General features: G+C 36.1%; 8 protein-coding genes across 8 annotated transcripts; 2 read left to right on the top strand and 6 right to left on the bottom strand.

The window, feature by feature from the left end:
• Positions 1 to 6507: 6507 nt before the first annotated feature.
• Positions 6508 to 7419, bottom strand: LOC111910710 (uncharacterized). The gene has a single exon (XM_023906536.1). The coding sequence runs from the start codon at positions 7417 to 7419 to the stop codon at positions 6508 to 6510; it is 912 nt and encodes a 303-aa protein (XP_023762304.1).
• Positions 7420 to 27058: 19639 nt separating this feature from the next.
• LOC111910721 (uncharacterized) lies at positions 27059 to 28147 on the bottom strand. The gene has a single exon (XM_023906548.2). The coding sequence runs from the start codon at positions 28021 to 28023 to the stop codon at positions 27115 to 27117; it is 909 nt and encodes a 302-aa protein (XP_023762316.1). The 5' UTR covers positions 28024 to 28147; the 3' UTR covers positions 27059 to 27114.
• Positions 28148 to 34198: 6051 nt separating this feature from the next.
• LOC111910711 (uncharacterized) lies at positions 34199 to 35107 on the bottom strand. Its single transcript, XM_023906537.2, has one exon. The coding sequence runs from the start codon at positions 35105 to 35107 to the stop codon at positions 34199 to 34201; it is 909 nt and encodes a 302-aa protein (XP_023762305.2).
• Positions 35108 to 38164: 3057 nt separating this feature from the next.
• LOC122195226 (zinc finger BED domain-containing protein RICESLEEPER 2-like) lies at positions 38165 to 39919 on the top strand. The gene is made up of 2 exons (XM_052771173.1): positions 38165 to 38901; positions 38989 to 39919. Exons 1-2 carry the CDS (start codon positions 38165 to 38167, stop codon positions 39917 to 39919), a joined length of 1668 nt encoding a protein of 555 aa, XP_052627133.1.
• LOC122195064 (zinc finger BED domain-containing protein DAYSLEEPER-like) lies at positions 39918 to 40781 on the top strand. Its single transcript, XM_042896533.2, has 3 exons — positions 39918 to 40369; positions 40445 to 40509; positions 40592 to 40781. The coding sequence occupies exons 1-3, from the start codon at positions 40099 to 40101 to the stop codon at positions 40637 to 40639; spliced, it is 384 nt and encodes a 127-aa protein (XP_042752467.1). The 5' UTR covers positions 39918 to 40098; the 3' UTR covers positions 40640 to 40781.
• A 14052-nt stretch (positions 40782 to 54833) lies between these two features.
• Positions 54834 to 55526, bottom strand: LOC128133660 (uncharacterized). Its single transcript, XM_052771172.1, has one exon. The coding sequence runs from the start codon at positions 55524 to 55526 to the stop codon at positions 54834 to 54836; it is 693 nt and encodes a 230-aa protein (XP_052627132.1).
• A 9091-nt stretch (positions 55527 to 64617) lies between these two features.
• Positions 64618 to 101740, bottom strand: LOC111910712 (uncharacterized). The gene is made up of 11 exons (XM_052771171.1): positions 101735 to 101740; positions 101409 to 101558; positions 101264 to 101275; positions 101041 to 101170; positions 67213 to 67328; positions 66646 to 66826; positions 66257 to 66555; positions 65583 to 66168; positions 65205 to 65306; positions 65002 to 65120; positions 64618 to 64884 (listed from the first exon to the last, which is right to left on the bottom strand). The coding sequence occupies exons 1-11, from the start codon at positions 101738 to 101740 to the stop codon at positions 64618 to 64620; spliced, it is 1968 nt and encodes a 655-aa protein (XP_052627131.1).
• A 1808-nt stretch (positions 101741 to 103548) lies between these two features.
• LOC111910722 (uncharacterized) lies at positions 103549 to 104694 on the bottom strand. Its single transcript, XM_023906549.1, has one exon. The coding sequence runs from the start codon at positions 104610 to 104612 to the stop codon at positions 103716 to 103718; it is 897 nt and encodes a 298-aa protein (XP_023762317.1). The 5' UTR covers positions 104613 to 104694; the 3' UTR covers positions 103549 to 103715.
• Between the last annotated feature and the right edge of the window lie 39485 nt (positions 104695 to 144179).

Raw genomic sequence — 144179 nt, 5'->3', positions numbered from 1 at the left:
GTCACAAAGTACCTGCGATTATTGAAAAAATTTAGGTACCCATGCTTTGTTGGGTCCATTCATATTAGGTTTGTAATTCAATTGTAAAGTACAACCATTAGCCCAATCACAAACTTTGGTTTTGAAACTGTCAATAAACCTAACATTTTCATTCGAAGGGTCAGACATATTAGTTTTTATTATTTTCAAATTTTCACTAATTACACCCTTCGCATCTTGAGTTTGTGATTTTTCACTTTTTACTTTTGTAACCGGCTGCCAAACTTTAACTTATATATTTGACTCTTTGGATGATGAACTACCATTCGTTGAAGGATTAGCATACTTGTCATACGCCCCATGTATCTGTTCTTTTGAAAACTTGCTTGATTGATACATTTTTCCTTTTCCTTCCAACCAATGATCAATATTTCTTTTTGTTGTTATACCCTTCGCATGTGAGACTTTGTCAGCTTGTTTCTTCAAAGGATTATAACATTTTTCTGAATTTGGAACATAATCAACTTTTGGTTTTAAAAAATATGATTCATGATAAGATGTTTTAATTTGTGACTTTGAATTCTGTGTTGCAACCTTTTTCTGAAAAAAAATTCTTGGTATTGTAGTTTTTGTTCCTTTTGAAACTTTTGTTTCATTATTTGAAAACGAAGCACTTTTCTTTTTAAAAATTTGAGACTTTGATCTTTCTTTAAAAACTTTTCTTTTATTATTTGAAAACGAAGCATTTTTCTCAACAGTTTGCCAAAAAATTGTTTTTCTCGCTTGACGTTTCGAAATATTATTTTCTTTTGAAAATTTTTTAACTTGATCTTTAAATTCCTTTGAATTCAATTTTATTGCTTTGTTGAATGATTTAACACCTTCGTGTTTTGTAAACATATTTTCAACTTTTGATTTTTCAACCCATACTCTTTTTGATTTTTGATGTTGAAATTTATATGAATTCTTTGTAAGATTGTTTTCAACTGTACTTTGATTTGAAAAGAATCCTTCATTTGATGTTTGCATATTATCTTCCTCAATCAACTTTTTGAATTCAGGCTTTATGTTTTCAACATTACCTATTGTTACAAAGACTTGATTTGGGAACACAACATCATCAGTGCATTTGAAGATTGGATAAACAACAGTATTTGATTCAAGATAATGCACACCTTTTTCACTAAGAATTTTCTCAAATTCTTGTGTATCCAAATAGACTTGATCAACAACTACTCGAGGAATTTCAATTTCTTTCGACCTTTGAATAGGCTTCGAATTTGTATTTTCTTCCTCATTGTCACTATCATCGGTTTGACTCTCATGTATTTCCACAAACTCCATATCACAAACTTTCGAAGTTGAGGGTTTATCAGTTTCAATTTTTATTAATAAATCTTCACATTTTTCTTTCCCTTTAAATGAATTTGCTACATTTATTACAGACAATTGAGAACAATCTACATCTTCTAAATCACTAATTTCACTAATATTATCAGAATTATCTTCAATATCAGCAATATTAGTTACACTATTAGATGTAGACTTCTCAGTCTTTCTCAAAATTCGAAGTTGTTCTGATTTAGTTAAGGTCTCATTTACAATTTTTACTAAATCATTAGCATCAAGATAATCTTCGACTTTAGCAATTCCAAATCTAAACCTATCATCTGGAACTTTGTTGAAATCAGAAATTTCTTTTTCGCAATCATATGAAATACTATCAACCTTAGCTCTATCATAAGCTAAAAATGGTAGTAATTTTCTATGTTGTTCCTTACTTATCTCACACGAATGATGTAACTCAGTTAACTTTCCATACAATCTTTTTGCTGAATTACAGAAAATATTTCTTTGTGCTAACAATAAGTTTATTTCTTTTGCTAATTTTTCCCTATCCTCCATAATGTTTGAGACTTGCAATTCTAAGTAATCAATTCTAGTGACTTTTGAATCCAACATTTTTCTTGTCTCTAGTAATTGATCACTTAACTTTTTCGCTTCATTGCTAGCAGACACAACGATTGAATCAAAGTAAGTAACAGTTTCATCAAAAGATACTAACTCAGAATTATATGCAGAAATTGGAATGTTAAAAGATTCAAGAATGTTACGTACCTTGGTAGTCATGGGCGACTTGTCAGTAGACTTCGAAACAAAGCATTTCACATACACTTCGTCAGTCTTTTCATTATCTGAATCCTCTTCCACCTTTGCATACATAGCTCCATGAGTTGGATTTTTCATTTCTTCATCATCTGAACCCGAAGACCATATTTGATATGTGCCATCTGATTCAGTTTCTCCATGAGCCACCACTGACAAATTCTTTGCTTTCTTCTTTACTTCCTCCAGTTTCTCAGTGTAGTAAACTTCATCCTTTGTTTTATTTTTCTTTTCCTCCTTCTTCCTCAACAAGCAATCAACTGCCAAATGATTTGCTCCATAGCAGTAATGACAGTTTTCCCTGTATCACCTTTCAAATTCATTTTCATTTGATCCAGCTCATTCTTCGAATATGTCTTCATTTCTTTCTTCTTTTCATCCAGTTTGTTTTTGTTCTCATAACTGCCCTTCGAATCTGATGACTTCTTTGGATTAAAAGGTTTCTTAAAGAATTTCTTTACTCTATTGTTTGAGTAAAATGCAACTGCCTCATCATCAGAATTCATTAAAAAACCTTCTTTTTCATCAGACTTCGATTTTTCATTCTCTCTTTCTGAGATCTTCGAAACTAGTGCCAATGGTCCACCAAGACTTGCAATAGCTTCCTCTGCCATTTCATTCACTTCATTTTCATGAGATTTTAATTGATTGTACAAGTCATTCAAAGTCGAAGTATCAAAGCTCTGTTGATTTTTCACCATCATACTCACACTCCTCCACTCCTTTCGAAGTGCCATTACAAATATCAAATTGTACTCCATTGATGACCTGATTATACTATATCGGTTACAACGATAGATTAGCTCGTTGAACCTATCATAGTATGCTTCAATATACTCATTTTCTTTTTGTTTGAAATCTTTGAGTTCCACCAGGCATTGTTTCACATATGTGATCTTCGTCTTTTCACTTCCTTGAAATTTGTCTTTGAGATTGTTCCAGATTTCTTTAGCTGTTTTGCATGTTCTGACATAGTTATACACAACAGGAGGCAACGCACCTCTTAATTCCCTCATGCATTTCTTCTCCAGACATTTTAAACGATCGGTTTGATTTTCAACTTCTGAACTACTTGAAGACATTCCGATTGGCTGAACTTGTGCAGGTTGATTGACTTCACCTGTGATGCATTTCCATAATTCTTCATCCAATCCATTCAAGTAATCTTCCATCCTATGTGCCCACTGATCATAATATTCTGGAATAAGCATTGGAATTTTTGTGGATGATCCAAGCAAATGAGAAAATGATGTCATCGAATTCAAATTGAATGACGCCATTGTTGTACGGACAAAAACTTCAAGATGATACAAAAACTTTTGAGAGAATTAAAATCAAATTGTATAATTCAATTCAGAATCACACAACGAACACTCGATTTACAAATATTTTTGCAGAATCAAATCCTAGATTGAGATCAGAAAGAATTCAATTCAATTTAAAAAGGACGGAAACTTTTTGAATCAAACAGTAGATTCAAAACCTTTTTGATCGAATGAAAAACAGATCACAGAAAGGATTCCTGCTCTGATACCAATTGATGTGTTTTGTAAATGAGTTTAAAATCAATTCAAGTAATGAATTCAGAAAGAAGAAAAATGATGAACATGAGAGTAAATATAATCTTGGTTCAGCTCATATTATGCTCTTGATTTTATAGAGTACAAAGGAATAATCTGTAAAAGACTCAGTGAAAGTTGTCTACTCACTTAGTACAGACCCCTATTTATAGGCGTACAAAAGCATAACAAAATACTAAGGACTAGACATTAAGACTATTCATTAAAATGCCTTAGTAAAAATAACATTACATCCGAAGACTATTCTTACGAAGACTAAAGATCCTTCGTAACAACTAACACTTCGACATATTACAACATTTAAACTCTAACAAAAAGACTAAACGCCCTTATGATATTATTTTTATGGTTTTTTATTTTTATTTAAAGGGAAAAATAATTAATTAGCTTGGCTCTCTCTCTCTCTCTCTCTCTCTCTCTCTCTCTCTCTTTCTTTCTTTCTCTCTCTCTCCTTGAAATCGTAACCCTCATTCCTGCTACTTAAACCCAAGAGAACCTAAATCAATAATCAACAGACTAAAACCCAAATCTATCACCAAAAAAGAGGCTAATCTCCAGTCAATCAAGATTGTCGTGTAAAGAGACGACGACATTTACTTACCGTGTTTATCATGGTGGGTTTGTGTAAACTTAATATTGTTGTTCAAAGTTATGGAAGATATAGGGTTCATTTTGTTGTTGGGCAGTAGGTTTGAGGAATCCATTTTGAAATTTGCAAAGAGATGGCATCTCCTTGCGACTGTAAAATTGGTTCTCAATCAAACTACCATTTCCACTTCTCTCCTAGTTCTATGTATAAGAAAATGTTGATAGATGGTGATCCGATTCAATTTTCTTAATTTCCTAGAATTGAGAGAGAAAGGGGGTTGAGGAGATCGAGCTCAAGATCAAACTTCAGGTTAGTTTGATAATCATAATCTTTGCCTCATTGTCTTCACAAAAACTCACTCACAAACACATACTTGAGTTGCAGGTTTTGAGTGTATCCTATGAGTTTGAGAAATTTGGTTTTAATTTTTGATGTAGAATCGATTTTCCTGGTAGGTTCATCCCGATGACATGATTTTGAAGTGTGTGACTTAATCTATGTTGTATGATTCGAGTGTTTGAGAAGGGAGAAATTAGATTTATGATGCTAGGAATGATTATTTTTAAAAAAGAAATCAGATGCTTGTTGTTGATGGACATGATTCTAGATATCTTTTTGGTTTTAGTATGATTGTTTCTTGCAGACTAGAAGATAAAAGGATGAATACTTGGTTTTTAATTTCTTGTTTTGTGAAGAGAGAGAGAGAGAGAGAGAGAGAGAGAGAGATCCAAATTAATTAAGTATTTTTTTCCTTTAAATTAAAATAAAAAAACATAAAAAGTTATATCATAAAGGTATTTTAGTCATTTTAGTTTTCGAGGGACCAAAATCGCAAGCAAACATGACAAAAAGGACCACGAACCTAAAACAGACAGAGATTGGACTAAAACCTCAAAAAAATATATACCACAACAACCATTTTTGCAGTTTTGCTTATTATTATAAACCTAATTCAAAAGATATAATTGTAATACATCTACTAAGAAAACAGTAACCATAATAACCAAAATAATAGTAATAAATATATTTGTATATATTATTAATAATTATTATTATTATATGTATATTATTCTTATTATATTTATATATTAATTTTTATAATATTTATATTAATAACGATATGAAATAATTGTTATTATATTTATAATTTTAATATAAAATAATAGTAATTATAATAATATTTACAAGAAAACGAAGTAAAGACAAAAAGAAAAGGTGAAAATATTTTAGCTTCCCGCTCTTTAATATTCCAACAAAATTCTTACAAAATAATATTTTTTTTTAAATCTTTAATATTCCAACAAAATTCTTACAAAATAATAATTTTTTTTTAAATATAATTTATATTCCATTGGAACTCTATTGGAAATTACTACGCTTTTCCTACACACTATTCATGATTCCTATGTTCGTCGGTATATTGTTGGAGTTTTTGTTGGGTTCCTCTTTTGTTGTATTTTTGTTGGAAATCGGACAGAAATTACCAACAAAATATGTTCGCCGGTAATTTTTGGTAGCTGAAATCAAATTTTCTTGTAGTGATCGGCTGACGTCTATATTTTAAAATTTTAATGTTTCAAATGTTTTTCTACAAATAATGTTTGGTAACATTTTTTATACCTTTATATTGTTTTTTTTTTCTAATTTTAAAATTAAATACTAAAAAATAGAAAATACAATTAGTGGCGACGCGCGGTATTAATGGCGAGAGCTCTTTAGCGGCGACACACAATATTAATATCAACAGTCCATTAACGGCGACCTTTGGAACATTAGCGGTAAAGCAACTGTGGCGACCGCAACAACCTGGACTTTTAGTTGTCGCCGCTAATATTGGCTATTATTGCAGCGATTGAGAAGATAGAGGGGCTATATTTATCAAAATATGACCGGTGGATTTTAAAAAACCATCATTTTCAAAAATGATATTAAAAATAACCTCAAATGAAAGAAAAAAAAAATATTCCGAAAAATATAAAGTGAACAACTATGAGTTGATTCAACACCACAGCAGAAGCTTGGCTCAAAAAATATTGATAAGGTGTATCAATATAACAATATTTACTCTATGCTAAACAAATGTATAAGATTTACATGATAATTTGGAAAAATGTATACAAAAAGCTTCAATCCATCATCTAATATTTGGAGATCTAGTAGCCTGATAATTGCAGGTGTATGATAATATTTTGGCTAGTAGAAAGAGATGAAGTTAAGAAGTGAGGTTCTGGTTGTAACCAGGTGCCTGGATATTGATTCTAAGTGAGAGTTGATGCCGTCGACAGTAGCCTCAAATTCCTCTAGTTTCTTTCGTACGGTTTGGATGAATTCCAGTTTGTTACTTGTCCTGTATCTGAATAGTGCAGCATCAAGCTGTTGCAACTCATTTATATTAGTGTCAGCTTTTTCTTCTGGTACCACTTTACTTTTGGATATATATCTTGAGACTGCTGTCCATCTGCTTCTCGATCTTCTCTTCAAAAGTGGAATAGCCAAGAATTTCAACAACAATTGCACAATAACAGCAGTGAATGCTTTAACTTCTCTGAACACTCGGATCACCGATATCAGATGGTTGTTTTCAAAATCTACCAAGGGAGAGTGGCCAATTATGCCATCCAATTGATTTAGACTAGCCAGAGACGTTTTAATGTCTCTTCTCAGTTTCTTTCTGAAGGCAGTGTTATTGTCGATGATGCTGTCGATGCTGGGACCACCATTTCTCCTTAGATCACACCCAAGATCCCTCACATGTTGTTTTGTCTGCAACATGAGATCAGATATATTGCTGAAAATATCCAAGAAACTGACAGATACATCAAGTAACTCATCCGTCCATCTCATGTTCTGATTGCTGGAATCTAACGAAGTTTTGGAAGGACATGTTTTGACAAGGTCATCAAAACATTCATACAACTCTGTCAGTTGAAACACACCGCTGCAAATGATTTCTCCCGATGCATTCGATAACGATGATGTGGACTCCCATGTTTTGAGTTTATTGATCAGCACTTTTTCGATTCGGTAGGTGCGTGGATGTGATCTGCATGGTAAAGTAACGGATCGGAAATCTTTCCTGGATGTTGGTTTTGGAGAAAACCCCATTTGATTATTTGGTCGTAGTCTTTGTTGAAATACAATTTTCTGTGATACCAACTAGCAGCATTACTCTTTTGAATTTATACGAAGTTAAAAGCCCCATAATGATTGGATGAGAGCACTGGATCACATATCATGGACTTGATTTGAAAATACTTTACGTGCATGAAAATGTGGGACAACAGACGTGGAGCCATTGCTATCTCACGGTTTTCATCCCCTTGCAATTTCTCGGTGATACGTGGCATCCCACAATTTCTTTGGTTAGAATCAGAAGCCAGGTGCATGATGTCTGTGAGATGAGACAGTTTAATGCATCTTGGGAAAATGCGAAATATGGATATCCATGTGAGAGCTAATTAAGATTGAATGAAGCACTTTTCAGACCTCGAATAGAAACAAGAAACCTGATTGTTTTTAATGAGAAAAACTAACGAGCATGGAATGGAAAGTATGGGCCTCTATCAACTTTGCATATTCTAGAGATTCCCAAAACTCTACGCATCATGTTTACCGGAAGAGGTTACGTAGACTGACGATGAGAATCCACGAAGTCGTGTTCCAGCTAGGTTTTGTTCGCATGCACACCTCTATTCCATTATTAAGATCCCCTATTCTCACGTGCCTTTCTTAGTTTGTGGCGTGTGGTGATGTTTCAGAACTCCTTAATAAACTTGAAGGAATATCCGAATATAAAGGTGAGTATGTCACAGAGGTCAACATAGAACCAACGAACAACATATTAGGCATTCTATTTATTTCTAACACTAACTTTTTTTTTTGTAAAACTACAAAAACTTATAAATTGAAAAGTTTTCAAGATTAAAAATGAATGAGAATTTATTTCAAACCTAAGGATATGACATACAAGGTAAATTTTAACTTTAGTTCAGCCCTAAAAGAAAAATAAATTTACATTTTTCAATTTGGACGAGTCTTAAAAATGAGACTAATCATGTAGTAGACACTTGGTAACTATAAAATTTATTGTTCGGTGGATAATCATTTATTGTCCCAAAAAAACTCCAATTTCATGGATATGAAAAATTGGTGATCTTTACCAATCAAATTTATTGATTGGTGGATAATTAACAAAAAATGATAATATATATGACTTTGATGTGGATCTTAAAATTTATAAAGTTATGTTGTTCACCGATATGTTAAGAACACAATTCCATTATATTTTTGAGATTCTTATGAAAAATTGATTAAATTGTATAGAATTGTCAAACAGTGACATAATTGATTAACTATTCATAGTTCGTCATACGCGTTGTACGTAGGACGTACACGACCGATCACCAGTATGTGCAACGAACCACTCGGTACGCCCAACGTACTGGGCTGCTTACCACCTTAAGTCATTTAGTGTTTAATCCATTCAACCAAGGGGTCTAACTATCAGATCTCGTCCATTTTAGGGTTCTAATAAATAAAACTTATAAAAAGGCCTCTAACTCAAACTATCAAAATGAATCAACAAGATTAGAGCCTTAGACATTCTCAAGCTCCCAAAGTGGACGAAGACTCTAGATCTAGAAGCTCAACCTCAACAATGCTTGGTCACCAAGTTTATCCTTCTTAAATACACACCAAAATGGAATTAAAACAACTTCTAATGCTCAAAATGCTCAAAGAATGAACTAGGGTTTCAATGGGACGTAATGACCAGTGGATGTTGATGCCTTATGTGGGTAAGTGTCCAAATGCCATAATGATGATTAAATAGGATGCAAACCCTAAAAATTAAGGTTTGACCCTAGCTGGCGTACACCCCACATACACCACGTACGCCCAGCTTACGTGGTTAAGTTCCCCGATTCAATGCACGCATGTATGCTAAGCGTACTAAATGTACACCCAACGTACGGCAGAACATTTTCGCGAAATGTTGATGCCTCATGTGGGTAAGTGTCCAAATGTCATAATGATGATTAAATAGGGTGCAAACACTAAAAATTAGGGTTTGGCCCTGGCAGGCGTACACCCCACATACACCGCATACACCTAGCGTATGTGGTTACGGTTAAGTACCCCGATTCATTGCGTGCATGTACGCGAAGTGTACTAAACCTACACCCAACGTACGACGGACCATTTCTGTGAAAAAAAAATTAATTTTAAAGGGCCAAACACGAACATACTTGAAATCGAATGTTACATCCTTGTAGCAAATTCACAACATGTCAGCACCTGCAACTCTTGATTCAATGCCATGGAATAGTTCAAACAAAGTTCGAACGCAAGTTCAACAACCATTGAAAGCCAGGAATAAATGTTATTGTTTCGTGAAATACAAAAATCAGAAAATTTCTAAATTAGCCCCTGTTACAAGCTTACATCGATGATTTCTTGAACGCGTTACCATGGTCGGTCTATAAAGTGAGCTTCATCTTTGTCTTGAGCATGCTAGTCAAGGTATGTTAATGGCGATCTTCCCAGATTGGCCACTGACTTTGCAATCGGCTCTTTGTCCTTGGCGACACATATGACGAAAATCTTATGTTCGGGCCCGAAAACTACCGATTGCAATATTATCATCACTAGAATGGAGGTAGATACATGATGCCCAAAAACGCAATCACTATTGTTTTAGCTGTTGAGAGCTTAATCAATCACTAGAGCCACCGCCATAGGGTCTGAGACCCTAAATCGGAGTCATTTTGATGTTGAAGAAAACATATCCTAAATAAGAAGCTCCATTAAATTGAGAACTCTTCATCAAAATCGAAGTACGCTCTGGTGAGGATGGAGAAGAAGCTCCACAAATTTAAGACGACACAAAATGATTGTTAATCACATTTATGGTGGATTTCAAATTTCAAACATTCTCTAGTTTTTTAATTCCGGGAACAAAACGACCATTGCCATGGAGAGAAAAATAAAGCTTAGGGTAAACTAGTGAGGAAGAATACGTTGGAGAAGATGAACTTGGGGTGCTTCGTATATGAGAAAGTGTGTGTGTGAGAGAGAGAGAGAGAGAGAGAGAGAGAGCCTTATTTTTATTTAATATATAAAACACTTATAGAAAATAATATAGATATAAACCTAATAAGGGATATTTAGTCATTCTAATTTTACGAGGGACCAAATCTACATACAAACATGGTAAAAACGACCATAAAGTTTAAGGTTTTGACTAAACCTAGAAAAAATACATACCACATGAACCATTTTTTAATTTCTTCTTCTTATTATTTTTAACCTATTTCAAAAGATATAATTATAATAAATCTACTAAGAAAATAGTATCAGTAATAACCAAAATAATAGTTATATATATATATATATATATATATATATATATATATATATATATATATATATATATATATATATATAGGGTTAGGATTAAATATAAATCACAAGTATTGTATGAATGTATGATTAAATTCTAGCCTTTAGATTAAAAAAAATAAAAGGATATGATACTAGCATACATGCTAGTAACATGGACTAGCAATTACTCTATAATTACACATAATTAATTATAAAGGCAAATATTAAATTTTATGAAGAGAGAGAAATGAAAATTACTTATATATTAGGCAACTAATTATGTCAAATTAATTAATAAAAATCAAATCAAATATTATATTTTATTTAATAAATTCAAATAAAAGATGTTTTTAGGATACAACGTAATGAAACATAGATGAACATATATTTTCAATCTTTCATTTTTATAGAATACGATTTCATTAAAATATATTTTTTTTTACAATTAAAATTCTTTAAGAGTATATATATATATATATATATATATATATATATATATATATATATATATATATATATATATAGAGAGAGAGAGAGAGAGAGAGAGAGAGAAAGAAAGAGAGAGAGAGAATTATTCTTATAACATAAAAGAACAATTTTTTTATAACATAAAACAAGAATATTACAACATTTGTTAGAAATATACACCAACTTATTTATTGTATTCTTTATGAATATGTAACCATTCTTAACGAATATGCACAATTTATAATATTAACTAATATTCTTTAAGAATCTATAATTATTTTTACACACTACGCACAAAATTTATACTATATAATACTATTCTTTAAGAATCTGTAACTGTTCTTGAAGAATTTTTATTTGTTTTTTATGGCTTTTGCATGTCTTTATCTTTAGCGTTTCACGTTAACCAATAAATCATTCAATTAAAATTCTTTATTTTCCTTCTATAAAGAAGAAAGAGAAGAGTTACAACATTTGGTACCAAGATTATATATTTTTAATTAGAAAAAAAGTTTATATTAAAAAAACAACAAAAAAAAAAAAAAACTACATTTCCGATGATACGCTTCACGAATCTGGACTTGTTATTATGAAATAACGAAAATTCTAAAAGATTGAGCATACTTGAACTCAACCTGTTCTATTTTTTTTTGTAGGTATGAAGATATTTAGGATTGAAAATTCTAAAAAATTAGTATAAATGAAGACATAAAAGTTAATTCGGTAAGTTGAAAGCTACATATTATTGCATAAAACTAGCACACGACTTGAGGTTTACAACCTATCGTGTTGACATTATTTTGTTTCTGTGCCATTCCAATTGAGTTAATTATGCATGTGAGTTCTATGAGTTCTCATTTGAATGCATAAATACAAAGCACCTTGATCAATGGAAAGTTCATTAATATGTAAGGATGAGTTGCTAAACTACTTGGAAGACATGGTGGGAATTCGTGTTACCATAAGGCAAGAAATCAAGATTAAGAAAGTTCAATCCATATGAGATTGGATTTGTCGTAAACTTTGGTTTTGGCAAATTCACATGGATAGGAACTCATACACCATAAAATCTAAGTGTCATAATATTCCTTCCTTCATGAAAATGACTATGAGGAAATGCTTTCACTAAGAGAGATTTTAAGAAGATAGCAATTGTGAAAATTATATTCTCAAATTCGATTATGGTTACGGCATCCCTTTCCATAGTTCGAATTGTGAGATTTGGCAATTAGTTTGAACATTTGGAACTTAGTAACATAAGTTCTGATTTGTTTAGACACGCATATGAGCTATCTAAAGTAAAGGTGTATAAGTTTGAGAAGCTTAGATAAAGGATTATCGAAGCATCTAATATTAGACATGAATTTTGTGGAATTCAATTAGCATTGTTTTCTGGAAATTCAGTTGTTTTTCGAATACATGTCAAAGCTAGTGGGAGCATAAGTGTAATGCTTATATAATAATAATCATCATGATAGTAGGAGCATAAGTGTTATGCTCGTATGATTATTATGGCAAGTATTGCAAGTTAGATATATTAGTTATAGAAAAACAAAGATTCAATTTGCAAAGTTGCATGGTTTGAAAAGTTGTTTTGCGATAATTAAGGGAGAAAATATTATACTTCGTTTCAAGATCTAAAGCTTAGATTGAGAAATTTTAATAAATTTAGTTGAAGGATACATAGTGTGCTCTCAAATTTCGATTATGATTACAGCATCCCTCTTCATAGTTCGAATTGTGAGAACGTGACACATAAAATACTATGACAGAAGATTGATAAAGTATCATATCTTTATGTAAGACATTAGGCATCGTGTCCCATACGCTTCGGGTATAGGATCGATTGCAAATGCTATAATATTTGACCATTCTAAAATTTTCCTAATGTCTAGTGCATTAAGAGGGAAAAAGGACTAGAATCGGTTTTGACTAAAATAATTAAACAACTATCAAAGGACGATCCAAAGTTCGCTGAGGATTAGTCGCTTGTGTGTAGTTGGAAGCATGGTATTGGATGGACCATATCGACATTATTATGAATAGATAAGATTCTACTAAGAATGAGTTATCATATGGCAAATATGGAAATGTTTCCATATTGGGAGTTGAATATTGAGAGTCTATGTCTAGATTAGAAGCTTTTATGAAATAAGGATGTTCAAAGGAATGTACTTTGAATGTGAGACTTCACGTCTATGGAATGGTCTTGTGTCAATTTCCAATAGAGTACTTTGTAATTTCATTGGCCAAGTCTTGGTAACTTTTGTGCTATGACTTTGCGAAAGGATCGTTGCATAAAATGTTAGAATCTAGCATATTTTAGTAGTGGCAAGAACCTTGAGTTCTAACACTAATGATAAGGATTGTGAATTGTGAAATGAGCATCATTGGAAAAGTTTTCAATTGATCTATTTCATAAAGCATGGACCATAGGAAACAAAGTGTGCATGCTTGGAGCATGGGACAACTATTGTTGTAATTCAAGTAATGAGTTGATTATCCGAAACATTAAATGATAAATAATGAGTAATCAATATGGTGGTTAAATAAAAGTGTTTTGTTTACTCTCACAAGTTTGGGGCCATATAGGATTAAGTATTATTGTTGTGTTTCAGTTTGCATGTTTTGACTTCAAGAATAACTAGGTTATTCAAACATCTACAGTCAGTCATACGTTGGGAGTAGGTATGAAGGAAGACTGTCATGAATCTGTCTGTAGATTGTCTGAAGTGTTTAGACATGACACAAGTTTGCTACAGAGTTCATGAGTGCTTTGATAAGATTAGAGTATTGGATTAAACCCACGCTCACTTGGATCACTTCATGGATTTATCACGAGTGATTAGTGAGATGATAATATTGTATATTCTTGAAACCGAGACATGTGAGTTGTTATTTGTTGGTCGGTTGCACATTGATAATAAGTAAACGCACCAGTAAATTGTTGTTATAAAACTTATTGTTGTGTGTGATTCGATCAGTAAATGCAAGCGAGCATTTGAGTTGAATTTTATCCATTCCTTTTACCCAAATTGGGATAAAAGCGATATTGTGGGCCCCTCGATGATTTAGTGATGACACCTAAGTGCTTGGACAAGCCGAGACTAAGTTGATGTGTTCAATTGTAGTCTGTTGTCAGTCGTCATAAATCGGAAGTCGAGAAACAGTATAGAAAGAATGATTAAAATTCATGTCTTATGTCTATACGATATCTTGAGAATGGAGGTATATATAATCCCTTATCTAAATGACATGCTATCTGATAAGATCAGAGTTGACAGCGGCTTTTGAAAGCTACGATAGCTGATCAGGTTCTGAAGTCAAACGGAAAATAGTTATTAGACTTATCCAAGTGGGAGAATGTTGGATTAGTGTCTATGTCCATAACTATTTTGGTATGCACTTGACCCGATTATGAGCATGGTCCTTTTGGGTTGCCTTTACCATAGCAGTATGTAGGATGAAATAAAGAGAGAAAGGTTTAATTATGATTTATTAACATATTATAAGAATAATATATTAAAGGAGAAATCATATGGTTTAATTAATATTAGTCAAGAATTAATTGATAACTAATTTTGTGGCTAAAAGAGATTAATTAAACTTAGGGGACTGGAGTTGTAATTATAAAATAATTACAATTGGGCTATGGATTACCTAATAATATATAGGTTGGACAAATTCTATGGGAAGCCCTTAAAGAATTCATCCAAGAGATATGTTTAAGGAGTCCATGGGCTGCTTAGGGCTTAAGCAGCCAGATTAGGGTTTCCTAGTTGTAAACCCTAATAGCCTACATGTATATAAAGGGCCCCTATGCCCCAAAAACGTGGAAAAAAGAGTTCCTTTAGGGTTTCTAGACGTTTTGGGCAGCCTCCTCTCTTCTCCTCTTCATCCAAGTTGCTTAGTGGTGTTTGTGACTCCATTAAAGGTGCAGCACTTGAGGCACTAAGCTTTTCAAGTCATTCAAAGCAAGGAATTGATTGTTATTGCAATATAACAATCAAAGGTAATTACTAACCCTTATTTTAGTTCTTATTTGATAGATCTAGGGTTTATAGCTTTGGATATTTAATTGCATGTTCATTAGACAAACTAGATCCAAAAGCTATTAGGGTTTTCATGTACACCATATGAATGATGGTTTGCTCAAAACCCATCAATAGTAACACAGGAGAGAGGCAGATGGTGGCAATGAAGATGGATTCTCTCATGTTAGAGGATTGGTAGTTCATGGGGATAAAAAGGATGATGGTGGAGGTTTCAGTACACCTAATGTGGAAAAGGTCGATAATACATACCATCTAACCTGTTCACAATTCTTGGAGCATCTTGAAGTGTTAGTAACATCAATTAAAATGACAAATAATGCTATGTTGGAAAGTTATTGAAAAGAAAAAAGAAGAGGAAAAGAAATCTTGGAAACAGTTGAAGTAGGCGAGGAAGATGATGACAATGGAAAAAGGAGGAAAAGAGGGCAAAAGTTACCTGTATATGGAAAATCACCATTTGTTGAAAGGATTGTTAGTATGGGTAACAAGGTGAAGTAGGATGAGAATGCATTATACAATTTAGTTTTTGCATCAAAAAGTGATTATGGGTAATTGACATAATAAAAAATTAGTGGTTTGCTTTTAAAATGTGGTGTTGTGAAATTGATTTGATTAAAATTGTTGAGCGGGGAAGAGATATGGAACATTGGGAGCGGTCATGTGTTTCATCAAGAATTCGTATATCATTTTAAACGCAACACGTTTATACATGCGATAATCATTGACTGCTGGACATCATTCATCAACAGAATGGAGGAACTAAGGGATGTAGGATCAGTTGCGAGAGTTTTCTTTGACACAATTTTTTTGGTAAGTATTCAATTTAAATGTAGTTGTAAATAATAATATGTGTTGTCTTGATTGATTAATTTATATATACAGGCGGATGAGATATTGGATGCATCAGTTGCATACGATAGAACCCAAACATTATTTGATTCGATATTGAAACTCCACATTAGAAGTCTATCAAAAAAGGATAATCTCAAGGATGATGGACTAGTAATTAAATTAATAATTGTGTTTTATCACTTACAAACCTAACATACAAATATAGCTTATTGTTATAAAATATATTTTATACCAGGTTTTCTTTCTAGTAGTTGATAAGGGTAAATATTATTTGATATGCTTTGATCTAAGGGTACCAACGTACTACATTATAGACCATGTCAACCGAACTGGTATTGTTGAAGATATATATGGAAGGATACCAGTTATTGTGTTAAGATTAAGAATTACATTGCATAAGTTTTATATAACATGAATTTTGTATTTTTAAAAAATAATTTTAATATTTTGATTGTATTGTATCGCAGAAAAAATTGTTTGGGAACTATTTAAAAACAGAGAATTACCAAAAGTCAACAACTTTCAACAAAATTAAAGCTCATGTAATGAAATTCACATGGAAAGTAGAAAAAGAAGGATCAGACTGTGGAGTGTATCTTATTAGGCATATGGATTCATATATGGGGGGAGGTGAAGGGCGTTGGCATTGCCTATTTTACAGGTAAAAAACAATGTGATACACTTGATTTAAATAATTTAAGAATCAAATACATGGTAAAGCCTAAGAAATCGGAGTACATCAAGTATAAAAGTATGTTGGAGAGAGATGTAGAAGCGTATGACAGACTTGATCCATTGGAGAAAATGTGTCTGATGAATGAAGTGACGGAAACTAGGGAGAAGCAGAGACGTGGAAGGTGTCGTTTTTAAGATGGGCATTTTATCATGGTAGGACGGTTTGTGTTGAAAGACTTTTGGTAACATATTTTGTTTTGGTCTAGGTATTTTGTTTGACGAACTATCGGAAGACGTATGTTAGGGTGTTTTATTTTGTTCTAGGAGTCTTTGTTTTGGGGAAATAGTAGAATGTGAATGATATTTGTTTTAGTTGTCTTTTTTTGGGTAGCATTAGAATTTGATTGATGTTGGAATGTGTATATCGATATGAAAATTATGAAAATATGTAATGTGTTGAAGTTTAAAATGTTTGCAATTCATGTGTTGACATAATGTTACCAATAATGATTGAGTTAAAAGATGGTTGGTAGTGTACATGTAAGTTATGGTTTTCAAGTATGTAATTACGATATGCCTTTGTTATGGAAGTTTGATAAAAGTTATAATACACATTAATCGTGGTTATCAATTGTTAGAATTATCTATCCATCATGTTCTGAAAGAATGAAATAACTTGAATAAAAGTGGTAGAATGTTTAAATATTATGTTCTTCCATGTTTGAGCGAAGTTTATATTTCAGTATTTCTGTAATGAAAAAATATTGGGTTTTTTTTGTGTGTTCTTCCGCTTTTGAGCAAAGTTTATATTTCAGTATTTCTTTAATGAAAAAATATTGGGTTTTTTTTTGTGTGTTACATAGTAGTGTTTTTGAAGGGTCTTAAAATTATAAAATATCCAAATGGTTTGCCAGTCTTCTGGAAGAATGAATATAATTTGGAATATCTATTAAATTATGTTATGATTTGTTTAGTTCCGATATTACATTGTTCTGTCACAATTGATGTAAATGGTTTAAAGTTAAATTGATTTAATGTGATTAGGAAAAATTGTGTTTTTTGGGTCATAAAAACGTAATGGAAAATAGTGATTGTATATAGTGGAAAAGTTGGGGTAATACGCTTGGATACAGAATGACAACAAAGTGTGCAATAGTGTATAACCATATATGATAATTATATCAACGACTCGCAAAATTGTAATCAATATCACTACTAAACGTGAAACAAAAGGTTTTATTGTAATATAACATTTCAAAAAAAAAAACTATATATAAAGCATACTACTTACACACGTTTTTAAGAGGAAAATTGTGTTTATCATAGTCAGCCATCTGTTTACATAAATACTTTCGCTTAGGCTTCCAACATACCTTTTCCACCATTTTTTTTAATCTCTTACCATGACTGCCAGTCCCCTTATTACGAATATCAGATGGATTCTCAATATCAGGAACATCATTAGTTAATTCTACACCTATAGTTTGGTTGTAGAATGGTTATCTTGATGGCATCTCAGGGCTGGACAATCATCTATAAAACTTTTCTCTAGTTTATTCAACTCTTCAAGGTATGACTTTAACTTTGCTGCATCATGGCTCAAAAATGAAACGCAACGATCTACTTTTAAAAAAAATTCAATAGCATTCATGTCAAAATTTGCGTCTAGCAAAGAATTAGAGAAACGCCTCTTAAGCAATTTTGTTGGAATAACATCCCGATGCCACCGTCTCATAATGTATTCTTTAGGAATCTGTTTAATACTGTAGAACTTAAAGACACAGAATATGTGCCTACACAAAAGATCGACATGTTCAAAATGCATGCAGGTATACTTGTATGAACCATCTATTTTTTAGTGTGTAACCTGGAATATTTATGATAATATATGAGTATTTTTTTACAAAGTCTTATTATGCGATTAAAAATAAATGATTATATAATGAAGTAATAACATACCATGTATTTGGTATCCTCTATAAGACAATCGTAATGGTATTCCTCATGTTTGTCATCAACAACAGGACTTGATGGTTGCATTTTGCTTATGTTCTTTTGCTTCTCCAATACAATAATAGTGTCAACACCATTGTTAGAAGTAACACTCATTTGGAAAACAAGTATTATCAGAATCTGAAATCTCTTTCTACACCTGATAAAATAATTTATGAGTGTAGACCTTTGAAGCATGTGGTTCAATTGGACTAGATATGATGAATCTAGGAAATGTTGTAGCAGTGTTAAATTCATTGACAAATTGATGATGTCTTTGACGTTCCATAACACCCTCAAATGTCATCATAAACATTAAAAGATAAGAACCGGTAAGATTGTTGCTCTAAAATGACCAATTTTGGCCTTCAGACAATGATGTAGTTCTCATAAGACCAGACATCAGTATGTCCTTGAAAAATGCAGGTAGCCAATGTCTATGCAACACATACATCTCTTGCATCCACTTGTTATTTGAAATGTTAAACTGATGTAAACAATATTGCCATTCCTTTTCAAACTCATGTGGTTCCATCTTAGAATTTCAAATTACCGAGTGAAAACGCTTCTAAAAAGTTGAGTTTGTGGCTAGTTGGGATGTTATCTGAATAAAAATACAAAATAGATATTTGAGTAAAATATAAAATGGTGGTGTACGTCGAATAAAGGAGATGAATGGTACAAAATATAAATTTTGATAGAATTTTGTAAAATATTCTAGCAGAATTACATTATATAACTTTAGTATAATTCTAGCAGATCCATTGTTCTGGCATAATTATATTTTGATAGAAAGATATTTACTAAAAAGATAAACATATTTACAGTATTTTGATTATAAAAAAAAATATTCACCTTGTTTGGCAGTTTTTTTTTTGTAATACGCCACATACAAAACCTATGTGATGACAATGGAAATACTTCATTAACAACTTTGTTTAAAGTTGGATCTTGATCTGTAAGAACAAGTGTAGGATGTTTTTTGAATGCTTTCAAGAATGCTCTAAGCAGCCAAGAATAAGAACTACCATCTTCTCTACTCAAAAGTCCAGCACCAAAAGTCACACATTTCTTATGGTTATCTATCCAAGTAAACGCTACGAAAACCCCATATCATATATGTTTTAAAATATAAAAATTTGTTAGCGTTATTGGAAGTAAAAAAAATTGCAATAACATTGCAAAATTAAAAAATACTTATTCATGCTAAATGTGACATCAAGGGATACAATGTCTCCAAAAGCATTGTAGTTGTACTTTGCGGTTTCGTCAGCCAAAAAAAGTGCATTCAATTTTTTCTGCACGACTTTAAACTCGAAAGAAAAAGTTGGGATAATTTTTTTTCCTTTCCAGCATCTTCACTACAAGGAATTTTGCGTCCCTGGAACCTATGTAAGAATTGAGATTTCTCATACTATTCTTGAAATCAGAAACCAACCCACCTCGAATGTCAGACCCACCCTGAAGTCTGGTATACAATCTATGTGCTCTTGAGGCACCAATATTTTGCTTTGACAAGTTATGAATAAACATCTCCTGATAATAACCAAGTTTCCTCTTTGTACGAGACAAAAACATGTTGTCCTTACCAAACAACTCACGATTATGTTGTTCGACAAATTCAACAACCATATATTTATTAGTACCATGTACTAGAATACAAACAATTTTCACTTTGCATTCACACCTAAATGAGTCTTTCCTTCTCTGAATCTTATTATGTTGAGGGTCTAGAGTATCCACTTTAGCGGTTCTTGGTTTACCTTCCCGATTGCATAACAAATGTCATTGTGTGATAAGTCGGATTCAGTTGTTCTAATTAATCCAAGCCTGAGATCAAAACCTGCGAATGATGCATAATTGTTATACATTGATAATGCTGTACTATATGATTCAACAATTGAATTGATTCTAGGTTTGATGTGGTCTGAAACAACAGGAATCCAATAAGATGATCCACCGGGAGAAACATAATCATGTGTAACAAGAGATTGTTCTGCATCAAAAAAAAAAAAGATTAACCTTTATGCAAATTGGAAAAAATCGCAAAGAATTAATCTAGTTTAGTAAAATATTTTCTTATTGGTATACTAACCTTTTTGTAAATCAATGTTATCATCTGCTATAGTGTAATTTGCCTCATGATCAATGAACTCGATTTCGTTTTCTGCATCTTTTAAGTAGAATATGTCTAATGGATACATAAATATATAAAAAAACAAATAAATAATTAAAATACATCACCTAGGTTATGATTACTACAATCATCGAAGTGCTATTCAGAATTGTCATATATATGATTTTGAATGTGTTCTAATGGATCCTTATCTTTGTAGGTGCAAGTTTCGCCATATTGCAAAAAACAATATACAAGTTCAATATTATTATTATAAAAATTAACAAGTATGAAAACTTATAAAGATACTTCACCTATATTTATATTGCTATTCTCGAGTATTTAAAAATCGATATTATGTACAGAATCATGATCAACAAACCCGAAATCTTCATAATCATGTGCATAATCATTAGGATATTCATGTTGATCATGAATATGATCGTCACCAGCTGATACTGTATCATACATAAGATAATTTACAGCACGATTGAACACTAGATGTTGGAGAAAGCAAAATAAATTCAATCTTAAAAACTTTGAGTCAATTAAGTATATATTAAAAAAGGAGAAACAGTGTAATTGATATGTAACTTAAAAGGCGTGATATCTACATTCATTGTTATCAATTATTTTATTTTTTGAATTTTTAGAAATATTGTAAAGATAAGAATCAACACAAAATCCTATTATCCCCCATGATATTGTAAACATTTGGCAAATTCATATTCTAAAGATAATACATTCCATAGATAAGACTTTACAACTTATCATCTTGCGTAAATTTGACTTTTAATTAATTTGTTCAGCAAACTTTAAATAAAATTATTTCGTATGAATTTACATATGATTTCTGATTAATTACGACATAAACGTATATACTAAGAAAACAATAAAGATACCAGACACTTATTCTGTCAGAATAGCTGAAACAAGAATTACAATAAATTTATTTTGCTCATGTTTGTTCTGTATGTTCTAATACAAATTAACATTCAGTCAAAATTTGACAACAACAATTATAACAGAATCTTTGCATAATCATTAATTAAAACGCAATTAGGAACAATTATTCTATACGAATAGAAAAACAAAATGCATTTAAAAACATACATTAAATTGTGTTTTTGTTTATTCTGAATTTTGTAATACACATTAACATTCTGCAAATCTTATTAACAACCATTCTAATAGAATGTTTGCATAAAACATTAGATATAACACAATTATGTACAATTATTCTATACTAATATGAAAACAAAATACATTTACAACAACATATCTGTAAGCATATGATAAATAACAAAATGTATGAAATTATATCAAACTCAAAATGAAAATTATTAATATTTATTGAATGAAAAACATAAACTTACAAGGATAAACCCCTAAAATTCATGAATTCATATCATTATTAGACTGAAATAAAACTCCATAACATCCGATAAGAATAAATTGAAAACATTATTGAATTTCTAATATATCTTGACAAAATAAACATCTACACTCTCTTGACCAATGTTTGAGGACAGTTTCTCCTATTATGACCAACACCAAAACAAATCCCACATCTTCCTTTTTTCTTCAAATCTTGATTCACATTGGATTGTTTGATATTCTGACCATTGTTATCAGAAAAGTCCTTGTTATTGTTATCAACATTATCTTTGTTCTGAAAATTAGACAAATATAATTCAAAATATGAATTTCCTCAATGAAATATCATAAGAGCGAATATGATATGCATATGATGAACGATTAGTTAGCACTATCAAAAGAACAAAAATTATATGCATATGATGAACGAGTAGTCAACAATAAAAAAATAAATAATGTATGAACATACCTCCATTAACGAAATATCAGAATTAAAAATATGATATGAAGATGATGAACGATTAGTCTGCAATAGAATAAAACGTATATATATATATATATATATATATATATATATATATATATATATATATATATATATATATATATATATATATATGATTTTCGTTGATAAGATCCATATTTAATAGTCTCATATTTATGAATTTGATTGAAATCAATCAAATTTTAATTAATTCGGTATAATATTAATTATATGGTAAGATTACACTAATACCCTTTAATAATTATTAACCAACATTTATGCATACAATCAGACAATAATTATTTTGAACACCAAAACCTATATATATATATATATATATATATATATATATATATATATATATATATATATATATATATATATATTAGAAATAATTAGTATTAAATATAACTAAAATAATACTTATAAGAAAATGAAGGAAAGAAAAAAAGAAAAGGAGGGAACATTTTTATGTTCCTGCTCTTTAACATTTCCACGAAATTCCTAAAAAATAGTATATTTTTTTTAAATGTAGTTAATATTCTGTTGGAACTCTATTGGAAATTACTGACGCTTTTCCTACACACTTTTCATGATTTCCATGTTCTTCGGTATTTTGTTGGGTTCCTCTTTTGTCGTATTTTTGTTTAAAATCGGACGGAATTACCAACAAAATATTTTTGCCGGTAATTTTTGGTTGCTAAAACCAAATTTTCTTGTAGTGATTAGATGACATTTATATTATTAAATTTTAATGTTTCAACTGTTTCTCTACAAATAATGTTTTGTAACATTTTTTATTCCTTTATATTGAATTTATTTTTTCTAATTTTAAATTAAAATAATAAAAAATAGAATATAAAGTTAATGTCGATAGTTCATTAGCTGCGACCTTTGGAGCATTAGCGACAAAGCAACTGTGGCGACCGCAACAACTTGAACTTTTAGCTGTCGCCACTATTATCGGCTATTTTTGTGGCTATTACGAAGATTGAGAGGCTATATTTATAAAAATATGATCGGTGGTGGAGTGGTAGATTTTCAAAAACCACCATTTTTTGAAATAATATTCAAAATAACCTCAAATGAAAAAAAAAAGAAATATTCTAGAAAATATAAAGTAACAACTATGAGTTGATTCAACACCAAAGCACAAGCTTGGCTCAAAAAATATTGATGGTGTATCAATATAACAATATTTACTCTAAGCTAAACAAATGTATAAGATTTACATGATAAGTTGGAAAAATGTAAACAAAAAGCTTCAATCCATCATCTAATATTTGGAGATCTAGTAGCTTGATAATTGCAGGTGTATGATAATATTTTGGCTAGTAGAAAGAGATGAAGTTAAGAAGTGAGGTTCTGGTTGTAATCAGGTGCCTGGATATTGATTCTAAGTGAGAGTTGATGCCGTCGACAGTAGCCTCAAATTCCTCTAGTTTCTTTCGTACGGTATGGATGAATTCCAGTTTGTTACTTGTCCTGTATCTGAATAGTGCAGCATCAAGCTGTTGCAACTTTATATTAGTGTCAGCTTTTTCTTCTGGAACCACTTTACTTTTGCAGTGAACCAAATAAGTCAATTCTTGAGTAACCCTAGAAAATCACATATGGATGCTGCTCACAGAGTTCTACGGTATTTGAAAGGTACACCAGGTCAAGGTTTATATCTTCTTTCAGCTGGTTCTTTAGATATTGTGGCCTATTGTGATGCTAGTTGGTTAAGCTGTCCAACTACTAGAAGGTCATCCACGGGACATTTCATTAGTCTTGGAGGATCACCAATTTCCTGGAGAACGAAAAAGCAAACAGTAATGTCTAGATCTTCGGCGGAAGCATAATATCGGTCGATGGCAAGCACTATATGTGAAGTTTTATGACTCATGTGGCTTCTTCAAGATTTGGATGTTGTGCTAAGTGGCTCAACTCCTCTTATGAGTGACAATGAAGCAGCTAGACACATTGCAGCTAATCCAGTTTATCATGAACGAACGAAACACGTTGAGATGGACTGTTATTTTGTGCGAGAAAGAGTAAACAGTAGGGAGATGAAAACTTTTGATGTACGTTCTGATTTTCAGGTTGCAGATATTTTCAATAAGGCTCTTGGTGCAGATCGGTTCAAGTTTCTACGTGAAAAGTTGGGTGTTCATGAGTTACAAACTCCAACTTGAGAGGAAGTATTATGATTAAGGATAGTTATTATATTTATTTATGCTATATTTATCTTTATTTATCTTATAGTTATCCTGTTTAAATGTTTACTGGATTCTAGAATTTCATTTTAGTGTTCAGATCCTATATAATCTCCTCTGTAAATTGATTGTTGAATAATAGAAAACCACGTTTTTACTTCTCTAAATTTATAAAATCTAAGTGGTATCGTCTAAATAGAAACATACTACCCAAATATAAATGAGTCAAGCTCACCAATCCATGCTCCTAAGCTACTTGTACTAACCATAGGCACTAAGTACAAAAAGTAAATGTTAGCCCTTTCTGAGTGAGTTAATAAAAATTGCATATAGTCATAAAGAATACATTTCCTAAACGGGTTAGAAATTCAATCAATTACAAAACAACACTGAGCAAAAAATACCACATAGTTTAATATAGAACACGTATAACACAAATTCATCATGTATCATCAAAAGCATAACATACTAACAAAAACAACATATATCATCAAAAGCATCACATATCTCCAAAAAAATTGTATATCTCCAAAACCATCACATATCATGATAAGAAAAACATATCACCGAAAGCATCACATACCACAAAAAGCATCGCATACCACCAAAAGCATAACATACCACCAAGTATTATATAGTGTTGTTTAGGATTTGGTAACAATAGGATTGTACATCCATAAAACCTCCCGGTTAAACGTGATGTTTGTATTTGTCCTCCTTGTTAGGAACACAACACTCCAGTCAACAAACACTTTTGTGACAGTGTATGTCTACCAGGTGTTTGATGTATTCGTATTTTGTAGTTTAGTTTAATTGTTAGTTTAATAATGGTATAATTGAAAAAATGAAAAAGAGTACAATGTTATAATGTATATGTGCAATAGTTTTACAATGTATGTTAAAGTATAATAGGAAAGTACAATGTTAAAGTGGAAAAACGAAAAAAAAACTAGGATGCTATAGTCATCATGACCTTAATTTGCAAAGTAGAATGCTATAATGATATGTTAATAATATATTCTCTACTTAGTAATATTTACGTAAGTGTAATTATAGTACAATGGTATACTGAAAAAACGAAAAGAAAAAAAAGTACAGTGCTATAATGTATATGCAATATGTGTATGATGTATGTTTAATTGTATTTGGAAAGTACAACGATATAATGAAAAAATTGAAAAAAAAGTAGGATGATATAATCTTCATGACCATAATTTGTAAAGTAGAATGCTATAATGATATGTTGATAATAGATTTTGTACTTTACTTATATTTTCGTATGTTGTTGATTTAACTTATAAGAGTATATTGTTTTCTTTGTAGATGGACATGTTTCAAACAATGTTAAACGCTCAACATTTGGTGGGACACTTGAATAATGGTTTCGATCGTTGCCAACATGAAATGAAAACAAAGGAAACGATGACAGCAATGATGGCGAGTAGCTACTTATAGGATTTATGTAATCTTTTGTTTGGGTAAATGTTTTAGACTAGTATTTTGGATACATTACATTATGTTTGGATGAGTATTTTGGACGGGATGTTTGGATTAATATTTTTTTATTGGATGTAGTATATATTACCAAATTCTAATATTTCGTAACAATTATAATAAATTTAATACTGTTTCTTTTTTAATTTTAATGTTAAACACAAAAAATAGAAAATACAATTAGTAGCGATGCATGATATTAGTGGCACCAGTCCCTTAGCGTCGACGCATATATTAGTGGTGATAGTCCATTAGTGGAGACCACTGGATTATTAGCTACCAAGTAACAACGCCTACGTTTTAGGGGCGACGTCAACAATGTCACCTCTACTATTCGTTATTCTTGTAGCGATTATGAAAATTGAGGAGCTATATGTATCAAAATATGATCAGTGGTGGAGGGGTGGATTTTCAAAAACCACCATTTTTAGTCAGAATTGATTTTCAAAATAACCCCAAATGATAGAAAAAAATATATATATTCTCAAAACATAAAGTCAACAACTATGAGTTGATTCAACACCAAAGCAAGGCTTGGCACAAAAAATATTGATAGGGTGTATCAATATAACAATATTTACTCTATGTTCAACAAATGTATAAGATTACATGATAATTTGGAAAAATGTCAAGAAAAAGCTTCAATCCATCATCTAATATTTGGAGATCAAGTAGCTTGATCTTTGCAGGTATATGATAATATTTTGGCTAGTAGAAAGAGATGAAGTTAAGAAGTGAGGTTCTGGTTGTAATCAGGTGCCTCGACATTGATTCCAACTGAGAGTTGATGCCGTCGACAGTAGCCTCAAATTCCTCTAGTCTCTTTCGTACGGTTTGGATGAATTCCAGTTTGTTACTTGTTCTGTATCTGAAAAGTGCAGCATCAAGGTGTTGCAACTCATTTATATTAGTATCTGCTTTTTCTTCTGGAACCACTTTACTTTTGGATATATATCTTGAGACGGATGTCCATCTGCATCTCGATCTTGTCTTCGAAAGTGGAATAGCCAAGAATTTCAACAACAATTGCACAATAACAACCGTGAACGCTTTAACTTCTCTGAACACTCGGATCACCGATATCAGATGGTTGTTTTCAAAATCTACCAAGGGAGAGTGGCCAATCATGTCATCCAATTGATTCAGACTAGCCACAGACGTTTTAATGTCTTTTCTCAGTTTCTTTCTGAAAGCAGTGTTATTATCAATGATGCTGTCGATGCTGGGACCACCATTTCTCCTTAGATCACACCCAAGATCCCTCACATGTTGTTTTGTCTGCAACATGAGATCAGATATATTGCTGAAAATATCCAAGAAAATAACAGATACATCAAGTAACTCATCCGTCCATCTCATGTTCTGATTGCTAGAATCTAACGAAGTTTTGGAAGGACATGTTTTGACAAGGTCATCCAAACATTCATACAATTCCGTCAGTTGAAACACGCCGCTGCAAATGATTTCTGCCGATGGATTCGATAACGATGATGTGGACTCCCATGTTTTGACTTTATTCAGCACTTTTTCGATTCTGTAGGTGCTTGGATGTGATCTGCATGGTAAAGTAATGGATCGGAAATCTTTCCTGGATGTTGGTTTTGGAGAAAACCCCATTTGATTATTTGGTCTAAATTTTTGTTGAGACCTGAGAGTTCAAGTGGGGAAATACAATTTTTAGTGATACCAACTACCCGCCTTGCAATTTGGAATTTATACGAAGTGAAAAGCCCCATAATGATCCGTTTCAAAAAAAAAAAAAAAAAAAAAAAAAAAAGCCCCATAATGATGGAATGAAAGCACTCCGCATATCATGCACTTGAATGGAAAATAATTTAGGTGCATCAGAATGTGGGACAACAGACGTGGAGATATTACTATCTCTCGGTTTTCATCCCCTTGCAATTTCTCGGTGATACGTGGCGACCCACTATTTCTTTGATTTGAATCACAACCAGGTGGATATCTTGGGAAAATGCGAAATATGAATATCCATGTGAGAACTAATATGAAGCACTTTTCAGATCTCGAACAAAAAAGAAACAAGAACGTTGAACGTGATTGTTTTCTATGAGAAAAACTAACGAGCATCGAGTGAAAAGTATGGGCATCTATCAACTTTGAATATTCTAGAGATTACCAAAATTCTACGCACCATGTTTACCGGAAGGGGTTACGTGGAGTGACGATGAGAATCCACGAAATGGTGCTCCAGCTATGGTTTTGTTTCCATGCGCTTATCTGTTGCATTAGTTGCCTTTCGAATTAGGTTGTGGCGTGGGCTGTTTCAGAACTCCTTCATAAACTTGTCAGGAATATACACGTGACAGAGATCAACCGAGAACCAACGAACAGCATATATCATGCATTCTATTTATTTCTAACACTAACTTTTTGTAAAGTAAAGAGAATTTATAAATTGAAAATTTGTCATGTGAATATTATAAGGCAACCAGAATTTATTTCTAACCTAAGCATATGCCATCCAATGTGAATTTTAGCCACATGTTAGACCTAAGAGAAATTAACATGTTTCGATCTGGAAAATTTATCCGACCCTAGTTAATTAGACGTGAACGAATAGCTAGGTGGCAATTCTGGATCCAACCCGACACACGACACAAACTCAATCCAAAAATAAACGAGGGTTTAGGTTGAGATTTGGAAGAGAGAATGCTCCAAGAGCATATGAACTAAGAAGGACGATAACCACAATCCGTCAAGAAAATATGACGGTATCAAGGTATTACACAAAGCTGAGAGGAATTTGGGATGAAGTACAATCAATTAACCCGTTACCAGCATGCACCTGCCAAGGTTGCAAGTGTGAATTCTATGGGAAGCCCATAAAGAATTCGTCCAAGGGATATGTTTAAGCAGCCAGATTAGGGTTTCCTAGTTGTAAACCCTAATAGCCTACATGTATATAAAGGGCCTCTATGCCCCAAAAACGTGGAAAAAAAAGAGTTCCTTTAGGGTTTTTAGACGTTTTGGGCAGCCTCCTCTCTTCTCCTCTTCATCCAAGTTGCTTAGTGGTGTTTGTGACTCCATTAGAGGTGCAGCACTTGAGGCACTAAGCTTTTGAAGCCAATGAAAGCAAGGAATTGATTGTTATTGCAATATAACAATCAAAGGTAATTACTAAACCCTTATTTTAGTTCTTATTTGATAGATCTAGGGTTTATAGCTTTGGATATTCAATTGCATGTTCATTAGACAAACTAGATCCAAAAGCTATTAGGGTTTGCATGTACACCATAGGAATGGTGTTTTGCTCAAAACCCATCAATAGTAACAAAGGAGAGAGGCAGATGGTGGTAATGAAGATGGATTCTCTGATGTTAGAGGATTGGTAGTTCATGGGGATAAAAAGGATGATGGTGGAGGTTTAAGTACACCTAATGTGGAAAAGGTCGATAATACAGACCATCTAACCTGTTCACAATTCTTTGAGCATCTTGAAGTGTTAGCAACATCAATTAAAATGACAGATAATGCTATGTTGGAAAGTTATAGAAAAGAAAAAAGAAGAGGAAAAGAAATCTTGGAAACAGTTGAAGTAGGCGAGGAAGATGATGACATTGGAAAAAAGAGGAAAATAGGGAAAAAGTTACCTGTATATGGAAAATCACCATTTGTTGAAAGGATTGTTAGTATGGGTAACAAGGTGAAGCAGGATGAGAATGTGTTATATAATTTAGTTTTTGCATCAAAAAGTTGTTATGGGTAATTGACATAATATAAATTAGTGGTTTGATATTAAAATGTGGTGTTGTGAAATTGATTTGATTAAAATTGTTGAGCGGGGAAGAGATATGGAACATTGGGAGCGGTCATGTGTTTCATCAAGAATTCGCATATCATTTTAAAAGCAACACATTTATACATGGGATAATTATTGACTGTTGGACATCATTCGTCAACAGAATGGAGGAACTAAGGGATCTAGGATCAGTTGCGAGAGTTTTCTTTGACACAAAGTTTTTGGTAAGTATTCAATTTAAATGTAGTTGTAAATAATAATATGTATTGTCTTGATGGATTCATTTATATATATAGGTGGATGAGATACTGGATGCATCAGTTGCACACGATAGAACCCAAACATTATTTGATTCGATATTGAAACTCCACATTAGAAGTCTACCAAAAAAGGATAATCTCAAGGATGATGGACTAGTAATTAAATTAATAATTGTGTTTTATCACTTACAACCCTAACATACAAATATAGCTTATTGTTATAAAATATATTTTATACCAGGTTTTCTTTCTAGTAGCTGATAAGGGTAAATATTATTTGATATGCTTTGATCTAAGGGTACCAACGTACTACATTATAGACCATGTCAACCGAATTGGTACTGTTGAAGATATATATGGAAGGAAACCAGTTATTGTGTTAAGATTAAGAATTACATTGTATAAGTTTTATATAACATGAATTTTGTATTTTTAAAAAATAATTTTAATATATTGATTGTATTGTATCGCAGAAAAAATTGTTTGGGAACTATTTAAAAACAGAGAATTACCAAAACTCAACAACTTTCAACAAAATTAATGCTCGTGTAATGAAATTCACATGTAAAGTAGAAAAAGAAGGATCAGACTGTGGAGTGTATGTTATGAGGCATATGGATTCATATATGGGAGAAGGTGAAGGGCGTTGGGATTGCCTATTTTACAGGTAAAAAACAATGTGATACACTTGATTTAAATAATTTAAGAATCAAATACATGGTAAAGCCTAAGAAATCGGAGTACATCAAGTATAAAAGTATGTTGGAGAGATATGTAGAAGCGTATGACAGACTTGATCCATTGGAGAAAATGTGTCTGATGAATGAAGTGAAGGAAACTAGGGAGAAGCAGAGACGTGGAAGGTGTCGTTTTTAAGATGGGCATTTTATCATGGTAGGACGGTTTGTGTTGAAAGACTTTTGGTAACATGTTTTGTTTTGGTCTAGGTATTTTGTTTGACGAACTATCGGAAGACGTATGTTAGGGTGTTTTATTTTGTTCTAGGAGTCTTTGTTTTGGGGAAATAGTAGAATGTGAATGATATTTGTTTTAGTTGTCTTTTTTTGGGTAGCATTAGAATTTGATTGATGTTGGAATGTGTATATGGATATGAAAATTATGAAAATATGTAATGTGTTGAAGTTTAAAATGTTTGCAATTCATGTGTTGACATAATGTTACCAATAATGACTGAGTTAAAAGATGGTTGGCAGTGTACATGTAAGTTATGGTTTTCAAGTATGTAATTACGATATGCCTTTGTTATGGAAGTTTGATAAAAGTTATAATACACATTAATCGTGGTTATGAATTGTTAGAATTATATATCCATCATGTTCTGAAAGAATGAAATAACTTGAATAAAAGTGGTAGAATGTTTAAATATTATGTTCTTCCATGTTTGAGCGAAGTTTATATTTCAGTATTTCTGTAATGAAAAAATATTGGGTTTTTTTTGTGTGTTCTTCCGCTTTTGAGCAAAGTTTATATTTCAGTATTTCTTTAATGAAAAATATTGGGTTTTTTTTTTTGTGTGTTACATAGTAGTGTTTTTGAAGGGTCTTAAAATTATAAAATATCCAAATGGTCTGCCAGTCTTCTGGAAGAATGAATATAATTTGGAATATCTATTAAATTATGTTATGATTTGTTTAGTTCCGATATTACATTGTTCTGTTACAATTGATGTAAATGGTTTAAAGTTAAATTGATTTAATGTGATTAGGAAAAATTGTGTTTTTTGGGTCATTAAAAACGTAATGGAAAATAGTGATTGTATATAGTGGAAAAGTTGGGGTAATACGTTTGGATACAGAATGACAACAAAGTGTGCAATAGTGTACAACCATATATAATAATTATATCAAAGACTCGCAAAATTGTAATCAATATCACTAGTAAACGTGAAACAAAAGGTTTTACTGTAATATAACATTTCAAAAAAGCTATAAGCATACTACTTAGGCACGTTTTTAAGAGGAAAATTGTGTTTATCATGGTTAGCCATCTGTTTACATAAATACTTTCGCTTAGGCTTCGAACATACCTTTTCCACCATTTTTTTTAATCTCTTACCACGATTGCCAGTTCCCTTATTACGAATATCAGATGGATTCTCAATATCAGGAACATCATTAGTCAATTTTACACCTATAAGTTGGTTGTAGAATGGTTATCTTGATGGCATCTCAGGGGCTGGATAATCATCTACAAAATTTTTCTCTAGTGTATTCAACTCTTCAAGGTATGACTTTAACTTTGCTGCATCATGGCTCAAAAATGAAACACAACGATCTACTTTTGAAAAAATGTCAATAGCATTCACGTCAGAATTTGAGTCTAGCAAAGAATTAGAGAAATGCCTCTTAAGCAATTATGTTGGAATAACATCCCGATGCCACAGTCTCATAATGTATTCTTCAGAAATTTGTTTAATACTATAGAACTTAAAGACACATAATATGTGCCTACACAAAAGACCAACATGTTCAAAATGCATGCAGCTACACTTGTATGTACCATCTATTTTTGAGTGTGTAACCTGGAATATGTATGATAATATATGAGTATTTCTTAGAAAGTCTTATTATGTGATTAAAAATAAATGATTAGATAATGAAGTAATAGCATACCGTGTATTGGGTATCCTCTATAAGACAATCGTAATGGTATTCCTCAAGTTTGTCATCAACAGCAGGACTTGATGGTTGCATTGTGCTTATGTTCTTTTGGTTTTGCAATACAATAATAGTGTCAACACCATTGTTAGAAGTAACACTCACTTGGAAACAAGTATTATCAGAATCTGAAATCTCTTTCTGTACCTGATAAAATATTTTACGAGTGTAGACCTTTGAAGCATGTGGTTCAATTAGACTAGATGTGATGAATCTAGGAAATGTTATAGCAGCGTTAAAGTCAATGACAAATTGATTACGTCTTTGTGTTCCATAAAACCCTCAAATGTCATCATAAACATTAAAATATAAGAACCGGTAAGGGTGTCGATCTGAAGCGACCAATTTTGGCCTTCAGACAATGATGTAGTTCTCATAACACCAGACATCGGTATGTCCTTGAAAAATGCAGGTACCCAACGTCTACACAACCCATACATCTCATGAAACCACATGTTATTTGAAATGTTAAACTCATATAAACAAGATTTCCATGCCTTTTCAAACTCATGTGGTTCCATCTTAGAATTCCAAATTATAGAGTGAAAACGCTTCCAAAAAGCTGAGTTTGTGGCTAGTTGGGATGTTATCTGAATAAAACTACAAAATAGATATTTGATTAAAATATAAAATGGTGGTGTATGTCGAATGAAGGAGATGAATGGTATGAAACATAAATTCTGATAGAATTTTGTAAAATATTCTAGCATAATTATGTTATATAACTATTATTGTAGCGATTATGAAGATTGAGAGGCTATATTTAAAAAAATATGATCGGTGGTGGAGTGGTAGATTTTCAAAAACCACCATTTTTTGAAATAATATTCAAAATAACCTCAAATGAAAGAAAAAAGAAATATTCTAGAAAATATAAAGTAACAACTATGAGTTGATTCAACACCAAAGCACAAGCTTGGCTCAAAAAATATTGATAGGGTGTATCAATATAACAATATTTACTCTATGCTCAACAAATGTATAAGATATACATGATGATTTGGAAAAATGTAAACAAAAAGCTTCAATCCATCATTTAATATTTGGAGATCTAGTAGCTTGATCTTTGCAGGTGTGTGATAATATTTTGGCTAGTAGAAAGAGATGAAGTTAAGAAGTGAGGTTCTGGTTGTGATCAGGTGCCTCGACATTGATTCCAACTGAGAGTTGATGCCGTCGACAGTAGCCTCAAATTCCTCTAGTCTCTTTCGTACGATTTGGATGAATTCCAGTTTGTTACTTGTCCTGTATCTGAATAGCACAGCATCAAGGTGTTGCAACTCATTTATATTAGTGTCAGCTTTTTCTTCTGGTACCACTTTACTTTTGGATATATATCTTGAGACTGTTGTCCATCTGCATCTCGATCTTGTCTTCAAAAGTGGAATAGCCAAGAATTTCAACAACAATTGCACAATAACAGCGGTGAATGCTTTAACTTCTCTGAACACTCGGATCACCGATATCAGATGGTTGTTTTCAAAATCTACCAAGGCATAGTAGCTAATCATGTCATCCAATTGATTCAGACTAGCTACAGACGTTCTAATGTCTCTTCTCAGTTTCTTTCTGAAGGCAGTGTTATTGTCAATGATGCTGTCGATGCTTGGACATCCGTTTCTCCTTAGATCACACCCAAGATCCCTCACATGTTGTTTTGTCTGCAACATGAGATCAGATATATTGCTGAAAATATCCATGAAAATAACAGATACATCAAGTAACTCATCCGTCCATCTCATGTTCTGATTGCTGGAATCTAACGATGTTTTGGAAGGACATGTTTTGACAAGGTCATCCAAACATTCATACAACTCTGTCAGTTGAAACACGCCGCTGCAAATGATTTCTGCAGTTGGATTCGATAGCGATGATGTGGACTCCCATGTTTTGACTTTATTCAGCACTTTCTCGATTCTGTAGGTGCTTGGATGTGATCTGCATGGCAAAGTAATGGATCGGAAAACTTTCCTGGACGATGGTTTTGGAGAAAACCCCATTTGAGTGTTTGGTCGTAATCTTTTTGAAGAGGGAAAATACAATTTTTAGTGATACCAACTACCAGCCTTACTCTTTGGAATTTATACGAAGTTAAAAAGCCCCATAATGATGGAATGAAAGCACTCCGCATATCATGCACTTGAATGGAAAATAATTTAGGTGCATCAAAATGTGGGACAGCAGACGTGGATTCATCGCTATCTCTCGGTTTTCACCTCCTTGCAATTTCTATGTGATACGTGGCGACCCACTATTTCTTTGATTTGAATCAGAACCAGGTGGATGATACTGTGAGATGAGACAGATTAATGCATCTTGGGAAAAAGCGAAATATGGATATCCATGTGAGAGCTAATTAAGATTGAATGAAGCACTTTTCAGATCTCGAACAAAAAGAAACAAGAACGTTGAACGTGATTGTTTTCTATGAGAAAAACTAACGAGCATGGAGTGGAAAGTATGGGCATCTATCAACTTTGAATATTCTAGTGATTGCCCAAATTCTACGCACCATGATTACTGGAAGGGGTTACGTGGTGTGACGATGAGAATCCACGAAATGGCGTTCCAGCTATGGTTTTGTTTCCATGCACTTATTGTTACATTACTAAGATGCAAAACTCTTACGAGCCTTTCGAATTAGTTTGTGGCGTGTGCTGTTTCAGAACTCCTTCATAAACTTGTCAGGAATTATACACGTGACAGAGATCAACCGAGAACCAACGAACAGCATATATCAGACATTCTATTGATTTCTAACTTTAACTTCTTGTAAAATAACGAGAATTTATATAAATTGAAATTTTGTCATCTAAATATTATAAGATAACGGATAACCAGAATTTATTTCTAACCTAAGAGAATTTGACATGTTCCAATATGGAAAATTTATCCGACCCTAGTCAAACTTGAATGAAGATTATAGGTGACAATTCTCGACCTTATCCGACACACCATACAAACTCAATCAAAAAATAAACGGGTTTGGGTTGAACTTTTCGACCCGCCAACCCGCCAACCTGCCTATTTCAGGGCTCAGGTTCAGATTATGTGTTCGGGTTTGCGGGCCAACCCAACAACCTGCCAAACATATAGGATTTAAAAGATATATATTTAATAATTAATATGTATTTTCTTGGAGCGTGTCTAGGAATATGCTAGAATCAAGAACCCCAAATCAATACCCTTTGCAGTTTGCAATTTTCATTTCCTTCGTTTTGTCCTCATCGACTTATCCTTTTCATTCGGTCGGATACTTGGCGTTGGCGCCAACAAGCACAAGCTCCATTGGCGCAATCGGACGTCAACAACATTGCTCCATACTCTATATATAAATGCTAATTAGTAATTAATTTTAGAGATGTGTATAATACATATAAATTTAATATGTGAAAAGTACACCCAAAGCTGACCAGCCAACCATTTAACCCAAAACCGACCCACCGACACTACAAGAAATACTATCATTACCGGCAACACCAATAGCGGAGACATGGCCCTTTAACGGCACGAACTCCACCACTAATCAATACCAAATGACTAAACTCAATAAATACCAATAATTACCAAAATACCCCTGGAAGTCAACTGGTCAACTCTTGGTCAAAGTCAAAGTCCTCAGTCAAAGTCAACCCTCCTGACCGACTCTACTCGTCGAGTCAACTCGCTGAATCGTCGACTCCCTATACTCCGAAACTCCCAATCCATGACTCAACTCACCGAGTCGCCCCAAGACTCGTCGAGTCCAACAAACTCTAAGTCACTTCCTGCTCAACTCACCGAGTCGTCCCTTGACTCACCGATTCACAACTCAACCAAAAAGGTTAGGACTTCACGACCAGGCTCGCCGAGTCCAAGAACAGACTCGTCGAGTCCAAGGCAATCTTCAACAGACTCGCCAAGTTGTTCTTCCAACTCGCCGAGTTAGGGATGGCAAAAAAACCCGAACCCGACGGGGAAACCCGATTCCCGAATTTTTCGGGTCGGGTCGGGTCAGCACTATCGGGTATCGGACCGGGTTTCGGGTTCTTATCGGGTATTTTTTCCGGGTTCGGGTCAGGGAGTGGGTTGTGTCTGCCCCGACCCGCCCCGCCCCGATTATATATATATATATATATATATATATATATATATATATATATATATATATATTAATATTACACTTCAACCCTAACAGTAACAAAACTCGTTCCCTGGTTCGCAAATCGCAACAAATCACACTTCTCACTCTTAACTCTTCTAGGTTACAGTCGAGACCGAGAGCCGACATTCCAAATCGCAAGCTACGAGCCTGCTGCCTGCGATAGACGATCGACGTCTTCGATAGTTCGATCGAGAGCCGAGACCGAGAGCCGACATTCTACTAATCTTCTCTTCGTCTTCTACGAACGACTGTGATAGTTCGATCGACGCCACAGTGACGCTCACGCACAAGGAACAATCACAGGTAATCGATCATTCGGTCGCATCTTTCTTTAATTCTCTTCATTTTTCTTGAAATTGAGCATATGTAATCGATCACTACTTGTATCTTTCTCTTCAATCGGTCACTGTGACTTGTAAATGTGTATCTTTCTCTTCAATCGGTCACTACGACAGTACCTGTGGTAATTTGGATTCTTGAAATCAATTAGAATATGTGTCCTACAGTCCTACTGTAATCTGTTTCTTTCTTTCCCTGTATCAATTTCTTAAAATCAATTTCTTATTTATGGCTGTGAATCTGTAAATCTTTCTTTCCCTGTAAATCTTTCTTTCCCTGTATCAATTTCTTAGAATAATGTCCTGATGGCTGTGAATCTGTAAAGTATGGCTGTATCTTTTTCATTTGTGTGACCCTGTGAATCTGTAAAGTATGACTGTATCTGTTTCATTTGAGTGACCCTGTGAATCTGTAAAGTATGGCTGTATCTTTTTCATTTGTGTGACCCTGTATGGCTGTATCTGTAAAGTAATTTCTCTTTAATCGCTCACTGTGACCCTGTATGGCTGTATCTTTTTCATTTGTGTGGTTAAGAATAATGTCCTGATAGGTAAACTAATATTTTTCAGGAAATATGAATTCAACTAGTCAAAATCATGCTCCAACTGCAAGTAGTCAAGATGTGGGAGGTTCGGGTTCTAATCAACAAAATACTGATTATGTGGATCAACAAGATGGAACAAATATTAATGATACAGACACAGTTTTTGATGAAGATGGAGATGAAGTTGTTGGTTCGAAAAGGGCAATACGTTCACCGGCATGGCAACATTTTATAAAATTTAAATTGAATGATGAAGTTAAAGCAAGATGTAAACATTGCTCTAAAGTGTTGGGTGCAGATAGCAAGAATGGCACAAAACATTTACTTGCACATTATCAGCGTTGTTTACACAAACCTTATCCAGATATTCGTCAATCTATCTTGGTGCAAGAAAAAAAGAAATTAGATGGTACTACAACACATGTTTCAAACTATACATTTAATGCTGATACTTCTAGGAAGGATTTAGCTGAAATGATTATTGTGCATGAGTATCCGCTTTCAATTGTAGAGCATCATGGATTTAGGAAGTTTGTGGGAGGTCTTCAACCTTTGTTTAAGGTTCCTTGTCGAAACACCATCAAGGACGACATCAAAAGAATTTATGATTACGAAAGGGACAAAACTATGAGTTTGTTAGCAAAGACCAAAAGCAGAATTGCAGTTACTACTGATATGTGGACATCTAATCATCAAAAAAAAGGATTTATGGCAATGACAGCACATTTTGTAGATCAAAACTGGAACTTGCAAAGCAGAATTATGAGGTATATTATACTTATTTAACTATAATTTATACGTACTTATTATTTATATGTTAATATTAACATATATATTTATATATTCTTAAACAGGTTTATTTACGTGCCTTGTCCGCATACATCTGATGTTCTTGCCGACATACTTTATACTACTTTGTGTGATTGGAATCTTGATAGGAAAGTGTCAACTCTTACTGTGGATAATTGCACCACAAATGATGCAATTATCATGATATTATTAGAGAAACTTCCTCTAAAATCACTAATGATGAATGGTGATTTGTTTCATATGCGTTGCTGCGCACATATTCTCAATCTTATTGTCCAAGATGGCTTATCTCTCATTAAATTTGAGATTGAGAGAATCAGAGAGAGTGTTGCATTTTGGTCTGCATCACCAAAGAGGGAGCAAAATTTTGTGACAGCAGCAGAACAGTTGGGAATACCATACTCAAAGAAGTTGATACTTGACTGCAAGACACGGTGGAACTCTACATTCTTGATGTTGAGTGTTGCTATAAGCTACAAAGAGGTTTTCGATCGGGTAAAGACAAGAGACTCGAAGTATACATGTTTTCCTACAGAAAAGGATTGGGAGTTGGCTAGTGAGATTTGTGAAAGATTACAACTTTTTTATGAGGTGACTGTTATGTTCTCTGGTTCAAAGTATCCTACATCTAATGTTTTCTTTCCTTTGATATGTGAGATTGGGTATTCTTTGCGTGAGTGGACGAAATCTCCTATTGAGGAGATTAAGATGATGGCTGACCAAATGGTTTCTAAGTTCAATAAGTATTGGTCTGTAATTCATGGGGTAATGGGAATGGCAGCGGTTTTAGATCCACGATACAAATTAAAGTTTGTGGAGTTACTTTTTCCTGTACTTTATGGAGAAGAAAAGGCAAAGATTGAATTTCAAAATTTGGAGGCGTTTGTCCAAACTTTGTTTCAAGAGTACGTGTCAAGTAATGCATCTAAAAAAAGGAAGAGTGAAGGTATTATATTCTTCTTATTGTTTGTATAATAAATAGATCATATCTTAAATTATTAACATTTTTATAATAAACATTAGGTTTTTATGGTGGTTCAGTTCCTGGTTCATCTTCATTTGGTTCTAGTATCTCTTCCGGTCATCGTGTTGGATTCAAAAAGCTCTTATCGGATATTGCTTCTATTACTAGAGATGATGATGAATCAGGAGGTATGAGTGAGTTGGATAACTACTTGAAGGAGAAATTGTTGCCTAAAGATATGGAACTTGATTTGTTGGCATGGTGGAAAACAAATGGGATTAAGTACCCGACACTACAAAGGATAGCTAAAGATATATTAGCTATTCCTGTTTCCACTGTTGCCTCGGAATCAGCTTTCAGCACTAGTGGAAGATTAGTAAGTCCTCATCGTAGTCGACTTCATCCAAAGACATTGGAGGCTTTAATGTGTGCTCAAAGTTGGTTGTTGAATGAAATTCGAGGTAGTATACTATTTTATATTAATTATATGAAATTGTGATTTTTTTTTGCATATTAATAATATTAATTTTATGTAGCAACTTGTTCTGAAGAGACCGAGGCATATTGTCGTTCTGTTGAATTTGATTATGATGTGGAAGAGGTAAAACGACACTTCTAAAAATATTAATTTTATATCGTTTCCATGATTTTGTTTGATTTTGAGTTTGTTTAATATTTTGTAGGAAAACACTAAAGAAAGCGGGACAACAAGTTTGGATGATTTTGTTTGATTTTGAGTTTGTAACTTTGTTTTAATGTTAATTGGTAATGTATTATTGTGATGAATTAGTTTTTCATGTTGTGTACTTGGATGTTTTGGTTGGTTGGTTGATGTTACAATATTAGACTATTAGTAATTTCTATTTGGTTAAATGATTGAAGAACTTATTTGGTATTTTAAGCCTATGCAACGTCTTAATTTATCATTATGTATTTGTAGTTTTTCCTTCTTTTTTTTTCTGCCATAATTCGGGTTATAGGGTCGGGTTATCGGGTAATTATCGGGTTTCGGGTTTAGGGTCGGGTTCGGGGAAAGTTTCAGCCCCGACGGGGCGCCCCGATAAGAAACCCGTCGGGTATCGGGTCGGGTTCGGGTACATATGTGAAAATCGGGTTCGGGTTTGGGACACCATGCCCCGCCCCGAACCCGCCCCGTTGCCATTCCTACGCCGAGTCCATGCACATATTCATACAACTCGTCGAGTGCATCCATGTGACTCGTCGAGTCCAGACGTGACATCTTCATCCAGACGATTTCAAGCCATTCCAAAGCTTCGAATACATAGATCTGGACTCCTAGGGCCAGATTCATACGTAAAGTTTCCAACTTTACGTGCATGCAAGGCTCAACAAGCTCAAACAAGCTAAAAAATGAAGGTTTAAGGCAAGGACACTCTCAATCACGCCCCAAGGCTATCACTTTCTGATCACATGGCTCCAAACCAACCTACATCTGAAGTTGCAACCTCAGATATAGTCTCTATACCCGAAAAAGATCCCAACCATGCTAAAGAACCCCAAATCACACACCATGGATGAAATAACTGTTGGATTAGTGTCTAAGTCCATAACTATTTTGGTATGTACTTGACCCGATGGTGCATGGTCTTTTTGGGTTGCCTTCACCAAAGCAACTTGATAGGATGAATTATGGAGAGAAAGGATTAAATATGATTTATTAATATATTATGGGAATAATATATTAAAGGAGAAATTATATTGTTTAATTAATATTAGTCAATAATTAATTGGTAATTAGTTTTGTGACTAAAAGAGATTAATTAAACTTAAGGGACTGGAATTGTAATTATAAGATAATTGCAATTTGGGCCATGGATTGCCTTGAATCAAGGGGTGGACGAATTCTATGGGGAAACCCATAAGGAAATCGTCCATGGGCTTGATTAAAGGAGTCTATGGGTTGCTTAGGGCTTAAGCAACTAAATTAGGGTTTCCTTGTTAGATAACCCTAATAGCCTCACTATAAATAGATCCCTTAAGGACCAAAAACGTGTACAAGTATCTTGCTAGGGTTAGAACACGTTTTGGACAGCCTCCATCCTCTCTCCTCTTCATTCTCTTGCTTATGGTGTTTGTGAGCCATCAGAGGAGTGACACTTGTGACTCTAAGCCTTCCAAAGTCAATTAAAGGAGGAATTGGGATTGTTATTGCTACATAACAATCAAGGTAATATCTTAAACCTAATTATATTTTAATATTGATTTCCATATGCTAGAATTAGGGTTTATAGTCTTGGATTCAAAGCATGTACAATAGAGAAACCTAGATCCAAGCATTAGGGTTTGTATGAGCACATAGGATGTCTTATAACCAAAACCCATCAGTAGTATCAGAGACTAGCTTGGTTTCTATTGTATTGATGCTTGATATGTTTGAAAAAATTCGATTTTTGGTGTTCTGCTTGATGGACTCGGCGAGTCCCACTGTGGACTCGGCGAGTTGCCCCAACTCGGCGAGTTCCAGAGGGTTACTCGGCGAGTCGGTGCGTCGGACAGAGGGATATTCGGGATTTCTTGCTGTTTTTGCTCATGGATGATTACCTTATCATGTTAGATCAATATTAATCCGATTATATGATATATTTGACTATATTTTTGATCTAATTGAAGATATTTATCAATTAATAAGATAATTGTTTCCTTATATGATAATTGATTAATTATTTTGAGTAAATTGATAAATTGTTTTGCAAGAAATCATTAAATAAATCAAATATGGATAATTATGTGATTAAATGTTAATTTGGATTATTTGTTATTTGATCCTTGTTGTTATGAAAAGTTTCATATTTTGCCCTTTAGGTTTTATAGTTTAAATTTGAACCCAAAAGTTTTGTTGTTTTGAAATTTAAATAGTTGAAACCCTAATGTTTTGAAAAAGGTTTCAAGACTTGCCCTCAAGTTTTGGAATTTAAATTTTGATTAAATAGTTTAATTTTGATGTATATTTAAATTCTAAACCCTAATGTGTTGAAATGTTTCAAACTTGCCCTCAAGTTTTGGAATTTAAAAGTTGATTAAAAGTTTAATTAGGAATGTTAAATTCTAAAACTCTAGTATTGTTTTTAAAAAGTTCAAATCACACCCTTATGGTTTTATTGATTAATTAAGGTGTATAATTAAAAGAAGTTTAATAAATCCATAAAAGTTTAGGTTTACAATTTAATTGAAATTAAAAGTATAATTGTTAAATTAGACCACCTAGTATTTTAAAAGTATAAAATACACCCTATACTATATATAACATTAAAAGTCTAACATTATATATGAGTAAAAGTCAGTCTTATCGTTAGTAGGCCTCATTCACGAAGCTGGTCTATAAGGGGTGTTTAAGGAAATTGCCTATAAAATGGCGATTGAATGGGTATCCACTCTTACCCACCGCACTCTTGACTGGTGGAGGGTCGTTAGCCGAACGGGTAGGATAGGACAAAACCTTCCATTATAAGTATAATGAAGTATAAAAGTAACTAAATGTTTTCATAAAATTCCCAATCTTTGTTACTTAGGCAAAAGTGAATTGATGCAATTCCATGAAATTACACTTTGTGCCCTTGAGAAGACGTTAGTGGAGCGTGTGTGGTTTACCGGCACACTAAATGGTTCTAAGCAAAGGTAGCAAAGGGTGACACTATGTTTGTCATAGTTCGGTGGAGCGTGTGTGGTTTACCGGCACATCGAATAGGTGACTGTAACATGTGAGGGTACCATGTAAGTTTGCATGGTTATTCACACCCGCTTTGTGATCCTCGGCATCCCAGTCACAAACAAGAGGGGCATATCGAGATTTAAACATGCCATTGAAAGTTCAATGAATCTCGAAGGATCTAGGAGTTTTCATAGATTTAAAACTTAAATTTCTTTTTCGTTTTTCATGGTGGAAATTAGTGAATCGTCATTCACTTACCTTCAAATATTCTGCAAATAGGGTTACGGCATCCCTCTCCCGAGTTGTAGAATATCGTGTTGGGTCCTAGCCTTAGTATCTCATTTGGGTGATTTACTAAGGACTCAATCTACCAACTAACTTGAATTCGTTTTTCTCCCGTTTTGTAGATGTCAATGTTCGACAACTATGGTCTTCTCAAATCCCGTGGAACAAGCATTCCACATGAAGATGATATTCCATGATTCGATCGAGGAACAAGATATCATACTTCACTTCCTCCTCCTCCTCCTCCAGTTATTCTCCCTAACCCACAAGTTCAAAGGCTTGAAAAGTTCAAGATCACTCAAGCCCTTTTGGTAAGTAAACATAAAGAAGGAAAGCCGATGTGTGCACACGTCCTAGGGATGAAGTCACACATTGATAGGTTAAGAATGTTGGGATCCGTTGTCTGTGAGGAAATGGTTGTTGATTGGGTTCTTCAGTCACTTCCTAACTCATATAGTGAGTTCGTAAGAGAGTACTATATGATGAACTACGATGTGACCCTTATAGATCTCACCTATATGCTTATTGTTGTTGAATCAGCGATGATTTGGCGCAATAGAAAAGCAAAGTTGATTGGTAAATCTGCCTTCGAGACCTCTATGGATATAGACAATGGCAACGAAAGACATGCTATGATCGAAAAGTTTGATCATAAGAGAAAGACAATTTCTGAAGTAGTTCCATGTGCTGTTCCAAAAGAGTCTATTTGTTTTTATTGCCAAGAGAAGGGGCATTAGAGACGAAGCTGCCCCATTTACCTAAGAGATCTAAGAGATGGGACAGTCAAAACGTATGGCTCTGCTTTAGGTAAAATCCATTGACTAACTCTTTTAGGCTTCTATTCTAGATTCTTAATACATAATGTGATGAGATTACAATTGATGTTTTGTAGGATCGAAGAAAAGAAAGGAAACTTAAGGGAAGAAGTGAGCAGAATCTAACCGTGAAGGAATGGATTTCGATCGCAATTCTCGAAGATTAGATTCTTGAGCTACTACTTAGAGTTAGAATTAGATTGCTAAGAAAGGTGTATTAGCATAAGTTTTTCAATGAGTTGCATTGTAAGAACAAATTTTTCCTCAATAAAATAAATTTTGATTTTAAATTTTATTTATTTATCCTTACAATGGCGTGTGTGAAATATTGATGTTAAAATGTTTCTATTATTAGCAATAATGGATTTGGTTCTTATTATGTTATGGAAAGTCGAGAATTTACCAAATAAGGAGAGTTTCTCATCGCCCAAGTTTCAATTGGACAGAAACTTGGAATCATGCAACGTGGATGCACGATGAATGAGAAATTTCGTATTTGGAAATTAGACTAATTCATTGACAAAGTGTCAAGTGAAGGACTAGGAGATCGAGTACATAAAGTTGTGTGTTGATCAAAGTCCACCATAAGAGTAACGAGATATTCGTCATGATTTACTAATGGTTTAGTAAATATATTATACTTATAAGATTAAGTGTAATTCTAAATTGATTAAAAAAAAGTTTAAATCAATAGTAGAACGAATAACAAGAATCAAATAGGCAGAAAGAAAAAGTTTCTCCATTCTAAGAAGAAGGGAGAGTATCTTTTATGCTTTATGATAGGTCTTAATGATTTAGAACCATATTTCAATTGATCCTCTAAGTGAGTCTTGGTACAATTGTATGTCCAAGAAGAGGAATCAAAGATTGAAGAAATGGTAAAATCAAGAAGTCAATCATACTTCGTTCCAAAACAAGTCTTAAAGTTAAGATTGTGACAATGAGTGAAAAGTATTAAGAAGGTTTAAAACATTCATTAAATATGGTAAGTTGTGATGTCTTAGATAAGACAAAGACCAACTAAGACCAATTTATGAAGAGTTTTGATAAAAGCTACACTAACTCTTGAATATTTGTTTGTCAAGAAATGTTCTGACAAGAGAATCTTATATGTCAAAAAGTCAGTAGGAGTCTTAATGGTCTTGAAAGGTTTCAAGAACAAATCAAATAAACCTTATCGATCATCACTAGCACACGAATTAAGGTTTACAACCTATCGTGATGACATTATTTTGATTCTGTGCCAATCCAATCGAGTTAATTATGCATGAGAGTTCTATGAGTTCTCATTTTGAACGCATAAAAGGCAAAGCACCTTAATCAATGAAAGGTACATTGACAAGAAAAGGTGAGCTGCTTAACTACTTGGAAGACATGGTGGGCAGTTGTGCTACCATAAGGCAAGAAATCAAGATTAAGAAAGCTCGGTCCATATGAGTTTGAATTTGTCGTAAACTTTAGTTTTAACAAATTCACATGGATAAGAACACATACACCGCTCAAATCTAAGTGTCATAAGATTTCCTCCATCATGAAAATGATTGTGAAGAAATGCTTTCACTAAGAGAGATTTTAAGAAGATAGTGATTGTAAAATTGCATTCTCAAATTCAATCATGGTTACGGCATCCCTTTCCATAATTTGAATTGTGAGGTTTGGCAATTAGTCTTAATTTTTTAGACACACATATGAACTATCGAAGGCAAAGGTGTATAAGTTCAAGAAGCATTGATAAAGGATTATCAAAGCACTAAGTATTAGAAACATGGACTTAAGAAATTCAATAAGTATTGTCTTTCTGGAAGTTAAGATGTTTATGAATACATGTCGAAGCTAGTGGGAGCATAAGTGTTATGTTTTACAATAATCATCATGATAGTGGGAGCATAAATGTTATGATTGTATGTTATTAAGGCACGTATTGCAAAGTTGGCAATATTAATTATAGAAAACAAGAGTTAAACCTTGCAAAGTAGTAAGGGTTATAAATTTGTTTTGCTACAATTAAGGGAGAGAATATTATGCTTCATTTCAAATCTAAAGGATTAGGTTGAGAAATGTTAATAAACTTAGTCAAAGGTACATAGTGTGTTCTTAAAATTTCGATTATGATTACGGCATTCCTCTTCACAATTCGAATTTTGAGAACATAGCAAATAAAACTTATGCGTCGTGTCCCATACGCTTCGGGTATAGGATCGATTGCAAATGCTTTAATGTTTGATCATTCTAAAATTTTCCAAATGTCTAGCGCATTTAAAAGGAAAAAGGACTAGAATCGGTTTTGACTAAAATAATTAAACAACTATCAAAGGACAATCCAAGTTCGACGAGGATTGGTTGCTTGTGAGTAGTTGGAAGTATAGTATTGGAAGATATGGAAATGTTTTCATATTGGATGGACCATATCGACATTATTAGGAATAGATAAGATTCTATTATGAATAAGTTGTCATATGGAAAATATGGAAATCTATCCATATTGGGAATTGAATATTGAAAAATCTATGACTAGATTAGAAACCTTTACGCAAAAGGATGTTCGAAGGAATGTACTTTGAGTGAGAAACATCATATATAAGGAATTGTCTTGCAACAATCTCCGATATAAGACTTTGTAATATCATTGGCAATAGTCTTTGTGACTTTGGTGCAGTGACATTACGAAAGGATAGTTGCATAGAATGTTAGAATCTAGCATATTCTATAAGTAACAAGAATTTGATATTCTTTAACTTATGGATAAAGGATTTGGAGTTGTGAAATGAGAATGATTGAGAATGGGCTCAATTTGGTCTATTTCACAAAGTAAGAACCATAGGTAAACATTGTGTGCATGCTAGGAGCATGGGACAAGTGTAATAATTCAAGTAAGAAGTTGATTACCCGAAACGACAAATAATGAGTAATCGATATGGTGATAAATAAAAGGAGTTTTATTTATACTCAAAGGTTTGAGGCCATATGGGATTAATATTATTCTTGTGTTTCACATTTGCATGTTTTGACTTCCAGAATAATTGAGTTTATTAAGAATAATCGAATTATTCAAACGGGCCACAGTCGTTCATATGATGGAAGTAGATATGAATGAAGACTGTTGTGAATTGGTGTGTGGATTGTCTAGAAAAGTATTAGACATAAGCAAATGTTTGCTGCAACGTTCATGAGTGCTTACGAATATGATTTGAGCATTGGATTAAACCCACGCTCACTTGGATCACTCCATGAATTGTATCACGAGTGATTGGTGAGACGATAACATCTTATATTCTTGAAATTGAGATGTGTAAGTTGTATCTTGCAAATCGGTTACACATTGATAATCTGTAAACGCACTAGTAACTTGGTGTTATAAAACATATTGTTGTGTGTGATTCGGTGAGTAAGTGAAAGCAACCATTGTATCAAAGTTTATCCGTTCCTTTTATCCAAAGTAGGATAAAAGCGATATCTTTGGGCCCCTCGATGGTTTAGTGATGACAAAACGTAAATGCTCGGCCAGGCTAGGGCTAATTTGATTTGTTCAATTAGTCAGTCGTCATAAATCGGGAATCGAGATATAGTACAAAGAGAATGATTTGAAGTCATATCTCATATGATATCTAGAATGGAGGAATATATGATCCCTTATCTAAGGACACGCATATCTGATAGGATCAAAGTTGACAGCGGCTTTGGAAAGCTACGATTGCAGATCAGGATCTGAAGTCATACGCAGAATAGTTGTTAGACTTATCCAAGTGGGAGACTGTTGGATTAGTGTCTAAGTCCATAACTATTTTGGTATGTACTTGACCCGATGGTGCGTGGTCCTTTTGGGTTGCCTTCACCAATGCAACTTGATAGGATGAATTATGGAGAGAAAGGATTAAATATGATTTATTAATATATTATGGGAATAATATATTAAAGGAGAAATCATATTGTTTAATTAATATTAGTCAATAATTAATTGGTAATTAGTTTTGTGACTAAAAGAGATTAATTAAACTTAAGGGACTGGAATTGTAATTATAAGATAATTGCAATTTGGGCCATGGATTGCCTTGAATCAAGGGGTGGACGAATTCTATGGGGAAACCCATAAGGAAATCGTCCATGGGCTTGATTAAAGGAGTCTATGGGTTGCTTAGGGCTTAAGCAACTAAATTAGGGTTTCCTTGTTAGATAACCCTAATAGCCTCACTATAAATAGATCCCTTAAGGACCAAAAACGTGTACAAGTATCTTGCTAGGGTTAGAACACGTTTTGGGTAGCCTCCATCCTCTTTCCTCTTCATTCTCTTGCTTATGGTGTTTGTGAGCCATCAGAGGAGTGACACTTGTGACTCTAAGCCTTCCAAAGTCAATTCAAGGAGGAATTGGGATTGTTATTGCTACATAACAATCAAGGTAATATCTTAAACCTAATTATATGTTAATATTGATTTCCATATGCTAGAATTAGGGTTTATAGTCTTGGATTCAAAGCATGTACAATAGAGAAACCTAGATCCAAGCATTAGGGTTTGTATGAGCACATAGGATGTCTTATGACCAAAACCTATCAATAACAAGGAAATAGCTTAAGGTAAGGTCCTCTTACCTTAGAGATGTGTCTAAACTGATGTAGACTTCAGATCCACAAGCTGTCTTGATGCTATCCTCAACTTCATCCAACTTTCTCTTCACCAATTCCTTCTTCAAAGCTTCAATCTTCTCAACAATGGAGTCACACACGAGATGAGGGTTTCTGGATCTCAAATGGGTAGCAAAGAGGCCAAGGGTGGCTATAATCTGCTTTATATAGGGCACAATCCCCGAATTAGGGTTTTCTCCTTTCAGTACCAACTCGTCGAGTCCAGCCGCCAACTCGCCGAGTTGGTCACTTAACACTTTATTACACTAAGAACCCTAAACTTGCACCTCTAAACTCGGGGTGTTACAACTCTCACCCACCGCTTCCTTGATTAGTGGATGGTCATTAGCCGAATGGGTTTGGTAGGATAATTAATTCTCATTAATATGTATAATGCGATTAAAAGGTAACTAAACTATTTTATTTAAATCCGAATCTTAGTTACTTTAGGAAAAATGTGAATTTGTACGCTAACCCATGAAATTATACATTATACTTTATAGTAGTTAGTGGAGTGTGTGTGGTTAACCGCAACACTAATAGTGACATTAAAGAATAATAATGAGCATCTTAAAAATTAACATTGATTAATGGAGCTCGTGTGGTTCACAGACACATTAAAATGAGATGATAAATGACATCGAAAATGCTAAGCTAATTTGTATGGTTATTCACATCTTGTTTGTGATCCTCGGTATCCCATTCACAAATGGAAGAGTATAATATGAGATTAAACATGTCATTGAATAGTACCAATGAGTCTCAAAAGATCTTGGAATTTCACTTAAGTTAATTTCCATCAAATTTCATTTTTTGATGGTGAAATTGGTAAATCGTCATTTACCTACATTAATAAAATTTACAATTACATTACGACATCCCTTTTCTAAGTTGTGAATTGCTTAGTTGGATCCTAGCTTTAATATTTCATTTTTGGGTTGTTATATTGTGGATTGTTCTTATTTAACAAAAACTACCTTTCTTTTACATATGTATGCTCCAAATGATGCATGTGGTTCCTCATCCTCCTCTAATCATAAGTTTTCCATGTTGAACATTTGGTCCAAGTTGACTTTGGATGGAACCAACTACAATGATTGGATGTGTAACTTAAAGATGGCCCTACATTTTGAGGACAAGGAGTATATCCTTGAGAAACCATTAGATAAGATCGACAAAGAGAAGGTCACTACTCTTGATGAAATGGTTTCCTACAAGAAACACTATAATGATGCAACAAAAGTTTTTTCATCATGGTGGCCACGATGACTCCTAAATTGTAGAGATACTATGAGGATTAGTGCTCGTACGAGATGAACAAGGACCTTATGGAGAAGTACCATAAAGGAGCTCATAAGGAAAAGTATGACGTGGGAAAGTTCCCCATTGCAAGCAAGATGAAAGAGGGAGAATCTGTTTGCAGCCACGTGCAAAGAATGAAACGATACGCGGACTGGTTTATCATGCTAAATGTGAATTTTGATGATGATTTGGCTATCGACATAGTCTTGAACTCCTTGCCATGTTGTTATGATCAGTTCATCTTGACTTATTATTTGAACAACAATGAGACCATTTCGTCTCAAATTACACAACCTCCTATGAACAGCTGAAGCAGAGATGAAGGAAAAAAAGTGTTGCCTCCATTCCTGCTAGTGCTCCTGTTCTGGCTATCGATCAAGGGAAAGGGAAAAGGAGGAAAGGTCCTCCTAAGAAAAACTTGAAGGGAAAGTCTCAAGTTGGTTCATCAAGCAATGGACCCAAATGAAAATCCAGTTCTGATGCTCACCGTGTCTCTGATACCAAAGAAGCCACTTGCATCTACTGCACGACAAAGGGCATTGGAAACGAAGCTGCCCAAAGTATTTGCAAGATATCAAACACGGCAAGATGAAGCTGACTTCTACAGGTATATACACTATTTTATCTAAAAACCCAAAATCTTCTTGTTCTTGGGTGCTTGATACAAGACGTAGTAATCAAATTTGTTCTTAATTGCAAGTGATAAGAAGAAGGGAGGATGTGAAGCATGGTATAATAAACTTGATCATGGGGAATAGGCAATCTTCACCTGTCACAAAGATTGAACTTTATAGTCTAGTGCTTAGCGATGGTGTTAGTTTAGATTTGTTGAATTGTTGCTACTCATCATAAATGGTACGAAGCATTATTTCCTTTCATGGATTGTTTAAACAAGCTTTTAGATATTCTTTTAATGATTATAATGGTTCTATTTACGCTTATAAAAATGGTATTTCTTTTATTTTGAAGCTTTACCTTGTGATGGTGTATGAAACTATGATGTGTGTAGACAATTTAGGCAATAGTGTATTTCAAATTGATTCGTCTACTAATATAGATAAATCGTGCTTGTGGCATTTTCTTCTTGGACACATTAACAAGAAACGCATCCCCCAACTCTAAAAGGATGGAGTGTTGAAATCATTTGACCTAAGGTCAAATGACGAATGCGAATCTTGTCTTTTGGGTAAGACGAAAAAAATCACCTTTTCACTGGTTCTTATGAAGGAGGTGAAGGTTTGTTGGACCTCATACACATAGATGTGAGTGGGCCCTTCAAATCCACCACAAAGAATGCTAATCAATTCTATGTGACTTTTACTGATGATCATAGTAGATATGGTTATATTTACTTAATCAAGCAAAAGTCAGAAACCTTTGAAAAATTCAAAGAGTTTAAACACGATGTCAAGAATCAATTAGGCAGGAAGATAAAGATGCTCCGATCAGATAGAGGCATAGAGTATCTTAGTATCAAGTTCCACGACTATCTCATGGAATGTGGAATATTTTCACAATTGACACCTCCTAGGACACCACAACTTAATGCTGTGGCTGACAGTTGCAATCGAACCTTATTGGACATGGTTCGTTCCATGATGAGTGGAGCTTCTCTTCCAATTTCATTCTGGGGGTATGCATTAGTGACTACAACCTACATTGTTAATCTTGTCCAAACCAAGAAGGTTTCCAAAAAACCTCATGAGATGTATTTTCATCGGCTATCCACAGAATTCCTTTCGATATTTGTTTTACAGACCTAGTGAACATGTGGTGTTTGTAATACGAAGGGGATTCTTTAAAGAAAGAGAACTCATATGAAAAGATGACGGTGGAAGTACCAATGATCTTGAATAGATTCAAGAATCAAAAGATGAAGGAACCTTTGAAAATGCTAGGGCTGAACCTGAGAAAGAGATTCCAGTTGAACCAATTTGATTATTCTTTTTTTATCAAGTAAACACAAAACCTTAATTGGAATAAAAAACAAAAATTTGAAATACATACTTAGCATAAAAATTAAACAAGCATATGATTTTTATTGTATAGACTTATGCTTTGCTTTTAGACTAAACCCTTCTCAACTTCCACAATTCCCAGTATTTCAAAAACAAAGAATGCAGACACACCAAGGTGTAGAGCCTCTTCATCTAGCAAGTACATGTATATATTTAAATTTTAGATATTTTATCTTTTAAAATTTGAATTGTTTGCACATACATTGTTTCTTCTGCAATTTCTTTTCGAATAATATAATTAGAGTTTAAAGCTTAAACAATCTGACAAAAAAATAATTTTCTTTACCTAAATTTTAGATTTCAACCCTTTTCCCTTTTCACACACTAACCAGTAACCACATAATTTTAGCCACAAGTCACTATTAGTCCTTCATGTTAAATCACCCAATAACATATGGATACTATATATCTCATTTCCATTTCATTTCATCAACCCATTATATTAATTTTACCAATATTTCTCAATATATCATTTTAGTAAATAACATTTTGGTTAAACTTGGAAAGAAAAATATACAAGCCTCATTTATGGTTGTTTTTTGCTGTTATGGATCGCTTTTTAGGTTTAGGAGATTGGAATTTAGTAATGATTATGTTTATCCTATTCAACTAGATATAAAATGTTGTTTTCTTCTACAATGTGGACAAGGAAAAAGATGAAGGAAGTAATAATTGGAAACTTAATAATGTAAGATGGAGCTCTATTGAGAAATTTGTTGGGGAGGTTTGTTGGAGATGATTTTCTAAGTTCTATTTTTTGTTTGGGTGGTCTTTGGTAGGGCCAAGAAAATTTACTCCTATGTTCAATGTTCAAGGTATTTCTCAGAACCATACACTTTAGGAGGAAAGTTTAGTATATGAATTTAAAGTCTGACATTCACCAAGATTTATTTGTTTTTTGGATGTTGAATTTTAGCAACCAATGTAATATCAACCATTGAATACTACCAACTGTCCATAGTATGCTTTTCCTATGTAATCATCATTTGTATGTATTTCCTATGTAACATCTATCATCACTGTTTTCTTCCAAATATCCTTTCTATGCTTTTGTCATGTAACGTGCTTTTAACCTTATATCAAATTTCATAATGTGAACCATCACTTCCTGGATAACATTCTAATGTTAACCACGACCAATCCAAACTTAGTTAATCACAAAACAAAAGTCATTCTAAACCATGTGGAGCATGAGATGTACACTAGTTAAAATAAAGTTGAAGGTATATAAGACTTTAATGGTATTTTTTAAAATTTATAGTTATGTTTAACTATATATTTAAAGTAAATGACAATATACATCACAAATATATAATATAAAAATTGATTGTATAAAAAATATCTATCACTTCTAATAAATGAAATTTCAAAATTACGCGTGTCAGTTTTTTAGAATGTATTTTTGACCGGTGGCATTTTTCTTTGATTATTATTATTATTATTATTATTATTATTATTATTATGTAACAAATCAAATTCAATTCAAATTTTGAAAATATCAAATCATATTCTAAAAACATTATTATCTTTATTTTGCTTAACAAAATAATATCATAATTATTTACAATCGATTATTTATCTATATAAAAATTTTAAACGTACCGACCTTTTCCACGGATTATAACATAGTTTTAAATAATATATTAAGAAGATTGAGATGCTATATTTAACAATATATAATCAGTAGTGGAGGGGTGGAGTTTCAAAAACCATCATTTTTAGAAATGGTTATGAAAATAGCCCCAAATGAGAATGAAAAAATAAAAGAATATTCAGAAACATATAAAATCTTCAAGGATGAGTTGATTCAACACCAAAGCACAAGATTGGCTCAAAAAATGCTCATAGGGTGTATCAAGATAACAATATTTACTCTATATATGCTCAAGAAATGCAAAAGATTTACATGACAATTTGGAAAAATCTAAGCTTCAATCCATCATCCAATATTTGGAGATCTAGTAGCTTGATCTTTGAAGGTATATGATAGTATTTTGGCTAGTAGAAAGAGATGAAGTTAAGAAGAGAGGTTCTGGTTGTGATCAGGTGACTCGACATTGATTCCAAGTGAGAGTTGATGCCGTCGACAGTAGCCTCAAATTCCTCTAGTCCCTTTCGTACGAATTGGATGAATTCCAGTTTGTTACTTGTCCTGTATCTGAATAGCACAGCATCAAGGTGTTGCAACTCATTTATATTAGTGTCAGCTTTTTCTTATGGTACCACTTTACTTTTGGATATATATCTTGAGACTGCTGTCCATCTGCTTCTCGATCTTCTCTTCAAAAGTGGAATAGCCAAGAATTTCAACAACAATTGTACAATAACATCGGTGAATGCTTTAACTTCTCTGAATACTCGGATCACCGATATCAGATGGTTGTTTTCAAAATCTACCAAGGGATGGTAGCTAATCATGTCATCCAATTGATTCAGACTAGCTACAGACGTTCTAATGTCTCTTCTCAGTTTCTTTCTGAAGGCAGTGTTATTGTCGATGATGCTGTCGATGCTGGGACCACCATTTCTCCTTAGATCACATCCAAGATCCCTCACATGTTGTTTTGTCTGCAACATGAGATCAGATATATTGCTGAAAATATCCATGAAAATAACAGATACATCAAGTAACTCATCCGTCCATCTCATGTTCTGATTGCTGGAATCTAACGAAGTTTTGGAAGGACATGTTTTGACAAGGTCATCCAAACATTCATACAACTCCGTCAGTTGAAACACGCCGCTGCAAATGATTTCTGCAGATGGATTCGATAACGATGATGTGGACTCCCATGTTTTGACTTTATTCAGCACTTTCTCGATTCTGTAGGTGCTTGGATGTGATCTGCATGGCAATGTAATGGATCGGAAATCTTTCCTGGGTGTTGGTTTTGGAGAAAACCCCATGAATATTGGGTGTAAATTTTTGTTGAGACCTGAGAGTTCAAGAGGGGAAATACAATTTTACCAACTACCAGCCTTAAAATTTGGAATTTATACGAAGTTAAAAGCCCTATAATGATGGAATGAACTTATGAAAGCACTCCGCATATCATGCACTTGAATGGAAAATAATTTAGGTGCATCATAATGTGGGACAGCAGACGTGGAGCCATTGCTATCTCTCGGTTTTCATCCCCTTGCAATTTCTCGGTGATACGTGGCGACCCACTATTTCTTTGATTTGAATCACAACCAGGTGGATGATGCCTGTGAGATGAGACAGTTTAATGCATCTTGGGAAAAGGCGAAATATGGATATCCATGTGAGAGCTAATTGGATAAAACACTTTTCTAATCTCGAACAAAAACAAACGAGAACGTTGAACGTGATTGTTTTCTATGAGAAAAACTATCGAGCATGGAGTGGAAAGTATGGGCATCTATCAACTTTGAATATTCTAGAGATTGCCAAAACTCTACGCACCATGTTTACCGGAAGGGGTTATGTGTAGTGACAATGAGAATCCACGAAATGGTGTTCCAGCTATGGTTTTGTTTCCATGCACTTATCTGTTGCATTACTAAGATGCCAAACTCTTACGTGCCTTTCGAATTAGTTTGTGGGGTGTGCTGTTTCAGAACTCCTTCATAAGCTTGTCATGAATATACACGTGACAGAGATCAACCGAGAACGAACCAACGAAGAACATAGATCAGGCGTTCTATTTATTTCTAACACTCAATTTTTGTAAAATAACCAGAATTTATAAATTGAAAATTTGTCATTTAAATATTATAAGACAACCAGAATTTATTTGTCATCTAAATACTATAAGACAACCAGAATTTATTTATGTTATTGATATAATTTCCATCATTCAATGAAATTATATATATATATATATATATATATATATATATATATATATATATATATATATATATATATATATATATATATATATATACAAAGTGTATATAGGTATAGAAACTAGGCCACAACACACATGCGCCGGCCATAATAATGAAACATAGATAAACTAATAAGACTACGTTAACAACCCCCGCAGTTTGAACGGGGAGAAAAATCACGGACGTTCAAACTGGACCGGAAATCAAGAAACAATGGTGAGGGAAGAGTCTTCATAAAAATATATGCATACTGAGAGGAAGATGGAACATGCAGAACACGAACATGTCCGATGGAAACTTTGTCTCGAACAAAGTGCAAATCAATTTCAATAGGCTTCGTATGTTGATGTTGAACCGGATTGGATGACATATAAACAATGCTAACATTATCACAGTAGACAATGGTAGCCTTGTCCGGCACATAGTGAAGTTCAATAGGAAGATTACGAAGCCAACAAGTTTCCGCCACAGCATTAGCAACACCCCGATATTCAGCTTCGGCAATGCACCGCGAAGTCGTGTTCTGACGTTTGGATGACGAAGAGAGAAGATTGTGTCCTAAAAAGACCCAGTAACCCGATGTAGATCGATGTGTGACAGGACACCCACCCCAGTCAGCATCAGAATAGGCAGTAAGCGAGCGATAGGGAGTGCTAAATAACTAAAGACCATGAGATGTGGTACCTTTAATATAGCGCCGGATGCGCTTGAGAGAAGTAAAATGAGGTTCCCTCGGGTCATGCATGTATAAACAAATCTGCTGAACTGCATAAGTGATATCCGGTCGAGTGAATGTCAAATGTTGTAACGCGCCTGCCAAACTGCGATATAAGGTAGGATCGGCAACAGGAGTACCAGTGCCATCAAGCTTAGCTGATAAGTCAGCCGGAGTAGATGCAAACTTACAGTCGATCATGGAAGCCCTGTCAAGAATCTCAATAGCATATTGTTGCTGAGATAAAAACAACCCATCAACCGAGCGAGTGGTCGAGATGCCCAAAAAATAGTGGAGATCCCCAAGATCTGTCATAGAAAACACAGTGCTCAATAGAGAAGTAATGTGAGACAGAAGCTTAGTCGATGAGCCTGTTAGGACAATATCATCCACATATAGTAACATATATGCCACGTGAGTACCATGTCGATAAATAAATAAAGAGGAGTCACATTTGTTGTGAACAAAACCAATGCGAGAAATAAAGGTAGCAAACCGTTGAAACCACACACACGGTGCTTGCTTGAGACCATATAAGGACCGCTGAAGTAAAAAAACATAGTCGGGACGAGAGGGTTCAAGAAAACCCAAAGGCTGATGCATATAGACTGTTTCTTGAAGATTACCATGTCGGAACACAATTTTAACATCAAGCTATCGAATAGGCCACTGATGCGTGACAACAATACTAAGAACTGTACGGATGGTAGCAGGCTTGACCACCAGACTAAATGTCACGTCACAATCAATACCAAGTTGCTGACTACGACCATTAGCTACAAGACACACTTTATAGTGTGATAAGGAGCCATCTGCATTGAGTTTCTTGTTGACTAACCAAATACAATTATCAATGTTAGCATCAGGTGGTCTTGGAACAAGTACCCAAGTTTAATTATAGATAAGTGCAGTATATTCATCTGTCATGGCATTCAGCCAATTTGGATCCTTAAAATCCTGTAAATAATTTTTGGGAACAGGAGAGGAAGTATCGACATGTAAATTTAATTTACGGATGGGTTTAAAAATACCCTGTTTGCTACAAGTGAGCATTGGGTGTGAAGGAAGGGGTGTAGGAGAGGGACTGCTATTAGAGATGGTAGATGACTGTGAGCTGGGTTCCAAAGGAGGAGAGGTAGGTGGTGAAAAAGGACCAGGTGTAGGGGTTGCATGAGGAATGGTTGAGGGTGAGGAGTGTGAGGAGTGGGCGGGGGTGTAACACTCTAAAAATTCAAGCCAATTTAAATTTTTCTAAAACCACCCATATTCATTAATTCATTGCAAAAAGGTTTACGATACAATTATTATCAGAGTATTCCCATAACCATATCATGAAACAAGAACATGAGGAGCGGTACGATCACGCCTTTGCCTTGCCACAGTCTCCTGAAGTACCTAAAACATTTAAACCACAACTGTAAGCTCGAAAGCTTAGTGAGATACCCCCAAAATACCAACCACATATACCATACACATAACATGCCATATCACAACAGAACACAAAACAGCCATGCACTTCGGGTCTACTGTGTGACTGGTCCGCCGCACCGGCCTTCAGTCCACCTGGTCCACCCTCCGAGTCTATCCATATACAACGAGTCTGCTGACTGGTTGGTCCGCCCGCACCGGGCCTTCAACCCACCTAGTCCACTCTCTGAGTCTACAGTATGACTGGTCCGCCCGCACCAGGCCTTCAGTCGTCGTGGTCCACTCTCCAAGCCTCGGCATGTCTGGTCCGCCCTCGTGGGGCCTACAGCCTATCTGGACCGCTCGCTGGGCCTTTGGAAAATCCGGTCCGCCCTGGGTATGTTGGCCTATAGCACAAAGCAGGATCGGCCTCAACCCAACCCCAGTTAACCAACCATGTGCACCTAAACATATAATCATATAACAATTAATCACTAATCAACCGATCTAGCAGATCACATAACATAACATCATCCTAGCCAGGATACCGACCTAACCGGTCACTAGCATATATCATCCTAACTACCAGGATGCAAACATACCAAGGCAATAACATAATAACGATACCCAGATTACAATCCGATAAAGGGCCGTCCTTGGTGCTTTAGACCCTGTCGATATAGTGAGGATAACTCACCTCGCAACTGCTGACTGAAAAGATAAGATCACGCTGCTCCAACCTCCGACAAGAACTCCACCACTGATAATACCAAAAGACTGAACTCAATAAATACCAATAATTACCAAAATACCCCTGGAAGTCAACTGGTCAACTCTTGGTCAAAGTCAAAGTCCTCAGTCAAAGTCAACCTTCCTGACTAACTCTACTCGCCGAGTCAACCTACTGACTCATCGAGTCCCTAAACTTAGAATCTCCCAATCCACGACTCAACTCGCCGAGTCGCCCCAAGACCCGCCGAGTCCAACCAACTCTGAGTCACTTCCTGCTCTCACCGAGTCGTCTCTCGACTCACCGATTCACCGCTCAACCAAAAAGGTTAGGACCTTACGAGCAGACTCGCCGAGTCCAAGAACAGACTCGCTGAGTCCAAGGCAATCTTCAACAGAATCGTCGAGTTGTTCTTCCAACTCGTCGAGTTCCTACCTATCTTCATCCAACTCGCCGAGTACACCCATGCGACTCGCCGAGTACAACTAGTTCTTAATCCATACAGTGGCTTTCCAAGCCATGCAGGGGCTCCAATCCATAGATCTACTCTTGTACAAGCTATTCCTGATGTAAAGTTGTAATCTTTACGTTAATCCAAAGACATCTAAGCATAAAACACTCTTGAGCTAGGGCTTGGGACAAGAAGGCTTCACCAACAATTTAAAGACAGGAACTTTATGATCTTCTGGACCATCTCAAGTCCAGATCTGAGGTAACAACCTTAGATCCAACCTCCAAACCCGAAATAACTCTAGAAATGCCACAAAACTCAAGCAACAAAGGATCTAGATGCAAAGGACCTCAAGCAACAGATTATTACCTCAAATGAAAGCTCCAACTGAAGAATGAACCAAATCTCTACAAATCCCCTTGCTCCAACCTTCTTAATCTTCAAAGATCTCTTCACCAAGAACTTCTCAAGGTTCCAAATGCTCTCCAATGCCCTCACAAACGGATTTAGGTTTTCTGGACTTCAAAAGGGGCTAAGGAGACTGAGGGGAGGGCATTAAGTCCTTTAAATAGGGTGCAACCCCGAAGACTAGGGTTTTTCTCTCTTCAGCACCAACTCGCCGAGTCCAGCCTCCGACTCGCTGAGTTGGTCACTTAACACATGACCAGATTCGCAACCCGACTCGCCGAGTCTACCCATTGACTCGTCGAGTCGGTCTTCCATATCTACACTAAGCACCCTGAACTTTGCTCTTCTGAACTCGGGGTGTAATAATTCTCCCCCACTTAAATTAGGCTTTGTCCTCAATGCCTGTCGCAGCACACAATTCCAATAACCATAACCCCACACTACAACCTCGGATCTCTGCTGACTCAGATCCCTCCAATCACTGCTATCATCCCTAAAATGATCCAACTCCTTGCTTACCGATTCATATCAATTGTCTCAGGCCGACCACCGTCTCTTTCCTTAGATAGCGACGTTTATCACTCCTCATCTCCATATACACTTGCCTCTCAAGAGACTAGATAACACCCTGAACCATCGAGTTCTGACCAGGTACTCACTGCTACGAACTGCTATCCTTTGCCTCGATTAACACAACCTTATCGAGTTCACTGCTGGGACTTATCCCTCTTCCTTTCCGAATTCGACTCTACTCTTTTCATGTTGAAAGGATGATACATCCCTCAGCTCCCGAGCACTCTCATGAGCTCTCTTCCGCAATAGCATACACATGCTGAACCTTATCCAACATCCTCGGGCTGGAAAACCCGGCACACTGACAATACCTCTAGACATCCCCATTATGAATTACCGCTACATACATAACCTCCTGATCACAACCATACCTAAAATACAAGGCTCCCTCCTTGCATCCCTTACTAACTCCTCCAGTTCTACATTACCGGAAATCCATCCGTAACCTCAACAGACACCCAGTCTGGATGTGTTTCCATACCCCTGGTACCATCCCAGTACATGCTACCAATAGCTGAGGCACTGCCGATAATCCACTTTCTCCACTCCCTCCTCTGTTGGAGTGCCCACGTCCTTCCGAAGCTACATGCCTTTCCTTTTCAGGAAATCCACTCAATAACCCTTACTGCACCTACACGTGCTACTGAGCTATACTCCACTCTACATTATCCATGTAGAGTAACTACTATCCTTGCATTTCCGTATACTCTGAATCTGCTCGCAAGGACTCCTGGGTCCATGCACTGTTCTCCACCAACACGATCAACACCCAGGGACAGACCATATCAATCATCATTCCCTGGCGATGCATTTCCTCATTCTCCTCATACCAATCCACTAATACATACAGAGTCTTCAGCATCACTGGACCGCCCTCCCAGGCCTTCAGCCTATCTGGACCACTCTCGGAACCTTCAGCATGTCTGGACCGCCCTCCTGTGCCTTCAGCCTTTCTGGACCATTCTCAGAACCTTCAACATGTCTGGACCGCCACTTTGGGCCTTCAGCCTGTCTGGACCGTTCTCCCGAGCCTTCGACCTGACTGGTATGCCTTTCAGCCTTCAGTCTTCCCGGTCTGCTCAACTATCATACATCATTCCAACTACCCATCCAGGGAATCCTTCCCGTTCATACTGTTCTAGCCCCTTAGAGGGTTCTGATCTCTCGTTCCGATCCGGGAAATCCTTTCCATGGCCTAACCCAGGCCTAACATCAAACACTATCTTTCTTGATTCCATGGTCTGCTCCCTGCCCCCACTAGTCTGCCACTTACTCATACCAGCCAACACTCTTGGCTGACTGAATACTGTTGAATCCTGCACAGCTAAGCAAACTCAAATGCTTGTCGATCCTTTAGCGAATCTTCCAACTCTCCCCCACTTAGAACACTAACCTCCAAATATTGGTGACTCATCCGACCTAGAACAATCATCTCTATCCCATACCTTCCTTATCCATAAACTTTTTTCCTCTGAACGAGTAACCTTCACAAAACTGCTCTCCCGACACTGTACATCTCGAATCCCAAGGGTGTCCGACTCCCAGCTGAACACTTCTCACATCGCGAATGCTATACCCAACAAAAGGACCACACAACCGATCCTGACCATCCATCCCTTGGATACTAACCAGCTACAACTCCTAGCTATAAAACCCTCTACCAAAAGATAACCCAGACGAAAAGGCGAACAATACAACATTATAAATCATGCAAACAATACAAGCATATGCAATACTCCAAAATAACCACAAGATAACAAAATGAAAACGTACCCGCAGCTGCATCTGGCTCTGCCCTGACCTCCCCTACTATAAGCTGAAAAGCACGCCCCTGAGCCCTTGGGGGCTCTGCTCCACCCTGACCTCTTCCCGTAATCCTCAAAGTGGCCAGTGCTGGAGCCTGCACCGGTCCTGCAGTAAGCTGTGGACAGTTGGCCCTCATGTGACCAACCTGATGGCACTAATAACAACTCATATCCTGAATTGGGGCTGACTGACGGCAATCCCTCGCATAGTGCCCCTCTCTCCCTCACCTACGGCACGCACCACCGGACTTACAAATTCCGGTGTGACCCTTCCTGCACTTCCCACAAGTGTGGCTACTATGATCTCCCAACCTAGAATCAACGGTCTTGGACCATTTCGGTGTCGGCTGCGACTGCACCGGGGCCTGCCTCTGCTCTCGCAACTGCAACTCAATCTCCAACTCACGCTGCCTAATGGCCTCCTGCAACTCTAGTAAGGTCTCGCAACTCTGCGTAGACACAAACTGCCTGATATCCTTCTTGAGCATACTCAAATAACGGGACATCTGAGCCCGATCCAAAGCAAACTTCGGGCAAAACATCGCCCTCTCAGTGAACATCCTGGTAATCTCCGTCACCGACTCGGAATCCTGCTTCAGCTCAAGGAACTCCTGAGCTAATCTCTCCCTCTCAACTTGCGGAACATAGCGAGTACTGAACATCTCTCTGAACTGATCCCAAGAAACCGTGGCTCGCTGCGCATTAGAATATGATCCCGTGGTCAACCTCCACCAATCCTTCACCCCGAGCCTCAAAAGGTTCAGAGCACACCTCACCCTCTGATCAGCAGGGCATGAACACGTGAACAAACACCCCTCCACATCTACAACCATCTCATTAGCAACAATCGGGCCCTGAACTCCATCGAAGGTAGGGGATTCGTATTATCGAAGTCTCGATACTGAAAACCTCTACCGTCTCCTCCCCCTGCCACTGCTACAACTGTTGTAGCTGCCGCGGCAGCCATCTCTGAAAGAGCTGCATAGCGATCATCAAAATACTCGACCATGGCGGTCTAGGTTGTCCCAAACAGTTTCGGCAACTCGGCCCAGAACATAGCAGCAACCTCATCACGCAGGATCTCACGAATCCTAGCATCCAACTTGTCTGTGCTCATCTGACCGATAACCTCAGGTGGTGCTAACCCACCCTGACCGCCCTCTCCTGCTCCCGATCCTGACCCAGATCCACTCCCAGCATGCATCGTAACCGCCATACTGAAAAACACCGCAAACATCAGATACCTCCCACTAACCCGGGAACCGACTCTCAACCCAGCCCTAGGGGTTGTGACTTACTTGATACGCGTATGGGTCCTGTACTTTTAGTAGTACGGGCCCATACTACCTTCCACACCTACCCATATTTATATCAAGTATCACCACAAAACCCTAGAGATGAACACACATAACAAGCAACAAATCCTCAATCCTAGAGGAATACTAAATATCTCATACTGACCTACCGGTCCCACAACTCACCCGACCATGAAACTTCCACCAACTCCTGCAGCACTAGTGTATGCTAGTCATACATAACGCTGGACCCCATAGACTTTCGAATATTCAATCCTACCCTAAGCTCCCAATCAAACAAGAATAGAACATAAGGCCAAATCAAACATTCTCAGGCTATAAGATCTTAATTACATATGGCCGTGATCTATTCAGTTATCGCGGTCAAAATTTCGATATCGGTCACAGGACGCTATTTGAAATCGCGGTTTTCGCGGTGGTATAGCGGTTTTTTTAATATTACATATAATTTAATATTTTTATATTATATTTAGAATTAATATCATAAAATCTAAAAAGTCTATATAGAATTAATATCATAAAACCTAAAAATTCATAGAAAAACATAACATAATATTCAAAATTCTAATATAGTAATATAGAAACTACGTAGTGTCAATTGTCAAAGTGTCGAATATAGTTTAATCGCATGGCACGGGTTCGGCTTCCGAGTCAACATCATCCAAAGCATTCACTTCTTCATCAAGATCGTTCCCCACATCTGTAATATCATCACCATCATCGTCTCTATAACCATCATCAAGATGGTTGAGCGTCTACATTCGCTCCCATTGCTTCTTGCACATCTGACCAAAGAAGGTCATCACCACCATCCACAAAGTCTTGAAGCTCATCTTCCGTTGGTATTGTCCAATCATCATTCTCCTCAACATCTCGTAGCAAAATAGGATCCAAAGATTTGTTTTGTAAAGACATGAAGCACTTTTGCAACCTTGTGTTGTATTGGATGAATACAAGTTCATTTAGTTTTTGTTGCAAAAGACAATTTCTTTTCTTAGAATGTAGCTGCAACAAAAGAATTAAATATTTTAGTTAATATGTTAGAAGTTCCAATCTAGCTAATACCATTTATAAATTATAATTATAAAAATACTTGTTAAATATAAGTAAAAAAAAACTTACATTGTCAAATGTACTCCAATTTCGTTCACAAGGTGAAGCACTACAAGTTTGACTAAGAACTGTGATAGCAAACTTTCGTAAGATAGGTGTATCTATCCCATAAGAAAGACACCATATATCTACATTTTACAACAAAAAAGTTCCTAAGTTAATAAAAATTAAGAAATAAAAACTTTTGGTTACATTATAATTTTTATACTTACACGGTGCAACTTTTGTCATACTCCTTTTAGCAGCTGGGGATCCAAATTGTCCACTTAAATCAATGTATAGATTCAATTCTTGTCTCAAAGTATCATTTTCATCTTCATTCATCGGGAACAAGATGGTCAATAGCAACATAAAGTCTGGTCATAATCTGTTTATTGGCCTCATATTCCTTTGACTTATCTCCATGAAAAATTGCAGGATTAAGGAAACACCCAGCTGTACATTAAGTCATTCACTAAAACGTTAAAACCAAATAATTGCATACTATGTTAAATTAAATTAATAACTAATAAGTAAAAGATTTATACCTGCATGTAAGGGATGAAGAAGTTGGTCGTTACATCTTGTTTGAATGATAGACAAAATTCTACCTGCCAGTCTTTTTTTGTCATTATTCCCATCATTTAGATTTTTGCTTATTTGATCTTGTGCTCGACTCATCGCATCATATATGTACCCCATGCACGATCTTTCTTCTGTGTCAACCAAACGAACAATATCCACCAATGGAGCATATATTTGGCAAGCTAAATATACACCATCCAAAAAAGATTGCTTTGATACTATCTTCACAACTCTCTTTCCAGGATCTTTCTTAGCAAAGTCACTTTTTCTCCATTGCTCAGATACAAACAAAACTTGGAGATGGTGTCGATTCTCATGGACACTCTGTAAGGTGTAAAATTGGGTAGCAAATCTAGTTACACAAGACCTGTGCAACTCTCTATTCTTTGTCAACTTTCTCATCATATTGAGAATCCTTCCATGGTTATAAATATAAACCACAATAGCTCTTGCTTCATTCAAAGCGGTCGCGATTGTTGCTTCTTTCTTCCCAATATCTTGTACAATGAGATTCACACAATGTGCTGCACATGGAGTCCAAAATAATTTTGGATGTTGTTCTTCCAAAATCTTTCCTGCAGCTTTGTAGTTTGAACCGTTGTCTGTAATAAACTATAAGAAATAAAAAGAACTTAATTAATAAAATGGATAATTTTTTTTAAAAAGTAATAACTAATAACTAATTAGAAACAAATATTACCTGCACAATGTTTTCCTCTCCAACTTCTGCTATCACCTCATTTACCTTCTTCACAATATATTCAGCATTATGTATATGCTCTGATGCATCAATCGACTTTAGAAAAACTATACCAGTAGGACAATTGACTAAAAAATTGATCAAAGATCTATGCTTGCCATCTGTCCAAAAATCAGACATAATGCTACATCCAAATTTCTTCCATTGTGGTCGGAACGAATCCACAAACTTGTGGGTATCTTCTAACACGTCCTTTAACAATGTCACCCACATATTATGATAACTTGGAGCCAGCATGCCTAACATTTATATAATTAACAAAACTAGTAAATATAAAAATGTTAACAACTTAACATTAATCAAATAAGAAAGGTAACAAAATTGATTACCTCTTCCATATTCTCCAATGGCATTGATCGCATCTTGGAAACCTTCATCACGTACGGCATTGAAAGGTAAGCGTACCGAATAAGCCCAAACTGCAATCTTTTTCCAAGCTACCTTCTTCAACTTCTCTTTAATTGGATTATTCTTATCCAATGTAGTTTGCTTTCCTTTTCCATGGTCCGGCTTATAAACATCATCAATAGGACCCCGTACATTACTAGAACTTACAAACTTTCTTTTTTTAACTTATGGTTGTGGGGTATCGTCTTGCTCATCATCATTTTCAGAAAGGTCTATACAACTTGTTGATCTAAGTATTTCTATTGTTCTTTGTCTTTCCTTTTTTTTTTCTTATCTTTTTCTTTCATTAATTCAAGCCCTTTCTTAGTGATCTCCGTAGACACATTAGGGCAAGCAGCTACATTTCCTCCTGTATGAGTGAGGTGTTCTTTTAACCTTGTGATCCCTCCACATACTCTCTTGTCACACTAGGTGCACCAAATATTTTGTTTTTTTAATGGATCCTTTTGAACTCCCCATTCCCATGCGATATCTTTATTTGCACTTACACTAGTTGTATTGGCATTTGATCTCGTATTAGTAGTAGGAGTGGTGGTGGTGGGCGGATTCACAGAAGCATGTGAAGAATTAGCATCCATATTGGTCAGTTCAGAATTGATTAAAACTGTTTCACAAATCACAATCACATGTCATTACTCATTATTATTCATTAACAGAATAACTACTTAATGTTTTATGTTCCTATTTTCTAAATCTTAACATATTACATCAACATAAGTACACAAATTGACAAACATAAATGAAATTACAGTGTGTATGTCTCTACTCTTTACTATCTAGAAAATAAAGCATTAAAGGAAAAATTGACAAACATAAATGGGCAGTGGAATTAAAGGAAAATAAAGCATTAAAGCAATAATTCAAGTGGGTCGATGCTAATGCTGATGCTGTTGGAACTCAGAAGAATTAAAGGAAATTACATATCTCTACTCTTTAGTATTTACTCTTTAGTCTTTACTATCTAGAAAAAGAAAGCATTAAAGGGAAAAATTACATACCTGATGCTGTTGGAAACTTGGAACTTGCAAGCCGATTAAGGGGAAGGGAGTCGGACTATCGATGTCGATGCTGTGGACTGTGTGTGGAGGAGAGGAAGTCAATTGAAGGGTAGTGAAGGCCGAACTCGGAAGAAGCAGCCTCGCAGTCGCAATGCGCAAGTCGCTTCTTGCTTCTTCGTCTTCGTCATAGCTCAATTGCTCAAGCGGTCAAGCCATCTTCAAGTCACGAAATCACGATCATGTTTTTGGAATAATTCTAATTAGGTTTTTCATTGGGCTTTTCAAAGTAGCGGGCTCATTAAAAAGTGTTTTTTTGTTGACAAATGAATCAAATGGGCCATATGTATTAGAAATAATTGAAATATGCAAGAAAATAAAAAAGCGGCCATAGCGGCGCTATCTCGGTCATTAGAATAGCGGTGAATTGCGGCGCAAATTGCGGTATCGCTATTTGAAAATGATAAGTTGAAAATAGTGGTTGGTGATTACCGCTATAGCGCGCAATCGTTAGCATAGGCCGTGATGCATAAACTAAATATCTACAGTAATGATGTCAATTTCATACAAGGAAACCCTAGGCTAGCAGGCATCATATAATCAGACAATTCTATCATGCAATTCCTGAAGATCCCTAGCCTAGTACTAGCATGTTGTTCTATCATATCTCATAAACAAATATCTTGTATGGTATTTTGGGGCTACTTACTGGCTCTGGCTGATCGTACGTCCGCGTCCTCTTTTATTCATTTTTTAAAACCATTTTAAATTCTCTTTTGAAAACTCTCCTTGATTTGAGACTGGATTCACATGGATATTTCTCCAATTCACTCAAACCAAGGCTTTGATACCAACTTGTAACACTCTAAAAATTCAAGCCAATTTAAATTTCTCTAAAACAACCCATATTCATTAATTCATTGAAAAAAGGTTTTCAATACAATTATTATCAGAGTATTCCCATAACCATATCATGAAACAAGAACATGAGGAGCGCTACGATCACGCCTTTGCCTTGCCACAGTCTCCTGAAGTGCCTGAAACATTTAAACCACAACTGTAAGCTCGAAAGCATAGTAAGATACCCCCAAAATACCAACCACATATACCATACACATAACATGCCATATCATAACAGAACATAGAACAACCATGCACTTCAGGTCTACTATGTGATTGGTCCGCTGTATCGGCCTTCAGTCCACCTGGTCCACCCTCTGAGTCTAGCCATATACATCGAATGGAGGAAGTCACCGTCACCTTATAGACGATAGACTGCATTCTCCGAAGTGAACACTAGAATACCGAGAACCATAGGATAACCTTCGCAGCTAAGAATACTTGAATAAAGTGCGAAAATAGATTGTGTTAAGCCTCATAACCCAGATCCCGAAGAGATTATCAACGTGACACCAGTCTAGGTGTTAGTCGTGTTGGGTTTTGAGCATTCTAACACTTCCTAAGTGTACATGCAACCCTAAATACCTTGGATCTATGTTTTCTCTATTATACATGCAAATAAGAACTTCCAAGGTATTATCCTAATCTAGCATACAAAACAATAATGTAACAAGATAGAATACATACCTCTTGATGTAGAAAGTCTTCATGAAGCTTGAGTGCTTAGTGCCCCAAGTGTGACACCTCAAATGGAATCACAATCATCAAAACACTTAGAATAACTTGAGAGAATTCTTACAACTCATGAAATCGGCTAGCCCTCTCTAGAATAATACTAGTGGCCAATTTTGTCAAGAATAAGATCTTTATATAGTGTTACAATTGGGGTAAACCCTAATTGTCATGACTTTCCATTTCCTTGGATCCATGGGTACAAATACACCATGGAGCATCCATGGACCATCCTATGAGTTTTAGCCCAACTTGATTATCCATGGAGCATTAGCCCACTATACAAGTATGGATGATTTACACAATCAACCCATATATTTAATTAGTCTTCTTTTGATCACTTAATTAATCCTAGATTAATTCTTGATCAATACTAATTAAATAATCTTATTATTCTTATTATTAATATACTAGAACTTATAATATATTAATAACCATAAGTGTCTTATTTCTCTCATTCAAGTGCATGATGGTATGCAACCCAAATGGACCATGCCGGGTCGGGTCAAGTCTTACCAAATATAGTTATGGACTTAGACATTAATCCAACAGTCTCCCACTTGGATAAGTCTAGAACTATTATTGCGTATGACTTCAGGAACCAACCGGCAATCGTAGCTCTCAAAAGCTTCTGTCGAACTCTGACCTTGTAGATAAACTCTGACCTTTGTCAGTGACTTGTCCATTAGATAAGGGATCATATATTCCTCCATTCTAGATATCATATGGACTGAGACATGGATTATAATCATTCTCTCTGTCCATTTGTTGTTTCCCGATTTCCGATTTATGACAACTGACTAATTGAACAAATCAAATCAGTCCTGGCCCGGCCGAGCACTTCCATTTGTCATCATCAAATCATCGAGGGGCCCACAGATATCGCTTTTATCCCGAAGGTAAAAGGAACGGATAAACTTCGACTCATATGGCTTGTTCTACTACTTGTTGAATCATACACAAAGGCACGTTTTATAGCACCGAGTTACCAAATGCGTTTTCGTGCTATCAATGTACTATCAACTCATAGTAACAACTCATATCTCTAGGTTTGAAGAATATAAGATATTATCGTCTCATGATCACTCGTGATAAAATCCATGAAGTGATTCCAATGAGCGCGGGTTGAATCCAATACTCAGAACTTATGAGCACTCATGATTGTTGTAGCCTTGTCCAACACCTTAGACCTCTACAACCCATCATGACAGTCTTAATTCATATCTACTTCCAACATATGACCGACTGTGGATGGTTTGAATAACTTAGTCATTCCGGAAGAATAACCCAGTTTATTCGGGAAGTCAAAACATGCAAAGTGAAACACAATAATAATAGAATCCAATATGGTATCAACCTTTTGAACATAAATAAAACACCTTTTATTTATCACCATATGATTACACATTATTCATTGTATACTGTTTCAGCTATCAACTTTATTCTTGAATTTAAAACCAATAGTTGTCCCATGCTCCAAGCATGTACACTATGTTTTCTTAACACTAGTCATGCCATACACCAAGTATGCATACTATGTTTGTCTATGATCTTTACTTTGTGAACTAGATCCATTGAACATAACTTCAATGATTCTCTTTTCACACTCCCAAATCCTTACTGCAAATGCAAGAATTCCAAATTCATGCCATTTACTGAAATCTGTTAGATTCTAAACTTATATGCATTGATCCTCTTGTAATGATTATGCACAAAGTCATAAAGACTTGACAACAAACATTACAGAGCATTCCAAAGGAGATCATCTCCTTGGAAACATCCTTCTTGCATTAAGTTTCCTTAATCTTACACAGATTGAAAATTCTAACTTTGAAACATTTCCAGGTTCCATTTTGACTATCACTTCTGAACAAGAGTTGCCTCCTTACAGATTATGTCAATATGGTCCTTCCAGAATTATCACTATACTTCCAACTGTCCTTGAGCAACCAATCTTTGGTAAACCTTAGATTGTCCTCGACAATTGTTTAATCCTTTTAGTCATATCCAGTTCTAAACCTTTTCCCTTCTTAATGCCCCAGGCATTTGGAAAATTTTAGAACGGATGATTATAGCACATGTAATCGATCCTATATCCGAAGCATATGGGACACGATTCATGATGTCTCACATAAAGACTAAACCAGTCTTTTGCTATAACATTTCCATTTCAATTTGCCAAGTTCTCATAATTCAGATTATGAAAAGGGATGCCGTAATCATAATCGAATTTTAGAACGCAAATAATGGACCCATATACAGAATTTCCTTATGTTGAGCCATTCCAACATGAAATTCATATATTTCCTTGACTAAATGATTAAAACCTCAAATCTAAACCTTATAGATTTGATATGAAGTATAATTTCCTCTCCCTTAATTATAGCAAAACAACTTTTTCCCAGTTGGAACTTTTGTTTTCTATAATTAACATTGCTAATCTTGCAATACTTATCATAATTATCATGCTCCCACTAACATGATGATTATTAGCATAACACTTATGCTCCCACTAGCTTTGACATGTACTCAGAAATCAGCTGACTTTCTTACCAAAGTTCAGATTTCTGATACTAGATTGTTTTGATAAGACTTTATCAAAATCATACACCTTCCCCTAGATAGCACACTTGTGTGTCTAAACAGTTATGAAGAGGTATGCCGTAATCATAATGGTTAGACCTTTTTGCCACTTCTCACAAGTCCATATTAGTGTGCCGGTTAACCACACGCGCTCCACTAACGACTTTGAGAATGCAAATATCACAATTGCTATCTAGCTAAAATCTACTTAGTGAAAGTGTTTCCTCACCATCATTTTCATGAATCGGAGAGAAACCTTATGACACTTAGATTTAATGGTGTATGTGTTCTTATCCATGTGAATTTGTGAAACCATAATCACAAGACAAAGATAATGACAAATCCAAAACCATATGGATTGAACTCAATCTTAACTTCTTGCCACCTGGCAGCTCAAGGGCCTGCCATTGCTTCCAAGTTGTTATGCAACAAATTGAGAACTCTAAGAACTCATATGCAAAACCAACTTTAACTGGAATGGGCACAGAATATGTCAACACGATAGGTTATGAACCTCAAGTTGTGTGCTAGTGAAGAACTTTAGGTTTTATTCTTGATTAGTTCTTGAGACTTTCAAGACTTTTAAGACTCCCACTGACCTCTTGACCTATAAGACTCCCTTGTCAAATATCCAAGAGATAGTTTGGATTCTAATCAAGACAAACACTTCACACAATTGGCCTAAGTTGGTCTTTGTTTTATCCAAAACATCACAACTTACCAATTTCAAATGTACAAGAGTAGAAAACTTTTACTCTTACATTTGACAAGTGTTTTAAACCTTCTTTAAGACATGTCACTCAAATGACAATCTTGGAGTATGACTCTAAGACTTGTATTGGAACGAAGTATGACTCATCTTCTTGATTTAACCATTTCAACAATTCAAGTTCCTCTTCTTAGTCATAAGAATGCACTAAGATTTCCTTAGAGAACTAATTTTGATATGGTTTCTTAATCATTAAGATGATCTCAAAACTGATACTAAAGTACTCTCCCATCTTTTCAGATATGAGAAACTTTTATCCTTCTGCCTAATTTGATTCTTCTTAACGATCTTTAGTGGTGGACTTAATCAGTGCACAAGAATGTGTACTCGATCCCTAAGTCCTTTACTTGACTCACACATCCATGTGAACAAGTAATTAGTCTTAATTTTCCAAAACTTGAAAGTTCTCATTCATCATGCTATACAACTTGCATGATTCCAAGTTCCGGTCCAATTGAACCTTGGATGATGAGAATCTTTCCTTATTTGGTAAATTTAGACATTACCACAAATGAAAGAATCAATTTCATATTTCCACTCTTGCTCTTAACGGAATTATATAAGCAACAATTTTTCCTCAAATGCCATTGTAAGGATATTTTAAAATAAATAAAATCAAAAAATTTTCTTTTATTTTAAAACTTTGCGGAAAAACTATCCTTACAATCCATATGAAAACTTTTTGTTATCTATTCCTAAGCAATATCTCATAACTCCTAAGAAGTAGCTCAAGAATCCGATTTTTCAAACTATGCGATAGAAATCCATCTATGCGATCAGATTCAGCATATTCTTCCTTTAAGTTTCTTCACATTCCTTTGATTCTTAAACCATCACCATGCGACCCGGTCACATCATGTATCAAGAATCTCAGAATAGAAACTTAACAGAGTTAGATAGTGGATTTTACCTGAAGTAGAGTCAAACTTATTGACTTTAACATCCTTAGGTAAATTTGGCAGCTTCGCAACCAATGCCCTTTCTTTGGCAATACAAACATATGGACCCTTTGATAATGGTACACAGGACTATCACAGACTTAGCTTTTCTCTTTACCATTTGGTCAACCGAGTTGACTATAGCCGATCCCTTTCCATTGGGAAGAGAATGCTTTACTGGATATCCAATGTCATCATTGTCAATGTCCATAAAGTTTTAGGAAGTTGATCTTAACAAATAGACAAGATCATTAAGGGTCTTGTCATAGTCTTTTTCATAGGTGTTCCAAAAGAACTCACTATGTGACTTAGAAAGTAGTTGAACCACCAACTTTCTCAAGACTTTGACACCCAACTCTCCCGGCTTGTCAATATGTGACTACATCTCCAAGATGTGACCACACCTAGACCTTGCCTTGCCAATAGGGCCTGAGTGACCTTAAACTTTTCAAGAACTTGTGGGTTAGGGAGAATAATTTGAAGAGGTGAAGAAGTATGATATCCATGGGACATCATCTTCATTAGGAAACCTTGTTTCAAGAGATTTGGGAAGATCATAGGTGTCTAGACCAGACATCTTTTGGGAGATATTCAAGATAGTTGATTTAAAGTCCTTAATATGACACCCAATATGAAATATTAAGGCTAGGACCCAACAAACTATTTTATAACTTAGAAGAGGTATGCCGTAATCCAAGCTATAAAATATTTGAAGGTAGGTGAATGACGATTCACCAATTTCCACCAAGATAAACGAAATGTATTATTAGGTTTTAATTGGTTTTGAAACTCCTAGATCTTTGAGATTCATTGAACTTTTCAAAGGCATGTTTCAATCTCGAGTGTGCCCTTCAGGTTTTGTGACTGGGATGTCGAGGATCACAAAACAAGGTGTGAAGTAACCATGCAAATCACTTGGTACCCTTAATAAATTACCCCTCAATCGATGTGCCGGTTAACCACACACGCTCCATCGATACTATGATAAATATTAAGTCACCCTTTACCTACCTTGTTAAGTCCAAGTTAGTGTGCCGGTTAACCACACACGCTCCACTAACGACTTAGACAAAGTGTAAAGTGCAATTTCATGGATTAGCACCTTATTCACATTTTTCCTAAGTAACTAAGATTGGGTATTATTAAGAGTTTAGTTACTTAGTATTATCATTAATACTTTTAATGAAGGGAGAATTCTAGTCCTGTCAAACCCGTTCGGCTAACGACCCTCCACCAGTCAAGCAAGCGGTGGGTGAGAGTGGACACCCATTAAGTTGCCATTTTATAGGCAACAACCTTATACCCACCTTATAGACCGGCTTCGTGAATGAGGCGTACTAGCGGTAAGACTGACTTTACTCTTATACATATATATATTATTAACTTATAATATTATAAAGTATAAGGGTTGAATTTTAACTTTTAAAATTCTAAGGGCTAACTTGGAATTAAAGTATTCATAAGAGAAAACTTTATAAATTCCAAAACTTGAGGGCAAGTTTTGAAACTATTCAAAACTAATTAATTCCATAACTTATGTGTTTAAAGTAGTTTTAATCCAAAAACTCTTCAAGTTCCATAACTTGAGGACAAGTTATGGAAGACTTTAAACTAATAAAAGAATTAACTTTTCTTTATTTTATAACTTATGGAATTAATTAAGGTTACACTTTTTTTATTTATTTTTTTTTATTTTATTAAATGAAGAGACTCTTGGTCCTCCATAACTTGAGGACAAGTTATGGAGTCATAAAACCATTTAATTAGAACTAGACTCTTCATTTTGTAACCTTTGCCAATTTTTATGAGTTTTATGATTCTTAAATGTGACTTTTCATATAACTTGAGGACAAGTTACAAAAACACATTTTTGAATCAATTCTTAGATTAATTTGGATTAAAACCAACTATCACATAATTTTCATCATTAATCCAAATTCACTCATAAAACAAGATAACACAAAAAACTTTTGGTGATCCATAACTTATTCTTAAGTTATGTAATCCTTTAAAACATTAACACCAAATTTTGTAACTCCAAAAAAACTTTGAATCAATTTTTTTTTTTTAAACCTTTTCAAATCCATAACTTATGGAGGTTTCAAAAAAATAAAACTTTTTAGATCAAACTTTTAAAACTAATAAAATAATCATATTATTTTATCTTTTATTAAATTTGACCTAATTCAACTCATAAAGCAAATTATTCAAATTTTACAAATAATTAGTTTTTCACAAGAACAAGTAATTATCTTAAAATTTGACAAACTTCATGGTTTTTTTTTTCCAACTTTGAAAATAAAATATTTGCATCAATATAACAGAAAACAACCCGTGGCTCTGATACCACTGTTGGGTTTTGAGCATTCTAACACTTCCTAAGTGTACATGCAACCCTAAATACCTTGGATCTATGTTTTCTCTATTATACATGCAAATAAGAACTTCCAAGGTATTATCCTAATCTAGCATACAAAACAATAATGTAACAAGATAGAATACATACCTCTTGATGTAGAAAGTCTTCATGAAGCTTGAGTGCTTAGTGCCCCAAGTGTGACACCTCAAATGGAATCACAATCATCAAAACACTTAGAATAACTTGAGAGAATTCTTACAACTCATGAAATCGGCTAGCCCTCTCTAGAATAATACTAGTGGCCAATTTTGTCAAGAATAAGATCTTTATATAGTGTTACAATTGGGGTAAACCCTAATTGTCATGACTTTCCATTTCCTTGGATCCATGGGTACAAATACACCATGGAGCATCCATGGACCATCCTATGAGTTTTAGCCCAACTTGATTATCCATGGAGCATTAGCCCACTATACAAGTATGGATGATTTACACAATCAACCCATATATTTAATTAGTCTTCTTTTGATCACTTAATTAATCCTAGATTAATTCTTGATCAATACTAATTAAATAATCTTATTATTCTTATTATTAATATACTAGAACTTATAATATATTAATAACCATAAGTGTCTTATTTCTCTCATTCAAGTGCATGATGGTATGCAACCCAAATGGACCATGCCGGGTCGGGTCAAGTCTTACCAAATATAGTTATGGACTTAGACATTAATCCAACAAGTCGATGGGTTATACGAGATCACACGCTTTCTGCAACTAGAATAAACCAATGCCTTAGAGAATAGGGCATATCATAGAGATTCATTGGACTACTAGGTGTTCCACGAATACTATCTCGCGCAGAAATAGTAGAATCACCTCCTGAGATAGTCCAACACTCGTCTGGTGAAACCCTATCTCCCCGAACCTGAGGGTTTTCGTTGGAAATATCTCAAGAATCAGAAGTGCAGGTTCATTTTACACAAGATTGAGATAGACACTCTGCAACAAACAAGTACCTGTAGACACACAACCCATCCGATGATCTAGAAACTCTCTAAAAGCCAATTGACAGGAAACGCGAAACCAAGGACAACCCGAGCTTCCTAAGAACCAACCTGAAGGACTACACTTCCAGTATGAGAGAGAACGTTAGGAACTTCGGAATGGCGATCACGCCAGTGATGACCTCGCCATAGAAGTACACTATGTTCTAAGTGCTGAAAAGGTCTACCCTTCCGAGAGCTTAGGACCATCCGAGATTCTTTACAAAGATTGGTCCAACCCTTGTCAGACCACTACTACTTTCGGAAATTCCACAAATTTCACCACAGATCGATCCACTCCTTAGACTTGATAAGTGTTTGCCCGATGCCAGCCTTCGTATCCCACTCATCTTGATAGAAACCATTGAGAACCCTAACTTCGTAGACATACCTGTAGGAAATCGCTAACTACACGAGACGAAATCCGCATTCCATAGGTGAAGCAAGGTTTGATGGAATGACAGACACAGGCCAGAGATCACTTGGGAGTGCAAGGCAAACCGAATAGGAAGTACCCTCCTACTTTTACTCGGTCATTCATACCTACTTCCATGCCTAAACCTAAATTTTGGGACGAAATTAACGGGGGGATGGTGTGACAACCCGAGATGGAGTTTACGGCCGTAAACCCCCTTAGGAAAGGTCGATGGGCCGTAAACTCCTAAAAGGTGCGCAAATGATGCCCTAAACTCCCCATTTGGCTTGGAAAAACGCATAGAACTTTATTTCGTACCATTTATGACCCTAATACACCAAAAGAACATACATATAGGAGCTTACGGCCGTAAACTCCTTGTTTAGGGCCATAAACTCCTATTTAGTCCTTTTAGATGCCTTAAATCCACTCATGTGCCTTATATTTGGACATAGCATAAATCTACAAGTGATATGAGACATTTTGGCATCCTAGAACACCCTCACCATGAGTTTATGGCTGTAAACTCATGGAGAGTTAGTCCCAGGGCCATGAACTCTATAAAGAGTTTACTCTTGAAGAGTAAACTCCCTATCTAGGCCTTTCACACCCTTAAAATGTTACTCGGGACACCCCTAGCACTTAATCAAAGTGTTTTCTGCACATTAGGATGTGTATACGTAATTAATTAGTATTATATTTACTAATTGTATGTAAACATATATTATCATATGTTAATAGGTCACTAAGTGTGTTCAAGTCATTACTTGACACCGAGCACCCAACCGGCACCTTCGTCAGATCCACTTACATCAAGTGAGTTCATACCCCTGAATTAACCTTTTAAATGTTTTGACATGCTTTTATGGGAGGGGATACAAGTTAAACATGCCAGTTATCATATTAATCACATGTGATTGATAACCCGCATGCACAAGGATTTATTACACTGTCAACTGTTTTTACCAAGTATGATACTGTAAATGGTCTTCCAAAACATCTGTACTTGTACAAAGCTTTTCTCAAATTATTCCTCAAGCTGTATGTTTTACTTAAAATCCTGTTACGGCAGTATGTTAAACAAAGGATTTCTTTACCCAAAATGTTTTATCAAAGTTTCATTCAAAACTTGTTTATGAAAGGTTTCCAAAGAATTTCTAAAGGTTTTCAAACTTATTTTATAAAATAATACCAAGTCATGATTTTCTTAAGTATAAAGGTTTTCCAAAGTTTTCACCGAAGTTTTCTTCCATGTTTTACACTACTACTTTTTAAGATATTACTGTTTCGTTATACTTCCACTTAGTTAATGCTACTGCTTCGTGATACGCTTTTACTTTGTGAAACGCTTTTACTTCGTAATACGCTTCTACTTATTAACGCTCCTACTTCACGATACGCTTATACTTCACGATACGCTCCAACTTGTTAACACTTATAATTTATGAATCACATCTACTTCGTGAAACACTTAAACTTCGTTAAATGTTCCTATTTGTTAAATGTATGTCTGTGCTTGTATATATATATATATATATATATATATATATATATATATATATATATATATATATATATATATAATGTTTAAAAGACTTAGGAAGGCTTGTTCGCCCTATTTCCTTTTCTTCGTTGAGATGTGGTTTGGTGGGATCGGTTGTCCGTCCGAAGGTCGTTTGACCATTAGTTATATATTATGTATACAAGAATAGACATATAGGTTTACATTAGTCAGTTCAGTTGTGAGTCTCTATCATTAGTCCAGTATTTTACATCAGATCTCACTACACGAGATACATCTTCAGTACATGGCCTTCTCCGTTGTCAAGTTGGTAACCAGAGTCTCTTGTAGGGAGAGCGGACATTGTGTGTATAGATCTATACGGGATTGACACCCCCGCACCCTGACTGCTAGCTACAGTCCACGGCCTACCAAGCCAAGGGGTGACAAATGTCACACTTACACTGACGCTTGTAGGGCATCAAGTTCTCTAGTCTATCAGTATGGTTACGAGTATCTCGGGGTTACATTATAATTCATGGCCTTAAGGTAATGGGTTTTAACACTGTATTCATTGTTTTTAGACCTTGCTTGACGTATCATTCAGTTGATACTGTCTGGGGTCTGTGTCTCCCTTTTGTTAGACTTAGCCAGGCGTACCGTTCATTAGATACTCTCCTGGAGTCTATGATTTCTTTTTTCCTTAGTCAGCAGTCTTCACTGCTGAGGCATATGTTATTTTCACTGATATTCTCCTACCTTCTTTCAAAATCAATACCACTTTTTGATAATAATAGTGTTGAGGAAAAATTTCTTTTTACCACATTACTCTGTCCAGTCTTGGTAGAAGGCTGCTTTTAATTAGAAAATATAGGATTTTCTGGAAAGGACTCTAATTCACTGTATACTTAAAACTACTACTTATATAAAGTTATTTGGATAAAATGAAACTAAATACTTATGAACTCACCAGCATTTGTAAAAATGCTGATACTCGCTTTCAAATAACTTGTATTCTCAGGTCAGCTTTAGACAGCTACATTCCAGGAGCTTTTGGATGAAGATACTTTAGTACCAAGCTGCACCTATATTATTACTTGTATTACTTGATGTTTTCTATGTAATGTAAACCATGTAAAACTATTACTATTAATGCAATGGTTGTTGTACTTTGATTACTATACTGCATATGTTGTGATACTTAACATGACGTCATCCACCCCTGAACGTTTACGCCGTTCCGGTTTTGGGGTGTGACAGATTGGTATCAGAGCATTGTTTATAGTGAGCTAAGTATATTAATTCATAAAAGATATACAGTCTATAAATACATAGGGATAAAACACTCTGACCAAGAATTATACTTTAAAATATAACCATATTTTACCAAAGTATAAGAACATCCAGAATCTAAACACCCGAACACAAGTATCACAAGAAGGACAAGAATAAAAGTCTTCGGATGTTCAGCATTACCGTCAAACCTGGGCAGTTATGTAATCGTAAGCTGGAATAAATGTAACCTGATCAACTACATTTATTCGAGATGCGATGACGTGTGCTTGGGAGTGATAGTGGTGTTGCGACAAGTCTGAAACTTACCAACTAGGAATGCTAGAGCCAAACATAAAGTTTAAAATACTATGGGAGTATTTTGGAATACTAAAAGACTCACACTAATCCCAGAATCATATTCAAAAGATAAGAAACAAACAAGAAATTAAAATACCATAGGGGTATTTTAGGATCCATAGATAACCTTGTGAGAAGAACTAAAAAGATCCTTATTGATATACCTACAATTACATAGGGTATACTTCCAAGGTTATATATAATAAGGATCTCATAGGCTAAGAATGTGTGGTTTCGCTCTACTTCCTTTTCCTCGTTGGGATGTGGATATAGAGTAGTATCACATATTCGAAGGCCTATCAGACATAAGCTATATATGATTTGTATACCCTATGTAATCATAGCAGGACTCGATATGGATCACCTAGTGAAATGTTCATAATCTCTTAGGATTCTTTAGACATTTCCATTCTTGCACGAACCCTGTAGAAAACCCTATCCACTTCAGTGCACGACAGAAGAGTTGATTCAGACCCAGAAGAGATTCATTGAGAAGATTTCCAGTTCGGAAATAAGTGAACTAGGTCGAGACAATTGAAATCACCAAGTGCCTATATCTTTTTAGGGACATCGATGAGAAATTCACCTAAATTTCCGAAATTTCCAGTCATCCATCCTGAAGCGATGACACTTAGAGTCGGAATCAGAAGGAAGGCGGAGTAGAGATTCAATATGTCCATACGAGAAAAGAACCCTAGGTAACTACCCGAAGGAAACCAACGCCGGTCCCGGTCAGGGATACGAGAAAGACAGAGGGAGCCAGTACATGGAACCCAAGAAGTGTCTTTTCCTCGTGTTCGTCACACTAATACACCCATAAAATAATACAATTTAGTGAGTTAGTGGTTACACTACTCACACTATGTGTTAGGTAAATCGCCTTTTCCCGTTGCAAGTAATACGCTTAGAGCGGATCCCCACACCTCTATTGAGGTTGTTTAGCCATAAGTCTTCATGAGCCTTTTTCTTCCTGCGGTCTTCATTCCGAACTGTTCTCAGATCTTTCCAAGCCGGATAGTGAACCTTCCCCAGTATAAAGGTAACTTAGTAGGAACGATTCCCATCTTATGGCTTTTTTCCGATACTCATACTCCTACCTTGAATACCAGGAATACATCATAGGGATGTAGGTCGACACTCAGGCAGCCAATATCCGAAGCACGGGAAAATTTATGCCTAATATAGTAAGGATTGATACGTCCAGGGTTAACCATTGTCTTTCATCAGCTTGTGTTCCTTCCGTGTAGGAAAACCATGCCTCCGAAGAAGCGTAACCCATCTGCTAGTAAGAAACCTACTCTCCTACTCGATGAAGCTACCTTTCAGACTGCAATCTCGGCAGCCGTTGCAGCTGCCATGGCTCAACTGAATGCTAACAATGCCAATGTTAGCAAGAGCCTTATCGGGAATTCCGATCCTAGTGGTGGACAGCAGCAACCAACCCCTGTGTACGCAGCCACCTAAGAACCTCAGCCAACTCCACTCAAGAGAAAACTCAAGATCGAGGAGGGAAGTACTCGGCTCAAGGACCTTCCGAAGGGCAACGAGCTGAGACAGTCAATACCCATGCCAGCCCTCCCATCCTGACCTCCAGAAGACCATACCTAGGAAACCTTCCCCACTGCAGCGAGTGTAGCTACCATCACCATGGTATTTGTAGAGAACATTATTGTGCTAGGTGCCACATGAAGGGGCATACTGCTCGCGTCTGCAGAATCCCGGTTGAGTTTATTACATCAACCACCAATGTGGCGACCCGTACAGTTTGCCACCTATGTGGTGAGATTGGACACTTCAAGAAGGATTGCCCAACTGAAAGAAAAGACAAGGACACAGCAGGAGTCTGACTCTAATGCTTGGGGAGAAGCATCAAGGAACCTAGTAGATTTTGGTACGTCTCTCAATCTCAAATAACTAACTGAAAACATTAAAAGGCTAATTCTAAATGTAATTACTTCCCCATTAAGGCGAAAGTCGCAGCATTGTTATAAAATTTAAAATATCTTCAGGTAAAACTATAATGGCTAAATATATACGTTACGGCCATGTATAATTGAGATGGATAGACCTAGAGTGAGTGAAGGCCGCCTCATTTCCTGTTCCTCGTTTGGTTGTGGATTTAAGGCGAAGTCGCTCAGTCAACAGTCCTCCCCACCTTAATTATACATGACTAGTCTATGTGAGACGATTATAGAAATGCCTCGTGAGAATCCATTCATGAAAAAGTACTCTATTCAGAAACATTTAGGACTCTCTATGGTTCTGTGTCAACTCTATCGGTCCAAGTATCCGCAACAGTGATACACAGGACGAAACCCGAGATGCCTAGAACTTGTGTGCTCGTTCGGCACATGACTCTATTGACCCTCATTTTATATCATGTCGAAGTGTGCCAACTTCGACACCTCTATCAATCATGGTTCGACTTCGTGCAACCATGGGTAAATCCTTAGTGTTGTGTAAAAAGAACTTTCTCCATTGCCATTTCGGTGGATAAAGGTTCTTTCGAACCTAAACAAAATCAAAATAATAAAGACTAATGTGATCCGTCAATCGTCACTCGTATTTCAGACTTCCCAAAGTACCCAGAAGAAGGGTACCGTGAGTTGTTAACCAACCCCTCTTAGACAGATAGGAACCGAAGCGAAAGACACTGTAGGCATTCCAGAAGACGATAACCACCAGAAGCATACCTCGTAGATTCCCCAGAAAGACCCTTCGCACCTCGCAATCAGGTTCATGAATCAAGAGGATAGAACTCATGAGACTGACCACTATAACTGAGTATATGCATAAGAGTGGAATATAATTGAGATCAAAAAGATTTAAGATGTGTGCTTCCTCCCTACTCCCTGTTCCTCGTTGGGTTGTGGGTCTGCGGTGGAGTCGCACAACTGCACATCCTGCCGACCTCGATTATATACGGCTTGCATACACCAAGTATTAGTGGTTAAGCTAAGCATGAACTCAACCACGAACCCCATAGAAAGACCCTTCATCCTACCCCATGGAACGGGAGCTAGAATCAAGAGAACCCCTACGGATTGAGCTACTATAATGACCACAAATCCGAAATTGTTGTCATCCCGGTTAAGCCAATATAGTAGCTAACACCCTCGGTTGGTAAAGAAATCTGAGTCGTAAGACTCAAGGACATTGACTACGACCATCCATTCACGCTTAATCCCACGAATTAAGCATCTCAGCGGATATCCCATAAATCCAAGAGCTGCGATAAATTAAACTCTGAGAAGAGTGGATGAGGAGATTAAAGTTCCGAGTGATGGAACCCTATACTCACTAGATTTGACCTAGACCGAGAAAACCCAGAACCTTCGGAAGAGTAGTTTCCGAAGATGTTCGCACTACTCAGGCACTTCGTCCACCCCATTACAGACGAGTAATGCCTAGGATCCTCCGCCCTCTCGCATGGAGGAAGTCACCGTACCCTATAGACGATAGACTGCATTCTCCGAAGTGAACACTAGAATACCGAGAACCACAGGATAACCTTCGCGGCTAAGAATACTTGAATAAAGTGTGAAAGTAGATTGTGTTAAGCCTCATAACCCAGATCCCGAAGATATTATCGACTTGACACCAGTCTAGGTGTTAGTCGATGGGTTATACGAGAGCACGCGCTTTCTGCAACTAGAATAAACCAACACCTTAGAGAATACGACATATCTTATAGATTCATTAGACTACTAGGTGTTCCACGAATACTATCTCACGGAGAAATAGTAGAATCACCTCCTGAGATAGTCCAACACTCGTCTGGTGAAACCCTATCTCCCCGACCCTGAGGGTTTCCATTGGAAATATCTCAAGAATCAGAAGTGCAGGTTCATTTTGCACAAGATTGAGATAGACACTCTCCAACAAACAAGTACCCGTAGACACACAACCCATCCGATGATCTAGAAAGTCTCTAAAAGCCAAGGACAACCCGAGCTTCCTAAGAACCAACCTGAAGGACTACACTTCCAGTATGAGAGAGAACGTTAGGAACTTTGGAATGGCGATCACGCCAGTGATGATCTCGCCATAGAAGTACACTATGTTCTAAGTGTTGAAAAGGTCTACCCTTCCGAGAGCTGAGGACCATCCGAGATTCTTTACGAAAATATTGGTCCAACCCTTGTCAGGCCACTACTACTTTCGGAAATTCCACAAATTTCACCACAGATCGATCCACTCCTTAGACTTGATAAGTGTTTGACCAACGTCACACTTCGTATCCCACTCATCTTGATAGAAACCATTGAGAACCCTAACTTCGTAGACATACCTGTAGGAAATCGCTAACTACACGAGACGGAATCCGCATTCCATAGGTGAAGGTTTGATGGAATGACAGACACAGGCCAGAGATCACTTGGGAGTGCAAGGCAAACCGAATAGGAAGTACCCTCCTGCCTTTACTCGGTCATTCATACCTACTTCCATGCTTAAACCTGAATTTCGGGATGAAATATCCTCTAACGGGGGGATGGTGTGACAACCTGAGATTTATTCCATCATTTTTAACCCCTTTTCCGTTAATAAGCGCAGTTTTATTAAGCTGTTCGTTAACCTTTTGGAAGAGGTTAATTAATGTGGGACTTTTATAATGAATTGGTAAGGGTTGAAATAAATTAGAAACACCCACAAAATGCCCTTAAAATGTTTAGTTTCAACCAAGTCGAAATACGACCACTAAATCGGGTGCGACCAAAAGCCTCGTTTAACGGCAGTATTGGGTAGATTTCCACTGAGCCTCAACTCAAGCCCTATATAAGGGAGAGTAAACTTCATTTCCACCCTTTTTACTCTCTCTCTACACTCTCTCTCTACAACTTATTTTCGAGCCAAAAATCGTCCGTTTCGAGCCCCAAACGAGTAAGCAATCTACTCTAACTTGTTGTATAGCTTAACTATCATGCAATTTCTTGTTTAAGGAATCAAATAGGGGCAAGAGTAGGTGTTTACGGCCCAAGAACACTCTTGGACTGTGAACACCATTAAATGGGGTTTTTAAGCCCCAAAACCCCTCTAAACTACACCTAAGGCTTAGATATGGCTAAATGACTTATGGAAACGGACTTAGAACACATTGAACTTAACTTTTGGGGAGTAAACTTGAGTTTACTGCCCAAGAACTTGCTTGGGCCGTAAACTCCCCTTCGTGGGGAGCAAACTCAAATTCAAGTGTTAGAAATGCCCTCAAACACCTCCTATGGCCTTGGAAAAATGTCTAGAAGCAACATCCGTTGTTGTAAAGACATTAAACATCAATTAAACCAAGGAAATAGGAGTTTACGGCCGTAAACCCCCTTAGGAAAGGTCCATGGGCCTTAAACTCCTATAAGGTGCGCAAATGATGCCCTAAACTCCCTATTTGGCTTGGAAAAACGCATAGAACTTTATTTCGTACCATTTAAGACCCTAATACTGTCACAACTAGAAATTTTGTGTCTTGTAATCACTACACTCAAGTAAAATGTAGAATCAAAAACTTTAGACCATGTATGATGCTTACTCTATGACAACAAAACTTCAATCCAATACACCATACAAGTACTACAAATAGTCAACAAGCAATTGGAAACCCTAGTAGTTCTTGTTAGGTCCATTTTGGGCTAGGACTTCCTTATTGGACTCAATGGACCAATAAGCTTCCAATTTGACTATCATGGGATTAGAACGTTTAAATGGGCTCTAATTGGATCCACATTCATTTATTTCAACATTTTGGGCCATATTGGGCCTAGAATGAAATAAATTAAATATTATGAACCATAATTAACCTAAACTAGCCCAACAAAGTATAAAAATCTCACTTATATTTTATAGGACCAACAATCATTCAACTTAACTCCTATATGGGCTTAGGGACAATAAAGCCCAAAAATCTCTTCTCCCCTCTCCAATCTCGGCCCAAGCCCAAAGAAAAGGAAGAGTTGACCTTTGTTGCCACCTCACAATTATTCAAGGGTCTTCCATGCATCTTGTCCCATATATCCATGCATACATCACTTCAAGATCTCTCTTCTTCTCCCTCTCTCTCATTCTCGGCCGAACACACACACATACACTCACAAAAATTCATTTCATCCTCTCTAAGTTTTGAAGAACATCTCCTCCCTCCTTCTTCTAAATTTTCGAGATTTATGGTCATTCCAAGGAGATTTTTCACAAGGACTACCATCCAAGGTAAGTTTTTACTTAAATCTATGATCTAGGTTCCTTGATTTATCAAACCTCTCATCTTCACTCATAAAAATTTATGGTCTAACTCCCTAGAACCATTTAAGTCCGAAAATCTCCTCAAGAAGTTGCTAGGGCCGAAAACAACATCAAACTTCTTCCATTCTCCTCCAAAACCGAAACCACACCCAAAGGTGAGCTTCATACCCCCTATTTTTCAGTTTTTATAAGTTCTGTGGGGGGGGGGAATACAAGCAAATGTGTAGATCTATGAGTATATGTATGCTTTGTATGATTTCTATGTTTGTTTACATGTTCTTATGTGATTATGGTGTTGAAACTAGTCAAAAAGTCCTTAAAATCGAGATTTGCATTAGGATGTATGAAACAAGTGTTAAACATATTATTACACACAAATCGTTTCTAGAAAAATAACCAAGTTGGTTAATATGAACTCATTGGGCTAAAAATCCCATTTTTAGACTCAAAATGTTAAAAATATAAGGTTAAAGGGCCCAAAATGACAAAATACAAATTCTGATGGATGAAATGAGTCAAAACAGTTTCAATAAGGTATTTTTCTAGAAATATTCTCTTTGAAGGATTAAATGTGAAATTTTTAAGCATAATGGGCCAAAAATGAACTTTTCGGCCCAATAAAGCCCAATACGTGAGATTTTCAAATTAGAGGGGCTGAAACTGTGATTTTCGGTAAAACAAGGGACTACTAATGCTCCTAGTCCATTTCAAGGGTTAAAAATGCTTTTCATATTTAAAAGGGACCAAAAATGCAAATTTTTTCTATTTTGGGCCAAAAGTGTAAAAACTGCGAACATAAGGGTTTCAGCCGAGAAAATTTTCATTTGGTGGACTAAAACTGATTCGGTCTCGAATCAATAATGAATCCGAAATTACTAACACGGCGAAACTTCAATACACACGCGGAAATTTCGGGAAGTCAATACACACGTGAGAATACACCAGACGTCGATACACCGTCTTTGGGCCCAAAAGTTTCAAATCGTGTTTGTTGGGCCTACCTAGCCCAATGACATGATCTTTAGGCCCGAAGGAAACTCGCTTACATGTAGTTGGGTCTTATATGACCTAATTTCGTGTAAAAGGACTTTTACAGGCTTTGTGATGTTGGACCCCAAGGGCCCTCTGGTGCTACTAGTAAAGTCGAGAATTCACCAAAAGCGAGTTGGGCTAAGGGCCCTTCGTATTCACGATAGCCTTGAACAACTTACGGAAAATATCGAGGCTTCGCACCCTCTTTTCCTCCTCGGTTGTGGGGCTACACGAAGTCCGGGTGTTTGGATTAAGTGAATAGTGCGAGCGACGCGTTAGGGATCGTTTGTATGGTTGTAAACTAGTCATTTTCATTAATGTGTGTTTATAACAATTCACAATCCATAATTAATCCAACGTCACCGGGACTCAACGAATACAGCTGTCGTAACGAAATACCAAGACATAAACCATTTGATGCAAAGTATTAGGAAAACATCGGGTTTTCCTAGGGTTTTCAATTAATACACCTACGAGTTACGTACCGAGTTTTACAAATCGTACTTTTACATTTATAGAAACAAACAAGCATACTTACGGATCTTCACACTTTTTATACTAAGTTCTTTTCAGAAAATATAGGATTTTCTGGTGATTTTCAAAGCAATACAAACCACTATATTTCAAACATTACTTATGAACTCACCAACATTTCATATGTTGACGTTTTTCAAAATACTTGTATTCTCAGGTAACAGGTAAATCTAAAAGGAAAAATGTACTCAGTAACGTCTTGCTATTGTCTTAATTAGTACCGAACAATTTACTTTTGAGCATGTAATATTATGGATCAATGTACTGAATGTAAACACTACCAGTGGTAATATTCCAATGCTTGGTATTGTATGATGTTATGTTTCATGTATATTCATTGTGATGGTATTCAATTGAGTCACAATAGCCCTCGGATGTTTATGCCGTCTGGTTCGGGGGTGTGACAGGTTGGTATCAGAGCTCTGTTTATAGTGAACTAGCATATCTAACCATACATTGATATGCAACTATAAACCAAAAGAGGGACTAACATAACTCTGAACAAAACAAGTAAAATACAACAATAAAACACATTTGCTTGCATTAGGGATAAGGAACATAACGTCGAACCAAACAAAATAATGCTAGTATCTCGGTTAATTCAAGACTGTTCTTAGTGTTACCAAGGAGTGGATGTAGCCTGATCAACTACATTCTCTCCAAAGTATAACTAACACACGTTCTGATGAGATCGGGATAGCTAGGGAACCTAAAACTATACCCCTTTATCACCAAAAAGAGAACGCTTGCTTAGTCTGTACAATAGTGGTAGCATCCTAGGAATAATGTTAGCATATTTACATACTCGCGCAGACAGCATGGCTGGTTTTCATCACCCTGGAGACCCTTATTTCCCTAATTAGGGGAATAACGGATGGTTAGAGGAAGAGCCTGAGGAAGACCCCGAAGAGGAATCTGACGAGGAACCGGAGGCTGGAGACGAAGGCGAGCCTGCCGAACCCGAAGAAGAAGAAGAGAACTTCGAAGAGGAACCCGATGACAGTGAAGGGGGTGATTCGGACGCAGAGTCCGAAGTCATCAACCCCCCTTACCCGATCAGGGTGCCTGCTTACCGTGTGGGCCCCACTGGTCCTACCCCTCCCTGGGGTATTGATCTTTGGAGATGGAGCAGACAGCAGGGACAACGACCCCCGTTCGGCATGTCGTGCGAGTTCTTTGACCTGAGGGACGGAGGACCGGCCGACCGAGCCCTACCGGTCATGGTGAGACGATTACGGAACACCGGTGATCTTGCTCAGGGCACTGCTGATCCGGTACGCCAGCTGTGGACTAGGGTCGAGCGTGCGGAATAGGAGACACGTGACGTCCTTCGGGAGTTTCACATGAGGCAGGTAAGGTGGGAGTCTCGACTACAGGACGCAGAACGACTGGTGGCTTGTCTTCAGGGAGCATCCACATCCTCGGCACCACCTCCGGACGCAAATCATCGCGAAAGATGCCTCGCCGACCTACTCGTGGAAACCCTGACCCCACCCGAAGTTGACTCCACTGCATTCCAGGCGGCCGTGTCTGCTGCGGTCACCGCAGCTATGGCACAACTTCACCAAGGGAATAACGGAGGAGGCAACAGGCAAGGGGCCGAGAGTTCGAACAACGGGATGAATCAAGGACCCACCAAAACATGTACCTACAAGGACTTTACAAATGCCAAACCACGAACTTTTAACGGCACTGGAGGAGTGATCACTCTGAAGCGATGGATCGAGAAGGTGGAATCGGTATTCGAGATATGCGATTGTCCTAAGCAGATGAAAGTGAAGTTCGCGGCCTGCACTTTTGTCGATCAAGCGCTCACCTGGTGGAACGGACATGTGGAAGCCATGACACTCCCTGTAGCCAACTCCATGCCGTGGGCGGAGATGAAAGAAATGTTGATGGCTGAATACTGCCCACGAGGTGAGATTCAGAAAATGGACCAGGAGTTGTGGAACCTCACTGTGCAGAATGCGAATATCGATGCCTACATATTGAGATTTAGTGAACTATCTCTGTTGTGCCCGGGTATGATCACCTCGGAAGGAAAGAAGATTGAGCGATTCATCTGGGGACTAACATCACCAATCCAAGGAAATGTGATAGCTGCAAACCCCGAAACATTTTGACAGTGCAAAAAGATTGGCGAAGAAGCTGTATGACCATAACAACAAGAAGGGTGAGAAGCCAGCAGAGGCTGAAGGAAAGAACGAAGGTGATGGCAAGAAAGGGAAGAACAACAAGAGGAAGGGGCGTCAGGGCCCCGAGACCTCTAAAAAGCAGCAAACAGTGGCAGTTAATGATGTCACCGCACCGATTCCAGCCACACCACATGCTCCAGCCTCAGCTGCTTCAAATGCTCCCAGACCTTATTCCGGTAATCTTCCCAAGTGCAACAAGTGCGGTTTCCATCACAATGGAGAATGCAAGGAGTTGCAGTGCACCAGTTGTAACCAAAGGGGACACACGACGAAGTACTGCGGGACCTACCCTCCCTAGAACCAACAACAGGGAAACAGCAACAACAACAACAATCGCAACAACAACAACATCACTAATGGCGGCCACAATGCAGGGCCTAGCCACACCTGTTATGGGTGTGGGAGGACCGGGCATTTCTGCCGAGACTGCCCTAACAACAACAATCCAGGAAACGGAGGAACAGGAAGGATGTTGACCATGGGTCAGGGAGAGGCGATTCAGGACCCCGCTGTTGTTACCGGTACGTTTCCCCTAAACCACACTTATGCATGCATCCTATTTGACACCGGAGCGGAGCGAAGTTTTGTAAGCAATAAGTTTAAACATTTATTAAAACAACAGCCCCAGAAGCTAAATGAAACCTTTACGGTGGAAATGGCCAATGGGAAAACCGAATCCACCGGGGAAATCTACATCGGATGTACCCTAACCCTCAATCAACACGTCTTTCGAATAGACTTAATGCCTGTAACAATTAGGAGTTTCGATGTGATTATTGGCATGGACTGGTTAAGGCCCCACCATGCTGAAATTATGTGTCGCGAGAAGGCCGTTCGCCTTCGCCTTCCTAATCATGAAACCCTAGTAATTTACGGAGACAAACCTAGCATGAACCTTCGCCTCGTCTCGTGTATCAAGGCAAAAAAAACATCTACGAAAGAACAATTTGGCTTTTCTGGCTCACATAGTGGATAAATCAAGGAAGAGGTTAACATTCAAGACATTCCCATAGCATGTGAGTTCCCAGACGTGTTTCCTGAAGATCTTCCAGGAGTACCCCCAGAGAGAAAAGTGGAGTTCCGAATTGACCTCGTTCCTGGAGCAGCTCCTCTCGCTAAATCACCCTATCGGCTAGCTCCTGCTGTAATGCAGGAATTGTCCAGCCAACTCAGTGAACTCTTGGACAAGGGATTCATCCGCCCTAGTTACTCGCCATGGGGAGCTCCAATCCTCTTTGTCAAAAAGAAGGACAAATCTTTTAGAATGTGCATTGATTACAGAGAGTTAAATAAACTTACTGTTAAAAATCGCTACCCACTCCCACGAATCGATGATCTATTTGACCAGCTCCAAGGAGCTAGTTATTTTTCTAAAATAGATCTACGCTCCGGATACCACCAACTCAAAGTCCGAGAAGAGGATATTCCAAAAACCGCTTTCCGAACTTGCTACGGACATTATGAATTTGTCGTAATTCCCTTCGGTCTAACAAATGCCCCTGCCGCATTTATGGACCTGATGAACCGGATCTGTCGACCATTCCTCGACAACTTTGTCATCGTCTTCATCGATGACATTCTCGTCTATTCCCGAAGCAAAGAAGAGCATGGCCAACATCTCCGACAAATCCTAGAAACTCTGCGATCGGAAAAGCTATACGCAAAACTCTCCAAGTGTGAGTTCTGGCTCCGGAGTGTGAACTTCTTAGGTCATGTAGTTAGCCAAGATGGAATTCATGTGGATCCCTCTAAGGTCAAAGTTGTTGAAGGATGGTGAATCCCGACAACACCCACGGAAATCTGTCAATTCTTGGGTCTAGCAGGCTACTATAGGAGATTCATTCAAAACTTCTCTAAGATCGCCAAGCCACTTACCTCGCTTACACAAAAGGGCGTACCATTTAAATGGATGGACAAACAAGAAGTCGCATTCCGAACCCTAAAACAAGCTCTCTGTAGTGCCCCAGTACTATCACTACCGGAGGGAACGGAAGATTTCGTGGTCTTCTGTGACGCGTCAAATCAGGGCTTAGGTTGCGTTCTCATGTAGTGTGGAAGGGTGATAGCTTACGCATCCCGCCAACTAAAGACACACGAAGTGAATTATACGACCCATGAACTAGAATTGGGAGTCGTGGTCTTTGCCCTAAAATTTTGGAGGCATTACCTTTACGGTACGAAGTGCACCATCTTCACGGACCACAAGAGTCTCCAGCACATCTTGAGCCAGAAGGAGTTGAACATGAGGCAACGGAGATGGGTTGAATTACTAAACGATTATGAGTGTGAGATCAAGTACCACTCAGGCAAGGCCAACGTGGTAGCTGACGCATTATGTCGGAAGGAGTACTCTAATCGTCGTACGCAAACTCTCTCAATAACCATTCAATCTCACCTAGCCACTCAAATTGCAGTAGCCCAGTCAGAGGCCATGAAGACGGAAAATAGAGCAAGCGAAGCATTGCGAGGAATGGACAAGAACCTAGAAGCAAAGGAGAATGGAGTATGCTATTTCATGAACCGTCTTTGGGTCCCTAAACTCGGAGGATTTAGGGAGGTAGTTATGAAGGAAGCCCATAAGACGCGATACTCCGTTCATCCCGGCTCAGACAAGATATATTTGGATATTAAACAACACTATTGGTGGCCCAACATGAAGGTGGAAATTGCCACCTATGTTAGTAAGTGCCTTACGTGTGCCAAGGTAAAGGTGGAGTACCAGAAGCCCTCAGGGTTATTACAGAAACCGGTAATCCCTGAGTGGAAATGGGAGGGGATTTCTATGGATTTCGTGACCAAGCTACCGAAGACGTCGGATGGACTAGACACCATATGGGTAATAGTCGACCGACTGATGAAATCTGCCCATTTCCTGCCCATAAAGGAATCCTAAAATATGGAAAGATTGACACGTTTATACATTCGAGAAATTGTGAGACTCCACGGAGTACCAGTGTCTATTATCTCGAATAGGGACAATAGGTTCACTTCACGTTTTTGGCAATCTCTCCAGAAGGCACTAGGAACTCATCTCGACATGAGCACCACTTATCATCCACAAACAGATGGTCAAAGTGAACGAACCATTCAAACGCTCGAAGACATGCTTCGCTCATGTTTGATAGACTTTGGTAAGTCTTGGGATACCCACTTACCCTTAGTCAAATTCTCATATAACAATAGTTACCATTCGAGCATCAAGGTCGCTCCTTTCGAAGCACTATACGGGCGTAAGTGTAGATCACCGTTATGTTGGGCGGAGGTGGGTGATACCCAACTAGTAAAAACACATACATCGGACAAGGCACTAACGGGACCGTAGATCATTCATGAAACCACAGAAAAGATTGTTCAAATCAGAGCTCGATTACAAGCATCGCGCGACCGACAAAAGAGCTACGCCGATAAACGGCAAAAGCCCTTAGAATTTCAGGTCGGGGATCGAGTACTGTTGAAAGTCTCACCCTGGAAAGGAGGTATTCGTTTCGGAAAACGGGGAAAACTAAACCCACGATACATTGGACCTTTCGAGATCGTCGCCCGAATAGGTCCAGTGGCGTATAAAGTGCAACTACCCGCAGAACTAAACAGTGTACACCCCGTGTTCCATGTATCTAATCTAAAGAAGTGTCTATCGGATGAAACACTCGTCATTCCCCTTGACGAGATCAAAATTAACGAGAATCTCCTGTTCGTTGAAGAACCGGTTGAAATCATGGACAGGGAGGTGAAACGTACTAAGCAAAGTCGCATCCCGATCGTGAAAGTACGATGGAACGCGAAGCATGGGCCAGAATTCACATGGGAACGTGAAGACCAAATGAAGCAAAAGTACCCTCACCTATTCTAACATTCTCAAATCTAGCTTTCAAACAGAATTTCGGGACGAAATTCCATCTAACGGGGGGATGATGTCACAACTAGAAATTCTGTGTCTTGTAATCACTACACTCAAGTAAAATGTAGAATCAAAAACTTCAGAGCATGTATGATGCTTACTCTATGAAAACAAAACTTCAATCGAATACACCATACAAGTACTACAAATAGTCAACAAGCAATTGGAAACCCTAGAAGTTCTTGTTAGGTCCATTTTGGGCTAGGACTTCCTTATTGGACTCAATGGACCAATAAGCTTCCAATTTGACTATCATGGGATTAGAACCTTTAAATGGGCTCTAATTGGATCCACATTCATTTATTTCAACATTTTGGGCCATATTGGGCCTAGAATGAAATAAATTAAATATTATGAACCATAATTAACCTAAACTAGCCCAACAAAGTATAAAAATCTCACTTTATTTTATAGGACCAACAATCATTCAACTTAACTCCCATATGGGCTTAGGGGCAATAAATCCCAAAAATCTCTTCTCCCCTCTCCAATCTCGGCCCAAGCCCAAAGAAAAGGAAGAGTTGACCTTTTTTGCCACCTCACAATTATTCAAGGGTCTTCCATGCATCTTGTCCCATATATCAATGCATACATCACTTCAAGATCTCTCTTCTTCTCCCTCTCTCTCATTCTCGGCCGAACACACACACACACACATACACTCACAAAAATTCATTTCATCCTCTCTCAGTTTTGAAGAACATCTCCTCCCTCCTTCTTCTAAATTTTCGAGATTTAAGGTCATTCCAAGGAGATTTTTCACAAGGACTACCATCCAAGGTAAGTTTATACTTAAATCTATGATCTAGGTTCCTTGATTTATCAAACCTCTCATCTTAACTAATAAAAATTTATGGTTTAACTCCCTAGAACCATCTAAGTCCGAAAATCTCCTCAAGAAGTTGCTAGGGCCGAAAACAACATTAAACTTCTTCCATTCTCCTCCAAAACCGAAACCACACCCAAAGGTGTGCTTCATACCCCCTATTTTTCGGTTTTTATAAGTTTTGTGGAGGGGAATACAAGCAAATGTGTAGATCTATGAGTATATGTATGCTTTGTATGATTTCTATGTTTGTTTACATGTTCTTATGTGATTATGGTGTTGAAACTAGTCAAAAAGTCCTTAAAATCGAGATTTGCATTATGATGTATGAAACAAGTGTTAAACATATTATTACACACAAATCATTTCTAGAAAAATAACCAAGTTGGTTAATATGAACTCATTGGGCTAAAAATCCCCTTTTTAGACTCAAAATGTTAAAAATATAAGGTTAAAGGGCCCAAAATGACAAAATACAAGTTCTGATGGATGAAATGAGTCAAAACAGTTTCAATAAGGTATTTTTCGGGAAATATTCTCTTTGAAGGATTAAATGTGAAATTTTTAAGCATAATGGGCCAAAAATGAATTTTTCGGCCCAATAAAGCCCAATACGCGAGATTTTCAAATTAGAGGGGCTGAAACTGTGATTTTCTATAAAATAGGGGACTACTAATGCTCCAAGTCCATTTCAAGGGTTAAAAATGCTTTTCATATTTAAAAGGGACCAAAAATGCAAAAATTTTCTATTTTGGGCCAAAAGTGTAAAAACTGCGAACATAAGGGTTTCAGCCGAGAAAAATTTCATTTGGTGGACTAAAACTGTTTTTCAAATAACTTTGAGCTGAAAAATAACTTTTCTACAAGTTTTGATACTAAAGTGTCAAGAAAAATGGTTTGAGGACTAAAATAGAAATTTATTTTATACAAAGGGTTATATGTGTAAATTATCCAAAAGAAAGGGGCTGCAATAATGAAACATCCTAATGTTTTAAAAAATAAATCCGTCATGATGAAATACTAGCGCCTCGACTATCGGCAAATTATAATACACCTTCAACACCAAAAATCGTATTCAAACGAATTGATTCGGTCTCGAATCAATAATGAATCCGAAATTACTAACACGACGAAACTTCAATACACACGTGGAAATTTCAGGAAGTCAATACACACGTGAGAATACACCAGACGTCGATACACCATCTTTGGGCCCAACAGTTTCAAATCGTGTTTGTTGGGCCTAGCTAGCCCAATGACATGATCTTTAGGCCCGAAGGAAACTCGCTTACATGTAGTTGGGTCTTATATGACCTAATTTCGTGTAAAAGGACTTTTACAGGCTTTGTGCTGTTGGACCCCAAGGGCCCTCTGGTGCTGCTAGTAAAGTCGAGAATTCACCAAATGTGATTCGGGCTAAGGGCCCTTCGCATTCACGATAGCCTTGAACGACTTACGGAAAATATCGAGGCTTCGCACCCTCTTTTCCTCCTCGGTTGTGGGGCTACACGAAGTCCGGGTGTTTGGATTAAGTGAATAGTGCGAGCGACGCCTTAGGGATTGTTTGTATGGTTGTCAACTAGTCATTTTCATTAATGTGTATTTATAACAATTCACAATCCATAATTAATCCAACGTCACCGGGACTCAACGAATACACCTGTCGTAACGCAATAACAAGACATAAACCATTTGATGCAAAGTATTAGGAAAACATCGGGTTTTCCTAGGGTTTTCAATTAATACACCTACGAGTTACATACCGAGTTTTACAAACCGTACTTTTACATTTATAGAAACAAACAAGCATACTTACGGATCTTCACACTTTTTATACTAAGTTCTTTTCAGAAAATATCGGATTTTCTGGTGATTTTCAAAGCAATACAAACCACTATATTTCAAACATTACTTATGAATTCACCAACATTTCATATGTTGACGCTTTTCAAAATACTTGTATTCTCAGGTAACAGGTAAATCTAAAAGGAAAAATGTACTCAGTAACGTCTTGTTGTTGTCTTAATTAGTACCGGACAATTTACTTTTGAGCATGTAATATTATGGATCAATGTACTGAATGTAAACGCTACCAGTTGTAATATTCCAATGCTCGATATTGTATGATGTTATGTTTCATGTATATTCATTGTGACTGTATTCAATTGAGTCACAATAGCCCTCGGACGTTTCCGCCGTCTGGTTTGGGGGTGTGACAAATACACCAAAAGAACATACATATAGGAGCTTACGGCCGTAAACTCCTTGTTTAGGGTCGTAAACTCCTATTTGGTCCTTTTAGATGCCTTAAATCCACTCATGTGCCTTATATTTGGATCTAGCATAAATCTACAAGTGATATGAGACATTTTGGCATCCTAGAACACCCTCACCATGAGTTTATGGCCGTAAACTCATGGGGAGTTAGTCCTAGGGCCATGAACTCTATAAAGATTTTACTCTTGAAGAGAAGAGTAAACTCCCTATCTAGGCCATTCACACCCTTAAAATGTTACCCGGGACACCCATAGCACTTAATCAAAGTGTTTTCCGCACTTTATCATGTGTATACGTAATTAATTAGTATTATATTTACTAATTGTATGTAAACATATATTATCATATGTTAATAGGTCACTAAGTGTGTTCAAGTCATTACTTGACACCGAGCACCCAACCGGCACCTTCGTCAGATCCACTTACATCAAGTGAGTTCATACCCCTGAATTAACCTTTTAAATGTTTTGACATGCTTTTATGGGAGGGGATACAAGTTAAACATGCCAGTTATCATATTAATCACATGTGATTGATAACCCGCATGCACAAGGATTTATTACACTGTCAACTATTTTTACCAAGTATGATACTGTAAATGGTCTTCCAAAACATCTTTACTTGTACAAAGCTTTTCTCAAATTATTCCTCACACTGTATGTTTTACTTAAAATCCTGTTACGGCAGTATGTTAAACAAAGGATTTCTTTACCCAAAATGTTTTATCAAAGTTTCGTTCAAAACTTGTTTATGAAAGGTTTCCAAAGAATTTCTAAAGGTTTTCAAACTTATTTTATAAAGAATACCAAGGCATGATTTTCTTAAGTATAAAGGTTTTCCAAAGTTTTCACCGAAGTTTTCTTCCATGTTTTACACTCCTACTTTTTAAGATATTACTGTTTCGTTATACTTCCACTTAGTTAATGCTGCTGCTTCGTGATACGCTTTTACTTCGTGAAATGCTTTTACTTCGTAATACGCTTCTACTTATTAACGTTCCTACTTCACGATACGCTTATATTTCACGATACGCTTATACTTCACGATAAGCTTCTACTTCACGATACGCTCCTACTTGTTAACACTTATACTTTGTGAAACACTTCTACTTCGTTAAACGCTTAAACTTCGTTAAATGTTCCTATTTGTTAAATGTATGCCTATGCTTGTATAGATATATATAAATAATGTTTAAAGGACTTAGGAAGGCTTGTTCGGCCTATTTCCTTTTCTTCGTTGAGATGTGGTCTGGTGGGATCGGATGTCCGTCCGAAGGTCGTTTGATCATTAGTTATATATTATGTAAACAAGCATAGACATATAGGTTTACATTAGTCAGTTCAGTTGTGAGTCTCTATCATTAGTCCAGTATTTTACATCAGATCTCACTACACGAGATACATCTTCAGTACACGGCCTTCTCTGTTGTCAAGTTGGTAACTAGAGTCTCTTGTAGGGAGAGCGGACATTGTGTGTATAGATCTATACGGGATTGACACCCCGCACCCTGACTGCTAGCTACAGTCCACGGCCTACCAAGCCAAGGGGTGACAAATGTCACACTTACACTGACGCTTGCAGGGCGTCAAGTTCTCCAGTGTCTATCAGTATGGTTACGAGTATCTCGGGGTTACCTTATAATTCATGGCCTTAGGTAATGGTTTTTAACATTGTATTTACTATTTTTAGACACTAGACGTAGCATTCAGTTGATACTGTCTGGGGTCTGTGTTCACCGTTTTTAGACCTTGCTAGACGTATCTTTCATTTGATACCGTCTGGGGTCTATTTCTCCCTGTTGTTAGACTGAGCCAGGTGTACCGTTCATTCGATACTCTCCTGGAGTCTATGATTTCTTTTTGCCTTAGTCAGCAGTCTTCACTGCTAAGGCATATGTTATTTTCCCTGATATTCTGCTACTTTCTTTCAAAATCAATACCACTTTTTGATAATGATAGCGTTGAGGAAAATTTTCTTTTTACCACATACCTCTGTCCAATCTTGGTAGAAGGCTGCTTTTAATTAGAAAATATAGGATTTTCTGGAAAGGACTCTAATTCATTGTATACTTAAAACTACTACTTATATCAAGTTATTTGGATAAAATGACACTAAATACTTATGAACTCACCAACATTTGTAAAAATGCTGATACTCGCTTTCAAATAACTTGTATTCTCAGGTCAGCTTTAGACAGGTACATTCCAGGAGCTTTTGGATGAAGATAGTTTAGTACCAAGCTACACCTATATTATTACTTGTATTACTTGATGTTTTCTATGTAATGTAAACCATGTAAAACAATTACTATTAATGCAATGGTTGTTGTACTTTGATTACTATACTGCATATGTTGTGATACTTGACATGACGTCATCCACCCCAGAACGTTTCCGTCGTTCCTGTTTTGGGGTGTGACATTAAGTCCTTTAAATAAGGTGCAACCCCGAAGATTAGGGTTTTTCTCTCTTCAGCACCAACTCGCCGAGTCCAACCTCCGACTCGCCGAGTTGGTCACTTAACACATGACCAGATCCGCGACTCGACTCGCCGAGTCTACCTATTGACTCGCTGAGTCGTTCTTCCATATCTACACAAAGCACCCTGAACTTTGCTCTTCTGAACTCGGGGTATTACAGGAGGAGTCGGTATAGGACTAGGAGTAGTACTAACATTCTCAGTTGATGTATTCTGAGGATGAGAAAGATATGGAGTTAAGGTAGTAGATAGAGGATGGGAAGATGAAGGATCCTCCAAAAAAAGTGTAAGAAGGAGCTTGGTTAGGTGTCATCGAACCAAAAGGAAGGATGGTTTCATCAAAGACAACATGACGGGAGATGATGATCTTATTGATGTCAAAGTTAAGACAACAGTATCCTTTATGATTGATAGGATACCCAAGAAAGATGCATGGAGTTGATCGCGAGTCAAGTTTATGAGAGGAATTGATATGAGCATAACAAAGACATCCAAATACACGAAGGTGATCATATGAGGGGTGCTTATTATATAGTTTATAGAACGAAGTGACATTATGGAGAGTAGTAGAAGGAAGGATATTAAAGGGATGAGCAGCCATATAGAGGGCTTCGGTCCAGAATGTGGGAGGAAGTCGAGCATGAAACAGAAGAGTACGAATGGTATTATTTAAGGTGTGTAGCATGCGTTCGACTTTTCCTTTTTGTTGAGAGGTGTAAAGATACCAGACTGTTATTCTGTCATAATAGGTGAAACAAGAATTACAATAAATTTATTTTTCTCATGTTTGTTCTGTATATTATAATACAAATTAACATTCTGTAAAAAATTGATAACAACAATTCTAACAGAATCTTTGCATAATCATTAATTTAAACACAGTTAGGAACAATTATTCTATACGAATAGAAAAACAAAATGCATTTAAAAACATACATTAAATTTTGCTTTTGTTTATTCTGAATTTTGTAATACACATTAACATTATGCAAATCTTATTAACAACCATTCTAACAGAATGTTTGCGTAAAACATTAGGTATAACACAATTACGCAGAATTATTCTATACGAATATGCAAACAAAATACATTTACAACAACATATCTGTAAGCATACGATAAATAACAAAATGTATGAAATTATATCAAACTCAAAATGAAAATTATTAATATTTATTGAATGAAAACATAAACTTACAAGGATAAACCCCTAAAATTCATGAATCCATATCATTATTAGACTAAAATAAAACTCATAACATCTGATAAGACTAAATTTAAAACATTATTCAATTTCTAATACATCTTGACGAAATAAGCATCTACTCTCTCTTGACCAATACTTGAGGACAGTTCCTCCTATCATGACCAACACCAAAACAAATCTCACATCTTCTTCTTTTCTTCAAATCTTGATTCACATTGGATTGCTTGACATTCTGACCATTGTTATCAGAAAGGTCCTTGTTATTGTTATAGACATTATCTTTGTTCTGAAAATCACACAAATATAATTCAAAATATGAATTTCGTCCATGAAATATCAAAAGAACAAATATGATATGCATCTTATGGACGATCAGTCAGCACTATCAAGAGAACAAAAAGTATATGCGTATGATGAGCGATTAGTCAACAATAAAAAATAAATAATGTATGAACAACATACATCCATTAACGAAATATAATAATTAAAAATATGATATGAAGATGATGAACGATCACTATGCAATAGAATAAAACGTGTATGATGCATATATATATATATATATATATATATATATATATTACTATCATTGATAAAATCCATATTTAATAGCCTGATATTTAGGAATTTTATTGAAATCAATCAAATTTTAATTAACCCGGGATAAAATTAATTATATGGTAACATTGCGCTAATACCTTTTTAAGAATGATTGGCCTACATTTATGTATACAATCACACAATAATTACTTTGAACACCTAAACCTATATATATATATATATATATATATATATATATATATATATATATATATATATATATATATATATATATATATATATATATATATATATATATATATACATATTAAAAATAATTATTATTAAATATAACTAAAATAATACTTATAAGAAAACGAAGGAAAGACAAAAAGAAAAGGAAGGAACATTTTAGTTTCCCGCTCTTTAACATTTCCACGAAATTCCTATAAAATAGTATTTGTTTTAAATGTAATTAATATTCCGTTGGAACTCTGTTGGAATTTATGACGCTTTTCCTACACAATTTTCATGATTTTTATGTTCTTTGGTATTTTGTTGGAGTTTTGTTGGGTTCCTCTTAAATTTTATTTTTGTTTCAAATCGGACGGAATTACCAACAAAATACGTTTGTGGTAATTTTTGGTAGTTCAAACAAAATTTTCTTGTAATGATCCGATGGCGTCTATATTATTAAATTTTAATGTTTCAACTGTTTCTCTACAAATAATGTTTTGTAACATTTTTTTTATATGTTTATATTGGTTTTACTTTTTCTAATTTTAAGTTAAATAATAAAAAAAATAAAAAACACAATTAATGTCGATAGTCCATTAGCGGCGACCTTTGGAGTATTAACGACAAAGCAAGTGTGGCGACCGCAACAACTTGGACTTTTAGTTGTCGCCACTATTATTGCGTATATTGTAGCGATTATGAAGATTGAGGGGCTATATTTAGGGGTGTTCAAAACCGGATATCAGAAAATTCATATAGTTGATTTTTGATATCCGAATTCGTATCCGAAATTTCGGATATCTGAAATTCGGATATCCGAAATTTCGGATACGGATTCGGATATTAAACCAGATATCCGAATTTCATTAGTTTTAAATAAAGAAAATAAACCCTCCAAGAACAAGAACGTTTCTGTGCATTTGTTAGGTATAATAAGACTTCATTTGGTCCGGTTAAATGCAAGTTATCTCATGATACCTGAAGATCTTGAGAAATCAAACTCAAATTACTAAAATCAACATAAAAAATGTAACATTTATACCATCCTCACTTTGCGTACCAAGTAAAAAAGTTAATAATTTGTGTTTTTGAATTTCAAATGAAAAACCCATTGCATTAAAACTATTTTAATAATTTTTTATATTATATATTTTGGATATCCGAAATATCCGAAATTTTCACATTTTAATATCTGTATCCGAATCCGAAACACCGGATATCCGAATTTCGGGTATCCGAATTTTCCGATATCCGATTTTTCAGGTATTTTCGGATGGATCTTCGGATTTTTCGGATTGGATGTTCGGATGCGGATATTTTTGACCACCCCTAGCTATATTTATCAAAATATAATCGGTGGTGGAGTGGTGGATTTTCAAAAACCACCATTTTTTGAAATAATATTCAAAATAATCTCAAATGAAAGAAAAAAAATATTCTGGTAAATATAAAGTCAACAGCTATGAGTTGATTCAACACCAATGCACAAGCCTGGCTCAAAAAATATTGATAGGGTGTATCAATATAACAATATTTACTCTATGCTCAACAAATGTATAAGATTTACATGATAATTTGAAAAAATGTAAACAAAAAGCTTCTATCCATCATCTAATATTTGGAGATCAAGTAGCTTGATCTTTGCAGGAGAATGATAATATATTGGCTAGTAGAAAGAGATGAAGTTAAGAAGAGAGGTACTGGTTGTAATAAGGTGCCTCGTTATTGATTCCAAGTGAGAGTTGATGCCGTCGACAGTAGCCTCAAATTCCTCTAGTTTCTTTCGTACGATTTGGATGAATTCCAGTTTGTTACTTGTCCTGTATCTGAATAGCACAGCATCAAGGTGTTGCAACTCATTTATATTAGTGTCAGCTTTTTCTTCTGGTACCACTTTACTTTTGGATATATATCTTGAGACTGCTGTCCATCTGCTTCTCGATCTTCTCTTCAAAAGTGGAATAGCCAAGAATTTCAACAACAATTGCACAATAACAGCGGTGAATGCTTTAACTTCTCTGAACACTCGGATCACCGATATCAGATGGTTGTTTTCAAAATCTACCAAGGCATAGTAGCTAATCATGTAATCCAATTGATTCAGACTAGCTACAGACGTTCTAATGTCTCTTCTCAGTTTCTTTCTGAAGGCAGTGTTATTTTCAATGATGCTGTCGATGCCGGGACCACCATTTCTCCTTAGATCACACCCAAGATCCCTCCCATGTTGTTTTGTCTGCAACATGAGATCAGATATATTGCTGAAAATAACAGATACATCAAGTAACTCATCCGTCCATCTCATGTTCTGATTGCTGGAATCTAACGAAGTTTTGGAAGGACATGTTTTGACAAGGTCATCCAAACATTCATACAACTCCGTCAGTTGAAACACGCCGCTGCAAATGATTTCTGCAGATGGATTCGATAACGATGATGTGGACTCCCATGTTTTGACTTTATTCAGCACTTTCTCGATTCTGTAGGTGCTTGGATGTGATCTGCATGGCAATGTAATGGATCGGAAATCTTTCCTGGGTGTTGGTTTTGGAGAAAACCCCATTTGATTATATGGTCTAAATTTTTGTTGAGACCTGAGAGTTCAAGAGGGGAAATACAATATTCTGTGATGCCAACTACCAGCCTTACTCATTGGAATTTATACGAAGTTAAAAGCCCCATAATGATGGAATGAAAGCACTCCGCATATCATGCACTTGAATGGAAAATAATTTAGGTGCATCAAAATGTGGGACAAAAGACGTGGAGCCATTGCTATCTCTCGGCTTTCATCACCTTGCAATTTCTCGCTGATACGTGGCGACCCATTATTTCTTTCATTTGAATCAGAACCAGGTGGGCGATGCCTGTAAGATGAGACACTTTAATGCATCTTGGGAAAAGGCGAAATATGGATATCCATGTGAGAGCTAATTGGATAAAACACTTTTCTAATCTCGAACAAAAACAAACAAGAATGTTGAACGTGATTGTTTTCTATGAGAAAAACTAACGAGCATGTAGTGGAGAGTATGGGCATGTATCAACTTTGAATATTCTAGAGATTGCCAATACTCTACGGACCATGTTTATCGGAAGGGGTTACGTGTAGTGACAATGAGAATTAATCCACGAAATGGTGTTCCAGCTATGGTTTTGTTTCCATGCACTTATCTGTTGCATTACTAAGATGCCAAACTCTTACGTGCCTTTCGAATTAGTTTGTGGCGTTTGCTGTTTCGTTCAGACGAACAGGTGTGGGCACAACTCGCATGAGGTGTTATCTTACGTGGCATACGCCCTTAACGGCGTCATGGCGGGGAACACCGCCCCAGGGTCGCGTTAAGGCAAGTTACGCCATCGCGCGTTATGGTGACAACGAGCGATAACGGGTATTTTTTTCGACATAATTTTGACCGTTTGAAAACAAACGGCAACATAAAAAAAATCAACTTTTATATATATATACTATATCAAATCATATTTCTTTCATTTTTACCTACAAAATTATGTACATATTTCTTTCAATATTTCAAAACCAAAATATGGATCAATTTGTCCGTACAATGATGATAACGACGAAGATGGTTTGTTCGTGAGTATGATGTACCAGTATTATACATACAGGTAGCCTAGTACAGCCAGATCCATTTTCATTACTCACGCGACGTGCGGCGTTAAATATAGTTCGCGAGGAAGGACATAGACGACTAGTTAACGATTACTTTGTGGAAAATTGTGTCTACCAACCAAACGATTTCAAAAGAAGATTTCGTTTGCGAAAACTGTTTTTGAAAGGATTGCCAACGCTATGGAAGCAATGTATCGTTTGCTTCAACTTTTATTATTTATAAAATGTCACTTTTAAATAAATATAGATATAATTTATACGTGTTTAATATTTATTTAGGTGTCGTTTGTTTACTATATATTTAGATATCGTTTATTTCAACTTTTATAATTTATAAAATGTCACTTTTAAATAAATATAGATATAATTTTTACGTGTTTAAAATATATTTAGGTATCGTTTGTTTATTATATATTTAGGTATCGTTTGTTTCAACTTTTATAATTTATAAAATGTCACTTTTAAATAAATATAGATATAATTTTTACGTGTTTACTATTTATTTAGGTATTTTTTGTTTACTATATATTTAGGTATCGTTTGTTTTAATTTTTATAATTTATAAAATGTTACTTTTAGATAAAAATAAATATAATTTTTACGTGTTTAATATTTATTTAGGTATCAATTTTTCCAAATGAGATATGATGCTAGAGGCAAACGAGGCTTCACAGGGTTGCAAAAATGTGTTGCTGCAATTAAACTTATGGCAATGGGGGAGTCGTCCGATTCTATTGACGATTACATAAGAATGTCTGAGAGGACCGCACGAGAAAGTTTGTATTTATTGGCAAGAGGTGTTGTCGAAACCTTCGGTGACTAATACTTGCGCAAACCTTCGTTACATGATATGCAACAATTATATGCGGCGCATGAAGAAAGACATGGTTTTCCGGGTATGCTTGGGAGCATTGACTGCACACACTGGAGATGGAGAAATTGCCCCGTGGCGTGGAAAGGCCAGTACTCAAGCGGTCATCATGGAGCGCCTTCGTTGGTATTAGAGGTTGTTGCTTCATAAGATTTATGGATTTGGCATGCTTTTTTCGGGGTTACGGGTTCTAACAACGACGTCAACGTTCTCGATCAATCACCGATATTTGACGATCTTTTGTCAGAAAAAGCCCTGGATGCTCCTTTCACAGTGAATGGAAATGAATATACGTTCGGGTATTACCTTACAGACGGAATATATCCACAATATTCTACGTTTGTGAAGGCGTTTCGACACCCAACAGATCTAAGGGACAAATATTTCAAGAAACGACAAGAAGGAGCACATAAGGACATTGAACGTGCTTTTAGGGTTTTGAAATCAAAATGGCACATTGTTGAACATGCGGCGATACCTTATGAGTTAGATACTCTACGATATATCATGTATGCATGTATCGTAATGCATAACATGGTTGTCGAAGATAAAGGACGCAATATTGCAACGTATTCTCCTACGGAACCAAGACATGTGCAATTTTAACAAGGGACATCAGAATATTTACATAGAGTGGTTGATATTCAAGATCAGCGAAAACACAAGCAACTCTGTGAAGACTTGGCGAATTACATCTATGTTGGTCACGAAGATGAAGATGAATAGTTTTAGGGCAAAAAATGTAGGTTTTATCATTTTTTTTAGGTTTTTAAATGTTTTTGTGTTTTGTTGTAATTTTTTTAATGTTGTTTTTAATTTAAGATTTATTAAAATTTTACTTTTTACTTTTCAAATATAAATAAATAAAAAAACGAATTCGAAATATAAAAAAAAAAACATCAAAAAAAAAAAATAGAAAATAATTGGTGTTATCACATGTTATTAGATGATAAAACCTACAACATTAAAAATTATCAAAAATTAATTACTTATTAGCAGTTATCACATTTATAAACCATGTATGAGTAATTAAATTAATTACTCCACGCTTAGTGTATAAATGCTAATAAGTAATTAATTTTTGAAATGTGTATAATCCATATAAATTTAATATGTGAAAGGTAAACCCAGAACTGACAGGCTAACCATTTAACCCAAAATGGACCCATTGACTTAAAACTGACTTGCAGACATATATAATAAAACAGGTTATATGGGGTCGTGTACGGGTTGATGTTTTCAACCCGTGAACCTTTTACCCTCCAACCTGAATACATATATGAGTTGGGTTGGCCCAATGTATTTTGACCCGCCAACTATCCACCTCGTGATCCTAAACCCAAACAAAAACCAATTGCCACACCTACTAAACATGTGGCAAGGATGAAACACTAATCATGCAATACAAAGTTGCTAACTATCACATATCACATTCTCCAAAAGCTCTAATTTCATAGATATGTCATGACACTATATATGACTTTGATGTGGATCTTAGAAATAATAAGTAAAGTTATTCATAAATACGAGGACCGATCGAATATTAATGTGATGAACAGTATATTTAGAATATTACTCCATGTTTTTTTTAGATTTTTAACAAAACTAGTAATATTACTATAAATAGCATTGTCTTTTTAGTTTACAGGTAAGAGTAAAGTAAGTAGATCCGAAAAGATATTTATATTAGTGATTCGTTTTGTTAATTAATTAATAGTTTTATTAATTAATAGTAAATAAATGCATTTAAAATATTCCAGAATGATTTGATAAATTAAGATAATTATAAAGGGAAATCTCCAGAAAAGTCCCAATATTTTTAGAATATTTTTCATAAAGTCTTAGATTTTATTTTGTTAACAAAAAAAATCATGACTTTTTCATTTTTTTTTAATAGAAAAGCCCAACAAACCGGCTAATTTATTCATTTTAGCCAATTTTGACCTGTTCAGCAGGTCATGAGACCAAATTATTAATTTTTCGAAAATAATGAAATTTTTTTGTAGATTTCGTCAAAATTGGTAGATAATGTATAAACCTAATTTTTAGGTATTTATATCTATTTTTACATATTTGTGTATTTTTTTTTAAGTTTTTATATGTATATATTCATATATTTTAAGAATTTCATATATGCCCTTCTTAAACACCAAAATATCATATTTACCCAACTTAATATCCAAATATCATATTTACCCTTCATAAAATTTCTATATATCATATTTACCCTTCTTAAACATCAAAATATCATTTATGCCATTCTTAAATATCAAAATATCGTATATGCACTTTTTAAACATCAAAATATCAATGACAATATCTAAAATATCCTCCATCTAGAATATAATAACAATCAACAACAACAAAAACTAAACAATCAAAATATACATTTCATTGAAAGAGTTGAAGATGAATCTTTTTGTATGTCAAGTGGTCAACATTCCAACAATTTAGAAGTTCACATTCCATTATCATAGATGTAAGGATAATATGGTTAAATTTCTTAATTATTATAATATTTCCAAGGTATAAAAAATGATTTTAAAATATTAAAAACATTATAAAAAAAGATTTGGGCAAATATGATATTTTAAAGCTTTATGAAGGGTAAATATGATATTGAGAAATTAAGCTAGGCAAATATGATATTTTGAAGTTTAAGAGGGGCATATATGAAATTCTCCCTTTTGTTTTACTTACTTATAGATATTTTTAACCATTTTATATATATTTTTATGTATTTTACATATATTTTTTGTGTTTTTATGTGTTTTCTATGTATTAATATTTGTAATTTTTTTTTGTTTTTTTATATAGATGTTTATGTATTTTTTTTTAAATGTTTGATCATATTATTTTTTTTGTATTTATTTATTTTTAACTTCAAGTAGTCTTCTCCATTTCATATAATTCGCTAACTATTTCGAGTATGTCCAGATAGTTTTATTACATACTCATATATTCTAAGTTTTTCTCATTCGATGTTTAATTTAAAGATAAGCTAAAGGAAAAAAAAACATAAAATATATTGGTATGTAGGAAAACCATATATACATATTCATAGAAGTTGTATGAATTGGATAAAATGGTGAAGACGACTTGAAGTAAAAATTCATAAATTCGTAAGAAAAACACAGTTATACATTTAAAAAACGTAAATATCTATATAAAAAAATTTTAAAAAATACATAAATACATAAAAATAGATATAAATATGTAATACATAAAAATATATAAAATACTTAAAAATAAATATACATGTGTAAAAAATATGTTTATATATTTAAAATACATAAACATCTGTATAAAAACTTTAATAAAAAATACATAAATATATAATACATAAAAATTTAACACATAAAAATGAATAAAAAATATATAAAATACTTAAAGATGCATATAAATACGTTAAAAAATACGTTTATAAGTTTAAAATACATAAACAATGTAAACATGTATATATAAAAACTTACAAAAATACATAAATACGTAAAGATATATATAAATACATAATAGATAAAAAAAATAGCACATAAAAATACCTAAAAAAATGTGTAAATAAATATAAATACATAAAAAAAATATGTTTATACATTTAAAATACATAAAAATGCGTACACATATACTTATAAAAACTTAGAAAATACAAATATACGTAAAATAGATATAAATACCTACAAAAATACTTTTATATATTATATATAAGTTTTGATAAAATCTACAGAAAAGTCTCATTATTTTGGAAAAATTAACGATTTGTTCCTATGACCTGCTGAACAGGTCAAAATGGCTAAAATAAATAAATTACCCAGTTTCTTGGGCTTTTCTATTCAAAAAGCTAAATAGTTGGGACTTTTCTAGTCAAAAAGTAAAATGTAGGACATTATTAAAAGTTGTTCCCAAAATATTGAGTTTTTTCTATAGATTTCCCTAATTATAAATATATTTGGTAATTATCTTTTGAGTTTCAAATCACCTACCTATATATGGAGGTGTCAAAATCCGGTTTTTTGTATATGTAAAAATTGGTAATAATAAGTCAAAGATTGTCGGGCAAAACACCTCTGTAAAAGAGACATATTGTGTAGTATTCCTTGTTCTAGAGTGTAATTGGTATCATTATACTTGAAATTTCATAAGGAATACCTTGAAATTTCTTAAAATTGACAGTTGTTAACAATTAGAAAACAATTCCCAAAATCAGTATTAATTAATGTCCTACACTAATTATACTTGAGAGCTATTGATAAGTAATTTGAATATATTATGTTCACCTAAATTCATATATATAAAGAACTATATGAACCCCAAAATGGCGATAATTTTTATTTTTAAATCATCAAAACATGCATCAAGTGTCGCAAATCATCATAAAACATTGTATCAAAAATCAGAGTAGAATAATTTGATGTAGAAATCGTGAAGTGGATGTTGTGCAATTATGTCAGGCCCTTCCCTTTCGAATTGGAAGTAGCTGAAAATATTAAATCTTAAAACCGTAAGCACAAAGCTTAATGAGTTTTCCTAAAACACAAAATATAATACATACAATTGTCATGGGTTACCCTTCTGCTAGGTGTGTCAAACCCAACAAATAATAAGGGCTATAACAAACTCCAAATACACTACTTTAATGCACTAAAAACTAATACAAAGCAAGTAGGATTAAACCACAGAGACACAAGATAAAAGTATATACCTCTTTACACAAGGTACTTTGGTCAAAAATGGGGGTTTTGTTTGCAAAAGTTAAATAATAAAATAACAATCCCCTTTAAAAGCATGCACAAAATGAAATGACCTTGTAAACAGTTTGATTGAATGGTTCTAGTTCTCATTCTCAATGTTGTGGTTCAACTTGATTATGACTTGATGTAATTCATGATTGCTATTCTTGGTTGGTACTGAAAGATATTAACATGCTCTAATACCTCTCACTTGTCAAATCATCTAACCAAAACACGCTCTTTGACTAGACCTAGCTTTACTAATTTAACCTAAACAGGCTCTTAGTTTGTATTGAAAAACTGTATTAAGTTTTGTACAAGCTTCCCAACAATATTCATTTCTTCTCATACACTTGGAAGTGTCAAAACATGTGATAAATGTTCTAGAATAAGAAAACCTATTGTTTGTTACCAATCATTTACTTTATAGAACGATTAGGTACCCTAAAAGTTAATTAACTACACAAAAATTCAATTCATGAAAGTGACCAATTAAACACAAATCAAATTTAAGGATTCTAGTTTAAACAAGAACATAATCACTAGAATAGAATCAGGAATCAGGAATCAAACATCAAATCACATGCTTCAAGTCAAGAAATCAACATGTTTTGAACAAAAGCTAGAAATTATGGTTTCTTAGCCACACATGGCTAAGAACAAATCAAACAAGAATAAAGATGGAATTGAAATGTTTAATGCTTACTAAAATGAAATCAAAAGTGTTTGCAATGATTTGGTCTTCTCCAAAGCTGCAAGAATTCTCCCCAAAATCGCCCAAAGTTGCTTTAAAAACTGTCCTCTTATAAAATGTCGACCTCTGTTGTTTTATTAGGTTCTCATGTGCATGTCATAAGGACATGCGTTTTAGCATGGCCATCCCTTTTGCCCATGTGTTTTTGGCTTGATTTGATCATCTCCTAAACTCAATGGCTTCTCTGACACCCATAAAAGGGGTTAGGATTCACGACCTGACTCGCTGAGTCCAAGAACAACTCGTCGAATCCTCCATGTGACATATCCATTCAGTCGATTCTAATCCATTCCAATGCATCTAATTCATAGATCTAGGCTCCTTAGATTAGTATTACATGTAGATTTGCTAACTTTAGGTGAATGCATGGTGTTATGACGCTAAAACACCCAATACAAGCCAAAATGAATGTTTAAGTCATAGAATGGAGTCATGGCTGAATAAAGGTGGCAACTTTGAGCTTCTAAAGCTCAAGAGTGCCCAGATCTGAAGTACTTTCATCCCCAAGAGTTCAAATCTCGAAATGACCTTGGAAATGGCCCAAAAATGACAACATACAAGCTAGGAAGGAGATCAAAGTAAATAACAGCCGAGGTATAAGATTTATACCTTTATGAAGACCGATATGAGTCCTTAGCTCTGGATCTCTAACCTTCCTTCTACAACTCCAAGCCTTTGCTTCCTTCTTCTAGCTTTAAATCACAAAAATGGCAAGAAATACCTCAATATCACACAAGGCTGAGTAGGGTTTCGAGATTGGGATGTGGAGGTAATGGAGGATGGGGTGGAGACCTGTTATGATGCTTAAATAGGGTGCAAACCCTAAAGATTAGGGTTTTCTCCTGACGGACCTACTCGTCGAGTCCAGGTTTATGACTCGTCGAGTTGACCACTTAAGACCTGCGTCCAATCTAGCATCTACTAGACGAGTTAGGGATACCAACTCGTCGAGTAGCTCTACAAATAAATTCTTAAATAGATCAAATGCGTACCAGGAATCGGGCATTACAGTTCTCCCCTACTTGTCTTAGAATTCATCCTTGAAGTCTTCTGTGTATGAAAACAACTACGGGTAGTGCTCCCTTATGTCCTCCTCGGGCTCCCAAGTCCATTCCGAGCCCTTGTGGTGCTGCCACTGCACCTTCACTAGATTGACCCTCTTGTTCCTCAGCTCCTTCGTCTTGCGATCCAGAATCGCCACCGGTCTCTCAATGTAATTCAGACTGTCATCAACCTGAATATCCTCTAAGGTTATAACTGTCGTGTCGTCCACTAAGCACTTTCGTAGTTAGGAAGCGTGGAAGGTGTTGTGGATCTGGCTGAGCTCGACATGTAGATCCAGTCTGTATGCTAATGCCCACCCGGGCTATGACTCTGAAGGGATCAATATACCTGGGGCCCAGCTTGTCCCGCTTCTGGAACCGTATGCTGCCCTTCCAAGGCGACACCTTCAGGAGGACCATATCTCCCTCCCAAAACTCCAAGTATGAATGTCTATTGTCGACGTAACTCTTTTGTCGACTCTGAGCAATTTGGAACCTGCTCCAGACTTGCTGGATCTACTCTATGATCTTGAGTACTACCTCCGTACTCCCTATGACCCTCTGACCAACCTCACCCCAATAGATTAAGGTCCTACACTCCGGTCTATACTGGCGTGGTAACTGTTGTTATACGAAAATTCCGCTAGCGGAAGATATGTATCTCAACTGCCACTGAAATCCATAATGCATGCTTGAAGCATGTCCTCGAGAGTCTGAATTGTCATCTCGCTCTGTCCGTCCGTCTGCGTGTGGAATGCGGTGCTGAAATGGAGACGAGTACTCATCTCGTTGTGAAACCGCTTCCAAAATCTGGAAGTAAAACAAACATCTCGGTCTGACACTACCAAGACAGGCACTCCGTGTCATGTCACTACCTCTCGCACATAAATCTTGGCCAGCTTCTTGATCGAGATACTCTCCTGGATCGGTATAAAGTGGGTGCTCTTGGTTAATCGATCCACGATGACCCAAATTGCATCAACCCCATATGCGGTTCTGAGAAGCTTAGTGATAAAATCCATAGTAATGTCCTCCCATTTCCACAAGGGGATGTCTAATGGTTGCATCTTGCTGTGAGGCCTATGCTGCTCTGCCTTGACCTTCCTGCAGGTCAGACATCTCTCCACGTATCAGGCTACATCCCGCTTCATGCAGGACCACTAGTAATCGGGTCTACGATTTCTGTACATCTCCATCAATACTTGCCATACTCCACCCCATTATGGTACCCAGAACCTCCCATGCAAGGTCAACAACCCATGGCTGTCATAATCAAAGGAGGCCACCTGGCCTATAATCCGCTCGCACTTTCGGCGCTCCTCCTTCAAATCCTCAACCTGCGCCTCTCAGATCTGCTCCAACAATAGAGTAATCACTGTCATCCTTAGACAGATGTCTTGAATCGGGGTCGCTATTGCCTTGCAGATCAAGGCTTCAACCACTACATCGGCCATGCCCGGGTGGTAAAGGATCTCATAATCATAGTCCTTCACCACATCTAACCACCAACGCTGCCTCATGTTCAGTTTGGCTGATCCATGAGGTACCTCAGACTCTTTTAATCCGTGTAAATGGTAGAACGGACCCCATAGAGGCAGTGTCACCAAATCTTAAGGGCAAATACCATAACCCCCAGCTCTAAATCATACGTCAGATAGTTAGCCTCGTGGGGATTCATCTGTCTCGAGGCATAAGCAATCACATGACCCCGCTGCATCAACACTGATCCCATTCATGTGATTGAAGCATCACAGTAGACTATAAAGTCATATACTCCCTCTGGCAGAGTGAGAATCAGTGCCACGCACAACCGTTGTCTGAGCGTCACAAAGGCTGCCTGCTGCTCAGGTCCCCAGGGAAAAACCACCGACTTCTTGGTCAGTAGGGGTCAACAGAACTGCAATCTTGGAGAAGTCCTAGATAAATCTTTTGTAATACCCTGCCAGACCTAGGAAACTCTGAATCTCAGTTAGAGACCTCGGATTCTCCCATTGCATCACGTCCTCTATCTTGGCCGGATCTACCAAAATACCCTTCTGGTTGACGAGATGCCCAAGACACTGCACCTCGTGCAACCAGAACTCACACTTGGAGAACTTTGCAAAAAGTCTCTCCCTTCTCAATGTCTCCAGCACCTCTCTCAGGTGCTCCTCATGTTGCGCCTGAGTCTTGGAGTAAACCAAGATGTCATCAATGAATACTATTAAAGACCGATCTAACATCGGTTTGCACATGCGGTTCATGAGGTCCATGAATGCGACTGAAGCATTGGTGAGCCCAAACGACATTACCTCAAACTCATAATGACCATAGCTAGTTCTAAAAGTTGTCTTCTACACAACATCATCTTTGACTCACATATGGTGATACCCTGACCGTAGGTTAGTCTTGGAGAACCAAGATGCACCCTGGAGTTGTTCTAACAAATCATCTATCCTCAGAAGTGGGTAACGGTTCTTCACCGTTACCTTATTTAACTCCCGGTAATCTATGCATATGCGATGCGACCCATCCTTCTTCTTCAGAAACACGATCGGGGCTCCATATGGTGAACTGCTTGGCGTAATAAAACCCTTCTCTAATAGCTCTTGCAGCTGTGTAAATAACTGTTGCATCTCGGGAAGAGCTAGCCGATATGGTGCCTTGGCTATCAGAGTCGCACCAGGAACAAGGTCAATCCTAAACTCAACCTATCTCTCCAGTGGTATCCTATGTAAATCTTCCGGGAATACGTCCGGGTACTCACGCACTACCAGTACATCATCAACTGTCACCTTACCCTTATCTCGGGTATCCATGACATAAGTGACGTATCCTACGCAACCCTTCTGAAGGTGGCGCCTCGCCCTCGCTGCTGAGCATAGAACCGGTCTGTGTTGTGGCCTCTCGCCCTAGATCACTAACCCTCCCCCACTAGGAGTGTGAACCCTTACTAGGTTTTGCTCACAATCAATCATTGCCCTCATTGGGGCTCAACCAATCGATGCCCACTATAACCTTATTCCCACACAGGGGAATAGGAACTAGGTCTACTAAAAACTACTGATCAAATAGATGTAGTGTACATCCTCTGTGAACCCTCATCACCTTGAAGGTCCTGTCATCTGCTATCTCCACATCCAGTAGACAACATAGCTCCCCCGAAGCTCCTACAAATCGCTTGCTGAGCGCGAGCAAGGTGGCACCCGAGTCAAAATGTACCAATATTACTGATATACTGTTCACTAGGAACGATCCTATAATAATACACATAAAACATGAGTGACAATCAAGATAAATAAATAGATAAAGATAGAATATATACCAGTCACAACATCGGGATTCGCATGTGCCTCCTCAACAGTCAGCTGAAAAGCTCTGCTCCTCACTGTGAGCGCCTCAGCCCGGCCCTGACGACCATTTATAATTCTCAATGTGGCAGGAGAAGGTGCCGCCACCTCTCCTGCTGCAGCTAAACTCGGGCACTAGAACCGCATGCGTCCCCTCTGATTGCACTGAAAGCAAATCAGGTTTGATCCTCTCGTAGTGGTAGCAGTTGTATAATTCCTGCTCATATGACCAATCTTGCAGTTGAACGGCTCACATACTATCGTATGTCGCTCCTTAACATCTCATAATATCGAGCCTTCTTCATCTCCTCATTTGCCACGTACTGCAGAATAAGAAGGGCCCTTTCCCTATATTTGGTGGTGATCTCAGTCACCGTCTCAGTGGTCTGTTGTAAATCCTGGAACTCTCTCGCCACCTGTTGCACCTCAATCACCAGTGCGAACTCGGCCCTGAACCTGGCTGAAAAGTCACTCCAGGTCATCACATCTAAAGCTGTGTCATCACCAATGGCATGTCTGATCTCTTCCCACCAGTCGTGTGCTCTGTCCTTCAGTAGACAGGAAGCAAGTCGGACCTTGTCCCCCTCGGGACATCTACTCGTACAGAAAGCGTTGGCGACATTAGCCAATCATCTGCTGCTAGCAATGGGGTCCTTAGCCCCATGGTAATATGTAGCTCCACATGCTCTGAACTCCCTAAAAGCCACCGTACGGGCCCCTAGCATGGCACACATCTCATTGGTTGTTAGATCATTGTTGTATATAACCATGGTGTATTCACTTGGTACTCACGGAGTTAACTGTAATAGTTCCTTTATATTTGATGAAAAGATTATTTAATAAAACCCTTATTTCTTATAATAATATAGTAACCACAGTGGTCCCTTCTATAATCTCTTAGGTTATACTAGCTATATATAATCTAATATCAAATATATAGTTAATTGTGTGAATCTGCCCGAAGCCCACAACCATACAAGGAACAGGAAATGAGGTGGAAGATACACATCTAACTATCTATCATGTATTAATTATATATAACCCTCATGTATAAACTAAGGTATTATAGAATTAATCACCTAAGATCCTTTAAGTTATACTGGTTTAATAAAATGGATTAAACCCTTTACTGGTAAGTTTCTAGTTTTGTATACCAAAAGTTCTGATTTGAAAAGTCTGTTTTGTACTAGAAAACTGTGCATTGATATAGTGTCCTATGACCTGACCCATACCTGGTACCCCTTATGATGACTTAATGTATACGGAACATATATATATAACTAAGATCGAATGGATAATAGGTTGGGTGAATCCGCTCTATGTCCACAACGAATCAAGAAACATGAAATGAAGTGGAAAGCACACATCCTATTGTCTGTCGAATCCTATTAATATATATCCCTTGATGTATACGTTAATGAATCATAAGGTTAGAATTATGGTCCCTTTCTACTGAATGTACTAGAATCGACTGTTTTGATTGTCGTTTGTAAAATGTAATTTTTCTCTAGTTTATAACTATATTGACTTGAAAATAGCTCGCATTAACTTTCAAGTGGAACTGTCACTTTATGAAAGTAATGGGAAAATGAAAGTACTCAGTTGTCTTTTAAATTGACAACCTGGCATACTGATTTCCTTTAAAACATGTTTGTTTTGCTAATGTCATAATGTGAAGGCTAGTACCCTTACTATACGCTCTCCCTGTCATGAGATTCTGGGAACCAAACTCGACTTCCACAAACCAGTTGCTAGGCCGTGTAATCCACATTAAAGTTATGTGATCATGTATACCCAATTTAACTATCACCTTTTGATTAGAACAATGAGTTAGTGATTCATTGGTATAATTAGATCCTCTAATTGTTCCATGCTATAACATCTTAGTATGTTCGTTCTGTTATAGTATCTAAGTATGTTCTTTCTGTTATCATGTATTGTATCTAGTATGAACATAACCTATAAACTATACCCCTTATAGTTTACTATCGTCTTACTTGAACTGTTATTGAAAAGACTCATTTTACTACTAAGTTATGCTTATACTTTTAAAAATGGAGTTTTGTTAAACTAAAAAGTAACATAACTTTAAAAGTGTTTTTGAAATGTTTTAATCACTTATTAAAGACATAAGCAATCTTTTGGAAGATGTTTATAACAAACATTTACACAATTATCATTGTATTCAACTTGTATCCCCCCCCCCCCCCTAAAAGCATTTAAAACAGTTAAAAGATTCATTACGGGGTATGAACTCACCTGATGTGGGTGATTCGAACGAATACGCATGTAAGGATGAGAAGTTCCACGAATGAAGTCCCGAGACATAACGAGTCCTAAATGACATAAAATGGCATATATTGACATAAATGTAGTGTTTAGGAGCAATCAAATGCAAGGAAACACCTCACGGGACTAGGAAACAGTTTGACCAAGTGTTGGAATCACATGTGATTGAACTAATGGGAGTGTACGACCAGTATGAGGAGTGTACGGCCATCGGTGTACGGTCAGGGAGTGTACGGCCATACACTCAGGGTAAAAAGTGTACAAAATTTTTTTCCAAGGGTAGGACTGCTTGTGGGACTATTGCTCATCAAGTATTTGAAGCTGGAATTGGACTTTGAAGTCCCTTTAAGGGAGTTTTGAGGAGTGTACGGCCATACATGTGTGTACGGCCGTACACACTTCATGTTCATGAATCATGGTCATTTTTAAGGTGTTAATCTAGTGTTCTAACATGTACTAAGTAGGGATGAGATTTAGAACCGGAAAACCGGACCGGAACCGGAACCGAACCGGAACCGGACCCGTAGAACCGGAATATATAGAACCGGGTCCGGTTCCGGGTTTAAAAATTGGCTTTATCCGGGTTCCGGGTAATCCGGGTTTGGGTCCATTGGGTCCGGGTAAACCGGGTCTAAAATCCGGAACCGGTTTTTGGAACCGGAACCACTTTTAGGGCCGGAACCACTTTTTGTGAAACGTTTATAAGATGCATATCTTATTCGTTTCAACTCCAATTGACATACGGTTTTTTCCAACATGTAGTTTAGAGTTTGTACATGATTCTAGATTATAAATTTGTCATTTTTAGTTTTATATTCATTGACTTACAGTCCTCAAAAGTTGAGATACCAAAGCTGAAAGTTTGTAGTTTTTTAGTTTTTTTGTATTCGGTGAAAGTTTTAAAACATGCATATCTAATTCGTTTGAAGTCGGATTGACATGTGGTTTTTTCCAACTTCTATTTTACAGTTTGTACATGAGTTTAGACTATAATTTTGTCATTTTTGGTTTAACATTCAATGATTTACAGTCCTCCGAAGTCGGGATATCAAAACTGAAAATTTTCAACTTTTCAGCTATTTGTTTTTGTACTTTGTATTATGTGAAAATATTAACACAAGTATATCTCATTCGTTTAAATTTGGATTGACATGCGGGTTTTTCCAGAGTGTATTTTAGAGTTTGTACATGATTTTAGACTCTAATTTTGTTAATTGTGGTTTCGTATTCAATAAGTTGCAGCCCCCCAAAGTCGGGATATCAATATGAAAAATTTCAAAGTTCAACTCACTAAGTAGTAAGTAATTACCAAAAATTTCCGGTTTTTTCGGGTTTTCCGGGTCTAAACCCACTTTATCCGGTTCCAACCTACCCACTCTGATGTTTCCGGGTTTTCCGGTTCTAGACCCACTTTACCCGGAACCATACCCGGAACTGAACCGGAACCGGTTCCTATATACCGGTCCGGTTTCCGGTTCTATAAAATCCCATTAACCGGTTCCGGGTTTTCCGGGTCCAGGTCCATCCGGTCCGGGTTTGGACCCACTTTCATCCCTAGTACTAAGTGTAGAGAAGGAGTACTTACGATATGAAGATCAAAAGGGTTCACAATAACCAAGAACAAGTGTGTGTTCTTGGTGTGATTTGAAGATCTAGTCAAAAGAGATGTTTTCATGGATGAATCAAAGGGTGTAACTAGGAGATGAAGTATAACAACAAATCAAGGGAAGAATACTTACAACTATTGAAGATCAAGGATGAAACGGATGGTAGTTGAGAGAGAAATCAAGTGTTCTTGAGGTGGAAGTGCAAGAATGAAGGAAAAATGTGGGATAACACTCATATGGAGGGGGTGTACGGCCTCACATGGGTGTACAACCGTACACTCATGTGTACGGCCATACACTCCCTCAAACGAAGTGTATGACTTGTTTGTTGGTTTAGAAGTGTACGCGACTCGATCCTATACCCAATGCTTGAATGTACTGAGCTTTGAACCTTTGAATGGACTCTAAACAATGCTAAATGATAGCAGGAACGAGTCTGAAACTCAGTTGAGTTGACTGGCTGGGCTTACAAAGCAAGAATTATTGGGTTGTCACAGAAAGTAACATTCTTTTTCGTCAAGCGGATAAATGGTACAACAATTTTGGAGAAATCCTGGCTAAATCTCCGATAATAATCTGTGAGACCAAGAAAACACCGAATCTCATATAGTGTCCTCGGCACATCCCACCGCATCACCACCTCAATTTTGTCCAGATCAAACAATATCCCTTTCAGGTTGACGATGTACAGCAAGTAAAGCCATACACATTTTAATCATCTTCAATTGCATCATACTAAAAACATTAAGGAGTGTTTGCTTTGCCGATTCCATTGGAATTAGAATTCGAGATTCCATTCCATGGAGGTTGGGATCCCAAATGAATAAAATTCATCAAATTCACATTTTTGATGGATTTCATGGTTTCTCGTGGAGGGTAAAAAGAATCCAATTCCATTAATTTTTTTTTCTATCAGGAAAACACGAAACCTTCATTGGAATAAAAAACATAAATTTTGAAATACATATTTAACATAAAAACTCAGAAAGCATATGATTTTTATTGTATAGACTTGTGCTTTGCTTTCGGCCTAAACCCTACTCAACTTCCACAATTCCCAGTATTTCAAAAACAAAGAACACAGAAAGAACACCAAGGAGTAGAGCATCTTCATCTAGCAAGTACATGTATATATTTAAATTTTTTTATACTTTATTTTTGTAAATTTAAATTGCTTGCACATACATTGTTTCTTTTCCAACTTCTTATGGAATAATATAATTGGGTTTGAAGCTTATACAATTTGATAGAAATCTGATTTTCTCTACCAAAATTTTAGATCTCAACCCTTATCCCATTTCACACACTAACCACATAACTTTAGCAACATGCCACTGTTATTCCCTTAGGTTAGATGACCCAATAACAGTCTCGTACTATATATCTCATTTCCATTTCATTTCATCAACCTATTATATAAATTTTACCAATATTTCTCCATATATCATTTAATTCCCAAAATAATATATTATATTACAAAAAAATGAAATTAGGGCATTATATATTGGTTGTTTAAGCATAAAATGATTTTTTTAGTAAATGTCATTTTGGTCAAACTTGGAAAATAAAATATGCAAGCCTCATTTATGGTTGTTGTTGCTCTTTCGGGTGGCTTTTTAGGTTCACGAGATTGGAATTTGGTAATGATTATGGTTATCCTATTCAACTAGATATCAAAAGCTTTTTTTTTTTTTTTGGAAAGTAGAAAAGGAAAAAAATGAAAGGAGTAATAATACTTAATAATATCACATGGAGTTCTATGGACAAATTTGTTTGGGGATTTGTTGGAGAATATTTTCTATGTTTTGTTTTTTGTTTGGGTGGTAATTGCTAGGGACAAAAAAATTTACTGCTAATGCTCAATATTCAAGGTATTTCTCACAATCATACACTTCAAGAAGAAAATTTACTATATGAATTGAAAGTCTGACATTCACCAAGATTTATTTGTTTTTTGGATGTTGAACTTTAGCAACGAATGTAGTATCAACCATTGAATACTACCTATGGTATCCATAGTATGCTTTTCCTACGTAATCATCCTTTGTATGTTTTTCCTATGTATCATCTATCTTAGCCTGTTTTCTTTCAAATATTATTTTTATGCTTTTGTCATGTAACATATTTTTCACCATGTATCAAATTTGATAATATAAACCATCACTTCGTGGACAATATTCAAATGTTAACCACGACCAATCTAAGCCATGCTGAGCATGGGATCTACACTAGTTGACATCAAGTTGAAGGTATATAAGACATTTAAAGATATTTTAAAAACAAAAATTATATATAGCTATGTTTAACTATCTTTTTAAGGTAAATGACAATATAGATGACAAATATATAAGATAGAAATTGATTGTATAAAAAATATTTTAAAAAATATATTATGATGATTGAGAGGCTAAATTTATCAAAATATAATTGGTGGTGGAGGGGTGGAGTTTCAAAAACCACCATTTTTAGAAATGGATTTGAAAATAGCCGCAAATGACAAGCAAAAGAAAAAGAACCAGGTGGATGATATGCCGGTGAGATGACACAGTTTAATGCATCTTGGGAAACTGCGAAATATGGATATCCATGTGAGAGCTAATTAAGATTGAATGAAAGCACATTTCAGATTTCGAACAAAAAGAAACAAGAGCGCTGAACGTGATTGTTTTCTATGAGAAAAACTAACGAGCATGGAGTGGAAAGTATGTGCATCTATCAACTTTGAATATTTTAGAGATTGCCAAAATTCTACGCACCATGTTTACCGGAAGGGGTTACATGGAGTGACGATGAGAATCCACTAAATGGTGTTCCAGCTATTGTTTTGTTTCCATGAACTTATCTGTTGCATTACGAACATGCCAAACTCTTACGTGCCTTTCGAATTAGTTTGTGACGTGTGCTGTTTCAGAACTCCTTCATAAACTTGTCTGGAATATACACGTGACAGAGATCAACCGATCGAGAACCAACGAACAACATATATCACACATTCAATATATTTCTAACACTAACTTTTTGTAAAATAACTAGAATTTATAAATTGAAATTTTGTCATCTAAATATTATAAGATAACCAGAATTTATTTCTAACCTAAGCATATGCCATCCAAGGTGAATTTTAGCCACACGTCAGACCTAAGAGAAATTAACATGTTTCAATCTGGAAAATTCATCACACACTAGTCAGACCTGAACGAAGATTAAGGTGACAATTCTCGACCTAACCCGACAAATGACACAAACTCAAACCAAAAATAAACGGGTTTGGGTTGAGATTTTCGACCTACCAAGCTGCCTATTTCATGGAACTTCAGGTTTGTGTCATGTGTTTGGGTTTGTAGGTTAACCGGACAACCTGCGAAATATATAGGAGCTTGTTAATATATATATATATATATATATATATATATATATATATATATATATATATATATATATATATATATATATATATATATATATATATATATATATATATATATATATAATTTGTATTTTCTTGGAGCATGTCTTAGAATATGCGAGAATCAAGAATCCCAAATCAGTAAACTTCGTTGTTTGCAGTTTTTCCTACAATCGTCTTGTACTCACTGACTCACCCATTTCATTTCGTTGGATACTCGGCATTGGCGCCGACGAACACGAGGTCCACTGTTGCTATCGGACGTCAACAACATTGCTCCATACTCAGTTTATAAATACTAATTGGTAATTAATTTTAGAGACATGTATAATTCATATGAATTTAATATGTGAAAATTAAACCTAAAACTAACCAGCCAACTATTTAACCCAAAACCTACGTATTGTCCCAAAACTTTCGTGACTGACTAGCGGACTATAATTAAACGAGTTATATGTGTCTTGTGGGTTGATGTTTCCGGTTCACGAACCTATGAACCTTCAAACTCAGTTCTTATAATTTAAGGCATCCAACCTCTAAACATGAACGGTAACTACTTGCCACCCCTACTAAACATGTGGCAAGGATGAAACACTAATCATGTAATTGAAAGTTGCTAACTATCCAGAGTCTACAAAAGCTCTAATTTCATAGGTAACGCACGGCAATATATATGACTCTTATGTGGATCTTAGAATTTAAGGCATCCACAATGCATTAACTTTACGGAGTTCATTGGATTATCACATCATGTTTCTACAATCCATACAACTCTATCATTTTTTCCCACAACGCATTGAACTCTACAAAGTTTAATAGATTGCTACAAATTGTAAGTAATTTATAGTAAATGTTTAACAATAAAAAACTTTCTTTTTTCCCATTGAAGAATTCAATGACCATTGAACTCCAAATCCATTAAATGCGAATGTGCCATCTCACAATGATAGAGTTTCATCCATTGAATGACTCATAGACTTGTTATCTCATTAAACTCACTATTATGGATGCTCTTATAAAGTTAAGTTGTTCACAAATACGAAGTCATCGTCCAACATTAATGTCATGAATAGTAAATTTAGAACACCATTCCTTGTTTTTTAGATTCTTTCCAAAAATAATCGAACTATGGTGAACTATCAAACCATAAACCATTCCATAAGATAATTGATTAAATTTTTATTATTTAGATATGATACCATTTGTTAGGACATGGACACTTGAGTTGACATGGAATATTATAAGAATAACACAATTGACACCATGATTTTGGTGTTAAAAAATATATTTGATCGTAGTTAAGAGTTAAAAAAAATCATAATCTAGATCAAAATCTAAATAAATAATTCAACTCAAAAACTCAATCATTACATCTTTCTAGCACATCATAAATTAAATATAACAATTTTTATATATAGGGGTGCTAATGGAATCTAACTAAGTCAATAAGAAATATCTCTCTTAACAAACCAAATTACATTTACTGGCATACAGTTTTAGTTACATAACTTTTTTTGTGTCACTATATTATATATTTAATGGCACATATACATTTTATGTCGCTATAAATTTTCATTCGCTCTCTAAGTTGGCACTTAAATTTTCATTCCCGTTTTGCTCGGTTTATATTAGTGACTTGTTTTCATAATTAATTAATATTTTAATTAATTAATAGTAAATAAATAGATTTGGAATATTTCAGAATGATTTGAAAAGTCAAGATTATTATAAATATATTTGCTAATTATCTTTAGGGTTTTAAATCACCTCCCTACATATAGGGGTTAAAATCTGATTTTGGTATATGTAAAAAATTGGTAATAAAAGGTCAAAGTATGTCGATCAAACCACTATGAACACCTCTGTAAAAGATTCCAATTGTAACATCCAGATTCTTGAAGGTATTTAAATCATTGAATTTTGGATTTCGGATACTACCACATCGTGGTGAAGGCATCCCATGATGGGGTGATGGGCGTTGTGTCACCGATTTAAAATAGCTTTCACGGTGTGACAATTGTTTAATGAGAAACCCTAATATCCACGGTTTGCGACTTATTTAAAGGAATGTGATGGCTAGGTTGCTCATTCTCAGCCTCCATCACACTCTCTCATCCTTCAAGAAAAACCTAACCACCGTTATTTATGTCTAAGTTTTTTGTGTTGATTATTGGAGATTTAAAGAAGAAGGACGTGACTTCTACACTTGTATACAACATTCAACACTTCTCACCATCTTATTGTTCACTTCTCGACTCTTGTATGTCCCCAAGTTCCAAGATTTTTATTATAAAGTGCTAGATCTTGTATTTTGTCCCATTTTCTTGTTGATCTTGTTAGATGCGATGGAGAGATTTCATAAAGGTTGCAACTTTATCAATTTCTAGATTATTTGGAGTAGTTAATAGTTTGCATCTAAAGTTTGATGGTTGGTTTGCACCATGCAAGTCATAAAATGTCATTTTTGACCAAAGTTGAGTCCAAGACTTGCATTGGTCATGCAAGTCTATAAAGCATCAATCTTTATGATGGTTTGGTGTTATAATCTTTTCTGGAGCAAATAAGCTTATAACTTAAGGGATTAAGTGCTTATTGATTAAGTCCTTGCGATTTCTTAGCCTTTTTCAACCTAGGACTTTAAATCTAGACCTGTTGGTGGATCTCAAGGGATAAAGGTGAAAAATTTACCCATTTTAGACGTTAGAAATGATGAGATTTGAACTTAGGAACCTTTAGTATTGGAGGATTCGACTTAACTCGTTAGGATTTTTTTGGACCTAGTTCCCAAGGCGCGACCTAAGCTTCCATAGCATGGCAACTAGGGAAAACACGTCTATTTTTTCATTTGAAGGCCACGACATGTCCAAGGATGGCCATGACGTGGAGGGTCAACCTTGGCTGTTAACTTTGACTTTTGATCTTTTTTTTTGCTAGGTTTGACCTTGGGTACTTTGGGTATTTTGATTTATAGTTGAGTTTGGTAAATTGCCATTGAATAGGTGTCCGATTGAGCAGATTTGCAAAGCAGAGACCCATTCAGTTATTTTACGTCAATTTGTGAGGTGAGTCTTCTTACCATCTTAAGTTGGTCGAAGGCACCAAGTTCGGCCTACTGTATTGTATAAGTAGAATGTATGCTATTGTATGAATTTGACTGATGTGATTGCATGATTTATGTATGGAGCTAACCTGGGCTTGGAGTCATTATAGACTCCGGGTTGATACAGACTCAGGGGTTTGTATGGACCCGAAATATCTAATTACTATTAATTAGGGTTGATACGGACCTGAAACATCCATGTGTTGTTATATTATGTGTATTTTGTGTGTGGTATTTTGGGAAGCTCACTGACCTTTATACTTATAGTTATGTTTGTGGTTTCAGGTATTTCTTGTACAAAAGGGAAGGGTCTGACATGATACCATCGCATCCACCTCTGTTCTGCATTTTCTTTAGGATTTGGATTTGTACTCCGAGGATTTCTCTCATTTGACAGACTTTGCTGAGTTTGTTATGAACACTTAATGATTTTCAATCAAATTAAAAATGAAAATTTTATCTTTGTTTTTGAGACATTACAAGTTGGTATCTGAGCCTTCGTTTGAGAGATTCAGACACACTTTCGGTTGTGTCAAAATTCAAACTAAGGAAATGATAATATTTTCAAAGAAAAATAACTCAAATTTTTGAAAAGAATTTTATTAAGTAAAAAAGGGGTGCGATGCATGCAATCAGCTGAGCTCAAGTAAGTGGTTCCCAAATTAACCATACCTATGTATTATGATTAGTATGCTTGATATGTGAATTGCATGCTATAGTAGAGCTAAGGATATTTTAAGGAATCATATGATAGAATTGTCTGATTTGTATGATGCCATATAGCGTAGGAAGATTGGATAATATGTATTACATGCAATTGATATCAGCTTAATTAATTGGTAATTGTATGCTTTCAAAGTTGTATACGATTAGGATTATATATCCCTAGAATGATCGATTTAGCCTTATTTCATGTTCCTTGTTTGGTTGTGGACTTAGGTTAGAATCATCATTTGATTGTCTATGTGATCCTATTTGTGTATAACTTGCATGCATAAGGCAACCAGCGGTGCTGATTTAGGTTCTCGGTATTGCGAGCGATGGGGGTTGAGGATTCCTAGGAGAGCCTACGATATGGATACTATCTATCGTAGGTTTGGTAGACAGTCATAGTTTGGTGACTTAGAGGAGTCAGGACGATTCTTGAGGACGATACACACTGGTGTGGAACGTAGTATTGGGTTCAGACTATTGGAAGCTCAGGATATGTACTTGAGACAAGGATAGATCTAGAGACTCTAAGGACACCTATATAGTGATAATTCCCTAAAGTGTTATGCTAATTGTTCCTATGTTGTTTTTCATTCTGAGGATGGTAATGAGTGCTCTAGGAGGAGTTTCCGGTTCAGGTTCTGACTTTTGCTTGGGCATAGAACCATTGATGAGAGGTTGTGTGAGCGTATTGCGGCTGAGGTTACTCGTGGCATTTTGGATGGTAACCTTGTGATGCTTGGTACCATCAAGGATGTGATTGTGGAGCTCATGGATGAGTGACTCAGAGCCTTCTGAGCCGAGATTGTTGTAGGTCAGATTAGGGCGCAGACTCCTTCATTTCGGGAGTTCAAAACTTGTGGAGCTCCTGAGTTCTTTGGGGATAACGACCCTATAACTAGCTGAAACTGGATCACTGACATGGAGAATGCTCAGCGGTTGAGCTGTTTCCCTGATGGGGAAAAGGTAAGGCTTGAATCCTACTTATTGAGGGATCAGACACGTAACTAGTGGGATGAGGTTAGTTGAGCTATGGGGACTGTGGCCGTGGCAGTCATATCTTTGGCGGATTTCATTATGAGATTTCATAGGGATTTTTCACTGGTAATCGAGGTGCAACAGCTGGAGTAGGAGTTTGAGGACCTTCGCCTGACTAGTGAGATTATGGCAGAAACTACCGCCAAGTTCCGGGAGAGGGCTCTTTTGGTTCCGCATAATGCTATGGATAAGTAGATGAAGAAGCCGAGATACCATAACATGTTGAGGGATGATATTAGGGAGTTTGTGAGCTACTTAAGTGGTAAGACTCTAAATGTTATAATTGGGAGGGCCTGAGATCAGGAGATTGAGACGGAGCTTCGGACGAAGCGCAAACTGGAGCAGGTGAAGACTGTCATGGTTCAGGCTAAGAGGCTTAAGCTTTTTTATTCGTACTCTAGGGGCCAGTAGGTTCGAGGCTGTTGGAGCAAGTGCGTCAAGCAGAACAGTGGGGATTTTAGATCAATGGGTTCAAGTTGTTACAAATGTGGGCAGACGGGTCATATGAGGAAGGATTGCCCCCAGAGTGCATTGATATGTTTTCACTGCAACCAGATAGGCCAAAAGAATGTCGATTGTCCGAGATTGACCAGAGAGGCCATGGTGGTGCATGAACCATCCACTTTAAGGATTACTGATGTCCGTCATGACAAGATGGAGGTATCTTTGTTGAAGACCAGGTTATGTTAGTTGACCACCGATTAAGCCCGTACAACACTAGATGTGGTTACTGGTACGTGACTTATTTATAATTGTGTTGCTTTCCTTATTTGTGCTTATGATTATATCTGATCTTATATACAGACCTTTTTGGTCAATGGTATGACTGCTCGTGTATTGTTTGACTCGGGAGCTACCCAATCCTTTGTATCTCTTGCACTTAGCAAGAAATTCCGCGATGCTCCCAGGATTCTGGATTACCCGGTGGAGGTTGAGATTGCTAATGATCATTCTGTAAGTGCTTCGAGGGTTTAACGTGGGTGTGACCTAAGTTTTTCAGCAAGAGGTACTCTGTTGATTTGGTACCGATCCCCCTTGAGGATCGAAGGTTATCATTAGGATTGATAGGTTGGGTCCTAATGGGGTCATGATCGACTGTGGGGGCCAATTAGTGAGATTTCGAACCCTAATTAGGGGAGAACTGGTTATTACTGGTGAGAGAGCTTCGTGTGGGCCGAATCTTTGTTCAGTTGCGAGGGCCCGAAGATATCTGCAACAGGGTTGTTCTAGGTTTCTAGCTTATATGGTGGATACTCGAGTGGAGGGCACGATGATGCTGAGTGGGTGCCCATTGTTCGGGATTTCCCCTATGTTTTTCTTGAGGAATTTCTAGGAGTGCCTCCCGAGAGGTAAGTCGAGTTTTAGATTAATCTGGTTCTTGGAGCGGATCCAATAGCTAAGGCATCATATCGCTTAAAGCCATCAGAGATGCAGGAGTTGTCTGATCTGCTTCAGGAGCTGCTACACAAGTTATTCATTCGACAGAGAAACTTACATTTGGGAGCACCGATTTTGTTCGTGAAAAGAAGTTTGGTAAGTACAGGATGTGCATTGACTATTAGGAGTTGGATACGCCAACAATAAAGAACCGTTACCTAATGTGAAAATCAATGCTTTATTTGATTAGTTATAGGGTGCAGCTTGGTTTTCTAGTATTGATTTGCAATCAAGTTACGATCAGATGAAGGACAGAGAAGACGATGTGCAGAAGACGACCTTCAGGACTCCTTATGGTCATTATGAACTAGCAATGCACTAGCAGCGTTCATGAAGATGCTATTCCGGCTCACCAATGCACTAGCAGCGTTCATGGATCTCATGAACCGGGTTTGCAAGCCAATGTTGGATCGGTTGGTGATAGTGTTTATTGATGATGTTTTGGTCTACTCCAAGGCCAAGGAGCATTATGAGGAGCACTAGTGAGAGGTGTTGGAGACCCTGAGAAGGGAGAGGTTGTATGATAAATTCTCTAAATATGAGTTATGGTTGTGTGAGGTGTAGTTCTTGCGGCACTCGTCAACCAGGAGGGTATATTGGTCAACCCGCCCAAGATCAAGGTTGTGATGTGGTGGGAGGTTTCGAAGACCTCTTGGTCATTAACTTTAACTGTTGATCTTTTTATAGCTAGGTTTGGCATAGGCTTACTTTTGGTATAGTTGAGTTTGGTCAATTGTCATTGAATATGTGTACAGTTGAACTGATTTGCGGAGCAAAGATCCATTTAACTATTTTCCGTCCAATTGTGAGGCGAGTCTTTTTACCAACTTAAGTGGGTCAAAGGCACCAAGGCCGGCCCACTGTATTCTTATAGTAGAATGTATGTTATTCTATGACTTTGACTGATGTGCTTGTATGATTTATGTATGTTGATACGGACCCGACACAACTAATTGCTGTTAATTGAGGTGGATACGGACCCGAGGGTTGATACGGAGCTGACATAGCCACGTGTTGTTATATGATGTGTATGTTGTATGTGGTATTTTAGGAAACTTACTAAGTTTTCTGCGTACAGTTATGTTTGTGGTTTCAGGTACTTCTTGTACAAAAGGGAAGGGCTTGGCATGATCGCAGCGCATCTACCCCTGTTCCGCATTTTGTCTTTGATTTGGATTTGTACTCTGATGGTTTCTCTCATTTGACATACTTTATTGAGTTTTTTATGAACACTTGATGGTTTTCAATTAAACTAAAAATATAAAATTTATCCATGTTTCTGGGACGTTACACCTATTGTGTACTATTCCGTATTCTTGAGTGCAATTGAAGTCACTATACTTGAAATTTCATAGGGAATACCTTGACAAACAAAGTTTGAACAGTTACATGATATAAACCATATTTAGTAAATTATAAAAATACAAACAATCAACTATTATTGATGAAGTTTTGTAGAAACAAGTTTAGAATTGATTTTTATTATATTTTTATAATTATTATAAAGATATAAACCATATTTACTAAATTATGAAATTGTTCACACATGATAATAGAACTGATTTATGGATTTTAAGAATGGTTATCTAAGAAATTATGTATCATATTACTAAATTATGAAATTGGTCACACATGATAATAGAATTGATGAAGTTTTGTCTAAACAAGTTTAAAATTGATTTTTATTATATTTTTATAGTTATTATAAAGATATAAACCATATATACTAAATAATGAAATTGGTCACACATGATAATAGAATTGATTTCTGGATTTTAAGAATTGTTATCTAAGAAATTATGTATCATAGTACTTATGTAGCTTACCGATTATCATGGAAATTGTTGGTTTCACATTGCTTGAGACCTGGAAAAATATTATAAAAGCAGTCGTTATGTTGCCCAAATTTCGTCACGACAGACAATAAATTTTGGAAATATGTTAATGTTTAATTTAGGTTTCTAAGCTCATAGCTATATTGATATATTCTTGTAATTAGAAGGAATGTCTTTTTTGGGTTGTTCTCATAACTAGAATTTGATTAGAATGACATTTGTAGATATATATATATATATATATATATATATATATATATATATATATATATATACACACACATACATATATATATATATATATATATATATATATATATATATATAGAGAGAGAGAGAGAGAACGAAAGAGATATAAAGAGAGAGGATAAATTTAATAGTTTATTATATTATTAATAAATTGTAATAAATGATTTGTTCATATATTATATGATTAATATATTAACTGCAAATAGATAGTTGATTTGTTAATTAATTATATTATTAATAAATTAATATTAGATCAATTTTTAAATATTTGATTTGTTAATTTCTATGATTAATAAATTAATATGAAATCAATTAGAATTGATTAGTTATTAATCAAAATTAATCTGCCATTAAATCGGGATTAATTGGAATTAATTAAAGGTGTTAGGGGTGAATTGTACTTGTTCATAGTTGAGCAAGGAAATGCAATTCCAGAACCTACCATCATATGGATGGTTTTGGGAGCTCTTTTAGGGTTTCCTGAAGCCTTCTAGTAATAGATAAGGAAATGATTTGAACTAAGCTTAAATCTATTATCTAATCACTCAAATCTTGATTTGTCCTAATGTTACCTAAACTATAAATAGGACCCTTGGGGCACTTAAATTCGTCCATACTCTTCCCTTGAGGCACATGTACAAAAATTATACCTCTCATCCCCCCCCTCTCTCTCTCTATCTCTCTCTCCTCACTTGTCATTTAGGTCTAGGGTTTAGGTGTGAGCCATTAGAGGCATCATACGTTTGGTGCTAGCTTTCCAAGCTCTTTGAAGGAAGAATTGAAGTGATTTGTTTGCTACAATAAATAAAAGGTATGTAACCCTAACTTATTAATTTCAAATCAACTAGGGTTTATGCTAGAATTTTTTTATTCAGAGTATGTTTCCTTCAAAGTGTAAGACATGAATCCTTTAGGTTGCATGTGCCCTTAAGAGTAAAGTGAAATTTTGCAACCACATTAGTTTTGTAACCTATAAATCCCATCATCAAATTCTTACAAACATCAAATACTAAAATATTTAAATCAAGTTATTCTTAAAAATCAAAGAATTATAGGTGTTCAATGAACTTATGTTGGAAAGTTAAGGACTACGAACCCTAGACACATTGTTAGGATCCAACACACACGAGTTTCCTATATGAGATATATGATCATTTCCTAAGGTACATGGACTTTGTTTGTAACTACACTAAGACTATATGCCTTATTCAACATCCTTTGTGATATAAAATTTAATCTATATGGAAAGTGGAATGTTAGGTATACGAGTAGACATCCTGCCAACAGTTGCTAGCTACAACTATTGTCTAACGAGGCGAAATCAGGCATTGACGTGTCTGCACTACTTACTCCATGACATTGATAAAGCGTCCGATGTGGACTTTTAGCATGTCCTTTTTAGTGCTATCGTAGAGGTATCATATTGCATTTCGGTTATAAGATCATTATAGATCCTCAACATTTTTACTACCATATAGAATTGAAACAGAATTTATGTGGGATTTTTGTTAACTTATACTAGTTGAAGAGACTACATGTAGTGGGATAATTTTGTGACTCAAAACAATAAGTTTCATTACAAAAAATGCAGCTATATAAAACTTAATTAATAACATGAAACGACTAGTAAAGGTTTGTTAATTTATATATAATAAGTTATTTATATAAACCCTTCATTTTACTGTGAAAATACAATGTTTATGTGGGAGGAGTTTGCCCCATCGATGAAGTTTCGGTTCCCAATTTAAGTAAGATAATACTTACAAATACCATGACACAACCATACAAAGTTTATAAACTCAAAATTTATAAGTTATACATATAAACAATACAATTGCTTGTATGAAACTTCAAGGGTAAAGCTGGTTATTTTATGTTTTCACAAGGTGTGACATGTGTTATTTTTATATAATTTGGTGTTCAAAATCCTTATATAAAATTGCATTTTGGTCAGGGGAAAGGTAAATATAGAGACGAGTATGACTTACTTATATATGTATTAAAATTTTGTACTTTTGGGATATGAACAAACATAATTTCTATATGATTCCAAAAACACATTTTCGACTCATCTATTTTATACTTTTTATAGAAAAGTACAGATTTTATAAAAGCTGGTCAACCAGATAACATTTTATCACAACACTTTTGGTTATAAAAGTACTTTGTGTCAAAACTTATAAGACTCACCGACCATCTTTGTTGATGTATCTTAATGCATGTATTTTAAGATTTATGAGTAGGTCGGAAGAGTTTGCATAGAAGAATTTATGATATTTTCCTATCCCTTTGTAAACGCCGAATTTTTAGGCATGTATCGCGATTTACCAATAGCCGCTGTCAATGAATTTTCTATTTTGGTGATAATAGAATAATATATTTTTGTTCCGTTCAATGTATGTTCAATAATTGTTATCACTGATTTACATCACTCACCTCGGTATTTCTGTCGGGGGCCAGGGGTGTGACAAGACATGTGAAAATACCTCTCTAGCAACAAAGTTCGGAACTTAAGAAAACCCTAGAGTAGCTGAAACCGAGTTCCTACAATGTAGTCATCTGATTGTCACGACATGAACCATAGAAAATTCAATTTTGAGTTGTATTGTTGTTGGTGTTCTAAGAAGTTCATATCTATGAAGGTTTTTACGTATGAGGTGTGATCACAAGATATGAACTCTACTTTGGGTTCTCAACTTCGATCAGCATTCTAGAGCAAAGATATCCAAGAAGAACACTAAGATATGTTTGGTTAATGTTTTATAAAAGTTGCCTATATTTGTTTTATTTAGATCTGCATGCTTCGAGTCTGTAGATCAGAAAAATATTTGCATCCAATATCACGATTTGTTCTTTAACAAGGCTTGAAACCCTTTAATGGTATCAAATCCTGGTTATGTAGAGCCTATTACACTTACACTTTGTCCAGATCGTATGTTAGGGTTTGTATGTGTAGAGTTTCTAGGTTTCATTTGTTTTCAATTGTCTATATAAGAATTGGGAATTTCCCGTCACCAATTGTTACTAAAGATTAGCCTGAACTAACGATAATGATAGAATTTTTCCTATTGAAGGAATATATGATCAGTTAAATGATAATAATAGGGTCAAAAATTAGTGACCAAAAAGTTATATGACTTTTTTGTAACACCCCAAAAATCGTGGTATAATTTTTTTTCTTTTTAGATTTGTAATTAGTTAATACATGTATTTCCCATAAAATCAGAGTAATTAAGTTTTAACAAAACATCGACTAATCTGAGTAATTCACGTACAACAAAAACATGTGATGTGTGCTCTGCAATCATCCCAAGCCCTTCCATTTGAAAATCAGAGTAACTGAAACAATAAATAGAAAAACATAAGCATAGAGCTTAGTGAGTTCCCCAAAATACCACATAGCATACAACCACAGAATATCATCCACAAATTTGATGGGTTTTAGGCATAAGAACAATCCTATGTGTTCATACAAACCTTAATGCTTGGATCTAGGTTTCTCTATTGTACATGCAATGAATCCAAGACATTCAAACCCTAATCTAGCATACATAATTTCGAAATTAGCTAATTACATCAGATCTAGATGTTTACCTCTTCAAATACTGGCTTGAATCTTCTTCTCTTGAGCTTAGAGTCACAATTGTAACTGCTCTAATGTATCACAAACACCACAAGCAAGAAGGCAACTTTGAGAGAGGAGTGAGGATGGTAATTTTCGGCCCTAGGGTTTCTCTTGGAAGCAAGTGGTCGAAAATTGGAGTCTTGGGGTTTTATTTATAGTGGAGGCTGCTAGGATTTCAGTCTAAACCCTAATGGACAACTTAGCCACCAAGCAGCCTAAGGAACCTTCTGGAATAAGGCCCTTGGACGAAAATATGATGATATTTCATCATAATTTCGTTCCCCCTTAGTCCATTAGGATTCCTAGCCCAAAATTAAACTATCATACATTTGACAGTTTATGCCCCTTTATTTAATTAATCTCTTTTAGTCACCAAATTAATTCCTAATTAATTTATGACCAATACTAATTAAATAAATATGATTTATCCTTTAATATATTATTCTTATAGTATATTAATAAACCATAATATCCTCTCTCTCCCCTCAAATTACCTTGTCAAGTTGCTTTGGTAAAGGCAACCCGAAAGGACCATGCACAACCGGGTCAAGTAGATACCAAATATAGTTACAGACTTAGACACTAATCCAACAGTCTCCCACTTGGATAAGTCTAGTAATTATATCTCATATATGACTTCAGGATCCGATCAGCAATCGCAGCTCTTATACGCTTCTGTCAACTCTGATCAAAACTAGTCCTTTAGATAAGGGATCGTACAATCCTCTGTTCTATATATCATGCTGTCAATACTTATTGTCCAATATTTGTTTCTCGATCTTTGATTTGTTCGACATAGAATTTAGTTGAACAAATCAACTTCATCCTGATCGAGCCCGGCACATAAGTGAAACCAAATCATCGAGTGACCATATATCGCTTTTACCCTCTTAGGATAAAAGGAACAGAAAAACTTCGACTTATATGCTTTTATCACTCACTAGGTAAGTCACACACAACAATGCATTTTATAACATCAAGTTACTGATACGTTTTCACATTATCAATGTACAATCAACTAGCAAACAGTAACCATATCTCTAGGTTCAATGATCATATGATATTATCATCTTGCGATCACTCGTTATAAAAGTAGTGATACCAGCAAGCGCGGGTTTATTCCAATACTCAAATCATATTCATAAGCACTCATGAACTTTCTAGAAAACCTTTGTTATGCCCAAAACCTTTTAGAGAATCTATAAACAAATTCATGACAGTCTTCATTCACATCTACATCCAAAATATGAACGACTGTGGACTGTTCGATTAATCTTATTATTCAGGAAGTCAAAACATGCAAAAAATTGAAACAATAGATAAATAACCAACACAAGATAGTAGCTTTACTCATAAATAACACAACTTTATTTATTCATCAAATGTCAAGTACAAATTATCTATTACATGTTTCTTATCTGTCTAATCTAAACTTATATCGTCCTTCAGCCCAATGCTCCTATCTTGCTGCAAGTGTTTTACCCTACTCAGTCCCTTCGTAAGGGATCTGCTGGGTTTTCTTCTGATGATACCCTCTTCACAACGAGGAGTCCCTCTTCTACCCGATATTTGATAAAGTGGTATTTTCTGTCGATATGTCGAGATCTGCCATGATCTCTCGGTTCCTTGGTTAAGGAAACCGCTCCTTCATTATCATAGAAAATTTCCATTGGCTCCTTTATGGATAGCACTACTCCAAGGTCTCCAATGAAGTTCTTCAACCATACAACCTCCTTTGACGCTTCACTTGCCACAATGTACTTCGATTCACACGTTGAATCAGCTATGGTCTCCTGCTTGGAACTTTTCTAAGTTATTACTCCTCCATTAAGGGTAAAGATCCATCCCGATTGTGATCGGCAATTATCCCGATCCGTCTGAAAACTAGCGTCACTGTACCCTTGTACCCTTAAGTCATTACTCCCACCGAGGCCTAGGAACCATTCCTTGGTCCTTCGTGGGTACTTAAGAATATTCTTAACTGCAATCCAATGAGCTCTACCACGGTTCCCTTGATATCTGCTAACCATGCTCAGAGCGAAGGCTATATCAGGGCGAGTAGAAGTCATAGCGTACATGATAGAACCGACTGCGTAAGCGTAAGGTACTCGACTCATATCAGCTCTCTCTGCCTCTGTACTCGGGCTATGAGTCTTACTCAACTTAGTATTGCTTTGGATTGGCAACTCCCCTTTCATTGAATTTTCCACGCTAAAACGCTTTAGTACCTTATCCAAGTATGTATCCTGACTGAGTCCTATCAGTCTCTTTTCCCTGTTTCTCACTATCCTTATTCCTAGAATATAAGCAGCCTCCCCGAGGTCCTTCATAGTGAAACACTTCCCAAGCTAGGACTTGACCTCCTGCAAGGTTGGGACGTCATTTCCTATGAGTAGTATGTCATCAACATACAATACGAGGAAGCTCACTATACTCCCATTGGCTTTGACATATACACAAGATTCATCTTCGCTTCGCAGAAAGCCAAACTTTTTGACTTTCTCGTCAAAACAAAGATTCCATCTGCGAGACGCTTGTTTCAATCCACAAATGGATTTCTCAAGCTTGCACACTCTATTTGGATGTTTTGCATCGAAAAAACCCTCTGGATAATTCATGTAAACATCCTCAACCAACTTTCATGAAACGCAGCTATTGCGAGCATTACCCTAATAGACTTTATCTTCGCAACTGGTGAGAAATTTTCATCATATTCAACTCCAAGAGTTTGAGTAAAGCCCTTCACGACCAATTGTGCTTTATAAGTGTGCACATTCCCATCCATGTCCGTCCTCTTCTTTAAGATCCACTTGCACCCGACTGTCTTACGACCCGATACATTTTCAACCAAATTCCAAACATGGTTGTCGTACATGGACTGAATCTCGCTGTCGATCGCCTCTTTCCATTTAGCAGAGTCTGGGCCTGTCATGGCTTCTTTGTAGCTGCTAGGTTTGTCCAAATTTATTAGTGTTTCATCACTAATAAACGTATCCCCTTCATTGGTAATATGAAAACCATAAAATTGGGGTTGAAAACTAACCCTACTGGAACGTCTAAGAGGTAAGGACTCGTCAATGGGTTCAACCGGAGTTTCCTCCTCGGCTTGAGTGCCAGTGTTAGAGGTTCCTTCATTGCTTTGCTCTTGAATCTCTTCAAGATCAATTTGCCTCCCACTGTCCACTTGACCTATCAGTTCCATTTCTCGGAAAACTCCTCTTCTAGCAATGAAGACAACACTGTTACTTGGTCTATAGAAGAGATAGCCAAAAGACTTCTATGGGTAGCTAATGAAATAACACTTCTCACTACGAGGCTCGAGCTTGTCGTGAGTCTCTCGTCTTACGAAAGCCTCGCAACCCCAAACCTTGATATGTGCCAACGAGGGAGCTTTCCCTGTCCACATCTCCTGAGGTGTCATGGTAACCTTCTTGGTGGGAACTAAGTTAAGGATATGGGCGGCAGTCTCTAAGGCATACCCCCAAAAAGCTATCGGTAACGAAGCCCGGCTCATCATAGAATGAACCATGTCCAACAAGGTTCGATTACGTTTCTCCGCCATACCATTCAATTTTGGCATTCTTGGAGGCGTCAATTGCGAAACAATTCAGCATTCCTTTAGATAGTTATAAAACTCAAGACTTAGGTACTCTCCTCCTCGGTCTGACCGAAGCATCTTGATTTTCCTGCCCAGCTAATTCTCCACTTCATTCTTAAACTCTTTGAACTTTTCAAAGGTTTCTGACTTATGCGTGATTAAGTAGATATATCCATATTTGCTATAATCATCTGTAAAGTCACGTAGAAGCGACAAACATCCCTTGTGGTGGATCTAAAGGGCCCACACACATTGGTGTGTATGAGATCCAATAGACCCTCACCCCTTACACACAAGGTTTTGAAAACCGGACCGGAGACCGAACCGGTCGTCTTACTGATTCGATGGTTCAACTGGTCCAACCGGTCGGACCGGTCTCAAAAACCGGAAAAACCGGATGATGTGATAATTATATTTGATTATATAAAAATTAAAGAACTGAAAAAAAATAAATACTTTTTAAAATTTCTGTTTTTGACCGGTTTTTACCGGTTTTCACCGGTTCAAACAAATACCGGTTTTTGACCTTTATGAACGGAATCCGGGACCGATTCCCGGTTAAACCGGTTGAACCGCCAGGTCCGGTCCAGTTTTCAAAACATGGCTTTCACAAATGCCAGTAAAGGGTGACTTGGTCATCTTCCCAAGTAAACAAGATTCACACACGTCATCGTCCCTAAGGTCGAATGACACCAACACCCCATCCTTTTGGAGTTGGGCTATGCGTTTCTTGTTGACATGGCCAAGGCGAGAATGCCACAAACATGCTTTGTGTAGACTATTAGACGAATCAATATTCAACACATCATTTCCTAAATTATCAACAACCAACATAGATTCATAAATCCCATTACAAGGTAATGCATTGAAATAAAAGACACCATTCAAGTAAACATTAATAGAACCATTATTATTATCAAATAAGTATCTGAAACCTTGTCTAAATAATCCATGAAATGAAATGATGTTCCTTGCCATATCTGGAAAATAGCAACAATTATTTAAATCTAACCCTAATCCATTACTCAACACTAAAGAATAAACTTCGACTCTAGTCACAGGCGACGATCTTCTATTTCCCATAATCAAGTTTATCTTCCCATGTTCCACCTCCCTACTTCTTTTTAGGCCCTGAAAATCAGAATAAATGTGGAAACCACATCCTGTATCAAGAACCCATGAAGTAGCAAATGATGAATTGTTAGATTTAATACAATACATACCTTCAAAGGTGGGCTTTATCTTCCCATCCTTTATTTCTTGCAGATACTTAGGGCAGCTTCGTTTCCAGTGGCCCTTGTCGTAGCAGTAGTAGCACTCTGCTTCTTTTGGGTCGGAAGAGGGTTTAACTGAACCAGCTTTGGTTCCACTTGAAAAGGAACCATCATGGGGCTTACCCTTTTGGTGGCTCTTACTTGGAGTCTTCCTCTTTTTACCCTTTCCTTGACCAATTGCCAACACGGGAGCAGCCACAGTAGAGGATGATGCAACGGATTTGTCCTTGAGGTTGCTCACAGCAGTCCTTAGGAGTCCTTGGATTTTGCTCAAGTTGACCTCTTCCTTATTTAGGTCATCCTAAATTGGTTGTAGCACGAGGGCAAGGAGTGGAGAATGATGTCGATAGCCAAATCTTCCACTAAGTTAACACTTAACCTGAGAAGACGATCAACATACCTCTGCATCTTCTACAAATACAAGGTTAGGGACTCTCCAGTCCAATCTTAGTGGTGATCGTGTTGGTGATGATCTCACAGCGCTCTTGCCTTGCGCTTTGGTGGTACCTCTCCATCAAATCTTGATGCATTTCATACGGATACATGTCCTCATAGGACTTTTGGAGTTCAAGATTCATAGTGACCAGCATAATGCAATGAACTTTCGTTGCATCACGTTCGTGGGCCTCAAAGACGGCCAATTCTTCGGGAGTAGCGACTTCTGGATTGATCTTTTCAAGCTTATCGTCGAGGACATATTCTTTTTCCTTGTAACGAGCAATCATGCGAATGTATCTCATCCTTTCGTTGAAATTCGATCCATAAAATGTCACCTTTTGACATAGGCTCATTAGCAAGAATAAACCAGGAGCAGCGTTGCTTGCTTTTGCGTTAGACATCTAAAAATAGAAAGGAATCAAATTTGATTAGAACTGAATCCCCAATTAAACACCCAAATGAGAAATTAGGGCTAGGATCTTACAACATTATTTACAACTTAGAAAGGGATGTCATACTCTAAATGTAAATAATTTGAAGGTAAGTGAATGACGATTCACTAATTTTCACCATGAAAAACGAAAAGAGATTAAGTTTTAAATGTATTTGAAAACTCCTAGATCTTTTAGATTCATTGAACTTTTCAAAGGCATGTTTAATTCTCGATATGCACTTCAAATTTGCGACCGGGATGCCGAGGATCGCAAACAAGTTGCGAATAACCATGTGAATCAACATGGTGCACTCAATGTCTCTATCACCTAATCAATGTGTCGGTTAGCCATGAACTCTGCATTGATCTATGACAAACATCGAGCCACCCTTTGCCAACAATGTCAATCCCAAATTAGTGTGCCGGTTAACCACGCACGCTCCACTAACGTTTGATAAGGGTACAAAGTGCAATCCGTGGAATAGCATCATTTTCACATTTTAGCCTAAAGTAACTAAGATTGGGAATTTGTAAAAAAACATGTTAGTTACTTTGCAATATTCATTATACTTATAATGAGGTATTAAGTGCCCTATCCTATGCGTTCGGTTAACGACCCTCCACCAATCAAGCAAGCGGTGGGTGTGAGTGTACACCCATTAAGTGCCATTTATAGGCAGCAACCTTATACCCACCTTATAGATCGGCTTCGTGAATGAGTCCTACTAGCGATAAGACTAGCTTATTCTTATACATATATATATATATATATATATATATATATATATATATATATATATATATATATATATATATTAATCTGATAATAAATAAAGTATAAGGTTGATTTTAAACATGTACAAATCTAAGGGTTGAAATTTAAAACTTTTCAATAATTAAACTTTTAATCAAAGAATTTAAATTTCAAAACTTGAGGGCAAGTTTTGAACTTTTCAAAACACAAGGGATAAAATAACAAATAATATAAATCAACCAATTAATTTAGTGATTATCTATATTTCACCTAATTCAATTTCTTGCAAGATAAGTTACCCAATTAATTCAAATAATCAATTTTAATGATATATGGAATTTATTATCTAATCAATTGGTAATTATCTTGTGTTTTGGCAAGGATAATCTTACAGTAACAATAAAATTCGAATCTTATCAGTTAAATACATATAAGGCAATTATCCTTCAGCAAAACAGCAAGAAAATCCAAAAATCCCTCTGTCTAACGTTCCGACTCGCTAAGTCCATGAAGTGACTCACCGAGTCAGTTTGAATAGAAGGCAAGAAAACGTTTTTCAGCAGATAATCAATCATAGCATCACATATAACTGAAACCAATCAAGGCTCTGATACCACTGATGGGTTTTAGGCATAAGAACAATCTTATGTCCTCATACAAACCTTAATGCTTGGATCTAGGTTTCTCTATTGTACATGTAATGAATCCAAGACTTGAAAACCCTAATCTAGCATACATAATTTCGAAATTAGCTAATTACATCAGATCTAGATGTTTACCTCTTCATATAGTGGCTTGAATCTTCTTTTCTTGAGCTTAGAGTCACAATTGTAACTCCTCTAATGGATCACAAACACCACAAGCAAGAAGGCAACTTTGAGAGAGGAGGGAGGATGCTAATTTTCGGCCCTAGGGTTTCTCTTGGAAGCAAGTGGTCGAAAATTGGAGCCTTGGGGTCTTATTTATAGTGCAGGCTGCTAGGGTTTCAGTCTAAACCCTAATAGACAACTTAGCCACCAAGCAGTCCAAGGAACCTTTTAGAATAAGGCCTTTGGAATAAAATATGATGATCTTTCATCATAATTTTGTTCCAACTTAGTCCATTAGGATTCCTAGCCCGAAACTCAACTATCATACATTTGACAGTTTATGCCCCTTTATTTAATTAATCTCTTTTAGTAACCAAATTAATTCCTAATTAATTTATGACCAATACTAATTAAATAAATATGATTTCTCCTTTAGTATATTATTCTTATAATATATTAATAAACCATAATATCCTCTCTCTCTCTCTCTCTCCTCAAATTACCTTGTCAAGTGGCTTCGGTGAGGGCAACCTAAAACGACCATGCACAACCGGGTCAAGTACATACAAAATATAATTACAGACTTAGACACTAATCCAACAAAAATATCATGCATAGAGTATCATTCATAGAATATCCTCTACAGAATATCATGCATAGAGTATCATTCATAGAATATCATCCACAAAATTTCATACATAGAGTATCATTCATAGAATATCATTCACAGAATATCATGCAACATATATATAGTTGCCATGCGCTCCCGTCTTATTTCCAAATTTCATGGGAACCCCTCCCCCCATGGTCTTATATCCAAATGCCATGGGCACCCCCATGGTCTATATACAAATGACATGGGCACCCCCATGGTCTTATATCCAAATTTCATGGGCTCCCCCATGGTCTTTCATGCAAGTATCATAGAGACAACTAGAATTCCACATAATAAGTAATGGGCCAACATTGGTGCCTTCAACCCATGGATATAATGAGAAGACTCACCTCACACTACCGAATAACACATACGAACCCCTGATGTTGGCTAATAGATTCTCGAACTTTCAAACATCAAAACAACACCCAATAAACAATTGGGTGCCAATGCATAATCATAAATCCATACTTGGGGGTAAAAAGAATATTTTACCCCTATCCTAGCTTGGTCCAAG

Source organism: Lactuca sativa, chromosome 4, assembly GCF_002870075.4.
Source record: "Lactuca sativa cultivar Salinas chromosome 4, Lsat_Salinas_v11, whole genome shotgun sequence".
Classification (NCBI taxonomy): Eukaryota; Viridiplantae; Streptophyta; class Magnoliopsida; order Asterales; family Asteraceae; genus Lactuca; species Lactuca sativa.
Note: the sequence above shows the minus strand (reverse complement) of the source record. Positions and strands in the feature narration are given on the sequence as shown.

Bases quoted from the DNA above. Each gene is read 5' to 3' on its own strand.
- LOC111910710 (XM_023906536.1), bottom strand. From the start codon at position 7,419: ATGGGGTTTTCTCCAAAACCAACATCCAGGAAAGATTTCCGATCCGTT.
- LOC111910721 (XM_023906548.2), bottom strand. From the start codon at position 28,023: ATGGGGTTTTCTCCAAAACCAACATCCAGGAAAGATTTCCGATCCATT.
- LOC111910711 (XM_023906537.2), bottom strand. From the start codon at position 35,107: ATGGGGTTTTCTCCAAAACCATCGTCCAGGAAAGTTTTCCGATCCATT.
- LOC122195226 (XM_052771173.1), top strand. From the start codon at position 38,165: ATGAATTCAACTAGTCAAAATCATGCTCCAACTGCAAGTAGTCAAGAT. The intron at 38,902-38,988 runs GTATATTATACT...ATTCTTAAACAG, and splicing joins TTGCAAAGCAGAATTATGAG to GTTTATTTACGTGCCTTGTC.
- LOC122195064 (XM_042896533.2), top strand. From the start codon at position 40,099: ATGAGTGAGTTGGATAACTACTTGAAGGAGAAATTGTTGCCTAAAGAT. The intron at 40,370-40,444 runs GTAGTATACTAT...AATTTTATGTAG, and splicing joins GTTGTTGAATGAAATTCGAG to CAACTTGTTCTGAAGAGACC. The intron at 40,510-40,591 runs GTAAAACGACAC...AATATTTTGTAG, and splicing joins TTGATTATGATGTGGAAGAG to GAAAACACTAAAGAAAGCGG.
- LOC128133660 (XM_052771172.1), bottom strand. From the start codon at position 55,526: ATGGGGTTTTCTCCAAAACCAACACCCAGGAAAGATTTCCGATCCATT.
- LOC111910712 (XM_052771171.1), bottom strand. The intron at 67,329-101,040 runs GTATTACAAAAT...TTTGTGAAACAG, and splicing joins GATTTGCATAATGTTAATGT to TTTTAATCAATTCTGAACTG. The intron at 64,885-65,001 runs GTAAGTTTTTTT...CTTTTGTTGCAG, and splicing joins ATTGGAGTACATTTGACAAT to CTACATTCTAAGAAAAGAAA.
- LOC111910722 (XM_023906549.1), bottom strand. From the start codon at position 104,612: ATGGGGTTTTCTCCAAAACCAACACCCAGGAAAGATTTCCGATCCATT.